This window comes from Hesperophylax consimilis, chromosome 27 (assembly GCF_061612785.1).
Source record: "Hesperophylax consimilis isolate HC1 chromosome 27, BYU_Hcon_1.0, whole genome shotgun sequence".
Classification (NCBI taxonomy): Eukaryota; Metazoa; Arthropoda; class Insecta; order Trichoptera; family Limnephilidae; genus Hesperophylax; species Hesperophylax consimilis.
The window spans coordinates 17737846-17880708 of NC_142862.1; the positions used below are offsets into that span (position 1 = coordinate 17737846).

The window sequence follows — 142863 nt, forward strand, 5'->3', positions numbered from 1 at the left end:
ATAGTTCGTTATGTCCGCTCTAGAGCCTCCTTTATGTATTGGGATTATGATTCCGTGTTTTAGATTGTCGGGGAATCGGCCTTTTAGGATGCTTAGGTTAATAAGATTTGTTAAGGGAGTGGTTATTTCTGATACAAGTTTTTTTAAGGCAATATTTGATATATCGTCCAAGCCAGTTGAAGACGAGTTTTTTAATGAGTTTATGATCAATCTAGTATCTTCATTTGAAATTTGTTTTAGACTAAAATGCAAGTTGTTGGGCAAATTTGTATTACAGCTTAGTGAACTGGAGTTGGTATGGTTTACATCGATATTTTTTGCGAGTTGTTCACCTATTTTTGAGAAGTATTTATTTGCATGATTAACAATAATATCGGGATTACTAGAAAAACTAAATATTTTATCATTTACTTTTAGTTGTTTTAAGTCATTCGTAGGATTAGGTTGAGAGTGGGTGGCTTCTTTAAGTGTTTTCCAAAGTTTTTTAGGATCATTATTACAGTTTTCTATTTTCTGTTTGTAATATATCTCTTTAGCCTTTTTTATTATTTGGGTACAAATGTTTCTATATCTTTTATAAAAGTTTCGAAGTTGTATATCATAAGGATTGTTAATAACGTTTTTGTGGAGTTTGTTACGTTTACGGATAGATTTAATAATAGTGTGGTTAATCCATGGCTTAATTGGTAAAATATTATTTGGTATATGTTTTATAATTATGTTTGTATGTTCGTTAATGGTAGTCTGTAAGTAATTGATAAAGTACGTCCAGGCGTCTTCTGGATTTATAATGTTAAGTAATTCTGACCATAATTTACTCATCAGAGATTGACGAACACAATCATAATTGATTTGAATGATTTTTTTCTTATTTGTTGTGTTTTTATGTTTGTCTTTTCTGTTGCATGTTTGTATGGAAAGAATAGTGGTGTAGTGGTCGGTAATTGTAGATTCATATACAATAGATATTACTGGGCAGTTGGATTTGACCATGATGTGGTCGATGCATGAAATGGAGTCTAATGTAGCACGTGTGGGAGTGTTTATGGTGCTTTGGAATCCATGGTAAGTGAGCGTATTTAAGTATTCTTGGCACTGAGGATGTTCGTTTGTGGGCAGAATATTTATGTTGAGGTCACCAGCAATAATACAATTTTTAATATTACATAATTCAGTTAAACAGTAATTAATTGATTTTAGGAATGGTGAAATATTATAAGAGGATGGAGAACGGTATATTGCTAAGATACATGTGTCATTTTTTAGAGTTATTTGCAAACAGTTTGCACCGCTGACTTGGATTTCCTTGACAGATAAACCAATCAGGTCAGTTCTGGTATAGACAACAACTCCATCATTTTGTTTAGTATGTATTGAAGTGCTGTAGTGATCATACCCTTTCAAAATTTTAGGAGCATAATTTTTTGGTATCCAGCATTCAGTAAGAATAATTATATGAAAAGAGGTTCCAATATTATCAAGTTGTAGCAAGAATTCGTCAAAATTCTTGGAAATTGATCTAATATTTTGCTGTAAGATTTGAAGAGAGGATGAGTGTGTTTGTAGTACATTTTTACAGAATTTAGGATTTGACGTCCTATAATTGGTAATACATTCCATTTTTAATAATATCCATTACAGTAAGGGTTTTCTCTAGAATTAAAAATCTACAATACCATTTTTTTAATGTCACTTTCATGTTTGACTTGAATGATTTTTTCCCCCGGACCCTTACGAACGAGTAATTTATTGGCTTTAAACCACACAAATTCGAAGTTCAAACTTTACAAGCAGTTTTTTCAGGCTCTATGAGACCAAACGGGCTGAAACTCTGGAATAATGATAAGAATCGGTTACCAAATTGAATTCAGTCACAAAATCTGCAAAAAGATGGAATTTCAGAAAAATCATGATTTTAATGGACGCTAATTTCAGACTTGGGTTCGAATTTTAGAATCAGTTTTTTCAGGTTCTATGGGACCAAACGGGCTGAAATTTTGGAATAATGATAATTATCCTGTTCTTGAACGAATTTCTTCACAAAATCTGCAAAAAGATGGATTTTAAGAAAATTATCATTTTTATTTGCGCTATTTTAGACTTGCGTTTGAACTTTTAAAGGCATTTTTCAGGCTCTATAGTACCAAACTGGCTGAAATTTTCAAAAAATGATAAGAATTTTGGTGAACGTCGAATTCAATCACAAAATTTCAATAAAATTGACGCTAATTTAAGACTTGGGTTCGATTTTCAGAAGCAGTTTTTTCAGGCTCTATGTTACCAAACGGGCTGAAACTCAGGAATAATGAAAAGAATTGGTGACCAAATTGAATTCAGTCACAAAATCTGCAAAAAGATGGAATTTCAGAAAAATTATGATTTATATGGACGCTTATTTCAGACTTGGGTTCGAACTTTTGATGCATCTTTTTCAGGCTCCATGAGACCAAACGGGCTGAAACTTAAGAATTATGATTAGAATCGGTGACCAAATTGAATTCAGTCACAAAATCTGCAAAAAGATGGACTTTCAGAAAAATAATGATTTTTATGTATGCTTATTTCAGACTTGGGTTCCAACTTTAGAGGCAGTTTTTTCAGGCTCTATAGAACCAATCTGTTCTTGAACGAATTTCTTCACAAAATCTGCAAAAAGATGGATTTTAAGAAAATTATCATTTTTTAGCGCTATTTTAGACTTGCGTTTGAACTTTTAAAGGCATTTTTCAGGCTCTATATTACCAAACTGGCTGAAATTTTCAAAAAATGATAAGAATTTTGGTTAACGTCGAATTCAATCACAAAATTTCAATAAAATTGACGCTAATTTAAGACTTGGGTTCGATTTTCAGAAGCAGTTTTTTCAGGCTCTACGTTACCAAACGGGCTGGAACTCAGGAATAATGAAAAGAATTGGTGACCAAATTGAATTCAGTCACAAAATCTGCAAAAAAATGGAATTTCAGAAAATCATGATTATTATGGAGGCTAAATTCAGACTTGGGTTCGAACTTAACAAGCAGATTTTTCAGGTTCTATGGGACCAAACGGGCTGAAATTTTGGAATAATGATAATAATCCTGTTCTTGAACGAATTTCTTCACAAAATCTGCATAAAGATGGATTTTAAGAAAATTATCATTTGTATTAGCGCTATTTTAAGACTTGGGTTCGAACTTTTAAACGCATTTTTCAGGCTCTATAGTACCAAACTGGCTGAAATTTTCAAAAAGTGATAAAATTTTGCTTAACGTCGAATTCAATCACAAAATTTCAATTAAATTGGACTTTTAGAAAAATCATGATTTTTATGGACGCTAATTTAAGACTTGGGTTCGATTTTCAGAAGCAGTTTTTTCAGGCTCTATGTGACCAAACGGGCTGAAATTATGGAATAATGATAAGAATCATGATCAAAAATGAATTCAGTCATAAAATATCAACACATTCTATTTTTATAAAAAATATATTTTTATGGACACTAATTTCAGACTTGGGTTCGAACTTAAGAAGCAGTTTTTTCAAGCTCTATGGGACCAAAGGGGCTGAAATTCTGGAATAGTAATAAGAATCATGATCAAAAACGAATGCAATCAGAAAATCTGCGAAAAGTTTGATTTTTATGGACGCTATTTTCATACTTGTGTTCGAATTTTAGGAGCAGTTTTTTCTGGCTCAATGGGACCAAACGTGCTGAAATTTTGGAATAGTGATAAGAATCATGATCAAAAACGAATTCAATCAGAAAATCTGCATAAAGCTGAATTTAAAGAAAATCATCATTTTTATTGGCGCTATTTTAAGATTTGGGTTCGATCTTTGGAAGCACTTTTTCAAGCTCTATGCTACCTAACGGGCTGAAATTTTGGAATAATGAAAAGAATTGGTGACCAAATTGAATTCACTAACAAAATTTACAAAAAGATGAAATTTCAGAAAATCATGATTTTTATGGAGGCTAAATTCAGACTTGGGTTCGAACTTTAGAAGCAGATTTTTCAGGTTCTATGGGACCAAACGGGCTGAAACTCTGGAATAATGATACGAATCGGTGACCAAATTGAATTCAGTCACAAAATCTGCAAAAAGATGGATTTTCAGAAAAATAATGATTTTTATGTATGCTTATTTCAGACTTGGTTCGAACTTTAGAATCAATTTTTTCAGGCTCTATAGTACCAATCTGGCTCAAATTCTCAAAAGGTGATAAAAATTGTGGTAAACATCGAAATCAATCACAAATTTTCAATAAAATTGGATTTTTTGAAAAATCATGATTTTTATGGACTAATTTAAGACTTAGGTTCGAACTTTACAAGCAGTTTTTTCAGGCTCTATGAGACCAAACGGGCTGAAACTCTGGAATAATGATAAGAATCGGTTACCAAATTGAATTCAGTCACAAAATCTGCAAAAAGATGGAATTTCAGAAAAATCATGATTTTTATGGACGCTAATTTCAGACTTGGGTTCGAATTTTAGAATCAGTTTTTTCAGGTTCTATGGGACCAAACGGGCTGAAATTTTGGAATAATGATAAGAATCGGTGACCAAATCGAATTCAGTCACAAAATCTGCAAAAAGATGGAATTTCAGAAAAATTATGATTTATATGGACGCTTATTTCAGACTTGGGTTCGAACTTTTGATGCATCTTTTTTAGGCTCCATGAGACCAAACGGGCTGAAACTTAAGAATTATGATTAGAATCGGTGACCAAATTGAATTCAGTCACAAAATCTGCAAAAAGATGGACTTTCAGAAAAATAATGATTTTTATGTGTGCTTATTTCAGACTTGGGTTCCAACTTTAGAGGCAGTTTTTTCAGGTTCTATGTTACCAAACGGGCTGAAATTATGGAATAATGATAAGAATCGGTGACCAAATCGAATTCAGTCACAAAATCTGCAAAAAAATGGAATTTCAGAAAAATTATGATTTATATGGACGCTTATTTCAGACTTGGGTTCGAACTTTTGATGCATCTTTTTTAGGCTCCATGAGACCAAACGGGCTGAAACTTAAGAATTATGATTAGAATCGGTGACCAAATTGAATTCAGTCACAAAATCTGCAAAAAGATGGACTTTCAGAAAAATAATTATTTTTATGTGTGCTTATTTCAGACTTGGGTTCCAACTTTAGAGGCAGTTTTTTCAGGCTCTTTAGAACCAATCTGTTCTTGAACGAATTTCTTCACAAAATCTGCAAAAAAAATGGATTTTAAGAAAATTATCATTTTTATTGGCGCTATTTTAGACTTGCGTTTGAACTTTTAAAGGCATTTTTCAGGCTCTATGTTACCAAACGGGTTGAAACTCAGGAATAATGAAAAGAATTGGTGACCAAATTGAATTCAGTCACAAAATCTGCAAAAAGATGGAATTTCAGAAAATCATGATTTTTATGGAGGCTAAATTCAGACTTGGGTTCGAACTTAACAAGCAGATTTTTCAAGTTCTATGGGACCAAACGGGCTGAAATTTTGGAATAATGATAATAATCCTGTTCTTGAACGAATTTCTTCACAAAATCTGCATAAAGATGGATTTTAAGAAAATTATCATTTGTATTAGCGCTATTTTAAGACTTGGGTTCGAACTTTTAAACGCATTTTTCAGGCTCTATAGTACCAAACTGGCTGAAATTTTCAAAAAGTGATAAAATTTTGCTTAACGTCGAATTCAATCACAAAATTTCAATTAAATTGGACTTTTAGAAAAATCATGATTTTTATGGACGCTAATTTAAGACTTGGGTTCGATTTTCAGAAGCAGTTTTTTCAGGCTCTATGTGACCAAACGGGCTGAAATTATGGAATAATGATAAGAATCATGATCAAAAATGAATTCAGTCATAAAATCTCAACACATTCTATTTTTATAAAAAATATATTTTTATGGACACTAATTTCAGACTTGGGTTCGAACTTAAGAAGCAGTTTTTTCAAGCTCTATGGGACCAAAGGGGCTGAAATTCTGGAATAGTAATAAGAATCATGATCAAAAACGAATGCAATCAGAAAATCTGCGAAAAGTTGGATTTTTAGAAAAAATATGATTTTTATGGACGCTATTTTCATACTTGTGTTCGAATTTTAGGAGCAGTTTTTTCTGACTCTATGGGACCAAACGGGCTGAAATTTTGGAATAGTGATAAGAATCATGATCAAAAACGAATTCAATCAGAAAATCTGCATGAAGCTGAATTTAAAGAAAATCATCATTTTTATTGGCGCTATTTTAAGATTTGGGTTCGATCTTTGGAAGCACTTTTTCAAGCTCTATGCTACCTAACGGGCTGAAATTTTGGAATAATGAAAAGAATTGGTGACCAAATTGAATTCACTAACAAAATTTACAAAAAGATGAAATTTCAGAAAATCATGATTTTTATGGAGGCTAAATTCAGACTTGGGTTCGAACTTTAGAAGCAGATTTTTCAGGTTCTATGAGACCAAACGGGCTGAAACTCTGGAATAATGATACGAATCGGTGACCAAATTGAATTCAGTCACAAAATCTGCAAAAAGATGGATTTTCAGAAAAATAATGATTTTTATGTATGCTTATTTCAGACTTGGTTCGAACTTTAGAATCAATTTTTTCAGGCTCTATAGTACCAATCTGGCTCAAATTCTCAAAAGGTGATAAAAATTGTGGTAAACATCGAAATCAATCACAAATTTTCAATAAAATTGGATTTTTTGAAAAATCATGATTTTTATGGACTAATTTAAGACTTAGGTTCGAACTTTACAGGCAGTTTTTTCAGGCTCTATGAGACCAAACGGGCTGAAACTCTGGAATAATGATAAGAATCGGTTACCAAATTGAATTCAGTCACAAAATCTGCAAAAAGATGGAATTTCAGAAAAATCATGATTTTTATCGACGCTAATTTCAGACTTGGGTTCGAATTTTAGAATCAGTTTTTTCAGGTTCTATGGGACCAAACGGGCTGAAATTTTGGAATAATGATAATTATCCTGTTCTTGAACGAATTTCTTCACAAAATCTGCATAAAGATGGATTTTAAGAAAATCATCATTTTTATTAGCGCTATTTTAAGACTTGGGTTCGAACTTTTAAACGCATTTTTCAGGCTCTATAGTACCAAACTGACTGAAATTTTCAAAAAGTGATTAGAATTTTGGTTAACTTCGAATTCAATCACAATATTTCAATCAAATTGACGCTTATTTAAGACTTGGGTTCGATTTTTAGAAGCAGTTTTTTCAGGCTCTATGTTACCAAACGGGCTGAAATTATGGAATAATGATAAGAATCGGTGACCAAATCGAAATCAGTCACAAAATCTGCAAAAAGATGGATTTTCAGAAAAATTATGATTTATATGGACGCTTATTTCAGACTTGGGTTCGAACTTTTGATGCATCTTTTTCAGGCTCCATGAGACCAAACGGGCTGAAACTTAAGAATTATGATTAGAATCGGTGACCAAATCGAATTCAGTCACAAAATCTGCAAAAAGATGGACTTTCAGAAAAATAATGATTTTTATGTATGCTTATTTCAGACTTGGGTTCCAACTTTAGAGGCAGTTTTTTCAGGCTCTATAGAACCAATCTGTTCTTGAACGAATTTCTTCACAAAATCTGCAAAAAGAAGGATTTTAAGAAAATTATCATTTTTATTAGCGCTATTTTAGACTTGCGTTTGAACTTTTAAAGGCATTTTTCAGGCTCTATAGTACCAAACTGGCAGAAATTTTCAAAAAATGATAAGAATTTTGGTTAACGTCGAATTCAATCACAAAATTTCAATAAAATTGATGCTAATTTAAGACTTGGGTTCGATTTTCAGAAGCAGTTTTTTCAGGCTCTATGTTACCAAACGGGCTGAAACTCGGGAAAAATGAAAAGAACTGGTGACCAAATTGAATTCAGTCACAAAATCTGCAAAAAGATGGAATTTCAGAAAATCATGATTTTTATGGAGGCTAAATTCAGACTTGGGTTCGAACTTTACAAGCAGATTTTTCAGGCTCTATGTGACCAAACGGGCTGAAATTATGGAATAATGATAAGAATCATGATCAAAAATGAATTCAGTCATAAAATCTCAACACATTCTATTTTTATAAAAAATATATTTTTATGGACACTAATTTCAGACTTGGGTTCGAACTTAAGAAGCAGTTTTTTCAAGCTCTATGGGACCAAAGGGGCTGAAATTCTGGAATAGTAATAAGAATCATGATCAAAAACGAATGCAATCAGAAAATCTGCGAAAAGTTGGATTTTTAGAAAAAATATGATTTTTATGGACGCTATTTTCATACTTGTGTTCGAATTTTAGGAGCAGTTTTTTCTGGCTCTATGGGACCAAACGGGCTGAAATTTTGGAATAGTGATAAGAATCATGATAAAAAACGAATTCAATCAGAAAATCTGCATAAAGCTGAATTTTAAGAAAATCATCATTTTTAATGGCGCTATTTTAAGATTTGGGTTCGATCTTTGGAAGCACTTTTTCAAGCTCTATGCTACCTAACGGGCTGAAATTTTGGAATAATGAAAAGAATTGGTGACCAAATTGAATTCAGTAACAAAATTTACAAAAAGATGAAATTTCAGAAAATCATGATTTTTATGGAGGCTAAATTCAGACTTGGGTTCGAACTTTAGAAGCAGATTTTTCAGGTTCTATGGGACCAAACGGGCTGAAACTCTGGAATAATGATACGAATCGGTGACCAAATTGAATTCAGTCACAAAATCTCCAAAAAGATGGATTTTCAGAAAAATAATGATTTTTATGTATGCTAATTTCAGACTTGGGTTCGAATTTTAGAATCAGTTTTTTCAGGTTCTATGGGACCAAACGGGCTGAAATTTTGGAATAATGATAATTATCCTGTTCTTGAACGAATTTCTTCACAAAATCTGCATAAAGATGGATTTTAAGAAAATAATCATTTTTATGAGCGCTTTTTTAAGACTTGGGTTCGAACGTTTAAAGGCATTTTTCATGCTCTATAGTACCAAACTGACTGAAATTTTCAAAAAGTGATAAGAATTTAGGTTAACGTCGAATTCAATCACAAAATTTCAATAAAATTGGACTTTTAGAAAAATCTTGATTTTTATGGACGCTAATTTAAGACTTGGGTTCGAACTTTAGAAGCAGTTTTTTCAGGTTCTATGTGACCAAACGGGCTGAAATTATGGAATAATGATAAGAATCATGATCAAAAATGAATTCAGTCATAAAATCTCAACACATTCTATTTTTATAAAAAATATATTTTTATGGACACTAATTTCAGACTTGGGTTCGAACTTAAGAAGCAGTTTTTTCAAGCTCTATGGGACCAAAGGGGCTGAAATTCTGGAATAGTTATAAGAATCATGATCAAAAACGAATGCAATCAGAAAATCTGCGAAAAGTTTGATTTTTATGGACGCTATTTTCATACTTGTGTTCGAATTTTAGGAGCAGTTTTTTCTGGCTCTATGGGACCAAACGTGCTGAAATTTTGGAATAGTGATAAGAATCATGATCAAAAACGAATTCAATCAGAAAATCTGCATAAAGCTGAATTTTAAGAAAATCATCATTTTTAATGGCGCTATTTTAAGATTTGGGTTCGATCTTTGGAAGCACTTTTTCAAGCTCTATGCTACCTAACGGGCTGAAATTTTGGAATAATGATAATAATCATGTTTTTAAACGAAATCAATCACAAAGTTTGCATTAAGTTGCATTTCTGAAAAAATCTTCATTCTTATGGGCAGTAATTTCTTACTTGGGTTCAAAAGTCAATTTTTCAGTATCTACGTTACAAGACGGACTGAAATTTTGGATTTGACATAATAATCATGTATTTTAACGAATTAATTCTTATTGGCACTAATTTCATACTTAGGTTCGAACTTTTAAAGGCAGTTTTTCAGGCTCTACGGTACCAAACGGGCTGAATCGTTGTCAGAATTGTTTTGTTTCGGAATCGTTGTAAGAATCATTTAGGCATTTTTTTAGGCTCTATGGATAAGAATTTATGATAAAGAATTATTTAGGATAAGAATCATGGTCCAAAACGCAATCAGTGACAATATCTGCAATAGGTTGTAATTTTAAAAAAAATCATCGTTCCTGTGGGCACTAATTTCAAACTTGGGTTCGAACTTTAGAAGCCATTTTTTCAGGCTCTATGGTAATAAAGGCGATGAAATCTTGGAATAGTTATCAGATTCATGGTCCAAAACGAAATCATTCACAAAATCTGTTTTAGGTTGTATTTTTAAAAAAAATCATCAATCCTGTGGGCACTAATTTCAGATTTGGGTTCGAACACAGACATAGGAATTAATAGACGAGAAGATAAAGGCGAGGGGTAAAATCAACTGTTGAAGAACGAAGGGAGTGAAGATGACTGTGATTCGTCAATAAATCAATCTGACAGTAAATAGGCATCTCGCATTATAATATCACCATTTACTTCTTAAAAGTAAAATCTGCTTTGAATGAATAGACATTTTTACATGGGAGCGCAAATTACTCGCCACGTTATGAACAAATTTGCGAAGTCCAAATTCGGCAAAGTAAGGCAGCTTCTATATTCAGAATCGTAGTTAGTTTCAGAGTATTTAGTTAAGACACTTTTATAAATGTTCATAATTTGCTTCCCAGCAACCAACCAGCTTTGTGTTTCGCGTCCAGACGTTTCTCGATGTGATAGTAACAACTGATTCATATTATACGATGTGAATATGCTTAAAATAAAATAAAATAATGCTTATATATGGAATGTAATACGACAATTGGGTTTATTCTCTTTTTTCGCATCTATTTTTACCAGTTTTCATAGTACAAGTAAACATTTTGCCGTGTTATTTCGTAAAATGAACCGATGAAGCCTCGACCATAGTTCGCACAAGAATGATGACGTCACGTTTTCAAATATCACTTGAGGCCGTACGCGAGCCCAGCCGGCTCAATGGAACCGGTATGGGGAGTGGGGATAATACGCTTTTAATCACTTAGGGCAGGTCTACTAATATTCATATGTCTATGGGTTCGAACTATAAAACCCTTTTTTTCGAGCTCTATGGTACCAAAGGTTCGCAAATCTTAGAATCGTGAAAAGAATTATGATCCAAAACGAAATTAGTCACAAAATCTGCATTAGGTTGTAATTTTAAAGAAATCATCATTTTTGTGGGCACAAATTTCAGACTTGGGTTCGAACTATGGAAGCCATTTTTTCAGGCTCTATGGTACCAAAATGGCTGAAATTTTGGAATCGTGATAAGAATCATGGTCCAAAACGAAATCTTTCACAACATCTGCATAAAATTGCATTTCTAGAAAAATCATAATTCCTATGTGCACTAATTCCAGACTTGTGTTCGAACATTTAAAGCCATTTTTTCAAGCTCTACTGTACCAAACGTGCTGAAATTTTGGAGTCGTTATAAAAATCTTGGTCCAAAACGAAATCAATCACAAAGTCTGCCTAAAGTTGTATATTTATATCTTTATTCCTATGGGTACTCATTTCAGACCTTTTAAAACCATGTTTTCAAGCTCTATGGTACCAAACGGGCTGTAATTTTGGAATCGTTATAAGAATCTTGGTTCAAAACGAAATCAATTAAATTTAAAGCAATTTTTTTATGCTCAATGGTACCAAATGGACTGAATTCTTGGAATCATGATAAGAATCACGTTCCAAATCTTTATCAGACACATAATCTGTTAAAAGTTCTATTTAAAAAAAATTATCTTTCTTGGGTTCGAACTTTTCAAGCCATTTTTACCGGCTGATATTTTGGAATCGTTATAAGTTCATGTTGAAGTAACTTCAACTGTTATAAATCATTGTCAATGTTGATGTTTAAAACACAATTTGTAAAATGTGTTCTTAATTATTGAATACATTAAATCTAATATTAATATATAGTGAATTGTTATGCATTCATATTAAAATAACTATATTGATTTTTTTTGTAAATTCTCACAATTATAAAAGTATTTTATTACCCAAACCATCAATGACAGAGTTGATAGTCGCTTTATTTTTTTTATGTATGAGCAAAAGAAAGCAGTAAGGTCGGATTTAGCTTACCAAATTTTTATTTTTTTTTGATTTCTATAATTTATTAAAGTAAAATCTGTAAATAGTACAAAATAAAGTCGCTAGCGGCGTCTGTCTGTTTGTGCGCTGAGTTCTTTTTAACCACGCACCGGATTTTGATAACGTTTTCATTACCATTTATAGAATTTTTTCCGGCAGGTTTACATATATAAAACGTGCATATTATATTTATAGAAAGTAGAGAAAATTCGATGTTTTATAATAATGTCGTATAAATATCTTTTCAGGTACTATATTGCTAACGCTGTCTAAGCCTTGTGATATACATCAAAATAATTTCGTACGGAATTAAATATCTTAAAAAGGCCTACAGAAAAGTCCAGGATGGTATATGTCTATCTCCTTACGACAACCCCTAGAAACGCCGGGTTCATGCAATGTAGTAAATAATATTATATTTCATATAAAACATATGAATGAAAACCAAGGCGCCAAACTCATGCCGCTAGAAGACGCTTGTATAGCATGTCGCCATCAGACTGTATGGAAAATGTCAGAAGTTGGTGGTATTATTAATATTATAGGGAATTTGGTATAGCCGTTGTCCAACCTTTGAATTATTTTTTAAAGTTTCAGATTACTTGAGACAAATGAAAGATAGGTGGTTGTTGTGTCACAGCTTTTATTTGAGTGAGTCAGTAGCGCAGTTGTGAGATGACTCCGGACCGATGACGATGATACCAGGAGTAAGCGGCGATGACGGCGGTGAGTGGTCGAGGCGGTAGTCAGTGAGTCGACCCCGCGTTGGTGGAGACCGGACACGTGGATGTGTTTAGCACTGGGGATGACTGGCGTCTTCCGTGTACTCCAGTGTGAAAAAGGATAGCCAAAGGGAGGGTTGGCCTGGTCGGCAGATGTGCGGGAGATGCAGGCCAGCGACGATGCCGCGGGGCCTAGGCGCAGACCGGCGAAGATGTCACGGGGTCTAGGCGAGGAGGAGCGTAGGCTAGGGATGATATCCGGCGCCAGGGCGCTGATGTGATCCCGAGGAGTCCATGGTAATCCGTAGCCTCTTTTGTAAAGTCTGTGCAGAGCCTGACGTAGTTAGATTCGTGTAGCCTGTAGCGAGGCAGTGGAGGAACCTCGGGGCGCGACGCGGGGGCGTCGGCCAAGTGGCCGCTCAGTAGGCAGCCGGCGCATAAATCAACTATAGCGGGCGCTTGCAGGGACCGCAGGATGGTCACTGTTGTAACTGCTAATTGATGACTGACTGAGTACATCTCGATGCGCCCGTTTTATAGCGCACAGTGCGTCGAGAATATTCAGAATTGTAGGTATATATAATCGTATTTAGAGAGTTACAATGCGTTTTAAATTGGCGAACGTTCCCGAATATTCCAGTAGCATCGATACAAAATATTACAAATGTCGCAAAAAGTTTAAATAAAACAGGTCCGATGTGGGAACCTTGTGGTACACCACTGGATGCAAAAAAAATCATTATGATGATTTAGTTTAACGCAAAGTTTGTAACATAATTTTTAAACCAGCGCAACCATAGACATATGAATATTAGTAGACCTGCCCTAAGTGATTAAAAGCGTATTATCCCCACTCCCCATACCGGTTCCATTGGAGCCGGCTGTGCTCGCGTATGGCCTCAAGTGAAATTTGAAAACGTGACGTCATCATTCTTGTGCGAACTATGGTCGAGGCATCATCGGTTCATTTTACAAAATAACACGGCAAAATGTTGACTTGTACTATGAAAACTTGTAAAAATAGATGTGGAAAAGAGAACAAACCCAATTGTCGTATTACATTCCATATATAAGCATTATTTTACTTTATTTTAAGCATATTCACATCGTATAATATGAATCAGTTGTTACTATCACATCGAGAAACGTCTGGACGGGAAACACAAAGCTGGTTGGTTGCTGGGAAGTAAATTATGAACATTTATAAAAGTGTCTTAACTAAATACTTAAACGAAATATTCGACTCTGAAAATAGAACCGAATTTTTTTGCCGAATTCGGACTTCGCAAATTTGTTCATAACGTGGCGAGTAATTTGCGCTCCCATGTAAAAATGTCTATTCGTTCAAAAGCAGATTTTACTTTTAAGAAGTAAATGGTGATATTATAATGCGAGATGCCTATTTACTGTCAGATTGATTTACTGACGAATCACAGTCAGCTTCACTCCCTTCGTTCTTCAACAGTTGATTTTACCCCTCGCCATTATCTTCTCGTCTATTAATTCCTATGTCTGTGAGCGCAACATATTTCCACTAACTTCAGCTTTAAACAGTTTTTCTACTGGAATAGCGTGACAAATGCAAACCTTGCCGAACGCTTTGCTGAAGTCAGCAAATATATCGCATCGGAAATTAAATTTTGTTAGAGAATATGATTACCAAGTAGTGTTAATTTGTCGGTTATAAAACCACAGGACATATGCTGCCTTTAATATTATGCCAATTATTTTATCCAGAATCAGCATATATTTTTTTTGGAATTGTTGATAGTATGCAAAACGGTCTATAATTTAATTTGTTACTTTGTTTCTATAATTTAATTAGTTACTTTCTTTATCTCCCTTTTTGAAGATTGGTGTTACATAACTATGTAATCCTAATTTTGAACGTCAAATGTGCAAAATTTAATCAAAAATTATCAAAATATAGACAGTGATCTTCAGCTTATTTTGAAGGTGTACGAAATTTCATCAATCTCGGATTAAAACTAAGATTTGTATAAAAAACAAAACACACCCACAGACAATACTTTATTTTTTAAAAATACTAATATTGGTTGTGACTCTGTTTGTAACTCCGGTTCAGTGAACTTCACTCTAAAACTTGGATTTAAAAAAAATTTAACTGTCATTTTAAAAATTGGAACCGATTATTTTATAGGTAGGTACTTGCAGAATTCTTTACACGAGCAGTTCCATTCATAAAGTGACATTTAAATTTAAAGTAAATTTGAGTTCAATGTGCATTATCACTGCATCTTTTGAGTATCGTGCTCTTCTAATGAGGCTGCGGATTGGAGTCGAAGAGCCGCAAATGCCTATGAAAAGAGTCGCATGCGGCTCGCGAGCTGCGGTCTGCCTACCCCAGGTCTAGTGATCCGTTAATGCCGCGTTCTGACGTTTCAGTTGATCAACTTTTATTGAATGACAAAAATTGAACAAGATTTCTAAATAAAAATTTGATCTACTTTGTTAAAAGAAGGTTCTCCTTTGCCAATGTGCTTTTAAGTGTCGAGTTGACCAGCTAAAATTTAAACGTCTGATTATTAAATTAGGTACGTGAAGGTTCATTAAGTCCAGGGACTCACAACTATCAAATTTAGAGTACAAAAATTTTAATAAAAAGGTTAGGTTTTTATTTTTCGTCTCTTTTCTAATGTAGAAATATTTAAAATGTCGGTAATTTATTTACTTTCTAAATTATGAATACGAATTAAGTTTTATGATTTGAGACGTCACACGAGACACCATTCAATACAATTCGTAATTCGAATAGTAGTGCTGCAATACCGCCGTGAGTGGTTTATTTATGCCGCCGTGCAAATCTCATCATACCATGAATTTTACTTTATGACGCTAATGCTGTTTACAATAATCCACAATGTCCACAGTCCACACGGGTGGTGATTCACTCGGTATCGAGTAAAACCGTCTCCATCGCCCGTGTGGCCGATGCCCTTCGTGTGTGGTTCGTTTACTTTTCCGAAATGACGCCCTGCGACTGGCTGCCAACACGAGAAGTTGTTCAAAATGTCGCCGTCTGAAGAAAAAGCATCGATGAAATCTCGAGGAAAATAAAATAATTCACCACGCGCTGCACTCAATAGCCACACAAATTTCACTGAATTATTTTGGCCGGAAATTTGAAATACCTGGTAGGTCTGACAGCCGTGCTGAATAATGTTTATAATACGTCTAAAGTTAAACAAAAAGATAATACAATATGCTTTGGTGTTTTTAGTATAAATGCTTCGTGTTTATTCTGTTTATCGGATGGATGGTATTTTAAAACAACGAATGATAATACTGTATATTCGTATGCCGGTGTATTTATAATACAGGTAATCTTTTACACATCGAGTTTCCCAAAATTGTGTAATAATACATTACTGCAGTGATTTTTTAATGTAAATATGTGTACAGTATATTTGCGACCGTTGTGTGCCCTCGGCATTTTGACTTGTGTTACTTTTGAACAAGATGTAAATTATTTTCTTTGGGAGTGAAGTTTTCATCTTTGTGATCTACAAGTCACTTCGCTGTGATGAATTTTCGTATTCCCAAGTAATTGGAAACGATCGGAAATACGTGAAATAAATTATCGTTCACTAAAAGTAAGTAAAAATATTTCCCTCTTTTTTTTCGTACGGATTGTGACTGTTTTTCACTCAATTAACAGTTTTTTATATCTCATTATGGCATCAATGTGTAGTTCCAGCAATTATTAATGATGATCTTACAAAAGTAGTCTAGAAACTCGAGGAAAAAGTGCATCTCGTCACATTTTTACACGCACAGTTTTTTTTGTAGGTTATGTCTGGTTATGTCCTACAGCAACAACTGTCAAAATGTTCTTATCGATACGTGAATTTATTGACAATTATAGCCCCGCGTCTTTGTTTGGACGATTATAATAAGAATGCTGCTAATATTTTATACCTATATTACATATTTAAATCTAGATAAACTCATTTATTATCAATATAATCCCAAACTTTCGAAGATTGAAAATATATTTGTTTGTTTGCTGTCAAAATTTTATGCTTAGCAATTTTAAAAAATCTGTACCAATTATTTCTAATATATTTTTACAGTACTGAATTTAGATTTCATACAAATAAATTATTCGTTAATTTTGAATAATTTTCTTCTCAATATTATATTTTAGTTAAAATTGTGGGAGGCAAACACAACACCTTTAACTATAAGCAGTAATTTTAGTATATAACTAGGGCCGGCCCTATACGGGCGCAAATGGAGCAGTCCGCTCCGGGTTCCAAATTGCCAAGGTGTTGATAATTCCTAACACCTAACACATCTGCCTTGAGTTATTTATTTCATAAAAAAGTCATGCTACACAAAAATACAAAGAATCCGAATATTATTGAATACAGTAATCACCAACCTATGCGTTTACTATTGAATACAGTAATAACCAACCTAGGGGTTTACTATTGAATACAGTAATAACCAACCTAGGGGTTTACTATTGAATACAGTAATCACCAACCCAGGCGTTTATTATTGAATACAGTAATCACCAACCTAGGCATTTATTATTGAATACAGTAATCACCAACCTAGACTTTTACTATTGAATACAGTAACCACCAACCTAGGCGTTTACTATTGAATACAGTAATCACCAACCTAGGCGTTATTATTGAATACAGTAATCACCAACCTAGGCGTTTAGTATTGAATACAGTAATCGCCAACCTAGGCGTTTACTGGTTTGACAAGGGGCACCAAAATTTTTCTCGCGCCAGGCGCCATTTGGCTCAGGACTGACCCTGTATATGTATAACTATGTATGTGTGAATAATTTGATAAACTTGTCGAATTCCGCTGCACGCTTAATACGCAAAAAATATATATAAATAGCACTTGGTTTCAACTTAATTACCGTAAGAAATAACTATTTATGTCGTGGGAGATGGTAAAAGATGCATTAAAGTTCCATTTTTTCTCAACCAAAGTTAAGTTTGAAGATTAAGCATAAATTGTTAAAATAACCCAAACTAACACCCTAAATACCTATTTTCTGCATGTTTACTTAAACCCCCAACTTAAATTGTTGTCTCCATTAGACATTTAAATTAAATTTGTGAAAACACAAGAGTCTCAACTGCTCCCAACCGTCTGGACTATAGCATCCTCATTTGGGGTATTTTGTGATGCTGAAGTTAGTGGGGAGGATAAAGAAATGGGAAGAGGAAGGTGGGGAAGTACCTGGCTATTCAACTCTGGTCTACAAACATGGCCAAAGCCATTTCAAGTAACGTTTTAATTCTGAATGGTGTTCTCACAACGGTTGAAATCAAGTGTTATAGAGCCTTTGCATGCGACGGAATTCGACAAGTTTACCAATAATTTCAATTGTTGCTATTTTCAATGACTCTAATATCATTACAAAACAAAACAAAACAAACAATTTCTGTGGTTGGCGGACAAAACGCATCCTGGATTAAATAGTTCATTTTGTATCCGAGTAGAGGATATCTTCAAGAAAAATGCAATTATCCAAATTTATAAAGATAATATTATCAAAAACTTTGAAATCCACCTGTCAAACAGATATCAATACAATATCAAAATACCAAAATGTAATACCAAACAAATGCAAAATAACTATACCCATTTAGGAATAAAGTATTTCAACAACCTTCCGATTGAAATAAAGAAATTAAAGGATATCAACAAACTTGAACTAAAACTGACGTTACACTTTCAAAAATAATTAATAATAATAATAATATCTTTATTTAGGAAAGTTTACACATTACAACTATAAATACATATTATGGTGTACATTGATTTGTAACTTTTATTTTTAAGGTTATAAAATTAACAAAAATTTAAATATTGTATAGGTAAAAAGAAAATAAAAGTACAGTTGAGGTTTCTCAAATACCGCCTCACTAGGCTAGCCTGTGTTGAGGCAGAATTTTTCATGTTAGTTCCTAATACCTTTGAACATAATTGCCTGTTTTTCCTTAATTTATATTTATTATCTATATTCATCTCCACTGTATTTAGAAGTTCCTAATTACTCTCATAATTGCTCAATAATTAGTATGTAACAGAGTCCTATATATGTACAACTACACATATAGATAATCCAGAAGTTTCAATTGTTTCTATTATATACATATATAGGGTTTTCCAATAAGAGGTGTTATGTGTATTTAATTCCAGCCATAAAATGATTTTTTATGGCCGGAATTGGATGGTATTGATCTGGACAACGTTTACTTTCAACAAGACGGCGCTACGTACCACACAGGCAACGAAACCATTGATCTTTTACGGGGAAAGTTTCCGGACCGTGTTATCTCTCAAAGAGGTGATCACAATTGGCCACCGAGATCTTGTGATTTAACACCTTGTGACTTCTTCCTTTGGGGCCACGTGAAAGAGAAGGTCTACGCCAACAGCCCAGCGTCAATTCAAGACCTCAAAAATGGAATTCTTGAGCCTATCGAGGACATAAGGCAGCCACTTTGCGATTTGGCTATGGAAAATTTCATGAAAAGGATATGGTCGTGTAGGCGTGGTCGTGGTGGTCATTTGACTGATGTTATTTTTCACTATTAACGGCATACCTTCCTCTTTATAATGAAATAAACATTCGATCATTTATATTAAAAAATGGCATTTTTCTGTGAATATCAAAATAACACCTCTTATTGGAAAACCCTATACTTACCTATTTCATAATGTTATTCTATTTTCCTTATAATTAGTGTAACTCGCTCACCAAGCACAAGAACCAGTTTCTTATTTGGTGAGATTGCAATTATAAATATATTTTGCAACCATATGTAATTTTTTATATCCCTGTATTGTCTTATTATAAACCTACCTCGATTTGGCTATGCATTAAAAAATATTGATAAATAAATACAATGGACTAGCGATTGCATAAAAATTAAGTTTTATATTAATTTTGTATATTAAGGTACCCACATAAAAAATAATGGTGAATATTTACCTAACCGCCGCACTTTTATCCTCTGGAAAACCGTTTGTGTACCAGTGACAAGAATTTTTTCCCGCCGACAAACCTTTCATGCGCTGCTGGCATTGGAATTTCTCCCTAGGTGGAATTTTTTGAAAAGCGATTAAACCTGCATGCCATGAGAATGTGCATAAACTTTAACAAAATTAATAAATTAAATACATAGGGATTTGGAAATGCTAAGAATAAGTAAGTTGACTCCGGCCTATTTCATAATCTGGGCTCCATTTTATAAGATTCACCAACTAAAAATTGAGAGAATGCGGCATAAGTTCCTGAGATTAATTAATTTTAAAATAGGAATTCCAATTGAAGATTTTAATGAACTTGCTAAACTTAACCGACTTATCATCAAGGCGCACGGTGACTGATATGGTATGTCTATTCAAAATATCGAATGGCAGACTGGACTCCATTGATTTAACAAGCGTTACATCGTTGCGAGTACCTACACGGGACACTCGACTGAACGCCTTGTACAGGGTTTTCCAATAAGAGGTGTTATTTTGAATAGCCCGCTATTTCGGTAGATGTTACTTTTGAAGCTGCCATTTTTTGACATTTGACAAGTAGAAACTACGCCATTAATAAAAATGGAACGATACACGCTTCAACAACGCATTGAAATTATTAAAATTCACTTGAGTGAATCAAATGCAAATCATCTTGAGTGATGAGGCCCATTTCCACCTCGGTGGCTTCGTCAACAAGCAAAATTGTCGCATCTGGGGCTCGGAAAACCCAAGAGTTATTGTTGAAAAGCCTCTCTATCCTCAACGTGTCACTGTTTGGTGCAGTTTATGGTCCGTCGGAGTCATTGGACCTTACTTTTTCGAAAATGAGACTGGAGCAACAGTTACGGTGAATGGATCGCTATTGAGAGATGATTAATGATTTTTTATGGCCGGAATTGGATGGTATTGATCTGGACAACATTTACTTACAACAAGACGGCGCTACGTGCCACACAAGCAACGAAACCATTGATCTTTTACAATTGGATATCAAAATAACACCTCTTATTGGAAAACCCTGTATAATGTTACAAAATCTGCTAACAATTATTTCGTAAACTCGCCTATTCAAAGATTACACAGATTTGGTAATAAGTATAGTTCAATCGATGTTTACCGCTGCCAATCAGTATCAATATTTAAACTCAGTTTTGAATAATGTTTTTCTATTAGACCTTTTGTCGACTCTTATCCTAATCTAGCGTAATAGAGATTGTTAACTAAATAACTTAAGTTATATAATTTATAGGCTAATGTGAACAACAATTTCACCCTTTTTTTATTCAATTGATTTGGAGGATATTGGCAGATCATCTATTTTTATTTCGCTTACTTAAATTATACCTACTTTTCTTAAACTCTCATGTTTCATGTTACCTATATTTTGTTAACCTATGCATTGTTAAATCTTATATTTTATGTAATCTGTATATTCTTATATATTATGAAAAATATATAAGAATATACAGATTACGTATTTAAAAAAAAAATTGCATTGTATGTAAAAGCCCTATGGGCGTTTAAATTAAATAAATAAATGATATTTATAAGTTAGATAAAATTAGACCTCATCAAGTGAAAATAATAATTACTGATACTAAATATAAAAAAAATCATTAAAAATTCAATAGTCAACATAAAGTATGGTCTGTGTACTGGGGTTCACAATCCAAAATAGGTAATGACTGAAGAAATCCCACTTGCAATCCCACCGAGCAGTTGGAATTCACGAAAAAAAAAAAAAAGAAAGAATATTAATTAAATTAAGTCCATTAGTAGGATGTGTATTAAACTGATTGGTGGGTAGTGGAATCTATACGAATAAATAAACTAGTTTTATTATTTCTACATAAACCTGAATAAATACCCTACACAAAAAACAATAATCAAAATATTGTCTTGGTAAGCTACTTCTAGTAGTTATTCTAGTACGTCCCGTGCGCCGGTCTTCGCATTGTGCCCCGCCTCTGCACACCGCACCTGCATACCGCAAGAGGTTCGCACCCCACTCTTACCTCACTGCGCTGCTATTGGCGACGGACCTACTTCGCCTAACGTTGCACACCTTTAAAGGAGAGGCAACGATTGATCATTGACTCTGCGAGAAATTACAGCAGCCCCTAAGGCCTTGTGACATTTAACCGCCCCCCATGCGCCCTGGCCCTGCAACGCAATGTAGAGCCACCGGCTTCATCACCACGACCACTTCACCACCGTTCATCTCCGCTTCATATGGTGTTGACCAGGATTTGCCGTCGAGTACAGCCTGAGATCTTCGGCCTGAGGAATTCGCCTTGTCGCCGATCACGTCCAATTCAGCGTCAAACATCGGTTTGGAGTCATCGCATCAACTTTACTGACTCAATAATTACCTTACCATCCCCAAAAGTTAAAGTTAAAAGTTGATAGTCAGAGAAGCTACATCAATTGAATAAGAAATAGAATCTAGTTAGTGTAAGCGATTCTGATTTTGTCCTTTACACAGTTTTCAAAGCAAAAAGGTTAAAACGCATTGCGAAAAATCCAGGATGGTATTAGAGCGGTCTCTGGTCACCTCAATTTCAGTTGTAAAAAAAATGTCTCCGGAGTATGATTGGTGTTCGATTTGTTAAATGGATTATGTATTTTTGTGTTCCAGGTAAAGTAGGGACTCCACCATGTCGCTGGTGATCAGCATGGAAGACTCGGGTGGACAGGACGTCAACATAGAGGTCCACCCTCATGAGATCTTCGAAACCTTCGTGCTGAGGGCGAGGTATTGCATTCTTCACTTTGCTTTTGTTTGTTCCATATTTTTCTCTTGCTTGCCCAATGAAAAAAGATTTAGCATGTTTGTGTGAAATCTGAATTCTCTGTAACATTTAGAAACCATTTATTTATATTTGTAGCGAAATCCTAGGATATGAAGTGGCTCTCTCCAGCATCACAGGAGAGAAGGAAGTCTCCCCTTCGGATAACATTTATGACTTCTTGATGGGCATGGCTGTACCAGAAGACGAAGATGAACAAACCATGATGGATGAAGATGTTGGCAGCCAATCTGCTCTCACTAACTCGGCAGATATTGAGGACGGGGAACTAATCACCAATCCAGATGGATCCCTCGTTCAATTGGCCTTCGATGAAGATCACGAAATGATGGTGGAGGGAATTGAAGATGAGAGTATGCTGGACGCAGTGGAGCATCAGGAAAGCATGCTCGATGTATTAGCTGAGCAACAAAATATGCTGAATAATGAAGACAGTCAAGGAAGCATGCTTAGCTACGAAGTCGAGAAGCAAAATAGCGTAGATAACGAAGTGCTCAAGATACTTAGCAAAGTCAAGGCAGAAGAAGAAAGCCGTCTCAAAAAATCGGAAAACATACTTAACTACAAGTCTAAACAACAGGAAAGCATAGAAAGAGATGTTTTGAGCATCCTGGACAAAGTTGAAAAGGAATCTCGCGCAGTTGACAGAATCAAAGACAAAAGGGTCATAGAAAAAACAGTCATCGAAGTTAAAAGGGAAGAACTTTCTGATGACGACTACAGATCTGCCGATGAAAAAGCTTATGAGTCCATGAGCTCTGATATGGATGACGATGAGATTGAGTTCTTGGAAGAGCATCTAGAAGAAGAAGAAGAAGAGGAAGAAGGGGAATTTGCAGACGAGGAGTTTGCCGATGATGATGTTGACGATTTCATCGAACAGCAGCTTTTGAAAAGCGGTCCTAAGCCAAAAATAATCGCAACCATTAGAGAGGAAAAACCAACCCCAACGAAACCTAAAATTTTAGGTGTCATCAGGGACGAAACTGAAAAGCGGTCGAAGTCTGAGTCAAAAATCAGTCAAAGTTTATTAAAAAAAGAAGAGAAGTCGGAAAAAGGTGCAAGTCACATGTTTGGTTCCGGGGTCCGTAGAGAAAAATCGATTAGAACTTATAGTAGAGTGCCGGCCGTTTTAGAAAGCAAAAAAATTGACACTTTGGAGGAAGATAAGGCAAATGATGAAATCATCATGACTGTCATTGAACAAATAGATGATGATGCTGCAGAAAGTGAAATAAATGATATCATTGTGGAGAAAGACCTTCCTTTAGTCGAGGAGGATGATGAGGAATTCACCGACATTGAGTTTTTGGATGAAGAAATTTTGGAAGACGATGCTCAGATTATTAGGTCCAAGATTTCCACTACCAAACCAGGCAGTTTAATGGATTTGGAAGATGACATCACTTCTTACACAATCGTCAAACACGAGCATTTGGATATTGATGAAATTGCAGAAAATAATAGAAAGGCTGACAAGCTAAAGAAAATAGCTGATGAAAAAATTGCTGACCAGAAAAAAATCGAAAAAGTATCCTCAAAGAAAGATGACAAAAAAAAATTGAAAAAGAAAGAAAAGGTGCAAGACAATGCAGTCAAAGTTGAACAAGTGTACACTAGAAAAGAATTGTTAGATTTGCTCGAGGGAGATTCTGATAAATCTGATTCAGAAGTAGAAACCAAAATTAAAAATATTAAAGACTCAGATCAATTCAAAATCACAAAAACTGTGAAGCGGAAAGCAAGCGAAATTTCTCCACCCATCCCCGTGAAGGATACTTTAAAGAAAAATATTAAAACCAGTAAGAAATCTTCAACATTCGCTTCAAGTAACTTGTCCACTACCGAAACACAGAAGATTTTAAACATTATAAAAAGTGTCCGACAGCCAGAGGTCAAAGTTATGAAACTATCCGATAAAGAGATTGATAGCTTGACAACTAAAGAAAAATCAGATTTGAAAAGTTCGGAGAAAGAAAATCATAGAAACTCCAATGGGATTGAAGATGCTGATAAAAAATTTCATGTCCAAGAGGCGTCCGACGAATTATACGCCGATTTGAGTAAGATATTTGGACTGGAGAAAGAATCAAGTCGGCGAACGAAATCTAGACACAATCTGCTTAAGTACTCTCGGATCAAGACTGAAGAGGGGGAAGAGGAAGATGTGGATGGAGATCTGTCAGGAGAGGACACAATGGTAACGGAAGGCGTGGATGACTATGTGCCTGTGGAAGACTTGGAGTGGGGCAGGACAAAGAGTAGGGGCTCTCCGGCCTTTGTATGCAGGTAGGTTTTGTGATGTCAATTTGATAATAATCTTCTACCAATGTTTCACGTTGAAATTTAAATTTGGTTCGTACTTTTCACCTTGTTGTGGATTCAACTACTAAACATCAATTTGATAATCTTCTACCAATGTTTCACGTTGAAATTTTAATTTGGTTCGTACTTTACACCTTGTTGTGGATTGAACTATTAAACTGCCAGAGTTCTCTCTCCCTCGAAATACAACCTAAGAGAGGACTTGGCATACCAATAACACATTCTGTCCAAACACTAGTTCAAAAATGGCTGCTAAGATGGCCACAATGCCAGACCGTTTTCATAGTTATTTGTTGGCAACAACAATTATTTCCTACCTACCCATTCCATTTAAATAACACATTTTTTTTGTACATTTAAGTATAATAATTTTTGTAATATCAATTTCCTAATATATGTATTCCATTCTTAAAGAGTCAAATTTTTTTACAAGGGTCTTAAATATTAATTGCTTGTATATGATAAATATACCTATGAAAATGGAAGGTACTAAACAAAACAAATCTTAAAGCAACTTGGGTAGGAACTTTCAGCAACAGTTGGAATAGCGATCTTCTAATATTCCATTCTTAACCCATTGGCCTCCGAATTGTTTTGTACCGAAGTTTTAAATCTGCAGTGGTGTACTAAATCTTACATAACTTTTAAACTAAACATACAAACGAAACAATTTTTTTAAATTTACTCGTTCATTGAATTAAGGTATGCAAAAAATATATGCAGTTTTTTAAAAAATAGTAATAATATGATTAAACGAGGATATAAAAATATTTTTTTTCATAAAACCCATTTTTTTTTCTTTTTTTTTATAATTGGATTAAGAAAAGTTTTACATTAATCATACTTATGACCATAATATATTTTATTTCAATTTGGGCTGATGTTAGCCGCCCACCACGCATTTTACGAACAAGCTTGTCAATTCCCGAACCACACGCTATTTAAAAAAAAATTCAATGACGCTGAAATATAACAAAATTTCAATCGTAAATATCAGGAAAAAACTGTACCAACGGAGTACTGCCAATTACTACGAAATGAATGCTTAATTATCTACAGAGCGATTGGCATTTAAAATTTTAAACACAGATGTCAATAATGTATCCCTTTTTCGTTTTTAAGCCGACGACACCAGACCCGCCAGGATGGCGTCGTTTGAGGCCAATGGGTTAAAGAGTAATAATGAAAGGAAAATAATTTCCTTTGTCAAACTTAACCCTTTTCACAACAGTCTTAAATATTCATTGCTGGTATATGATAAATCATTGAATGGTGCTTAATTAACATTTCTATGAATATCAAGGTGTTATAATAAATATTATCATTGATATAATTAAAAATAAATTGTTAAACCAAAATGTCTATGATGCAATATAAAATTTAGGTAGGTTTAGGTAGGCGACACGCATCATGGCTTGGCCTATTTCAGCATATCGCCTGCCATACACTATCAATGGGTTTGTATGGTGAATATATGTATGTATATATATACAATATATATGCTGAATTAGACCAACCCACGAAAAAATAGCCCGCTTATAGCGTGGTCTGTCGCAGGTTTTTAAAGAATAAGCTTCCCAGTAAATACAATCTAACAATGTACTTAAGAGGAAGCTACAAGCCAAAAATATGTATATTTTTGGTATAACTTCTATTGTAGGAAATAGGCATTAAAATCGCTTGACAAACGGAGTCTAGAAACATTCGATTTCAAGTACAAAACTGGTTTTTATTTATTTTGTAAATAATTTAATAAGAAAGCAAAAAAGTTAATCAAGTGAAACTGTCACAGATAATCTTAGCTATAATACTGTATTTCTATTGAATAAATATTTTTTTTCGTAGTTTACATTTATATTTTTTATTGAGTAATTTATTTTTTAATTTGTATTCTACTCAAGCTAAACGATAGGAAAACCTTCAATTTATCTAAAACAAATTTTTTGATATTCATAATGTACACCAATTCGTTATAAAGATTAATCAAAATAGTGATTTAGCATTAAGCTTTGCCTTAAATATCATATGCTTAAGCATGATCTGAATGTTCAAATAAATTGAAAAAATGTTTGACAGGAACGCTTTCCTAATATACCGTCCATTTTTAAAAATTCTATACACTTACACTCGTTGGCTGAACACTTATGCGGCACCTTGAATGTTTATTTTAATAAACTTTATGTTTTTATTAAGCTAATATTTTAGAATTAGCCGGTTTACAGTTCAAAAGAAATGGACTATTAACAATTTTGTCACACGTAATACAGGATACGCGATGGCAAGAGTTGAGTACAACTATGCAATGCTAATAAGTAATTTATTTGTTTTCTCTCTCTGTTTATTAGGGAATTTCCTCTATTATTCTCTACTTGATGCTTATTTGATTTTGATTTTTGCTTTAATGCTTTCAGATTGTGCGGACAGAATTTGTACAGAGCTATGGATGCCATCACACATGCACTCTTCCACAAGATACCCGACAAGGCCATCTTTCCTTGCATCGTCTGCCAATATGGTAAGTCCAATTCATTGGTTTTGGTCACTGAAGTGTTCACAAGCTGGATACGACAGTAAACTAAATAAATTTTTAGCTTTATTATTATTATTTATCATGCGTTCATGTTTTCAAAATACTTAACTGCATTGTCAGGTTAGAAACAATGGAAAAAATTATGTTTTCCTAGCTGACTAAATCTGTTTTTACCTTCATGGTAATGGTTTTTAACCAGATCATGGCTGAGCGGTTATGTTTCTGATTCAAAGGTTGTGTATTCGAAACCCGTCGTGCGCAAATAAATTTTATTTAATGTGCGCTATTTCACAAATAATTTATGTAGTGTTTTGCGGAAAAGTGCAATCACCCTGGTGATGGACCATCATTTAGAATCGAAGGGTTGCTTTTAAAATTGTGCAAATGCCGCACAAGAGACCCAACTGCTCCTGACAGTCAGTTGGACTGTGGCATCCCCAATCGGGGTATTTTGTGAGGCTGTAGGAAGTGGGAAGAGAAGGCGATGGAAAAGAGTAACATTGGGAAGTATCTGGCTATTCAGATATGGTCACTAAACGTGGCTGAAAAACTACCATTCGATTCTGAATGGTAAATCTTTCACCAGGGTGATTTTGATACTGTATCACATAGGGCCAGTTGTTACACATAATTTGAACAATTTATCAAATTTAAAAGTTAATTTTCAAGTTCAGTTATTACTTCAGTTGTGTGAAATAACTGACCAATAATTATACATATTATAATAACAGAACTTAAATTTGAAATTTAAAGAATTGTTCAAATGCCCCCTTAGTGACCAGATCTGAAATGCCAGATATTCAACCTTTCTCTTTACAGTTTCTTGACCACTTTGATTTTCATAAGCCACAATAAAATCGCCTGTAAAGAGTTGTAGTGAACAGTATCTGTGCTTTGGGTGTCTTTTGTTTTTTTTTACATTAACTCCACACAGGAGCCTCTTAGGAAAATAATTTCCTTCAGGGCCTATGTCATCTTTGGCGATGCTGTGTGGAGGATATTTTTGAGGAGAGGAAGGAATGAACATCGGTTTTGAAGAAACCTATGTTATAAACCAGGAAACACATAGCCGAGCTGTTAAACTGAAGAAGGAGTTAAGATACGGGAACGGACCATCCGTTTCTGCAAAGTCAATGGTTATTTAAGTATTTTGGGGCTCCAAACCAGAGGCGGCTGCCAAAAACAACAGTGGAACGCACTTGCGATTTGTGCAGGGTCAGCAGTTAATGTGGACTATTGTTAAATATTTCTAACCTGATCCATGCGGCTATCGTAAATGTGTGATCCATCAGCGGTTATCTCCGTCCGCGGTATCGCTTATATGTTACGTGAAGTTTCCCTAAAACACATGTGTCGAAACATGTCTTGTTGGGATAGATTTTGTTGAAAAAGCCAGTATTCTAAAGGTTAAAATTTTATATATTTCCAGGTTTCACATCATTCCCTGAGGTACGTAAGCACATACGGAGTGCGCATGTCGACCGTCGTTCTCCTCGCAGAGTCCTTGAGGCATCTCAGTCTGCGAAATCAGCCCGCAGCCGCCCCGGCCCCATGATGATCAAAACGGAGCCGCAGGATGACTGGTTGGATGAGGGGGAGGTCATAGTCCTTGAGGAGTGGCTGGACGAGGAAGAGGAGGAGATGGTACGGCAGGCCATGGAGATCAGGAAACCGGATGCATCAGGTTAGTTTGTTACACCCTACGTGCCGCTACAACTTGTATACACCAGGCCCCCTATCACAAGCAGATCAATAATATTATCGATGTGATAACTTCGTCAGTGGGTCGTGTAAATTATGGATCGACCTAGGACTAGTCCAAATGATTTTAAGGGTAGGTTGTTTCACAGAATTTGAAAAATTTCATCAAAAGTCCTATTGTTTTACTACCCTAGTACAAAACTTGAATAGAACTTTCACAGAACTTGAATTTTAACTTTGATACTTTATGAATTGTTCAAATTCTATGAAACAACCCATTCTAAGGGACTGCTGCAACTGGTGAAAAGGTCTGTTGTATAAATAATGCGAATAACCCATCATATTACTTGTACCTACATTACATGCAGTAGGCAATACTTTATCAGAAATAGTAGATGTGTTCAACTACACGGAATTTAGTTACGAGAAGGCTATAATAAAAGTAAATATTAATGTTACCTTTTATTATTCATTCTCTTATGTTCTTTTTTATTTCTTTAATAATGTTCCACTAAATTATTAAACGTATCACGTGTTTGTAAAAGTTTTTATAATATAAATAAATAAATACTCTTCTGTTTCAGTGCACCACATCAAGCAGGAGAAGCACACATTGAAGTCTGAAGAGGAAGAAGATGAAGAACTGAAACTGGAAGAGGAAGAGGAGCAGGAAGTGGACGGTGCCGAGGCTGATGAAGAAGTAGAGATGGAGGGTCTTGAAGACCTTCAAGAGCTCCTGCAGCTGGGCGGGAAGACCAAACGGAAGCAATGGCTGCTGTGTAATTACTGCAAGTTAGTAAATTCTGATTATTATTTATTATGTATATTTTTGATCTATATATTTTTTACTTCAAAAATCCCATAGAATCATTCCCCGACACTTTACCCCCGGACACCCTGTATATTATTATTTTATAATATTATTAATATTACTTCCGATTTAGTTGTCCGGGTTAAATCTTCCCCAAAGGAAAAACTTAACCCTTCCACTCACTTTTCCACAAATGATCATCTAGTCAATCAACATTATGTAAGTGCATTATATAAGCAAAATAAATACAAAACAATACAAGAACAACACGTCAACTCACCAGAGATCAAATGGGAAAATAATTCACCGACTCCAGATATTTTCATATCAGAGGGTTCGGCTCGGTAGAACTTCTAACAGGGCCTATAAATCCTACTGATCCCTCAACATAAATATTTAAAAAATCTTTTGTTATCCTACATGTATTCAAAATGACCGACTTTTGCATCTTTATATATAATTTTTTTGATAGATCTAATACGCCTAAATTTTTGATAAGAGAGCTATGTATAATGCCAGTAGCCGAAATAACGAATGGTAATATTTTTATAGTCTGAGAATGCCAAATTCTTTTTATTTCATTTCCTAAATCTGTGTATTTTCTTATTTTTTCGCTAACAGAATTTTGAATATTACAGGAATTTGGTATAGCGACATCAATGATATAAGTTATTTTTTTAATTTTGTCATGTAAAACTATATTGGGTCTATTATGACTAATCGCTCGGTCTGTTAGTATAGTTTTATCATAATATATTTTATAAAATTCGTTTTCTAAAAATGAATTTGGTTCGTATTCATAATATGGTACTACATTACGGCAGTCAATCAAGTTATGTTTAATTACCAAATTTTGGTGAATATTTAATATTATTTTAATATTTAATTTTTTTTTTTTTATTTTTTTTTTTTTAAACTTCCGATTTAGTTGTCCGGGTTAAGTCTTCCCCAAAGGAAAAACTTAACCCTTCCACTCACTTTTCCACAAATGATCAGCTAGTCAATCAACACTATGTAAGTGCATTATATAAGTAAAATAAATACAAAACAATACAAGAACAACAACACGTCAAATCACCAGATATCAAATGGGAAAAAAAATTCACCGTCTCCAGATATTTTCATATCAGAGGGTTCGGCTCGGTAGAACTTCTAACAGGGCCTATAAATCCTACTGATCCCTCAACATAAATATTTAAAAAATCTTTTGTTATCCTACATGTATTCAAAATGACCGACTTTTGCATCTTTATATATAAATTTTTTGATAGATCTAATACGCCTAAATTTTTAATTAGAGAGCTAGGTATAATGCCAGTAGCCGAAATAACGAATGGTAATATTTTTATAGTCTGAGAATGCCAAATTCTTTTTATTTCATTTCCTAAATCTGTGTATTTTCTTATTTTTTCACTAACAGATTTTTGAATATTACAGGAATTTGGAATAGCAACATCAATGATATAAGTTATTTTTTTAATTTTGTCATGTAAAACTATATCGGGTCTATTATGACTAATCGCTCGGTCTGTTAGTATAGTTTTATCATAATATATTTTATAAAATTCGTTTTCTAAAAATGAATTTGGTTCGTATTCATAATATGGTACTACATTACGGCAGTCAATCAAGTTATGTTTAATTACCAAATTTTGGTGAATTATTTTTAAAACTTGATTGTGCCTAAATGTATACTCGGACGGTGCTAATATAGAACATCCCGATATAATATGTTCTATAGTTTCTGGAAAAGCCAAACATTTTCTACACAAATCATCAATTTGATTTGTATCTTTGATTATATGCTTTCTATAATTTTTAGTATTAATGACTCTATCCTGAATTGCAAGCATAAATCCTTCTATTTCTGCGCTCAACTCTCCAATACTCAACCATTTGTTTGACTTAATTTTGTCAACATACGTTTGGTTGAGATAATTGAAGTGTTTTGCGTGTAAAATTTTATTTGACCAGGAATCTAATAATTCCTGGTTGGGATTTATAAAAATGTTGGCATTCTCATCGTATAAATTTAAAGGTGTAATATTTCTATCTGCCTTGCAAATTATTTTGTGCATTTCTGAGCTATGAGCTTTCCTATGGAAAAAAGTTCTTAGCATTTCTACCTGATTATGTTTCAAAGAAGTTATTTTGACTATACCTCTACCTCCTAAATTTCTAGGTAAATTAACTCGTTCTATAGCTGAATTTGGATGATGGCAATTAAACTTTGTTAGCGTAGTTCTAATTAATCTTTCTAAGTTATCTAAATCTGTATTAGACCATTTAATTATGCCAAATGAGTACGTTAATAGAGGTATTGCCCAAGTATTTATTGCTTTTACTAAATTTTTAGCAGATAGATTGCATTTTAAAATTTTCCTTATCCTAGTTTGAAATTTAATCCTAATATCATTTTTAATACTACTATGGTCTAATCTATTTGATTGTGGGTATCCTAAATACTTATAAACCTCATCCCTTTTCATACTAGTAATTTGGAAATTTCTAAATATACTCTCGTCCCCATCTACAATTTTGCCTTTCTCTATATGGATCGTTCTACATTTATCTAAACCAAATGTCATTTTGATATCATCTGAAAAGTTTTTAACTACCTCGATCATTTTCTCTAAATTTTGTTCAGAATTCGAAAATAATTTTATATCATCCATAAATAATAAATGCGAAATTGTACTACTCTCCCTTGTATTACCCTTAACTTTTATTCCAAACTTGCTTTTAATTAACATTTTAGATAGAGGATTCAATGCTAAGCAAAACCAAAGAGGACTCAATGAGTCTCCTTGAAAAATCCCTCTTTTAATTGAAATGCCCGGTATTACTATTTTCTTACCTTTTAAATTGATAAGTAAATTGGTATTCCAAAAGGACATAATGTTTTCCAAAAAGCTAATAATAATGGGGTTAATTTTATATATTTTTAATACTTTGATCAGCCACGAGTGCGGGACACTATCGAAAGCCTTTTGGTAGTCTATATAGCAAGTATGTAAATTACGTTTTCGAGTTTGAATCTGTTTTAGAATTACAGAATCGATAACTAATTGTTCTTTACATCCCATATGTTTTCTGCGACAACCTTTTTGTTGTTCAGATAAAATATTTTTTTCATCTAAATGAGTATATATTAAATCTGTTAAACAAGAGGTTAAAATTTTGTATATTGTCGGTAAACATGTAATGGGTCTGTACTGAGAAGGATTATTAATATTTTCGCTTTTGGGTAACATATAAGTAATACCCTTAGTTAGAAAATTTGGAAAATTTTGAGGTTGACTGACAAATTTTGAAAGATTTTTTGCCAAAAGAGGATGTAAAGTAGTCAGACGTTTGTACCAAAAATTATGTATCCAATCGCAACCCGTGGCTTTCCAATTATGAGTATTTTTAATAATTTTGGTTAACAATTCAACCGATATATTAGAAAAACTCATTTGTTCAATACCTGAAAAATTGAGTTCTTCATTTTCTATCCATGGAGTTGACTCGTTATGTTTGTTACCGGTCATATTTTATATTAATGCCATCCAGAACTTTGCAGATTTTCTGCGCGCCAATACTCGGTCCTTGAGTAATGTTCGGGATGGGCAGAGCATGAAACTGTCACCAAGGCATGGGCACACAAAGGATTACAGGTTCTACTAATTGTAGTGAAATGAAAGATGATAGTTTTGTTTTTGCACATTATAAATCATGGAGAATATATTTAAGTTAACATGTTACATATTATGAGTCGGCACTTACCCCCAGGGATCAAAAATTGGTTTTTAATTCTATCTAAACTGACTAACCACTGAATAACGGGAAGTGAGCGGGGAGCTTCTATCCGGCCGGCGGTGGTCTGTCCCAGACGGATCCAGCTGGCACCATCAGGGCTTTGGTCCGAGAGTAACGTTTCCAGGAGACGGGTCCAGCGTCTCCGACAAGGTGACTGATAAGCGATTCTGGAGCGTAACGGGTCTAGCATTTATGGAGCGAATCCATCAATTGAGGAGCTGATCGGCAGATTACTTGAGCGGGTGCCGTCTGGGCGTGTGATTTTATTATCCGTTTCTCGTTTAGAAAAATACGGCTTGTATAGCGCCACTTGAGGTAAATGCTTCAATTCGCGGAATCCGCGGAATACCGATTTGCGAGGGATCGCGTATATAATCTTCAGTAGAACATTTGTGATTTTCACGAGCACACACACGGTGAACCATTATACGGACGTTTATTTAAAAGAACCTGCACCGACTTGGTTTTTGTAAAAAAACCGAATAACCCGCATCAGGAATACTGATGTACACGTTTTTAATACGATCGCCCATCCAGGGTAAAAATGAATTATAATCTAATTGACTGTGCGGTCATTACACGGCCGCCCCGCTCGTGTAACAATTCCAGAGTCCCAAAGAAAAGGAGACGGAAACAAACAATAGACTCCCCGGCGGTCTATGTGTTGCCAGACCGTGCTCTCTATAATTTTAATCGAAATTAATGCTAACAATGGTACTTGTTCTGAAGAGGTGTTTTAAATAATTACTTTTAAATAAGACTTAACACCGCTTCATAACATTACCCCCCGCGCCACACAAATGTTTGTCCCCAAACATTAATACAACCCTAAAAAAAACTACAACTGCAATAACTAAGCTTGAAAAGATCCTCTGGGTTTCTAAAAAAAAACAATCAACAATTATACATGAGCATCATAATTTGTAAGATAAGTAAGGAATAAGACAAAATCTACGATTTGGATAGCAAAACTTATGATGAATGGGTGTGCCGCAGCTCCAATCGCACCCATCGAGCGTGCAGCCGGATGGTTGAGCCTGCGATTCAGCCATTCTAGAACTTAAAGATAACTTAAGATTAATGTAACTTAATTACAAATTTTAGAAGATATTACGTGAACGGAGTCTGCAAGCACCCACAGTATCGGAATACCGGGTGATGATAAATTGACGATTGTCGAAGACTGCCGTTAGCGTTACATCTGTTACGGAAAATATTCTTAAATAAAATTGTAGGTAAACCTGTAGGTATATAAAAAAAATATTATTGTTCTTCTCAACACATCTAAACAACTTAAGCGTTAAAGCTTCACTGGCCCTTTAATAGGGCGATAAGCCACTCAGGCAACACTTTTTTAGGGAGGTAAACCAACCCTCACTTTTCACTGAGTCTACTTCTCCGTTGGAGATAAAACACACTTCGAAGAAATTCTATCTACTCTACCTGACCTGGTTATTGGGTAAGTTTTTCGAAGAGAATTTATACAATAAGACAAAATAATCATCCTTGGAAAGCATTATTTCGTAATAGTAGAAAAACTTTTAACCTTTACACGCACGCAGGTGTGTAAGGTGGTTTAATCGAGTGGAACTGTCAACAACCAATCTTATAGATGTGGTGCAATTAGTAGTAGTATACATCCATTGTTGTAAATGGTGTCATTGGTCGAAGATTGTATACATCCATTGTTGTAAATGGTGCAATTGGTAGAAAATTGTATACATCCATTGTTGTAAATGGTGCGATTGGTAGAAAATTGTATACATCCATTGTTGTAAATGGTGCAATTGGTAGAAAATTGTATTATTGTACTAATTTATAGATAAAACCTACTTTTACTTAATATAACTAAAGTTATAGAAGGAATTTACGGAAAAGACATATGCTGAACCAGCTCTTATAATTGTATCATTAATTACTATGAAATTATTAAACAAAATATCAAGAGTACTACCATAAGTATACCATTTCCAAACATGACAAGATAATTATAATAAACTAAACAAAAATATATTTGGTAAAATTCAATTCTTAATAATAAAATTTTAAAAACTGCTTAGAAAACAAAGATGTACTGGACCGGTACATCTTCACTTTCTAAGTAACGGGCGAACGTATACAATATGCACATAAGTATATATTAAGAAACCTAGAATATACGGGGATAGTGGGAAAGTATCACCGTGCATTCCAAGATTTGGGCAGTTTATATATCCCATGCTACCTAACTTTCACTTGTTTAGTCAAAGCCATATTTCACGTCGTTTTTTTTTTTTTTTTTAATTATTGTCTTATAAGCTTATCTGAACAACATCATTGTCGTGTAACAAACTCGAGTAGGATACTAGAGTGTTATACTAAATTTATTATGTTTCTTTCTATTATTTACCGATTATACTAACCATTTTACGTAATTTCTATATTTTCTAAAAGAAAATTAACTAGGACAGGACTAAAGACTGTCATAATGCTGGGTCGCTCCAACTCGGGTGATCAAGCCGCTTTGTGCTCCCGTGCATTGAAAAATATTTGAAATATTAATTAATTGAGAGTACTTGGTAGGGTGGCCAGACCCACCAAAGCACTATCGGAAACATATTAATCCGGTATATTTTCTGACTTGACGATGTCTTTCACGTGAAAGTTACCAGTTTCCTTACCTTTGAGGTCTGCTAATGTATAGATTAAGTCTGATTTTTTCTTCACGACTATATTTTGCACAAAGCGTGGAGCTAGTTTCTGTGCAAAGTAATTTAAAGCGTTTGATTGGACGAAATTTCTACGCCAAACCCTGTCTCCGACTTGAAAACTAACATGTTTTCTCCGCAGGTTATAATGGTTTGCTCCTTTTTGATAAGCTTTTAGTAAAGCATCTGAGACTTGCTCATAAACTGATGACAGTTCTTCTAATTTTTGTGCGTAGATTCTCTGACTAGTACAATTTTGTGAATTAGATTCCGTATCAGCTATAGGGTTACGATGCAAATCGCCGTCTAATATTTGCTCCCGACCATGCATTAGAAAATAAGGTGTAAAACCCGTAGCGCAATTTACGGAATTGTTCATAGCTGATTGTATTTGTGGTAAAAATTTTGACCAATTACGGTGGTCTGATTCAACTAATATCGATAATGCGGTGCCCAAAGTTTGGTTATATCTCTCTACCACATTATTTTGAGGGGTATAATAAGAGTTATAAAACGGAGGTGGTATATTATAATTATTTAATAAGTCCTTAAATTCTTTGGATACAAACTGACGGCCGTTATCACAAACAATGGTGCGCGGTACGCCATGTACAAGAAAGATACTTTCTTCTAAACTCTTCACAATGCTTCGCGCGGTACCTTTGCGCAACGGGAACAGCCAGGTAAACTTTGAAAAAACATCGACACAGGATAAAATAACGGTAAAACCAGAGTAACTTCTCGGTAATGGACCTACCAAATCCAATGATAACATTTGCATTGGACGTGTAACTTTTTTTGGATGTGATGAAATACCGTTAGGTGAGGCCGTACTGATTTTGTGGGCCTTACAGACCGTACAGCGATTTACAAATTGTTTAATGTCTCTGTACATATTTGGCCAAAAATACCGTAATTGTGCTTTTTTATAAGTTTTAAAAACGCCGGGGTGACAAGATCGAATAGACTCGTGAACACTACTTAAAATGTCTAATCTTTTTTCTTGAGGAATTACTTTTTTCCACGCAGTGTCTTCACACAGTGCTAAACGAGTTTTCGTGTGACGAAATAGTTCGTTTTCCCGAATTTGGAAGTTCTGAAAACGTTGGGGAAATTCTTGACAACCCTTCCAAATATTTTGATACCACTCATCTTGAATATTTCCTGAATCTATAATGGAGATTTCGGCAAGATCCATTCGCGAAAGGACATCTGGGACTATGTGTTGAGTACCTTTACGATGGATTACATCAAACGAGAACTGGGATAGGCGTGAACTCCAACGCGCGAGACGACCGCTGGGGTTGGACAGAGAACCTAACCATTTTAGACTTGAGTGGTCGGTTACAACTGTAAAATGAGTTCCTTCAATGTATGGTCTAAAGTGTGTAACGGAGTCTAGTACGGCTAAAAGTTCACGCTCAGTTATTCCATAATTACGTTCGTGAACGTTTAAGCATCTCGAAAAATAAGCAATAGGGTGCTCCTGTCCATCTATAGTTTGAATTAATACCCCCCCAATGCCTACGGAGCTTGCGTCACAGTGTATAGCGAAGGGTTTCGAAAAATCTGGACAACTTAAGACTGGGGCAGAAGTAAGTGCTTGCTTTAGTGCAATAAATGCGGATTCAGCTTCCGGTGACCATTTAAAATTACTAATTCCCTTTTTTGAACCAGTAATACTTGTTAAAGGAGCTGCAATGCTTGAAAATCCCTTGATAAACCGTCTAAAGTAACCGCACAGGCCAACAAATGCCCGAATTTGTTTAGCATTTTTCGGTATAGGAAAATCTTTAATACTATCTATCTTACTTGGATCAGTGCGAAGTCCCTGGGAATCTACCATATAGCCCAAGTATTTAAGCTCGGCTTTACAAAATTCTGACTTTTTTAAGTTAATGGTGAGACCCGCGTCTCGTAGACGTTCGTACACCCGATTTAACAAGTTTAAATGTGACTTCAAGTCTTCCGATACTAATATAAGGTCATCTAAATAGCAAAAAACATTATCATCGAAATCAGGTCCAAACAATGCATCCGCTAGTCTTTGTAATTCGCTAGGAGCATTTTTCAAACCAAACGGCATGCGAGTGAACTCAAAGAGGCCCCGCCCAGGAACAACAAATGCTGTCTTTTCACATGATTTTTTGTCCAAGGCTATTTGCCAAAATGCCTTGGAGAGGTCAATCGAGGAAACATATCTGGCACCGCCCAGTTTATCTAGGATACGCGCAATATAGGGAAGAGGGTAACTATCACGTACCGTGACGTTATTAATTTTTCGAGAATCAAGGCAAAATCTAGCTGTTCCGTCTTTTTTTGTTACAATTATTACTGGACTGGACCATGGTGAACGAGAAGGTTGAATAACCCCTAATTTTAGCATTTCATCAACTTCTGTTTCTAATTGTTTCTGCCGTGCGGGTGAAAGAGGGTAATATCGCTGTTTGATGGGTGGTCCTGTTGTAATTATTTTGTGTTTAACTAAGTGTGTTAGACCTAGCCCCTTTTTTTCAAAAGAAATTGACTCGAATTTTTTAACTATTTTAGAGAGTTCCCTGTTCTCTTCAATAGTTAGGGATGAGGCTGGCCGAATAGCCCGCAACCCACTAATATTTCCTTCCAAAACAGGAAGAGTAGCTTTCGAAAACAGTTCCGGTGCGATGTGGAACTCCTTCCAAAAGTTAACTCCTAGAATAATTGAAGGCGACAATGTCGGGATGACGTAGAAAAGAATTTCCTTTGTGGATGATTTATACGTGACCGGCAATGACATTGTCCCTAAGACTGGTTGGTTTGAACCGTCCGCTGTATAAACACTAAACTTAACTTTAACTAACTTAATACCTATTTCCTTAAAAATTTTATAACTATTGCCTCCTAGACATGACAATGAAGCGCCGCTGTCTAGCATTCCGCTGTAGAAATTATTTATAATATGTACATTAGTATAAGGACGGTTATCATTTTCAATAGCCATCTCCCGTGGCAGCGGGCCCACTGTTCCGGTTGATGGGGATGAAAGAAATTTATCAACTATTCGGAGCCAACTCTCCCACTCGCTTTTCCTCTGCGCCAAGGACGGCTTGTAGCAAGAGAGACTCCGACCTAGTTTTTTGACTTTTTATGAGCTTTGTCATTGATAGCTCCCACTTTAGGATTGTTAGACCTTGAATTTTTCTTCCTGCAATCTTCTATAACGTGTCCCGATAGTTTACAATATGAACAGAATGGTTTATTGTAAAACGTTCTAGAATTTTCGTGTGCAGTTTTTGTATATGTGTTAGAAGTAGAAGAAGACGGTTTATTGTATTTATAATTATTATCTCTGTTTCCAAGACTAACTTTAGTATAGTTGTTGGAATAATTGTTGTTATTTGGTTTTCTGTACTGATTTTGGCTATAACCTTGGTGTCTATGAATATTATTATTATTAGGTGTTTGTCTAGCAGTACTATCAAATTTCTCAGGTTTATTAGTGACAGGTAAGTCTACTTTTGGTTGAGAAACGTTGAAAGATACGAAATCATCCGACAGTGTTGCATAAGATTCCAAGTTGCCTGCATGAGTAGTCAATTGATCGAATGTCGATATATCTCTTGAGACTAGTAAATTTGTATACATAGGCAATAAAGCTTTTTTTGCCAACCGCAAAAGTTCTAATTCCGGTAGTTTAGCTTCAAGCATATTGTTTAATGACTTCATTCTGAGAGTGAATTCTAGCACTGACATACCTTTAGGTTGTGTCATGTTAAATAGTTTTACCTTAAGATCTGTTTGAAGGTCGTTTGCTTCAAATTGTCTTATCAAAAGTTTTGAAAGATCGTCCCATTTCAAATCCTGAGTGTAAATAGACCTGAACCACAGGAGTGCTAAACCTTCTAAAAGATCAGGAAAAACGCGTACAAGATGATCCTGGTTAAAATTTTTTGTCCTACATTTCTCCTCAATTAATAGTAAGAATTCCCTTACACTACTTTTTCCGTCATATTTCAGTTTCCAACCGTCTACGTTATTTGAGTGTGAGTCTCTATAAATAATCTTCGTTTGTTTAATTATGTGGGCTTTCTTAATGGTTGTGTCGTCTAATTCAGAATCCGATGATTCAGAATTCACTTCACTTATAGCAGGTATTTTAATCTCTTTATTATAAGCGCGCGCCTGTAAACGTAACTCATGAGAAGTCGACGATGGATCAATATTCCTGTCTTTAAGTTCTTTAATGAGAACCTCCTTCGAAGCCCCATTGATATTTGGTATTGGTATTGGTGAAGACATGATTACGTTCTTTGATGTTCAGATAGAAAGAAAGAAGTAAAGGAAGAGAAAAATAAAACAATTATTGTTAAAAAAAAAATTAAGGTATTTAATTTTTTTTGTTTTTGTTTATAAAACAAAAGAAACTCTTCATTGACGGCTGTAGTATCATTAGTCGTAATAATAGCTCAACTTCTATTGCACAATTGTGAAAAAAAAACAAAAAAAAAATTGTTAAAAAAAATATGCTCCACCCTAATGAGAATTGCGAAAAATGGACCACCCTATTATATTGTGAAACGTTATTAAACGTCGGCCTAATGTAATTGTCAATCAAAGATATCATTTAATTTGGGCGAGAAAAAAAAAAATGACGTAGGTATGTATATAAATAATATTGAGTGTTTGTTGACTTACGAGTAATTAAAACGCATATCGATTGTAATGTGGACTTATAATTTGTATTGTAGAACGCCGACATAAATGTTTTTAATATTATGTATATTAGCGTTAAAATCTAATAATATTATAAAACGCAAATATGCCTTGATCAAACAAGTGAATGACATCGTAAAATAATCGTAAATAATTATGAATTAGACAGTTTGACATAACCTCCCATATAATCATCTTGTTTACCAATTAGTGTTGACATAAAATTTGACAGCTACAAAAGCATAGATAAATCATAGATTTCATGAAAGATGAAAGTTTACGCAAGATTTTACCATAGAATAACGCAAATTATGAATTATCGTTACAAGAATACTGAGTGTATTTGAGGTTATGAAACAATATTCAAATCACTAGACATATGTGATACAATATTATGTCAATTAATCATGAAACATTTCACCAAAATCAGCACAACAAGCAATCACCACGAGCCAAAACACGTTGAGGCGCCAATTTGTTACCGGTCATATTTTATATTAATGCCATCCAGAACTTTGCAGATTTTCTGCGCGCCAATACTCGGTCCTTGAGTAATGTTCGGGATGGGCAGAGCATGAAACTGTCACCAAGGCATGGGCACACAAAGGATTACAGGTTCTACTAATTGTAGTGAAATGAAAGATGATAGTTTTGTTTTTGCACATTATAAATCATGGAGAATATATTTAAGTTAACATGTTACATATTATGAGTCGGCACTTACCCCCAGGGATCAAAAATTGGTTTTTAATTCTATCTAAACTGACTAACCACTGAATAACGGGAAGTGAGCGGGGAGCTTCTATCCGGCCGGCGGTGGTCTGTCCCAGACGGATCCAGCTGGCACCATCAGGGCTTTGGTCCGAGAGTAACGTTTCCAGGAGACGGGTCCAGCGTCTCCGACAAGGTGACTGATAAGCGATTCTGGAGCGTAACGGGTCTAGCATTTATGGAGCGAATCCATCAATTGAGGAGCTGATCGGCAGATTACTTGAGCGGGTGCCGTCTGGGCGTGTGATTTTATTATCCGTTTCTCGTTTAGAAAAATACGGCTTGTATAGCGCCACTTGAGGTAAATGCTTCAATTCGCGGAATCCGCGGAATACCGATTTGCGAGGGATCGCGTATATAATCTTCAGTAGAACATTTGTGATTTTCACGAGCACACACACGGTGAACCATTATACGGACGTTTATTTAAAAGAACCTGCACCGACTTGGTTTTTGTAAAAAAACCGAATAACCCGCATCAGGAATACTGATGTACACGTTTTTAATACGATCGCCCATCCAGGGTAAAAATGAATTATAATCTAATTGACTGTGCGGTCATTACACGGCCGCCCCGCTCGTGTAACAATTCCAGAGTCCCAAAGAAAAGGAGACGGAAACAAACAATAGACTCCCCGGCGGTCTATGTGTTGCCAGACCGTGCTCTCTATAATTTTAATCGAAATTAATGCTAACAATGGTACTTGTTCTGAAGAGGTGTTTTAAATAATTACTTTTAAATAAGACTTAACACCGCTTCATAACATGTTTTATATCTTTACTCCAAATTTTAGTCCAAAAATCGCGCATATCTGATTCAGATGGTAACGGAATATTATTATTCGAAATAATATTTTGTTTATCGTCAAGTTTGGAATAAAATATTTTTTCATTTTTCTGAAATAATCTATTATTATTTTTTTTATTATACGTATAATTATATCTTTTTAATCTACTAGCTTTTACGCCTAATTTTTGTTTTAATAAATCCAATAAATCATTGATTATATTTTCATTATTATGACTATCAATGTTATAACCAAATTTTCTACCAATTTCATCTACATGTCTCAAAATTTTCCTACTTCTATTTCCATTTTTATATTCTATTACTCTAGCTATGTTACTTCTTAAAAATACTACATCATTTTCTAATCTGATCTGCCATTCTGGTTTACTATAACTATATGATCTATCGTCAGAGGATGATAATTTAATTCCTAACTTATTACAAACAGTAATCGCACTAGCGTATACTATTGTATGAAGATCTAAAAAACTAATTTCGTCAAATACGATTTTTGGTAAAATTATGTTATTTAATTCAAAAATTAATTTAGATAATTTCTTTGACGTATGCAATTTCGGTAATTTTGGTCTAACTGTTGGCTCTACATCTATATATCTGTTTATATTATTATGAAGTAAGTTAGCTAATTCTACTACATTTTCATCAACAAAGTTTAAATTTGCAATGTTGATTTCCCTAAGATTATAAATAATGGCTAAGTTATTTGAATCTACTGTAATATCATTGGACATTTCGACTAGAATATTATCCAAACTATCTACATTCAATGCATCTGATATGACATTGTTACTTGTGTTAATTTGTTCTAAATTATTTCCCCTTTGCAATCTATCTGCTACTTCTCTTTTAATCTGTTCTAATGTGACTACAGAAATTAAATTATTTTTGAAAATAGCTCGTTTTTGGTCTGCTAATCTTTGTTCGCTTACTTGGGCAATCGGATAATTTTGTGAGAAAAGTAAATGTAATTTTTTCCTATATAACAACATATCTGTTTCTACTTTGGTTACATAAAAATATGAACGAACAATGAACATATTGACATCGTTCGTCCATTTCATACGCTGTCTAGGAATACCTGCTTTTGTTTTTTGGGGTCTTAGACTATCCATGTTCATCTGTACAGATGACATAATAATCCCCTGTTCATCTACGTTGGTTGCAAATGACATTGTTGTCATTTTGCAAAACAACTTGGAGATGATTGTATCTTTACTACTACATTCCAGTAACCAAATCAATAAATAATTTTCAATGTGACCAAATTAAATATTCTAATCAAACTACCTTTCGACATAACAAATCTATAATTTCTAATTCAACTACCTTTCAACATTACGAATCTATGATTATTATATTCCAGAAAAACGTTATCAACATAAAAATATATATTTATTTTTTTCAAATGAATGTCAAATATTGTTGTTTACCTTGGTTACTGGGGTCCTCAAATAATTTTTTTTTTAAATCCTATTTATTTACCTAAATATCCTATGGCTTACTGGCAGTTTATTTAATGCGTTATCTGATATACTCTTCTTTAAATATTTATATGTTTTGGGATCAAAGCTAATTCTTTTCTATCTGATATTACAAAAAATAATCAGAGAGCAAATGCAAAGTATATGCCTAAACTAGCGTTGCTAAGCAATTAATACATTATTAAGAGCGCGCAGGAGCGCCGAGAAATTTTAACGATAGGTATTTGTAAAAATTATTTCTATTTCGTTCATCTCAGCGGAGACAGCAAAAGCGCTATCGGTGTATTGGTGAACCCCAATGCGTGTGTGTGCGTGGCTGCAGGTGTTCGAAGCACGAAACGTCGCGCCGCGCCCGATAGCGACTTCGCGTCAAATTATCGCGATCAGTTCTTATTATTTCATTTACTGTTATTCATTTATTCCAAAAATTAAGTAGGTGCCTAGGTACATATTCGTAATAAAATAGTGATGTCTACATTATTTAATATTGTATTGTACTTAACTTTATTATTATTATTACTTACTACAAATATGTACGTAGATACATTTATTTTGCCTCCGTAGTTGAGGGGTAAGGCTCTCGACTTCGAGTCCGGAGGTCTCGGATTCAAATCACGGCGTGCGCAAGTAAATTGATTTTAATTAATTTATGTTGTTTCACAATATTAAAAATAATATTCATTAAAAAGAATATTAATTAAATATAATATAAAATAATTGTCTGGAGAAATAATGATACACGCGGCGACTTAGTTACGGCCAAATCAGCTTACAGGGTTTTGTAATACTAGTCCAATTAAGTCGCCAATTGGGGAATCCACAGTCTCACTGGCTCCAGACGGGAGCAGTTCGGACTCTTGTGCGGTATTAACATACAAAAAGTCACGTCGCAACTCGCAACTAGAGCGCCTGCTGTTCGCTCATCACCTCAGTCACATCGCGACTTGTGCGTAGTTATATACATGTGACTGCCTGCTCCGAGCTCATCTTCTGCACACGCACAAGTAAATGAGACTTGTGGGTGCGTGTATACAGGTTGCTGCACACATAAAAAAGTCATGTCGCAACTCGCAACAAGAGCGCCTGCTGTTGACTCATCATCTCAGTCACATCGCAACTTGTGCGTAGGTATATACATGTGACTGCCTGCTCCGAGCTCATGCCATGGAAGCCCACATTATAGCAGAAGGGTTCTCGAGAAGCATGGATTGAAATTTAACAAACTAGTTGGTGATGGCGACTCCAGCATCATGAAAAAATAATGCAACAAATGCCATATGGTCCTAACCTTATAGTACAACAAATAGAGTGCAAAAATCACTTACTCCGCAATTTTTGCAACAAAATGAAAGCACTTGGATAAAAAACCAACAACGCTAAAGGCTTTGTACCAGTTCATATAAGGAAAAAGGTTGAAGCAAACGTTTTACGCATGAGAAGAGCTGTAGTTGGAGCAGTAAATTACAGGAAAGAGCAAGAAAACACAGTACAAAGTGATAAAATAAAAAAAATTGAAAATGGACATAAAAAATACCGCAAATCATGTGTTTGGTGATCATAAAAATTGTGCATCGTACTATTGCAAGCCGGAGAAGTATACTGATGATCCAAATTTAGTAAGCGATCTTCGAGATTGTGGAATATGGACTGATATCCAACAATTCTTATTGTCTCTAATAGCAAATGCAGAAAGTCTTATTATTGACGTGACAAATAACACTGTGGAGCAATTCAACAACGTTATCGCCAAATTTATAGGTGGAAAAAGGGTAAATTTTACTACAAGAGGATCTTACCAAGCAAGATGTTTTGGAGCAGTACCTTCGTGGAATAGTGAATTGGCAACCCATTCAAGAATATAAAAGAAAATCCAAGGCCACAGTCCCGGCAAATACACGAAGCACTTTATAGAGAGAAAACGACGTTCGAAGGAGAATACACAAATGTGTCGAAAAAAAAAACTAAAGTATAATGAAAATACGACAGAAAAAAGAAAAAAAGTTACAGGGCCCGATGAAAATTATGGTCAATTGGAATTAGAACCAGATATGCCACCTGAAATATTTTAAACGAAAAAAGAGGAATTTCTCAAAGAATTATCTTCAACGAATAAGGAAGAGCTCGAACGGAATACGGTAGGCCAAAGCAATAACAATCTGTGGGCAATTGAAAGACGTAAGCGGATAACGGCGTCTAACTTTGGAAAAATATATAAGCTTCGGTAAAAAACTTCAGTTACGGGAGTATTAAACTCTTTACTGTACTCACAATTCAAAGGAACTATGGCCACAAATTATGGAAAAGAAAATGAAAGCCTAGCAATAGAGCAATTTTAAAAAAAAACAAGTTTGCAGGTATCCGCTTGTGGGCTATTTATCGATAAAACCAAAAACTTTTTAGCGGCAAGTCCGGATGGCCTTATCGGTGAGGATTCTATAATTGAAATTAAATGCCCTTATAGTGTAGCAAATATGTCACCAGAAGAGGGAATTGCACAAAAGATAATTGATTACTGTAAATTGGAAGACCATTCTTTAACATTAAAACGGAATCATAATTACTTCTACCAAGTACAAGGCCAGTTACATATTACTCGTCGTAATTATTGTTATTTTGTTGTGTGGAGTCCAAAAGGTTTGCTGTATGAAAAAATTGAGGGGGACGATGAAATCTGGCAAAAAATCGTTCCACTGTTAGAAAATTTCTACCACCAATGCCTTTTACCAGAAATAATTGACGGTCGCATACCAAGAAATTTACCGGCGAGGGAAAGGTCTGGACCATAAATTGTTTTAATTTCATTGTGTAGATGTTAAACAGTATTTTTTTTTACAATAAAGCGTTTAAAAACAAAAAATATTAGATCATTGAAGAAGATTGAAAATGTCAAGTGATGTAGGAGGTATTCCCAAAAGTGCATTTTTCTGTAATAATATAACGTATTAAAAAAGTTAAATAAAAACTAAACTAGTTATGTGTATGTACCTAATATGTAGCACAATAAACAATATGGTGCCTCTTATACATATATTTCAATATTCATTTGTATAATATGATATTATAATAACATAATCGATTCAACAACACGTGGTAGATGCATGTACCACTGAACATACGCTGTACCAGCATTCCATCAAACGATCAGTGGTGTATGTACTTACTTACCATCACACATTTTCTTGTAAAATATAATTTAAAAAAAAAATCTAGAACAATATATATAGTCAAATATAAAAGTTTTTTTTTGGTTCGGTAGTTGTATCTTAAAAAAAAGTGTCCTACAAAGAGATAATATTATGTTGAGTACAACCTTCAAAAGTTATCAAAAAATATTTTAATTAATTTTTGTGTTCCATATCCAACTCGGCAATACGGAACGGAATCATCTCGGGGTCTCTCTGTAACAGGTGTTTTTTTTTTCAATTTTTTTCGATTAATTTATTTGACGTAAACAAATTAAATTTGTCACAATATCTTTAGTAAATAAGCTCGGTAAGTATTGGCACACTCAAGATAAGTCACCAAACAGAAAAATAATTTAAAAAAAACATCGATAACTCGGGACATGACAACACTAGTGGACTAGTGTATCGATATAATTATTGAGAATGTCACATCACTTCGTTGACTGTATACGTATTCAACAAAACCCTCTCCGTCCCCCCTCACCCCCGAATACTGAGAGAAAGGGACACATGCACCTCAGCCTGATAATACCTAAATAAAATAGTCAAAATCGAGGTTTTGTAGTCCTCATTTTTCTACTCCAAAACTGAACCGATTTCCAAGATTTTTTTTACCAAATGTATTGAAAGAAAACATTCTATGTCTGTACGTTTTGCTTTTTTTAAAAATACATCGTCTTATTTGTATACTGAACGTTTGTTGATGGCGTTAAAAAAGGCAATTTTAACAATTTTTGAAGGGTTATAACTCCTATAAAAAGTAACTTATCAAAAAAATCAAAACGTACCGACACGCTTGCAGTCAATATTCATATTATGTAAAAAAAATATTTTCTCTAGTGTCAAAATCCAGAGAGGGAAATGAGGAATACGTTTGTATGGAAAAAACACCACCCGGTTTCCTCTTAATACATTTTAATACATTATTATTAATAATAACTTTTTTCTTATCTTTGTACTTATACCTTTTTAGTTATTACAGCTTTTTAGTTATTAGTTATTACAGCGCCCTTGAGGTGATTTTTCATAAAAACGGCACTATACAAATTATCCAATTATTATTATTATTCTATATTTAACACTTTATTCCTTATACCTTTATACTTTCTACTTTTAAACTTTATACGTATGTCAATGGCACATTGTGAGCCGTTTGAATTTAAATCAATTAATATATCTATCGGCGGTTATTCTCGGATTGTCAATAAACAAACTTCAACACATAAGTTTATCCTTCCGATATTGCTTCGCTATCACTTGATAAAACAGAGTCCATCTATCAAAATAATCATAATTTTTTTCCGATAAGCATGAGCGACTTTCTGAGGAAAGTATTAATATTCTTGTATTATTTCAGACGAAAATACGACAGCGCTGAGCACCTGGCGCGCCACAAGTGTACGGGGGCTGCCAGTGGAGACTGCCAGCGCTGCGCCCTTTGTGGTCAAGCCTTCCATACCAACAGGAGGCTGATGTTCCACAGGTAAGAAAATCTTTATTAAATACCCACTCGAGTGATTTTTATCATATTATGCCAATTTTGCTAAAACGTTTTGAGCAATCGCTTGTCATAATGTGCCAAATATATATAACTTAAAAATAAGGGATAAGCAGCAAAATCTATAGGTGGATTCATTGACTTTAAACAGCAAAATATTAAAATGGAAATATATGTAAGCAAATATATGTTCATATGTTTCCATATTAATATTTTGAGGAATGATATTAACCGTTAGAATGCTAAGCGTCGCAAAAGCGCTGCGATCGTTTGTATCGAAAATTGCGGCGCAGCGCAGATGCGCTGCGAGTTTCAGAGTGTTTTTGGTGCTCCGCGGGAGTGGACGTACGCCAACCTCGCGCGTAATTTGTAACGAGAGTGCATTCTTATACATTTAAAAATAACTTTTTTCCATTTTTTTATATTATTTAAAAAAAATAACTATGTCACGTTCTATTATTTTGAACGTTGATTCGATTCCTAGTGATTCTACGGGAGGTGAAACAACAGATACAAATAGTGACGATAGCAGTATTATAACGAATCGAAGAAAAATATTGAGGATTGAAAATGAGCCTTCTATCTCCTCTTCATCTTCAGAAACAGAAGAAACATCAAATTTTGCCAAAATTCCTCCGACAAAAGTGTTTTCTAAAGCAACAAATGATCAATTTCAATTTCAAAAAGAAATAAAATTTATAATAATTTATATTTTATGCTTATTTTTTCATATTCATATCAATAAACATTTTTTCTTTATAATGCAAAAAGAATTAAAAAAATTGATTGATATTTGTCTAAATTAGAGTGTTTTATTTGACACCATTATTTTTTCTTCTAAATTAATCAATATGTGTATAGCAATTTACATTTATTTTTGCAAAAATTGCTTAGCACTAAAACGGTTAATTAAATATGTATATATATACAACCAATCGCTCGAGTGGATATGCTGATGATGCAGTGCTAATTATAACAGTATCGAAGATCTACAGTTTCTCGTGTCTGGGATGAACAAAGTATGTACGCAGAATGATTTAGTGATGAATGGTGTTTGAAATAGAGAATATTAAAACCGTGCGCAATTTGATACGTGGTTGTAAATGATAAATACAAGGAGCCAGTGGTTGAGTTTGTGTATTTGGAAATTATGTTTTGGCTTATCAAAGATATAAAAGAGTAAAAAGAGAGTACTGAACGGTGCTAATAAAAAAATTGTCCGAAGAAGTGAAGCTCGCAGTTCACTCGATGATCACGAGCGGAACACCCGTTCACAGTTGATATTGGCTTCACAAGAATGGGTCGTTTCTTCGACTATTTAACCACCTAACAATGCTGCCAACCGGATGATGACGTAGTTCTTCTGTCTTGACACTGTGCAGACAGGGGCGCTCTTGTGAGGTGTTGCATAAAAAAAATATTTAAAAAAAACTATCAACCGCAGATGAAGTTTACTGGTAGGTACCAGATTAAGAGTCTCATTTCACTTAATCAGTAAGGGGCCGTTCAAGTATTACGTAAGCAGATTTATTAAAATTATTTACCCCCTCTTCCCCCTTGTCGCCAAAAGTAAGCAAAGTTCTTACCCCCCCCCCCTCCCATGCTTACGTAAAAATTGGTACCTATATGCATTTTTCTGTTAATGTATTCTGTTTTATAAACAATTCAACTTTGGCGAAAGAGGATCAACGGTAACACAAATATTAACTTGCTTTGATTTGCTTACAACACGTCAAATCGTCAATCGTACTGAAACGAAACAATAGATTGATGGAAGAAATTTTGACAAGTGAGTAGCGCGCGGTAATTCCTCCATTCGCTTCCAAGCGAGTACCTAAACGTATTAATTATTTGTGGGAATCCCCTAATATGTATTCGGTTTTCAAACATAGACAATGTGTGGGTTGCCAATGTGTAAAAAAAAATAACTACTGCTGAGCAGTGCTGACGTAATCACTATCTCGACCCCCCCACCCCTCATGTCATCAAAAATAAGCAAAGCAAAGACCCCTCTGCCCCCTATAGTGCTTACATAATACTTGAACGGCCCCTAATGGTATTTCACTATCTACCATTTCTGACAGACTACTGTCACAGATTACTCTCCGAGACTGACCGTCCCAGACTGACTCTCGATATTGGGGTATCTGCTGTTTTAAGTTAAAACTACAAGGAAACACATGTTGTATTGTTGTGCAAGTACATCCCAGATGCAATAAACAAGTCCGCATTGTAGATATTAAAACCAATCATGGTACGTTTCGTAGACCAGCCACTAAGATAGCAGTATTAAAGATACAACAGTCGCATTCTTTATCTATATATGGCAACTGGAAAAAGAAAGATAACTGAATGCTGTAGAAATGAGATCCCTGAGGTGTGTATGTGGTAATAAAAATGCGGAGATTCGGAAAGAATGCAAGGCTGATGTAAGTGTAATGTTAAGATTAATTAAGGGGGCAAGGTGATAGTTTGGCCATGTACAGCGGAAAAATGAAGAGTGTTAAGAGGTTAATGGTAGAAGAAGTTGAGGACTCCCGAGGAATAGATGACACGATCAAGTAAATCAAATACTTGAGTCTAGCTCGACATGTCAAGAGTCAGAAAAATACATTAAATTCATAGACATATGAATATTAGTAGACCTGCCCTAAGTGATTAAAAGCGTATTATCCCCACTCCCCATACCGGTTCCATTGGAGCCGGCTGGGCTCGCGTATGGCTTCCCGTGAATCTTGAGAATGTGACGTCATCATTCTTGTTCGAACTAGCGTCGAGCTATGGTCGAGGCATTTTATGAAATAACACGGCAAAATAGTGGCTTGTGACATGAAAACTTGTAAAAATAGATGTGAAAAAGAGAATAAACCCAATTGTCGTATTACATTCCATATGTAAGCATCATTTTAAGCTTATTCACGTCGTATAATATGAATCAGTTGTAGAAACATATACTATCACATCGAGCCAACATTGGTCAAATGTAGCGATTCTCAAGTGTGCGCATCGTTGTTACTGGGAAGTAAATTATGAACACTTATAAAAGTGTCTTAACTAAATACGTAAACAAAATATTCGACTCTGAAAATAGAAGAAATTTTTTTTTGCCGAATTTGGACTTCGCAAATTTGTTCATAACGTGGCGAGTAATTTGCGCTCCCATGTAAAAATGTCTATTCATTCAAAAGCAGATTTTACTTTTAAGAACTAAATGGTGATATTATAATGCGAGATGCCTATATACTGTCAGATTGATTTATTGACGAATCTGTCAGCTTTACCCCCTTCGTTCTTCAACAGTTGATTTTACCCCTCACCTTTAATTTCTAGTCTATATATTCATATGTCTGTGATTAAATTGAATTACTAGTAATTCTGTGAACAGTCCTCACTTTCAAAAAGTATGTTTTTAATTTTCTCTTATTTAGTGAATCAAACAAAAATTTCCTGTAAAATCGTAAGATTTGTAAGTATGTGGGTAGATACTTAAATACATACCTAATTAATTATAAACCATAAATATTTTATTTAACATTTTTTTAATTTCAAATAAGGAATTATTCAATTTGTCCAAAGAACCGTTGTGTCTCAATGACAACTCTTTTTTTTCAAACTTTCTTTTCACAGGCAGGTACAAATTTGTGCAACCATGCAAAGTCAATTATATATTTTTTATTTATTTCCAGGACCTTCAAAGTCAATTATATATTTTTTATTTATTTCCAGGACCTTCCACCAAGCCGAGCTGATCGCCATGGGTTTGAGTTGCGACCGCTGCGGAGAGAAGGACTTCCAGAACGAGGTGTCTCTTTACAACCACATCAATCAGAGTCACAACACCACCTTCTTCTGTCTCGAGCCGGGCTGCGGGAAAGACTTCCGTCTCAGGTGATCTAAAGCTAACTTTTTTGTTGTTGTTATTTATTTATTATTATAATTTGTTTTAACACCCCCTACATTTTTATATGGTTGACATTAGTGTCACAAGAGAATGAGATGTTTCTATGATTCAATCTTGTGTACAATGGCTCAGCTGTGGAACGATTTTCCTGCCTCTGTGTTTCCTCCCTCCTACAACATGGGTCTTGAAGAGACCCAGCATTTCTAAAGATGACATAGGTCTTGATAGAAATTATTTTCCTCAGGGCTTCCTGTGTGGAGTTACTGTAAAAAATTGAAAATCATTCCAAAGTTACGAGTACATAACCTTTGACAGTTTTTGAAAAACCCCTACTAACATCATTATAAGCAGAAAATGTTGCTTGTCTAATGATGGGAGATATGAACTAGATTGGTTAGCAGAGGAATTGAACCCATAACGCTATTATCAACTCTTAATATTACTGTAGCTACCTGCCTCAAGAAAGTTTGAAAAAAGAATTGTCATTAAGTGACATTAGTTTCTTCTGACAAATTGAATAATTCCTTATTTGAAATTAAAAAAAATGTTACAAAAAATATATTGTTTACTAGCCGTACCCCGCTACGCGTTACTGTGGTTCAGTCTGTCTGTGTAGATTGTAGATAAACAACTATAGTGCGTGTTGGTTTTACATCCAACAGATGGCACTGTTTTTTTTTAAAAAAGCATTTTATCCAACAGATTACGCTGTTTTTCAAAAAAGCATATTGTTACCTGTTGCAGGTCAAATATGTATATAACGTCATTTACATAAAAAGTTACGCATATTCGAATGAAACGTTGTGTCAAAATTTAAAAGCAATCGATGAAGAACTTTCGGAGACTGAAGATTTTGAATAAAGAACATCAACATTTTTATTTATATAGATAATTAAGTAGGCAGGTATTTAAGTACCTACTTACAAAACTTATTATTTCATTGGAAATTTTGTTTTTGAATTATTAAATGAGAATATTAGAAATATAAAAATATTAAAAAAAAAAAATGATACTTTTTTTTATGCAATATCTATTATTTACAAAACTATTAGTATAGCTCGTTAATTGCATCTTTTCTGCAAAACATCATTTTCTTATTTTGCGAACTCATTGCATTTTATTCAATTATTTAATTCATTTTGTCTTCCTTTTCAATAAAAGACTGACTATTGGATTCCAGATCATCACTCAAAAGTCACGGAAGAATTCATGGCAAGAAGAGGCATCATCGCTGCGACGTTTGCGGCAAACAGTTCTTCGATACACAAAACCTTAAGGAGCATAAAATTTCACATCTCAAGGTAACCTTTTTTTGATGGTGTTGTAGAATTTATGTGAAATCAACAAAGATAAGTTTTTTTCAGTTTTAATTAAGTATTTTCAGTGATGTGACTATATGTAATAGAAACGAGGTAGATGAACCTTTCTTAGTATGAAATCGTTCATGCAATTTCACCTCACCGATGACATTCACATTTACTACTGCAATTTTACAAACAGCGGTGCTATGTTTTTATTTCTAACACACATCAAAGACATATCTTTCATTGGCTTCGCCCCTTTCATAGTCCGTGCAGTTCAGTCCTAGCTTTGCAACAGTCGGCATGCTTCCATGCATTATATATATATCCCTTTGTTTCTGCAATTTGCGGATGTGATGCGGTGAGTGTTGTGATGTTTGTTTTGAAGGTTTGATGATTTGAATTTAATCATTTTGAATTGAGTTTGACATTTTGTCTGGTAAACTTGAAAGATATTTTAAAACAGGTCCCGAAAGTGTGTCTTGGGGTACTCTAGAAGTGGAATCAACCCGTTAGACTCCCATGTGAAAGGTTTTAAAAAATAATAATTATTGCTATTATAGTTCGGCCAGTTAGAATCGATGCGACGAACACAATGTGTAAGTGTGACATGCTTTTAGTTGTGTTTGTGTGGTGTATCTGTATTCACTTTCTGGAGCGATAACCTTTGCGAAGTGTTATTGAGAAACAGTTTTTGTCTTGCTTAATCCTACCTATTAATGAAAAATGGATAAGTGTATACGATCGTCGAATTTTAATATACGAATATTAAAATTTTAAATAATAAAACATTAAACATGATAATATTGTGATGTCACATGTGACCTCTCACTGGGATTAGTATATTAACGATCCGTAACAAAAAATTTCAGGTGAAGCCATTCCAGTGCCACATATGCCTGAAGTTTGTGAACCGCCGCAGTCGACTGCGCATGCATCTCCTGGCGCATGAGGCCCGGCCGGAGCTGAATGCTGTTCTGGCCTGCCGCTGCTGCAAGATGGCCTTCCGGACCACGTCAGATGCGGAGGTAAATTACCCACTGCAGCAGGTCGAGGATGCAAATGCTGGGTTATGTCTTTCTATTTTCCTGGTACAATTCCCTCCATCACACAATATTTAGTTTCGTTATCTGGAACTACATGTCCATTCAACATTTAATTCCTTAAAATAGTACTTGGTAATCAAGATTCAATGCTGCTGGAACCATGTGGCCAACATGATATTTACATAACCTGTCTTTTTAGATTCATCCATTATTCAGTTAGATAACCTGAATTTGAATAAGTGTTGAGGGCCTCTTAGAATTATGTTTCACAAATGTATTCATTTGAAAGGTTTTTTTCATTAACTTTTTTGGTTTCATGTTTCTCATTGTCTTTCGATATATCAAATGACAAATAGGTGATATGAGGCATTTAGCATGTTATATGTGTATATGCTATGAGAGTTAAACTTACTTAACCCCTCCGACTTTTCGCGAACTTGAAGCTAAGATGTCTTTACCGAAATGTCAATTTCACGAAAACGTTGTGTTATTACCGCCTCACAATCAAAGCTCTATAAATGAAACATTACTGAACGGAGCCGAATAGTAAAAACTGTTTTAGAAAGGTTACAAAATAGGCTTTCAAATTGTTGTATCATAAATAAATATTAACATTTGTAAATATTTAAATTTAGAATGGAAACATGAAAAAATTGTAAAAATGACTCACCTGTAATGTTTTATGTAAAAACGATACTAAAATCACGGATAATGTAAAAAAAAAACACTTATTTCATCGTACAAATGTACAATAAACAATTCTGTCACTTCACTTTTTGACCATTTCATACAAAATATATTTTTAAAAAAATAATTAAACTTGCGAGGCGGGTCGGCACGTCAAACGGCTTTCTTGGCGTCGTTTTACGATTTGGCGGGTAAAATTTGCTTCCACTGAGTAGGTCTTTTTACGGGTTTCTATGGATAACTTTGAATAGAGATGTGAAGCTTCATTCAATACGAATATTCTACTTTTTGTTTTAGGGATGTCACTAGAAGAATAACGGAGTTATGACGATTTTTGTGGAAACACACGCGTTGACGTGTAAACACGCTTATTGTACTTGACTGCTATCGTTATTTTATCGTGTATATCTGCTTACGTTGCTGACCGGTTAACATGTAATAATAATACAATATTTTTTATTTCTAGAATCACGTGAAAGAATCATCCATATGCCGGGAGAATATCGAACAGGATCAAGTCAGTGGGCTTGAGTTACTGGCAGAAGCAGAAAAACAGCAAATGGAAGAAGAAAGGCGTGACCAAGTGGAGATTGACCTTGAGAAATTGCTCGGGGAAGCTGTGGACGGTGATGTCATGACCCTACAGGAGGATAGTCAGGATTGCAGAACAATCGAAGAGGTGCTTAAAGATCATCAAGATTTGGCAGAAGAAAATAGTGGTCTGCATGAAGATCTCCATGAATTTCAACAGGAGATAGTTGAAGATTACCATAGTAAAGAAGATTACCATAGTGAAAGCATTATTGAAGATGGAATAGACACCGATGTAGACTTGAGTCAAGATGTTGATAAGGTTCTCGATGAAATCATGGAAGGAGCTACAAACAAAATGGAAAGAGAGGAAGTTGAATGCACCAAAGCAGAAGGTTTAGCAGGAAGTGATGGTGTTAATGCAACAATGGAAATAAGCATTGCAGAACCAGAAGTAGATGTGGCTCAATCTAAAATAGACATTGAAGCAGAGGGATTGGATTCAGAAGAAATTAAACTTGAAATGGGAGAAACGGATTTAGATATGGAAAAAACTGAATTAAGTTCGCAAGAGATCAAATTAGAAACGGAAAGAATGGAATTAGGTTCGCAAGAAACAAATTTAGATATGCAAGGAATGGAATTAGGTTCGCAAGAAACACAAATACAAATGGAAGAATCTGAAATAAATTTGCAAGAAACACAAATACATATTGATGGATCAGAATTAGGTTTGGAAGAAACCAAATCTGACATGGGAGGATCAGAATTAGGTTTGGAAGAAATACAATCTGATATGGGAGGATCAGACTTAAATTCACAAGAAATACATTCACACGCAGAAGGATCTGAATTTGCTTTGCAAGAAACAAAATCAGCATTAGGTTCGCAAGAAACACAATCACATATTGAAGGATCGGAATTGAGTTTGCAAAAAACGCCATTACATATGGAAGGATCGGAATTAGGTTTGCAAGAAACACCATCACATATCGAAAGATCGGAATTGGGTTTGCAAGAAACGCCATTACATATGGAAGGATCGGAATTAGGTTTGCAAGAAACACCAGCAGAAATGGAAAGATCAGAATTAGGTTTGCAAGAAACACAATTAAATTTGGGAGATAGTGATCTTAGTGTAGAACAGCAGTTGCAAGAAGCGGGGATTTTATTAAACCCAGGAGAAGAAGTTGGTGATGGTGGTCCCCAAGAATTAAATAACAAAGATGAACCACAAGCAACAATTGGAAATAATCACATAGAGCAATTGGACGGTGCTGATTATATTAATCATGAAAGTGGTACTGATTCAGAAAAAATTGAAGGTACTGAAGAAGAATTGCTGGAACAGCTGGAAGCAAGTCAGCATGCTATGGATATTCAAAAAAGTAATTTGGTCCACCAAACTGGTTCATGTGAAATGGACATACGCGAAACTGGTGAACCTGAATTAGTAGGCTCAGTTCAACAGAGTGAATCTATTTTAGAAGTTCCCAGTGAAGAAATAGGTCAAACGGTTGAACATGAGTTAGTTCATCAAAATGACACTCAAATGGTAGAATTACAAGTGTCTGCTGAATTACCAGATATTATTCAAATAAATGTGGCACATGATCAAGAAACAGCTGGACAAATTGAAGAAAATCAACAAACTGAAGAAATTTCTTCAAATTTTTTTGATATAGAAGACGCAGATGATCCGGGGGAAGTTGCAGAAGTAGTTGCTGTGAAGAAGACCAGCCAGGAATTGGAGGCAGAACTAACCCCACTGGGTAGGCTGTGCATAGAAGCAGTAAACATCAAGATGGTGTATCGTTGTGAGTTTTGTGAAAGGTAATATATATATATATGAGTTTTATATACTATATAGATAATAGAAACAAAGGGAGAAACATGCCGATTGTCACCGAGATACCTTTAACCTTTCCTTTACTGTGCTAAAAAAATCCACGCATTCCGGTTCTGTGTAGTCAATACACATCTCAAAATAAGCGATTTAATATAGGAAAAATATGAATATTCATAGCTTATCGATTATTTTTATTATATTTTATATCAAACGTGATAATAATTGCAATTTAATTGCTGAAAACATGAAAAAACCATTGGCAGATGCTAAAGAAACGTGCGAGGGGTCCACATCTAACGTCGGTTCGCTGGCGACTGGGTAGCGGCTGGCGGCTGGCAAAAACACAGCTGTGCGGTCGTAGGTATCGATGGTCTAAATCAAAATACTGTAATTTAAATTATTCAAAATATTGTAATGCAGACGTGTGGATGTCTCGTGTGGGAGCATAGTGAACTAAAGCGGGACATAAACAGCGTGTCATTTCCTCGCACACTCTTCGCGTATTATTATCACACGGTTGATTGTATTGGTGTATTTGTTCCCGATTTTTAATTGAATTTGAAAACTATGTAAAATATTATTTTTTAATTCAGTGCATAAATGTATAACGGAGTAATACCTAAAATCTGAACCCAGAATTTATTATATTTATAGAGTTATTAAAGTTATTAGAAGCAATGTGTAGTAAATACACACCACAGATAAGGAAAGATTAAACTGCACAGACCATCTATGTGGCTATGCAATGAAAGTTATGCATTTGGTGTGTAGGTAGAAACAAAGGCGGGATGCCGCTGTGCATGGATGTGTGCGAAACTTTTGTGCATGCAATGTGATGTAGCACATAATCAGAATTACAATTTGTATGAAAATCAATATGTTTTTTGTTTAAATACAAGACTTTTTCCAAGATTTCAACTTTCCTTTTTCCAAATATTTTTTCTCATTGATCAAAATATGGATCATACAATAAATGACATCTTGTCTTTTTAGTGATTTATTTTTGGGGTATTATGCCATGTTGTGCTACCCCTGCTTTAGGTAACGTTTCGAACAACATGTTATTACATTACCTGCCACACATCTGCCATGATGATGGACACTGTTATGCTGTCTGAAATGTTGGCTAAAGGAGGCAGTGCAACACGGCATAATACCCCAAAAATAAATCGTTATAATACTTTTGGCCGTGAAAATCTCAAATCATATTTGATACCTTGTCTTATATTTTTTTAACATTAATATCTTAGAGTTGAAAAAAGACACGCCCATAAGGACTCGCATTCTAGTATGTATCACTATTTTAGCCCTCGAAAATAAAATCTACTTTTGAATAAGTGGTCCTTTTTATAATGATGCGTGAATTGCTTGCTGCTTAATAACCAGAACTCCGAATCCCAAATCGAGTTACGGTGTTTAGTTTGATATTTTTACAAATGTTTGATAATTTACTCACCGCTGTAAACAGGCATGTGAAAGATAAGAATCTTAATCCTTCATCTTCCCCATCTCCTTCCCCATTCCCTTCATCCTCATAGCATACTCCAATTAGAGTTATCGTATAGTCAGTCCCGTTGGCTTCTCTTGTGCGATATGAAAATTATTTTAGCTTCATTCCCTCGATTGAAAGTATTATTTAGATTCATGTTTTACATTATGTATTTATTTTAGGGTGTTCTCCCAGAAGGAAGCATTGAACGAGCACCGTCTCATTCATCAGAATGTGAAGCTGCCGTACATCTGCAATGTCTGCAATGAAGCCTATTCCACCTACGCACGGTAACTTATTAACACATCTTTTGTAATGACTGTGCGACTGACGTCCAGTATGAAAGAGACGGCATGAGAGAATGTAAAGAATGGACTATAAAAAAATTTGAATGCTTGTCGGAAGCCTCTTCTTCATCACCTGTTACTCAAGATTGTACATTGCGCTAATTATAGTCTATTGACTAAGATTCTGCCATCGCAATTCATAGTATAAATCGAGGTCAAACAACGTTATCCATAATAAAAACATAAAATAATTTTAGGTCTTAACCCGTCGTATCCCGGAACCGCATATGTGAGTGCAGCACATTATCTACGAATTTAAAAAAAAAAAAAAAAAAAATTATGTGCGATTTTGACCCTTATGTATAAGGAATTTGTATGAAGAACAAGGTCACAATCGCTTGGGCTATTCTTGTTCTTTACGCAGCAAATACCGGAATGACTTCTAGCTTTTCAGATTTTTTACAAAGAATTTTTCTGTGGAATGCCAACGAAATATTTGCCGCGTTTTTAGTGTCAAAGTGTCTTCTTTCATTATTTTTGATATAAATTGATTGTGGAAATAATAGATTTGAGGTATCATCAGAAAGATAGTTTTATCTACATTATTTTGATGTAATTTTTATAATATTTCACCCAAGAAAAGTGATGAAAATTAACTTCGTAAGAAATGTCAACATTTTTACGTCATAATGAACAATTATATTTTTAGCATTATTTATTTACAGGTTTCTTGTACAAAATAATATTATTAGTAACAACAGTTGTATAAACTACCGAAATCTGGAAGAATTGTTATCATATACTTATTATAATGCGACACAAAAAAAATTTAAGTGGACACTTGACGTTTGATTTTGGAATTTGAGCTTTGGAAATTGAGCTAGGAATTTCCTGGTACACCACAGGTTAAAGTCAAATAATGTTATCTACTAAAAAAAATATACTAATAATTCGAATGCTTAAATTTAGTCAAACAACATTACCTAAAAATAATGCCAATACTATCAATTGGTATGTATTGCACCATATTAATTTATTGTGACTTTTATTGTAGTGTAACTTCCCATAAGACTACCCACGGCTTCTACCGGGCTAATGTTGAAGATGGCCCCCACGAAAGGAGCGCCAGCAAGATGAGCGGTTATGAAGAATTTCCCGTTGTTAAGCACTTCTTGTGTCAGGTGAGAATGTCCTTAATTAACTTAACTAACCATCGCCATTTTTCCCCACAGGGCAGAGAGGAACGAACGCCAACAACTTTGCCTTCGCACACGTATATTCTTTTAAATATTTAATATATTAATCACTCAGTTTTAACCACTTTTAGTGTTTAGATATAACTGACATACTTCGTGAACAATGCTCACTTCATCAGGGTTTACTTCAAACTAAATTACAAATATAGACTTACGACAGGTTGTTTTACAGAGTTCTGTGAAAGGTCTATTGAAATTCTTTTAATATTTCATCATGGGCCGGTTGTTTCACAGTACTTGGTTAATAACAGAATTAAATAACAGAACTTGAATTGGACTATAACATTATATCCTCTATCTTCGTTGAATGTCACAGCGGTGCTGCCAAGGTCTGGAATCCATGAGAGGATATTGTGTCAGCGCTCTATTAGCAGCAGACACATACCTGGACGGATGAAGAACCTCGTGCTGGCACTGTTTGTGGACGCGGTGCACTCTCTCGCTGCAGCAGCTGGTCCAGTTTCCTCACCACCTAGGATTCTTGCAGCAGATTCTCCATCTCCGTGTCACCTGTTTCTGTACTTCATTTTATTTAACTTAATTTCAATATCAATTTGTAAAATTTATATTTTTTTGTCACAAAAGCGGCGCTATAAAAATCATCCAATAAATAAATAAATAAATTAATATTATGAAATTTGATGTATTGTTCAAATTTGGTGAAACAACCCGTGGCTAAAGATATAGTGGGAGTGGGATGCAGTTGTAATTTGGTTTTACATAAATCCTGATGAGGTGAGCATTGCTCATGAAGCATGTCATTTATATGTATCTAAATAATAAAAGTGGTTAAGACTAAGTGAACTATTATTTTTGATTCAAATGGTGCCACAAAATAAGTTTGCTGTGTTTAAATAAACATATTCCTTTCTTCATTCACAATCATACTTACTGTTCTGTTATTCTGATTCTTGTCATGACCCGGGTCAAGTATTTAATTCACTTGGTTGTCTTTCTGTCGCATTTCTGACTTCTTCCTCCATTCACTTGAATATCATAATTAATTTACAAATTTCATTTCTAAAAGGATGGATCTTTGTTTGTTTGTTCCAGGTATGCAATAAGACCTTTCTTCACTGGACCTACTTGCAAGTGCACCGAAAAAACAAACATGCAGAAAGGGACCAAATTTTCAGCTGCAAGCTGTGCGGAGAACAGTTCCTAGAAAGGTAAACTGTTGATTATAAATAATTATAAGTAATGTCGCCTGAAATATCAATACAAATTGAAAATATCTCCCGAGTAAAAGTAAATGCCGCCAACGGGAATTGAACCCTGTTAATTATTTATTATCCTTTATGCTATGCATAAAACCTTGTCTTATAAACATTAGTTTATCATTAAAAAAATAATATTATGATTACGATTAAACTCTCTTTTTATCTCGTTTTAACACAGACATAGGAATTAATAGACGAGAAGATAATGGCGAGGGGTAAAATCAACTGTTGAAGAACGAAGGGGGTTAAGCTGACTGTGATTCGTCAATAAATCAATCTGACAGTAAATAGGCATCTCGCATTATAATATCACCATTTAGTTCTTAAAAGTAAAATCTGCTTTTGAATGAATAGACATTTTTACATGGGAGCGCAAATTACTCGCCACGTTATGAACTAATTTGCGAAGTCCAAATTCGGCAAAGTAAGGCAGCTTCTATTTTCAGAGTCGTAGTTAGTTTCAGAGTATTTAGTTAAGACACTTTTACAAATGTTTCATAATTTACTTACCCCAGTAAACAACGATGAGCACACTTGAGAATCGCTACATTGTGATGTGATAGTATATGTTTCTAAAACTGATCCATATAATACGGTGTGAATAAGCTTAAAATAAAGTAAAATAATGCTTACTTATGGAATGTAATACGACAATTGGGTTTATTCTCTTTTTCACATCTATTTTTACAAGTTTTCATATCACAAGTCAACATTTTGCAGTGTTATTTCGTAAAATGAACCGATGATGCCTCGACCATAGTTCGCACAAGAATGATGACGTCACGTTTTCAAATTTCACTTGAGGCCATACGCGAGCACAGCCGGCTCCAATGGAACCGGTATGGGGAGTGGGGATAATACGCTTTTAATCACTTAGGGCAGGTCTACTAATATTCATATGTCTATGCGTTTTAAAAAGAAAGTCAAATATTTCCAGGTTATGAATAATCGGACAATATTTGAAATTCTCCCACTACCATCATTAAAAGCGGAAGATATTGCTTGCGATATTGACTTAACCAGCTGAAGAGTTGAACCCGACCCATTTGTCAACTTAGCCACTGAACGGTCATCGACTCATCGGGTCATTGCACTTATCATAATATAATAATCGCCTAGCAAAATTAACTAGCCGTTGGAAATAACAGACTCCGAACCACGGCCGGTCGGACCATTTCGAGAATTTGTCTATGGAATTCTCTCACACAGTTGGGAAAAATAACCAAAATATTATATCTCAAAATTTACAAATCTGATCGCCTGAGGATCAAATTTATTTTCAACTTTTACAAACATTTCTTGATTGCTCTTGTATCTTGACAAACTAAAAATCTAGTTGCCAAGATACACCTTTTACTATACGTCATAATATTAATCACTGTATGTGTTAAACAGGTGAGCCTGTATAATTATTTTAAAAAAGCGAATTCAAACGACTGCCTTCAACAAGTAAACTGACAAAATGAATATGCAACATTTTTTATCCGCTTATATACCCCATCTAGCGGGGACAGATTTTTCCTCCCTTTTTCGGCCGGCAGGCAAATGTTGCTATCGCGCCGGCCGAATTAGATATAAGCAGCGAATTATAAGAAAATAAATCAGTAGAACTTTACCACTCGACAAGTCTTTATATTTACCTCAAGAAATTACTCCTGACCACCAGTTGCGTCACCTCGCCTAGTCTCTGCTCCAAACCTTCTGGTGCTTACCTCTTTAAGAACAGCCGGCCCTGTTAGGCGACCGCAAAGTGCCAGAAGCGAGCAGGGGCGAAGCACATCCAGTGCCCACCAACTACCGAACCCTGGGTGTAGGAGGCAAAATTTTACCAACTACTATCATCATCATCATTGTGAAGGAGCGTTCTCGTCGGTTGAAGAAACACATCGATGTTGACGAAAATTTGCCTCAACAGTTTGATGTATTTGATAATATCAGTAACCGCAAACATCAACGTTGTTTCCAACGGTTATATTTTTTGAATGATCGTCCAGTGATAATTTATCCAAATAACGCCCAGTGCTAATTTATTCAAACATATTTTTTTCTTCTTATTCCAGTTGGATGCTAAACCACCACAGGAGAAAGGTCCACATTGAAGTCGTGAATCTACAAAAAAAAACTGCTTCTAAGTAAGTTGTGTAATGGGGGTCGGTATTATGATGTCTAGATAAGATTGCCAAAAGATGGAAATCTCTAAACAGCGCAATCTGCCATAATAAAATATACTAAAATCAGCCTGATAAAACATTATCAGGAACAATAATTATTAGTGTCTGAAGATGTAGCATGTAATACTATAGTAGTCGCACAATGCGTGTGAATCAATTTTTTGGACTGCAATCAATATGTTTTGGTATACTTTCGAGTTGACACAACTATTTGGGAAGCGGGTTAACATTAATAATATTAATACACTCCGCGGATCACTTAAAGATGGATACTGCACTACTCGTCTTAATATAGTACATATAAACCTTATTAGATTTCTTAGCAGACTCGATATTTGCTATCTTGCACAGATTGTAAATGAGGGTTACTTTGAAGACTCCTTTAGATTTGAACACCACTGTTACCAATATTGACTGTAATTCCAGCAGCTTCTATAAGTGCGCTGACTGCGGGGAGAACTTCAGCCTGAGGAAGGATCTGGCCAAGCACAGGGACACCGAGCACGATGACGGCTCCCTGTTGGTGATGAAGAGCAAACCAGGTTTGTGGATCCCTCTAAAGGCCAGTTGTTTCATAGAACATAAACAATTCATCAAATTTCAAAGTTAACTTCTATTATTGTTCTTTATGCTCATAAGTTAAATTTACGACTTATGTAAGTAAAATTTTAACTTATGCAAGTGCTCACAGCGACCGATACACTTGTAATTTACGGTAAGATGGCTTCCTGTCAACAACGAGTTGCTGCTGTCATAATTTACGCAATTTTCTTAATAAAAACGAAAAGGCCCAAAGAAAGTTTTGGAAAAAAAGTTGGCGCTTTCTACTTATATTGTTTTAGAATTTTTTTAAAAGTTACTTAGTGTATTTTTCGTAAGTCTGAATAAGTGTCTTTAACCACTTAATACTCGTTTTTTTTTTTAACAAAAATGAAACTAAAAACATCAGGTTATTTAATTTTTTATAAAGAGATAACATAATTTAAAATTGACCAGTTCAAAAAAAAAACAAAACAGAAGCAATAAAAATTGTAAAAAAACTTAACCATATTCAAAAAGATAAAACAAGACTAACTATAATAAAAAAAAAAAAAAAAAAAATCTGGCGAGCGCAGTTCGTTTGTTTATCTTGTATAACACAAACAAGTCAAAAGACGCGAGCAGTGTTCGGGTTGTCGCGATACGATACACGCGCCGTCCGCGAACACCGCTCGTTCATTAGCATTAAGTGGTTAATCAAAATACAATCTATGTGGTTTTCAAGTAAATACATACAGTAATGTAACTTGAAATATAAATATTTGTTGTTACTGCAGCATTTGAAGAAGATTTAAGCTTCTGGAATATTTAGTATTATTTTTTTTGTCTGTCTATAACTTTAAAAAAAATACACTTGTACTATTGCCGTTGTCGTGACATAACAAATATTAATTTAGAGAAATGAAACGTTTTCAGGTCCCTTTTCGTGCACCGAATGCGACAAAGTCTACCAAACTAAAGTTGGCCTTGAAGGACACATGCGGTAAGTTCACAAGAATTATTTGAGTTCATTAGTTGTTACGGGGTATTTGCTAGTTGTTAACTTTCGGTTACACTGGCAACCAAAATTTCAAAGTTGGCTCCTGTAAAATTTTTCATTTGCAAAATTGCATTTTGTTGTTCTAGAATTCACAATGGCGGTGTCTACCTATGTGACTTGTGCGGGAATGGATTTGCACACCGAGCCGGTCTCGAAACCCATCATAAGTGAGTAATCCCTTCATTTTTTAAATTTATTATTATTATGGTACATCTCACAAGAGCGCCCCTTTCTATTCAGTGTAAAAGTAGGAGAACCATTACGTCGCCACCTGATTGGGCAACTTTACAATCAGATGAAGAAGGAAAAGCAGATGAAGGAGGAAAAGCAGATGAAGGAGGAAAAGCAGATGAAGGAGGAAAAGCAGATGAAGGAGGAAAAGCAGATGCCTGTAGCTCATTCCACATGCGAGACGATTCACACAAAGTTGGATAAACAACCCGTTCTCGCGAAGCCGACAATAACTGTGAACGGGTGTTCCGCTTGTGTCCGTTGATTTTCGCGTTCGTGCACTGGTGCACATAGGATCAATGCCGCTAGCTTCTTCGAGCAGATTCTATTGAAATGCCTATAGAACACACTCAGCATGCATTGCTCTGCATAAGAGTTGGCAATCGGTCTGTTAACAACGGATTTTCAATCAGATGGACCGCCCTCCTTTGAACCACAGTGGGCATAATATGCACGTTGGGAGTGGAAATCAACAGTAACTGTTATTTAATAAATTAAGAAACATGCATTATGTATGATACCAATGTTCCGCCTTGATGGGACGAAGGCTCACCTACCTGAGGAGGTATATTGTGGAACCAGGAGACACCGTCAAACAACCAATGACTTCTGTGGTGAATTTATTAAGGGAATCTTATCTCAAAGGAATAAGGTTAATCTGGGCATAGCGGATCTATGGTTTGAGTGCTTGCGGAAGCTATATTGTCTCCGTATTTACAATAAATAATTCAAGAGTGAGAAAACTGAGCAGTATTGCGTTCCATACCCCGCCTACTTCTGTAAAGAAACAATAAGTTGGTTAATTGTTTATGTTAGGTTGTTCCAAACTTTCAAAGATAATGGTCATATTGTAAAGCTTGTCAGCTGCTTGCAATTTGTTGAAACCCTTAACATACCGAGAATCTGCATTTAACAGAACTGTTCCCAAATGTCGTAAATTCAAAATGGCGATGTTAGATGGTTATTTGATAGACATAAAATGGGACGATAGTTTGAAATACCCCAACAGTCATTATCTCTCAAAAGTTCAGCACTAATATCTTTCTTACATCATCATCACTTTAAATTAAATGTTAGTTTTTATTATTTTCTGCAGACGCGTTCATCTGCGCGAGCAGCCCCATTCCTGTGAGTTGTGCGGCCAGAGCTTCTTCTCCTCCGCAGAACTGTTTGGCCACCGGCGCTGCCACACGGGCGAAAAACCTTTTCCTTGCAACTTCTGCCCGATGTACTTCAGAACCAAAGGCAGGAGGAACGAGCACCATAGGTATACTTCTATCTCTAGTCTCTCCTGTGTCCTTTTCCTACTCTCCTATCTTCCTTTCCTAATCTAAGGGTGAACATAATGCTCACACAGGCTTAGAAACAGTGCACAACTTTATATACCTCGTCTATATGTGTCGATGAGGCTGTGAAACAGAAGTGAAAAGAAGGATTGATGATAGATGCCATAAGCAAATGCAAAAGATATGGGCTGACAGGGGCATTATAATAATTATAATAATAATATCTTTATTTAGGAAAGTTTACACATTACAACTATACATACATATTATGGTGTACATTGATTTGAAACTTTTATATTTAAGGTTATTAAATTAACAAAAATGAAGAACTATTAATACAAACATAATATTGTGAAGGTAAATAGAAATAAGGAAGGTAAATAGAATAAAGTATATATAATAGAATAAAGTATATAATAAATAAAGGAAGGTAAATAGAATAAAAGTACAGTTGTGATTTCTCAAATACCGCCTCACTAGACACCATTGTCAAGAGACTAGTCCAGTCGCTGATTTTCCTCTGATTTCATACGGTGTGGAAACTTGGACGCTTCTGGGAAAGGCAGCGAATGGATGCCCTCGAGTGCGGTGCTGGACAAAATGTTCAGGATTCTATGGACAGCTCTGTGCACTAATATGTCCATTCTCAAAGAGCTGACATCCGCAATAAGCTGTCAACTGTCTGCCTACAGCGTATCCTAAGATATTTTTAACACATTGCTCGCCGAACTGATAACTCAAAACCTGGAGAAACTCTTGGACCCTGGCAAAGCGAAAGACAGGAGAAGCAGAAACAGATGACCTGTGGTTTGGTTATATCTCCTCTTTCTATTCTTCCATCTCCCTCCCTCCTTGAAGAAATGCTTTTCTTATGCAATTTCTATCTCACACGTACAGTACTTCTGTTTGTCCCATGTCTTATCAGGCGCTATTATATTTTGCAGAGTCCATACGGGAGAGCGCCCCTATCCGTGCGACTTGTGCGGCCTGGCCTTCCGACGCTCGCACGCCATGAAGAACCACCGCCTGATCCACACGGGCGAGCGCCACCACTCGTGTCCACACTGCTCCAAGATGTTCCACGTCAGGTCCAACCTTAACAGCCACATTAAACAGAAGGTGAGTCAAATGGCACAGGCAAGCAATGACTACTTAAAAACACCCCGTATTATGATAGTCTCCGGGGGCGAGTTGGAGGAAGTGGGGTGCTGAATTTGTCCAGATAGTCAACGGCATCAGGAGTCTTTGATTGATTCGGCACAGATATGCCTTTAGGAAACTGGTGAGGGGGACATTCTTCAATTGGTCTTGCAGGTTTATTATACAAAAGACAACTATCATCAATCCATTATTTAACTAACTAACCATCAGTTAGGGGTAGGCAGAGAGGACTGACCGCCAAATAGCTCAGTCTTAGCGCACACTCCTAGCCTTATTCACATTCTTATATCGTCTCATACGTACTCTTCTGTTATTCTGACTTGACATGGCCCGACTCAAGTATCTGGTTCACTTGATTGTGCCATGTCTTCCTCATTTCCTTCTTCTACTTCTTCTACCATTCACATTTATGTATTATTTACCTGATTTATAATTGTCTTTTGTTTTTGGTTTGTCTTTTCCCCAGCATTCCGGTCAATTCCTAGTCCTCGAAGTCGAAGGCGGAACGGAAGTGCGCGCAGCCCTCGAGGAATCCCTCCAGATCCTCGCCTCCTCGGAAATCATCCAGCAGCACATCAAACCCGAAGTAAGCTACAGCGGGGAGGAAGACGATGAAGATGAAGACGACGAAGGTGCTGCGGCACACTGGACCGCCAAGGGAGTGGGGCGAGACTCGGACGGAGAGGGAGAGAGGGGAGATACCATCATGGAGGAAGATGTCGCGGAGATGGAGAGGGTAGACGAGGAGATGCAGGTTGTAGTGGAAGATGATGGGGTACACTACCAGGTAGAAAGGGTGGGGGATGAAGGAGGGCAAGTGCAGTACGCCGTGAAGTATGTGGAAGAAGAAGTTGCTTTCGCCTACCAATAGAAGACTATTACGACATCATCGTGTACGACTGATAATTAATCAAATATATATTTCAATGTAAATATTGGCCAAATCTAGGAGTGTATTTTTATGGAAGGTGTTAGATATGATGCTTGAATTATTGCAATTTGTTCAGATCAAGTTTTATTCACTGTAGGCGATGTAAACTAATATAACATTAGATTTTTCAATATACGCCGATATCCAGTAAGAATTCTTCATGAATAAATTTGCCTTTGAATTCTTAATATGACTAAAATTACCTGATTTTATTTTCTGTTTCGACGCGTTAATTAACTATAATTGTCAAAAACATGGTTGAACGCGTTAATCGACTGATGTATCCTAAAGTTAATTAACTATAATTGTCAAAAACATGGTTGAACGCGTTAATCGACTGATGTATCCTAAAACATCTCCGCAGTTCGTGAATGAGCTTTTAATAGTGTGTAATTGGTCTTGCATAAGGGATGAGAAAAGGGAAGGGAAGAACTTTTAGTTTTGTTTAACGCGCTCATAGGGTTTACGCCTAACTTTTGTGGCAAAGACACATATTTTGACATTCTATGCATATATTATAACCACATAAATAATAGAGTTTTAATTTCTCAACATTTCTAAATTATTTCAAATAAATGTACATACTACAGACCAAAAAAGATATAGACACGCCCTAACGCAAAATCAATCGGTTATCATTTCGACGAGCTGGAGGTAAATCACGTGATAATCATTTTGGCATCAAAATTTTTTAAATAATTCATGGTATCAATTATATTCTGACTGCCATCAGAAGCTCATTGAACTGCGCAGAAAAGTGTAGTCGCTAAAGCAAGATAAAGGTTTACAGCGCAGTGCTTTGTGAGACCTTTCTGCGATGGGTCTGAATATTCGTTTTTAACCAAATCGTCTTATATACTATCAAATCGGGTTGCGTAGCGCTGTAAAAATGAATGATGTGAGTAAATGAGGAACTGCAGTCCATTGTATTTTTTTTTTAATCAATAATACCTTCTAACTTAAATACCTGTACATTTTTTTAATTGTTAAAATAATTTTCAAAGTTTTATTTTAACGGGTCTCCAAAACGTGTCATCACCGATGACCAGTCTCGAAAAGTCTACTTTTTTTCTTTATTTTGTATGGGAGTCGAGGCATTTTTTCCTTCCCTTCCTTTCAGGCTAATTTGTACGTTTTTGGGAACAACTCGCATTGTCTCACAGAAATCATTGTCGCCCTTACTGTTGTGGTAGAAAGAGAAAACACCACGCTATTTAATAAAATCTTTATTTTTATTAAAACCACAGATGAATTCAAATGTACATCTTTATGAAACCAAAGATACCGACCGTAATTTGAAAAAAACCTACGAGACTTTGTGATTTATTTATTAATATTTTTACATGAAATGACAAAAATGTGAGGTGACGATAACGTTTGTAATACATTTGTCTAATAAAATAAGTATGTTTTTAAATATTTTTTTATCAGTAATTATAGTTACAAAAAAGTAAAGTTAGCCATTATTTTTTATTTTTATGTTTACATTAAAAATTCAAAAAATAACAAATTCGTTTGTTCAAAATCTTAATTCTACGAAAGTTCTTCACGGATTTCTTTGAGATTTTGACACATCGTTGCATTTAAATACACACGTGTTTTTATATACCTATATAGATATGTAGATATATACAGTAGAACCCCGTTAATTCGAACCCCGATAATTCGAAAAAACGCGTAATTCGAAATTTTCGCAAAAAAAATTTCCGCTGAAAAATTTTTTCATACAATTTTTTTTTTAATTCGAAATTCGTTAATTCGTAATTCGAAATTTATTTTTGTCCGCGCACGAAAATTTGTTCGTGTAATTCGAAAAAAATTGATTTTTGTGAAAATAAATCATAATATTTCGTAAATCTGAATCTAAAAGTCAGCCGTCGCGGTAAAACGCCGAAAAATGTATTTTTACGTGGTTATACATCGTCCTAATTAGTATTATTATTTTGTAAATCTGAATCGATTTACGCTGGAATGTCGTTTTTTTCAAATTTATTTCGAATATCCGAGTTTAAAGGGCCGAGAAAATACATTTTACGCGGATATATGTCGTAGTTTTACGAGTTTACGCCAAATATCTGCATTTAAAGGGTCGGCCGCGATGAAACTCGGCCGCGTAATTTCGATTTACGCGTAAATATATCGTATTTCATCACCGCGACGGAAATCGGACTAAAATTTCAATTTACGCGGAAATATATCGTATTTTTACTAACTTTACTTCGAATATCCGAGTTGAAAAAATACGGCGCGACGGAAATCGGCCGAAAAATTTCGATCCATGCCGAAATATGATATATTTTTACGAATTTACTTCAAAAAAGGCCGGCCGCAAAGAAAAACTGCCGACAAAATTCGATTTACGCGGAAATATATCATATTTTTACGAATTTATTTCGAATATCTGAATTTGAAGAGCCGGCCGCGACGGAATACGGCCGCGAATTCTCGATTTAGGCGGAAATATATCGTATTTTTACGAATTCAAATTCAGATATTTGAAATAAAGGGCCGGCCGCGACAGAAAATTACCGCGAACTCTAGATTTACGCGGAAATATATCGTATTTTTACGAATATCTCAATTTAAAGGGTAGGCCGCGACCGAAATCGGCAGTGAAATCTCGATTTACGCGTAAATATATAGCATTTTTATGAATTTATTTCGAATATCTGAATTTGAAGAGCCGGCCGCGACGGAATACGGCTGCGAATCCTCGTTTTACGCGGAAATATATCGTATTTTTACGATTTCAAATTCAGATATTTGAAATAAAGGGCCGGCCGCGACGGAAAATTACCGCGAAATCTCGATTTAAGCGGAAATATATCGTATTTTTACGAATATCTCAATTTAAAGGGTAGGCCGCGACCGAAATCGGCAGCAAAATCTCGATTTACGCGTAAATATAAATATATAGCATTTTTACGAATTTATTGCGAATATCTGAATTTAAAGGGCTACGATAATCGACCGCGAAAATAAAGAAATAATTGGTATTAATACGAATTTACAACTAAAATACCACCCGGATTTGAAGAGGCGGCCAAGAAAATCGATTTTCAGCGTATTTTTTTTTTTTTTTTTTCATAAAATTTCGAATTACGTGGGAATTCGTTAATTCGAAATTTGATTTTTGATGTCCGCTGGATTTCGAATTAACGAGGTTCTACTGTATATATATATGTCACCTGTGGCAAGTAAAAACGGGCTTTTTTAAAAAACAGCGCCATCTGTTGGACAATTTTTTTTGTTTGTAAAACAGCACCATCTGTTAGACGTAAAAGCAATATGCGCTATTGTTTCTCTGTCTGCACAGACAGACACATCAACGCGTGGTGGGGTACAGCTAGTTAGTAATAATAAAATTTGAAAGCGTATTTCATCACCTTTCAAAAACTGTTCGGTTTTCAGATACTTTCAGAAACATTCCAATTATTTGGATTTTATTAAAAAGCGGAAATACAGTATAACCCCTATTTTACGTTTTTTAAGGGACTGAAAAAAAAAACCTAATTGGAGGGAAAATGTAAAAGGGGGGTTTGAAAAAAAAGAACATTTAAAGTTTGTTTCTAAAAAAAATAACGTTTTATTAAAAACAACATTCAATTTTATTTATTTTTTATTAAAAAAATCTTGTATATTAGTTTGTTGCATTTTTGTTTTTTTGTTATGTAATTCTCTTTCAAGACTATATATTATAAAGATTTTAAATAGTCATCTTGAATATCAGCACAGCTTGTAAAGTAGGTTTTTAAACCCTCGATGAACCTCATTGCTTCTTCTTTTGTTGGAATATCACCCTCTTCTTCATCAGACAGTTCTTCAGCAGACAAGTCTGCTGGTGTTAAATGAGTGTCGAGAATTTTCCTTTTCTCTTGCACTGACAAAGCTTTCCTTTGGTTAGACATTACGTGTTTGAAAAAATGAGGACGTAAAAATGAATAATATCGAACCGAAAGCAATATTAAATAATAAACCGCGAACTAGTAGCTTGTAAGACTGATGACAGAATAATTCCAGAATTGACAGAATTGACCGGTCAGTGGTTGAGTGGGCATAGCGCTTGGGTCTCACCCGAGCGTCGCGTGTTCGATTCCTCGGCTGGCTAAGTCCCCCATCACAACACAAGCAACATTTTCGGCTTTCTGTGGTGGTAGTAGGAGATTTTCAAACATTGTTGGGTTATTCGTAACCTGGGAATGTTTGTCTTTCTTTTAAAAAAAAAAAAAAAAAATTCAAAACACATTACACAATACCAAAAGAAATGATGGCGACCAATGGACCAATCACCTTATTGTGCGCCAAACTCGGGCCAATCACAGCGTCGCTCGCCAACCAATCACCGTACGCCTTTTAAAAACACGGAGTTTTCCCTCCAATCATATTGTTTTGCGCCAAACTCGGGCCAATCACAGCGTCGCTCTACGACCAATCACCGTACGCCTTTTAAAACCACGGAGTATTCCCTCCAATCATCTTACGCTGTTCGAATGTCACGACCCAATCATTGTCAAGCGCGCGTAACTCGCATATTTTGAATATTTCCAACGTAAATCGCGGGAAAAAAAAACGTAAATGCGGGTATTAGATGTACTGAAATACATCGGGACTGAAAAAATTACACGCAATTGCCGGGAAAACGTGAATTCCGGGCACGTAAAAACGAGGTTATACTGTACTCCTTCTGACGGAATATGCCTGAGGTCTGAGAAGTTAAGATTACCCACTTTTATCATCGAAGAACACTAGGTAAATGTTAGCATCTCATCGCTAATGTTATCGCAACTGATAAACAATTTACCGTTGTTTAAAAACCGGCATTAAAATATTTTCATCAGCAATGTGAATGTAGACTAGAGTTGTCAATGCGTATGTTCTAAAATACTCACAGGTGATGAAGGGATTTTCAAATTCCCTACAAGTTTCTTTACCTCCAAAATTCTATTTAAGGTACCACGGTTTTTTTTAATATCTTGTCATTTTATGAATTTTCTCTTTCGTTCAGGCTTTAAAAATAGACTTTTTGAAAATTTGCTGCGAACGAAACAACATAAAACAAAATATAGTACGTTCTCATAATTATTGTAAATATTATTTTTCAATATGGTTGGATAACAATAAAATGCCCAGAATCTGAAAAATCTTGGAAATTCCCCGCAATTTGGGGAATTCTGCAAACTTGATGTGGATTTTATAGGCGATAGATATATTACTCACATAGACCGGTTGTGATCAATCAGCAGTTCGGTTGTACCAACCAAACGGTGTGTTTTAATGAGATGGTGTTGTATTCGTTTTTAAAAGATGATTTGTAAATTCTACATATAATAAAATTTATATATTCATAATCAGCGTTTGTTGGTCTATATGAATATATATTTGTTAAGGCATAATATATTTTTGTTTATTTATTGAAATAACTTTATTCAGTAAACCCTCAAATTGTAATATTTAATTATTGATGACAATATTAGCGATTTCTAAACGAAAATCTGAAACAGAAAAATCAGAAAAGGATACGGTCACATATAGGACTCGAACCCAGGACCCTTGTCTTGCCGAGGCGCAGCACGGTTTATCTAAAAAGGCGCTGTCTAGATTGCATTTAGTTCTGGTTGAATCTTGCGATCATACATAAAGATAGTTGCCAATAAAAAATGTGCGGTGAAAAAATGAAGACAATATTGGTAGTTCTTATTCGAAGTATGATACAGTTAAATGTGACCGAAGGGGATAGGGTCCCCATTAGCTCAGTTGGTAGAGCGGTGTCCCGGAAAGACAAGGGTCCTGGGTTCGAGTCCTAGATGTGACCGTATCCTTTTCTGATTTTTCGGTTTCAGATTTTCGTTTAGAAATCGCTAATATTGTCTTCAATAATTACATAATATTTTTCACTGCAGTTCCTTATTATAACACATTTGTAAAAGTGTCTAACTAAATACTGCAACAAAATATATAGTTTTGGAAACAAGCCGAACCTTTTTTTGTCCGAAATGGGATTCTCAAGTATATTTATTACGAAGCGAGAAATGCGTGCGACATTATAAAAAGATCTACTTATTTGTTAACAGATTTTTATTTTCGAAGAGCAAACAGTGATAGTACAATGCGAATTGCCTGTAAACATTCAGATTCATTTATTAACAAATCATTGAAAGGGAGACGTATACGCTACCCTCCTGCTCCGCTCTTCCTGGTTTGTTCCCCTCACCCTCAAGTGCTTGTCTATGGTTTTCTTGATCTGTGGTAAATACCTTATTGATATAAGTAATATTCCCCGACCATTGTAATACAGAGTATTCAATTCATTATAGGTAAAACCATTCCCTTTCCATCAAACTATACGTGCCTATTGAACATGACATAGATAATGGAAACAACGGAGATGTGTCATGAGCTATTAGTGTGAAACTGCGCGCACAACGCGTGTTTCCAACATTGTTAACCCTACTTCAAATTGAATGTACGCACAGCGGTGTCCCTTTAAAACGCTTAACTTTCACTGTCTCCGCCGCCTTGATGGTCCGTGCAATTTGGTCGTAGTTCCGTAACAGTTGGCATTTTTCCATGCCACATCGTCATATGTTTCTTTTATCTACATTTCCTGACTATTGTGCCCAGTGGAGACGACCAGTTTCATAAATCATATTATTGATGACTCCTCAAGATTACCGAAAAATCTTATGAGAACAAAATGTGTAATTTGTATGGGATTTCATTGATGTTTGAAAACAAAAGTTTATTAGACAGCAAAATATTTGGTGGAGTTTGAATGTATCGAGTCAATATAACTGTCAATGGTTGACTGGTTGGTGGCTGAGTTGACATCGCGTTTGGGTCCCACCCAGGCGTAGTGTGCAAAATTTTCCTCTTAATGTGGTGGTAGTAGGACATTTTCAAACATTGTCAGGTTATTTGTAACCCGGGAATTATTGTCTTTCTTTTAAAATAAAATGCTCAGTGTAAATCCGGCCACTTTCGCCAAATGTTGTTTTTATGCTTGCCCTGTTGATTGAATCAAAAATTGTTGTTTGTCTACGATTTTTGACTACTAATCAATATTTAAAGTTATGAAATATTGGTGACAGAGCTTTCCAAGTTTACAAGTTTTGGAGTTTTCCAAACCTTCACAAAACAGAGCTGACATTGAACCTGTTTAAAGGGATTTTTTTGCAGTGTTGAATGTATGAACAGAAGTATCATATTAATCTAGACCAGTTTGTAGCGAGTGACCCAAAGCATCAGGTACAATCTTCAAATTTTAGGATGGCAGTAGGTAGGGAGAATTCAAACATTTTCAGGTTATTCACTATCCGCGCAAATAAACAAAGAAATAACTATATACATACCATTGTATTTTTCTTTAAAAGAAAGTACACTTTGTGTGATGAACATTTAAACAAAGTTTTATTATCTTCTGCATTTTTTTTAAATTTAGGGTTAGTCTTATACTTTTTCACAGTCCCATATACAGGGTGTATCGGCACGTACCCGACAAACTTTAACCAGCTTTTCCTTAGCACATTTGGAGTAAAAAATATTATGGGCACTTTGCTGTCCGGTAACATTTTTTTTCAATTAAAAACAAAAAATTATAAAAAAATCCACACTACATCACTGTCATTGGCATTGTTTCTCATGTTCAACAGCTGTTATTAGCAAGTGTGTCAAAAAGCGTCTTCGCTCTTTCATACACACTAAATAATAATAGTTAAAAATGAGACGAATGGTGCCATGCCATTTCGTTGTGATTGTAAAAGCGCGCCAATGTAGGCACGTACGTATATTATTCAACGAAACTCGAATAAAATATTGCCACATGGGTTTTCAAACTGTGACAAAGGATAAAACAGTGGTGACATGTGGTGATAATATGAATGGTAAATTTTTTATTAAAAAAAAATGTTACCGGACAGCAAAGTGCCCATAACATTTTTTACTCCAAATGTGCTAAGGAATAGCTGGTTAAAGTTTGTCGGGTACGTGCCGATACACCCTGTATATTATTTATACTCTGAAATATATAAAATTTCACTGTAATATGAATTTTTATGAAGTTTATTTATATTTAAAAAAAAAAATTAATGTATTTTTAGTTTAGTGAATTTACGGATTTTTATCATTTAGGTACTTAATATAGTAAACCATTATTAATGCAATAATTATATATATACCTGTACAGGGGTAATATTATGAGAATCGAATTAAAAATGGAATTTGTAATTAATGTTTTTATTTTTCTTTTACCAAAATATTACACCAGTGACCCAACTGACCGGAGTTGATGGGATTGTGGGCATCTCCAATTGAGGTATGTTATGAGGTTGAAGGGGGTGGGGAAAGGAAGGAGATGGGAAGATGACGGTCGGGAAGTACTTGGCTATTCAGATATGGTCAGCAAACACAACTAAAAACCATTTCAAGCAACTTTTCGACTCTGAACGGTGGATTTTTTACCAGGGAGATACAGGGATCATTTAACACTCCAGAATGTGCAGCAAATATACTATAACTGTTGTATAATTATTTTTTTAAATGTACTGGACAAGAAACTGCTGTGAGACTGGCATCGCCGATTGGGGTATGTTTTGAGGCTGAATGTAGTAGGGTGGGGGAGAAGATGAGTAAGAGGAAGGTGGGGGGCTCCTAACTATTCAGATCTATCAAAATGGCTAACGCCATTTCAAGCTACAGTGGGTTGCCATATTAAATAGGGACACCTATGAAAAATGTGTTTTTCACACTTTGTGTTCATAAAACACAGATGTTTATGATTTTAGGTGCGGTTATTATTATTTATTAACAAGGATATTGAATTTTGAAAATTTAAAAACCGTTTTTGTCCTTAATTTGCAATTATTTTATTTTTTAATTATTTTTAAACATTATCGAACAAAAAGCTAATATTTCGTAATTTCGCCTTTAGCCGCAATAACAGCTTGTACACGCCGTGGTATACTCTCAATGCACAATTTTGCAGTGATATTTAAGTCAGGAAAATGATGCCACACCCGGATGAGGGTTTCGATGATCTGCTGCTTCGTTGTGATCACCTCCTTGGCAATCTCCCTCTTGGTGAGCTCCTACAGGTTTTTAATAGGGTTCATGTTAGGGGAAGTCCCCGGCCAAGGTAAAACCTGCACATTTTTTTCAGCCAGGAATGCAGTGACAGTCCTGGCTTTATGACAGGGTGCGGAGTTGTGCATAAAGACATATTCCTGGTCACCAGGGAACCATTCTCCGACTTGAGGCAGTAATCGATTTTCCAGTATTTGTCTGTACTGATCCTGCCTCATAGTCCCTTGCACGATGTGGAGGCACCCCATCCCTTTGGAAGAGATGACTGACAGAAATTTCTCTCCTGGGCGTCATCGGACGAACAATGATTTGTCCAACAAAATTTGGAATATGGTCTCGTCAGAGAAGCACACCTAAAAAAAAGGCCATAAACAAACAAATGGAATTTACGCACTGCAAGGAATTTTAGAGATTAATTCCTTAGTAAGGAGTAGACTTGAAAGTGGGTCGGTGATTTGGAGTCCACACCAGGTAAAGTATTCTCTAATGTTGGAGAGAGTTCAGAAGAAATTATTGAGATTTCTCTACATGATGGGAGTATGGCTACTACCCGTGGCTCTATCCCACTGACTTTCTTTTGGGTATGCTCGGAATGAACTATCTACGGGTCAGGAGAGATGTGCGCATTGCTACACATTTCTTTAGACTGATTCGTGGATGGTTTGAAAACATGGTCATCATGGAGAGCATTCATTTCTATGTTCCCGATGGTTATCTACGTCACCGACAACATAGACTATTCTATCTCCCGGCTTGCAGAACTAACTTGCCAATGGTCATGCCTGTGGGGAGAGCAATCTTGCTGTTGAACAGAATCAATTAGGATATCGACATTTTTAGCATCAATGAAGCTTCCTTTAAAAGGCAAGCTCTATTATTACATATAGTTGGTATAGTTGATATACACACTGTTAATATTAATCTAAGGACGGGTTGTTTCGGAGAATTTGAACAATTCATCAAATTTCAACGTTCATTTTCGGGTTCTGTGAAAGTCCTATTCAAGTTCTGTTACTATATCATTGTAGGCTAGTTGCTCGACAAAACTGAAATAAAAACAGAACTTGAAAAATCTTTCACAGAACTTGAAAATGAACGTTGAAATTTGATGAATTGTTCAAATTCTCCGAAACAACCCGTTCTTAGAGTTCTTATTACAAAAATATTTTAAAAATGCATTGAAATTAACAATTTTGTAATGTTTTTGAAATGAATAAACAAAATTGAATTGAATACAGCCGAACTTGGTTATAACCAGAGATGTGCTTTATTTCAAATAAATCCATTTCAAATGGAAATGCAAAATGCAAAATAGGTATTTTGCATTTTAAATGCTTTTCTAAAAACCATTTTGCATTTTGCATTTTAAATGCTTTTCTCAATGCATTTTCCATTTTAAATGCTTTTTTGCAACATTCTTCCTACTATCTCCACTCATATTTTTTTCATAAGCCCCAAATATCAGTCGGTCCTCCACCTCGCTATGAGAGATAATTTACATTTGTCAAGTTGCTCCCTGGTAGAAGCCCTGGCAATTGAGTGATACCATTACAAAAAATACTAATTATTATTTTTTTGGTAAACTAATGTTTACGACAAGATTTTTTATGCATAGCACAAAGGGTAACAATTATTAGCCTGAAACACTCATCCACATTGAAAAATCTCCTGATAAAAGATACATGACGCCAACTATAATAAAGCCAAACCAAAATAAAATTGGTTGTTTCAGGTGAAAAAATGTAACAAGCAGTAATTGTTGAATGAAACACTAGTATATATTGAATTATTTCGCGGATAAGAGATAAGCCGCCATAGCTCAGAGGTCAGAGCTGTCGACCGGAAATCGAAAGGACACGGGTTCATGTCCCGTTGGCGTCATGTATCTTTTATCAGGAGATTTTTCAATGTGGATGAGTGTTTCAGGCTAATAATTATTGCTTATAAAATAATTGTTACAAAAAATACTGATTCAAATACTGGGGCCATGACGCTGTAATATTAAATGTTAGATAGCAGTTTCTATGTTTTTACGTTGGCAACATTAGTCCCGCGCACATTTTTTGTGGCTTCATAATCCGTAGTCGTGGTGTTTTTGGATTTACCATCATGTAATATGTTTGTTCTACATTGATGTCCATTATTAAATGACAAAATTGTTTAAAAATTCTATAATTATTTTGATTGTTTGACCTGAGAAACCATTTTGCATTTTGAAAATAGATATTTTGCATTTGAAATGCTTTTCTAAAAACCATTTTGCATTTTGCATTTTCAAATGGAAAATTTTTGACCCATTTCCATTTTGCATTTCAAATGGTTTTGGGTACCCATTTTGCACATCTCTGGTTATAACGATCACGGCAATAGCGAGATCCCATCTATAACCAGCAATTACAAAACGATATATTAGTTCAGCCTTGTCCTGACTGTTATAATGAGGTCGATTCACTGATATAACCAGCAAATAATTTTGTCAACACAATTTCTGAATACATTCGTGGGTCGAATTAGTTGGAAATTATTCAAGAATTTCATATCCATTTAGGAACGGATTGATATTTTTATGGCAATACCTGTGAAAGATTGTCAGCTATGTGAACCATTGCTATCCATCGGGTACTATGTAAAATTGTCATGGTCTCTGCGAAATTTGAGCTTCGCAAATTTGTTCCCTATTTACGCCTTCTTTCGTATTACAACTCAACGTTAATTTTGTTTTAAAAGCAATGTTTATGAAGATACCTAGTTACGAGTACCTACATCCCTGCACGGATTATATTTATGATAGTGATGCACAACTTTTTCTGCAGAGGGGCCGCTTTGCCTATTTTTCAAACCGGCCGCGACCTACAAGTGTATTTTTTTGTGTTCGTTGAGGGGTAGGGATGATGAGATGACAGCGAAATTCTAGATTACAAACTGTGCTGGATGGTGTTTAAATCCATCAATGAAATGGCCCCACCCTACATCTCTGAACTATGCTTCCCGGAAAACACTGGTCTGAGGCAGTCAACGCTTAGATCAGCAACATCAGCAGCTGTAGGCAGACTGATAGAACCTATGCGCAAGCCAAATACTAAGTTTGGTGATCGCGCTTTCGGAGTATCTGGACCGAAGACTTGGAATAAACTCCCTCCGGAACTAAGATCTATAACAAGTCCAACAGAATTCAGGTCTAAACTAAAAACTTACCTTTTTAAGCTGTCATACCCTTAAATTAAATATACCATTCCTAAGAGAAAGTCCAGTTATATATGATTTAAGATTTTCACGGCCAAAATTATTTTTGTTATTTGTTTTTGGGGTATTATGCCGTGTTGCGCTAACTCCTTCTTTAGCCAACGTTTCGGACAGCATTGCAGTGTCCATCATCAGGGCAGATGTGTTATTTCGAAAATAATTTCCAAATAAGTCCAGTTATATTCAATTTTCCAATTATGTCCTTAATCCTGTATCTAAATTTCGCTAATAAACAATTAGATAATGTTAATTAAGTGTTAATCTCAAGTGACCTACCAGGTTAGTATTGTACTGTATATTATCTCCATAAATAGTTAGTAATAACATAGATCACTGTAGAAATGTATTATAAATTTGTACAGCGCCCTTGAGGTGATTTTGCACAAAAACGGCGCTATACAAGTCATCCAATTATTATTATTATTTAATGTTTCCGTTAATTTTTTCAAGTTTGATTCCATAGGAAATGCAGCGTAAATTAACAAGAATTCTAAAAAAAAATGTTGTAAGCCAGGGTTTTCAAGAATTACCCCAAACATTAAATTTTTCTCTATAGCCAAGTGGGCCGTATGATATTGACATGCGGGCCGCAAGAATGGGGCCGCGGGTTGTGAATCACTGGTTTGTGACAAAGCTGAAAACCAAAACAATCCCGCAAGCTAGTTATTTATGACAAGTGGGATTTTAAAAGCGGTACGATACGCACAAGCTAGTGATAATAAGACAATTCAGTGATAATAAGACAATTTAGTCATAATTTTCTTGGAAGCCTTGAATCAGTTATAATGCGTTGATTGTTTTGAAGAGGAAATTGAGAAGCATGAAAGCGAAATCTTTAACAATCATTGAAAATCCATTGAAAAAGCCAGTCTAGGGCCTCAGTTGTCGCCATGTGGACCACATCAATCCCGCCGGGGAATGAATGGAGCAGGCATTCGTTGACCACATGCACGGTGGCCTGCACCGCACCACATTCACACATCGCCGACTCTTTAAGGCCCCATCTGTGCATCATGTGGGCACAGCGGCTATGGGAGCACCTTAACCTATTGCTGGCGGATCAGGTTTTGCGAGGCAATGAGCACCCAATATGTGCGTGGTGAAAGTGTATTTTTCTAATTGTAATACTAACTCATATTTTGATAATATACTGTACTTTTGCGAATATATCGTTATTAAAGGTAGGTAGGTAAATACGACTTTTAAAAAACCTATTTTGTATATAATGAGTAACGGCTATTAGGAGCAAATTTAGTCGGTCCACTCGTGCTTGTTATATCCAAGTTTGTATATTATTTTTAGTTAATGAATAGTGAAATAATAAAATAAAAAATTACTTTCACATGCCGAGATTGCTAGTGGAAAGCCTTACCCCTGGACCATGGAGGCTGTCAGAAATTTTATATGAATATTCTTTTTTTTTTTTTGTGTACCTCAGATTGATTCAATCCTATTACAATACATATGAAATATACAAAGCTTTAAATGGAACATTTTACAATAACTAATATTTTAGAGTTCTTGCCTAAAATGACTTTTGAAATCTTCAAGGCCAATGTTGAAAATGTCAAGAGACCTAGAGGTATCATTTAGCAGCACCATACCTCTTGTCATGCTATGCTGGGCCATAACGTCCGTTCTTCCGTGTGGAATACAGAGCAAGTCGTGGCGTCAACCCTGACGGTAGTTGTTCGGTACAAACAATTTATAGCATTCCAAGAGGTATGGGCTGTCAATGTAATAGTTCATGATTTTAAAAGCTGTTACTTGAAGGGTAACCATTTCTCCTAGATTGGAGACTTACGTAGTGCGTTTCGGAGAGTAAATCTACGTGATGCATAAATCGTGGGTATTCACCATGCGTTCTCATATAAAGATATCTTAGAATTTTTTTTTGAATTTGTTCTAATAATTCTATGTATTTGCCAGTTTTACATGAATAAAATGTGAAATTATACATATTATTTATGTCACTTCTTTGCCCTGATACTGAAAAATAATTAATGCAAAATATAAAACAATCGTTTTTAAAACACAAAATAAATATTTATTAATAAATAAAAAATTTACAGAAAATAAAACATCTCCATCTAAAATATGTTAACAATATCTAAGCATAAAAATCCTATTGTATTTTATTAAAAAATACACAATAATTAGTGTTATTTAAATAAATACCTACATTAGTGACAATTTTTCTACCTTCATTTTAAATAAGGTGTTGTATAATTATAGTGTTTATTATAATTTAATTTTACTTTTTATAAAATATTAGTAACATCTCGTTTAATTTCTAAACTGTTTTAATCTAGGCGGAGATCGATATGAGCATTATTTATTTTTCTACATAATGGTTTGAAAATACATAAATAAGTTGGATTTATTATCTATCAAATAATAATTGTGTAAATAACTAAACGTCGCAGCAAAATTTTATGCAAACAGAATATTTGAAAAGGTGCATTGTTTGCATACAGCATGTTGAAATCTTGTTATTTAGAAAAGAAAATTTCAGTTACATTACAATGGTGCACTTCACTAAAAGTAGTTCACTTCACACATAACTGTTTTCACTTTTTTATCACCTCAATAATGATGCCACCTCATTGGTGTCGTCCCAGTAATGGTGTCACCTCAATGGTGTCTCTCCAATAATGGTGTCACCTTCTTGTTGTCACCCCAATAATGGTGCCACCCTGCTTATTTCATCCCAATAATGGTGTCACCTCAATGGTGTCACCCCAATAGCAGTTTACCCTCAATAATGGTGTCACCCCAATAATGGTATAACCCCAATCGTGGTTACACCCCAATAATGGTGTCACCTCTATGGTGTCACTCCAATAATGGTGTCACCTCTACGGTGTCAGTCCGATAATGGTGTCACCCCAATAATGGTGCCACCTGTATGCTGTCGCTCCCAATAATGGTGTAACCCCAATAATGGTTACAACCCAATAATGGTAAAACCCGATTAATGGCACCACATCAATGTAGTCCCCTCTATGCTATCCCTCCCAATATTGGTGTAACCCCAATAATGGTGACACCACAATAATGGCTACAACCCAATAATAGTGACACCCCAATAATGGCACCACATCAATGTAGTCCCCTCTATGCTGTTCCTCCCAATAATGGTGTAACCCAAATAATAGCGCCACGTCAATGTTGTCCCCGCTATGCTGTCCCTCCCAATAATGGTGTAACCCCAATAATGGTTACAACCCATTAATGGTAAAACCCGATTAATGGCACCACATCAATGTAGTCCCCTCTATGCTATCCCTCCCAATATTGGTGTAACCCCAATAATGGTGACACCACAATTATGGCTACAACCCAATAATAGTGACACCCCAATAATGGCACCACGTCAATGTAGTCCCCTCTATGATGTTCCTCCCAATAATGGTGTAACCACAATAACGGTGTCACCCAAATAATGGCGCCACGTCAATGTTGTCCCCGCTATGCTGTCCCTCCCAATAATGGTGTAACCCCAATGGTGTCACTAGAGACTCCAAATGACTCAGTCTTCACCCATGCTGTTATTACATCTCTTTTAGCTTCTGGTCTTCACAGTAGTTTAACCATCTCAATGTTGTCTCTCCAACGGTGTCTCCTCTATGGAGTCACCCTAATGGTGTCACCTCCAGATGACCCTCCGTATCCAGGGCGAGGTGACCAGCACGCTGTGATATATTCCAGGCTGGTGGTCCTGTCCGCAGCCAAAGCCGGCGCTGGTGATGCCCACCAAATAGTATCGGCCATCTTGCATCACCACCAGGGGACCACCAGAGTCACCTGAAAACAGTGATTTTATTTCAATAAAGCTAACAAAAGTGCACATATTTTTTCAGTCAGTTAGTTTAGTTAGTTTTCAAATTCACAAGTCACAATTGCCTTGAGCCAGTGGACAATTTTTTTGCATTACCAATAATTAGGGTAAATTGTGAGGATGAAGGATGTGTGGAAGAAAGAGGATGGTTGGGAAGTATCTGACTATTCAGATCTGGTCGTTAAACGGTGTTAAAGCCTTTTTTATTGAAATATAATATTTCAACATTTTATGGGTATAAATATGTATTGTAGAAGGGACCGAAATAATTAAATTTCTTAAGCATGAAAACTTTGTAAGAGGGAACTTCTTAAGAGAGTTTCACTGTATTAAACGATTATTAAGATTTAAAAAAACTTTTAAAATTTTGGCTCTGACGAACGTTCCAGTACCGTTCGAAAAACTATTTATTTTCTATGAAATATCTCATATGTTTTTTTGTTTCATATGTGCGTTCTGGGATTCTCTCCTTAAGACCGCCACTCTGTGTTCCTATTGATGGATTTTTTAGTACGGGCAAATTCTTTTGCAGCAGTGGCGCGCTGTTCAAACTGTAGTGATGCGTATAATAATTATACTAGCTTTTTGCCCATTGCAAGCAACTAAATGGTAAAATTGAATTAATTTAAACTGATGTTCAAAAAAATGTGTGAGGTGGTATTTGATGAGGATGAGGCGAGGCGTGTGAGTCAAATATGTATGTATATCATATGTATGTTTGAATGTGAATGAAACAACACGTGTGTGCCTACAATTAGCTTTTTGCCCGTTGCAGGCAACTTATGGTAGAAATGTGGTGTGTGATGCAAGGTTTGAATGTAGATGAAGCAAGAGGTGTGTGTCTACTTTCATATTCATGATTTGGTGTTTGAATGTGGAAGCAAAGATGGTCTGAAAAATTACCTATGAATTATTACAAAATAAGAATAAATTTAGTTCGACGTTAATTTTTATTTAATTGCTCTTCGTAAAATATAATTTTTACCAATGATAAATTTATAGAAAAATATAAAAAATTCTACAAATCTTAAATTGAGAAAAATTTCTTGTACGTGTCGCTTTGTACGGCATCTTATTAAATGAAAGTTATTTCATTTAATAATAGTAAAAAATTAATTACTGTTCCAAGATCAGTTGTTATTTTGTCACCCAGCAACCGAAAACTAAATTTTGAAACACGTTAACGAATGAATAAACCATAATAGAACTCTCCAAAGCTATCTTTTGTAATTTAAATCCCAACTAAATTCGATTTGCAATCAAATAATCTTTAGTAAGTTACCAAACTTATATATCACGCCGCTAGTCGAATCTTTTCAAATGTTGCTTTTTTTTAAATCAAATTTGCACCTAGCTTCCAAAAATGCTTTTTCAGGGGGTTTTGAAAAATTGTCAAAGTATAATACGATATCGCGTGCCTTTTTTCTCGTAATGTGATAAATATGATCGATTATTAAAATTTTGAAACCTTCTGTGGACGTTTTTATTGTAATTTTTCACTTGAAGATTACGTATTTGTCTCGCAATTCCGTTTTCCAATGAGCGCTGTGAAAAAATGTTATTTTTAAATTTTTAAATTTAATAAAGGCGACCTTGACCTGCCTCAAAAGTGAGTTTGCCGTCTAGCAAAAATGAACCGTAAGTCGTTCGACTTTGGAGGCTAAAAGGTCGCTTTTCGCAGGCCAGAAATTCATAATTTTCCCTTCCGAACCGTATAGTCTTCTAAATTCAAGGGGTGGAGAGGTCATTTTTCCCTGGACGGCAAAATTGAGTTTGTGGAAGAGAGGTTGTTTGTCAGAGACACGATTTCCTTAAAAAATAGCAAATTAAGGCTATTACTATATATTATTATTATAATACAAGTAAGCCTTGTTAGGGGTAGTTGGGGGTTCACTGCATGACTGCTTCACAGAGAAAACCGTCACTTGTAATTTGACTAACCTAGGCAGGCGTCTTGGTGTCCATCTGAGTGTCCTGCACAGATCATCTCCATGTGAATCTCCACTGATATCTGCTTGCTCTTGTGCCATCGGATACACTCCTCTGTACCTGGAAACAAGAAATTTAATAATTTTACCCTTGATACTTTTACCCAAATCCTCAAAATTTTTGTCACAATAAATACATAATTCAACTATTGAAGCCAGTACTTACCAACTCTCAAACGAAAATTTGAAACTGAAATATATTCGGTAGCATCTAGGATTCGAACCCAGGACCTCAGCCATGCCGGTGCTTTGCTCTACCACAGAGCTAATTCGACTCTATCCCCTTCGGTCATACTTATTAAACTTCAAAACTGTATTATACTTGACTAAGAACTCTTGCAATCTAGATAGTATCTTTCATAAATAATCCATTTTTATTTTAATGTGCGAAATCTATTGAGTTTTCTACAAGTATTGAAATTTTAAATTTTATTTTTTGTATAACTTATTGAGTAAAACCTCAAATTGTAATATTTAATCACTGATTATTAAAGGTTTTAGTTTATTGAAGGATTTATTTTGTAACATAACTTGACCTGAGTAGTCAATTTATGCGGAATGAACAGTTCAAGCTCTTTATGCATTTTAGCTTTCAGATAGCGCATTCTGTTTGTGGATTCCCAGGCTCTATTAGCTGCATTCACAGCATCCACAGAAAGTCTAGTTTTGTGGCACCACATTTCCGAGTAACTGCAGTTCTAGCGTTTTCTCACTGGAAGAATATGATTGAAGGTGTCCTTAAGCCTCCTAGAAATGTGATGTATGGAAGAGGGACAAATGGGAGATTGAAGATTGAAAACTAGGAGTTCCAAAGGAGACACTCAAGTCTTTTCCTGAACGAAGTTAAAAATAATGTGACTAATCATATATTGCAACTCATGATGTTAGCGCACTTACTGAGTATAGGCACGATGGCAGATCTGAGGTGATGGGTGCCCCTCGGCGCTCCCCCTCTTCCCGTGCTGCCCCATCCTGCCACCAGCGCCGTTTGTCCCGCCAGGCCATCTTTCCACTCCTACTCAAAGGAAAAGAATTAAAAAATTTTTTGTTGCTTGTGTCGTAATGGAGGACTTAGCCAGCTGAGAAATTGAACAAATTGGGTGGGACCCAGATGCGATGCCAACTCGGCCACTGACCGGTCGAATGTGTTAGTTAATCTTATGTGGAATGTCACATAACGCTCTATAAGAGAACATAGATAATAGAAACAAAGGAAGATATGGAATGGAAGAACTACAACCAAACTGTATGAACTATTAATGCATATTTGCAATGAAAGTTATGTGTTTTGTGTGTAGGTAGAAACAAAGGCAGGGCGCTGCTGTGCGTAGAAGCGATTTGCAGTAGTATGGGTGAGCGATAGTGATGACACCTTTGTGTGTGCGGTTTCGTACTGATAATCCCATCTCCCTTGTTTCAGTAAAGTGTGAATTAATGAATTTCGTTTTATAAAACTATTTTCAGCTCTCTTTTCATTTGCATCATGAAATGAAAGTTACGGAGCTTTGAAAGAGAAACAAATGGATAATAATTATAAATGAGTTTGCCTGTACTGACCTGCCCGAGCACCTGTAGGCGGTCTCCGTCCAGCGTGGGTGCCGCTGGCGGCAAACACACGGGCAGCACTTGACTGGTGAGTGCGGCAGGACGGGACAGGCGCAGCAGGGCGAGGTCGAAGCGGTCCGGCTGCGTAATGCGAAAGCGGAATAGCGGGTGCACCAGCTTCTGGGATACCCTGCAGATTGTCAATGTCATTCAATATTATAGTGTGAATGTGGATAAATCTGGTCCCCGTGAAACCTATCCAATGCCCTGTTTTCTCTCCCTAGGTCTGCCTGTGAGCTGGCGACGACACCCCCCCACTACACAAAGAGGCGCACACTTTACCACAATGTTGCAGGTGGCTGTGAATTATTATTTGATTTGTTGATACTTTGTACATATGATTTGTTTAAACTAACAAAATAGAATAGATCTTACTAACAAGTTACTAATACGCAGCACTTGCATACTGCGAATAACATTGTATGCATGGACATTTTGGAGGTCTTGTTTTAATTTTAAATGTAGACTCGTTATATCAAAAAAATTAGCGTCCTTGTGAGAGTTCTGAAGGGGTACCATCAGTACCTAAAACAGGGCGGGGAAGTGGTGGGCCTCCTCCAGAATGTGGATAAATATAACCAACAGAACACATTGTAGAAGAATGTCCTCTTCACTTTTACGAATGCACATAATATATGATATTTTCAACTCTTCGTACTTTCTTTACTCCATTATTGGGATACAATGCGAGACATCAGCAATATATAGAGTTATCGATACAAACATAACCACGGTAATGATAATAATGAATGTTAAATTACTTGTGTTTATCCGCTGGCGGCGCCTGCGCTCTTGTATCCAGGGCCCCGAGCCACACATTGATGTCCCTGGTGCGAGCTCGCTGTACGCAGTGAGCTGCCGTAGCAACAAACCAGCGGGACACTGAAATGAAAAATAAAAATAATCAATATTAACTACATTTCACAAAATACTATATTAACTATATTTCACACAGTACCTACCCGATCGTTTGGAATATTTTTTTTTTTTTTTTTTTTTTTAAAAAGAAAGACAAACATTCCCAGGTTACGAATAACCCAACAATGTTTGAAAATCTCCTACTACCACCACAGAAAGCCGAAAATGTTGCTTGTGTTGTGATGGAGGACTTAGCCAGCCGAGGAATCGAACACGCGACGCTCGGGTGAGACCCAAGCGCTATGCCCACTCAACCACTGACCGGTCATTCGATTCTAGATACATATATGCTTACTAAACAAATGCCCAGGCACTTTTTAGAAATATCAAATTGATTGTTAAATATTTTTGCACATTTTACAATATTTAATTTTATTAGTGGCATTCCACGAGGAATCCTATTGGGCCCTCTACTGTTTTCATTTCTTAAATTTTCAACAGAACCAGTACCAACCCCTTTTTTCCTCCATGATTATGGACTATACTATGATTTATTTTAAAATTTCCCCTCAACTATCGAACTATGATTATAGGGGCAATCTTTTGATATAATTATTGGAGCAATCGACTGAAAGCGAGAAACAAGTCCTCAGCTAATCTTGTATTTGTCACCCCTCATGATGTAACCAAGATATTAAAGTTATCTTATTTGTATGTGTAGTAAAATTTTGCTGTGTTCGGCCATTCGATAAAGAATCTCTATTTTGGACATTGTCTTTCTGTCCAGAGGTTTTTGAGAATGTTCCTATACCTTCTTGTTTACTTGCTTAGAGATTGGCATTTTCGAAGTTAATTTTTTCCATGTCATTGCTTGGTTTTGTTTTGTGTCCAGGTTTTCATGTCATATGGAAGGATAGATTAAACACAAAGATATACCGTTCTGAATTCTGATTCAGATTATTTAGTTTTAGGTCATATCAATGCGATCCCATATTTGTGGAGATGGATCTCTTTGATCATTAGTCAATATTCCTAAGTATGTAGACAGGGTGAAGCAGGATAAAAGATATATTTTTCTCTATGGTATCATTATAAAAAATATTTTTTTAAATGTACAAATTAAATCTTTTTACTTCTTCTCTTAGGCACTTAACCGAATATCAGCATTAACTCCACGTCTCGTTTCTACTTGGTACGCCAAATGAAGTAGGCAATGGCAGAATGAAGAATAAATACATATTTTTTGCTTTTAATAGAAAAAATATCCTGAAGCAAAAGATGACCACAAGTTTTTACTCCAAAGCAATCGGTAACATGTTTGAAAGAATCTCTGGTTAAAATCTGTTGGGGACGTCCTGTTAAGTCTTGTAATGCATGTTATTTTATTATATAAATAGTGATATAAGTATACATTTTACTGCTTTATTATCACAAATTATCCTATTTTAAACCTTTCCCGTACTCCGGTGTTGTATACTCAGTGAACATTGAGTTATTTTGTTTGGCGAATACATACCCAGCACCCCCCCACACTGAAAGTCCCCTATCCGGATATGCGCTTGCCAGGGAAATTCTGCGATTTGAGCGGCCCTCCCTCCAATGATCCTCTTCTGCAACCTCTCTGTTCCTCCTGCCACACCACAGTCTGTCTCCTGGAACATTTTCGTTCACTACTATAAATACATTCATCACAGCGTAACACCCATGGTGGGATTCGGTGTCCAAAACAAATGTTAGTATTTTTGGGATATTGTGCCGTGTTGTACCATTACACATCTGTCCTGAAGATGGACACTGTAAAGCTGTCCGAGACTGGAGAAAGAGGTAGCGCAACACGGTATGTAACACCTCCAAAATAAATCACGATAAATGTTTGACCAGAATGATATTTTTTTAACCAAATTTGGCAATATATGTATTTACAATTTTAGTGTAAAAATTATGATATTTGAGGTTATTTTGACATGATATTTTAACATTTAACCATTTTTTGCCAGTCAGTCCACCTCTTCCTGGGTTGCTCTAACTGGGGCTCTCAATCATGATTTTTGTCCCTTTGTCATTCATCTCTAGTCCTCAGGCCTCACCATTCTGCTTCTTTTCTTTCAGTCATCTTCATTCTCTGTCTGATTTTAAAAGTCTAGTACACATGTATATAAATTGGAGTGGACGTTTGTTTACCTCATCGTAGTCGTCATCAATCCTTCTCCTGAACAATGAGGTTTGAGGCGGCCTGTTCCAGGAGCCGCCCACTTCCAGGGGTCCGTTGTCAGCCTTGAATACCGCCACTTGGGGGGGCCTACAACACACAGTCATTTTAACAAAATATATCATTTTCAAATAACGTTTGTTTGTGTCTGGCTATTTCAGCAATAACAATAATAATTGTTAAGTTTTGTAAATATCCATGCATCTTTTTTGTGAATTGAGAACTTAGTGTTTTGCACTGATTTATGCTTTTGCATTCGATCGAGAACTAGATGTGAACCAAGTTCTCCATCAGTGAACTGGATTGTATATTTGCAATGGATATATAATTCATTTTCGTAGGATTGTGTATTTGCACTACAATGAAAATTTTTGTGTATTTGTATTTCTTTGAGAATTGGGTGAATTTGCACAGACAGGCAAATAGCCGTATTTGCACTAGTTGGAGAATTAGATTTGGTGTACGAGTAACTAGATTTGTACTCTGAATTGTGTATTTGTAGATACTGAATCGAGAAATGAAGGTTTTTACACTGGATGAAGATTTGAGGGTATTTGAAATGATGAAGAAATAGGCGTCTTTGCACTGGTTTTGGTGTAAGAATTTAGTGAATTTGCTCTGGATTGTGTATTTCTAGATATTGAATAGAGAAATGAAGGTTTTAACACTGGATGGAGATATGGGGGTATTTGAAATGATGAAGAATTAGGCGTCTTTGCACTGGTTTTAGTGTAAGAATTTAGTGAATTTGCTCTGCATTGTGCAGTTCTAGATATTGAATAGAGAAATGAAGGTTTTAACACTGGATGGAGATTTGGGGGTATTTGAAATGATGAAGAATTAGGCGTCTTTGCACTGGTTTTAGTGTAAGAATTTAGTGAATTTGCTCTGCATTGTGTATTTCTAGATATTGAATAGAGAAATGAAGGTTTTAACACTGGATGGAGATTTGGGGGTATTTGAAATGATGAAGAATTAGGCGTCTTTGCACTGGTTTTGGTGTAAGAATTTAGTGAATTTGCTCTGGATTGTGTATTTCTAGATATTGAATAGAGAAATGAAGGTTTTAACACTGGATGGAGATTTGGGGGTATTTGAAATGATGAAGAAATAGGCGTCTTTGCACCGGTTTTGGTGTAAGAATTTAGTGAATTTGCTCTAGATTGTGTATTTCTAGATATTGAATAGAGAAATGAAGGTTTTAACACTGGATGGAGATATGGGGGTATTTGAAATGATGAAGAATTAGGCGTCTTTGCACTGGTTTTAGTGTAAGAATTTAGTGAATTTGCTCTGCATTGTGCATTTCTAGATATTGAATAGAGAAATGAAGGTTTTAACACTGGATGGAGATTTGGGGGTATTTGAAATGATGAAGAATTAGGCGTCTTTGCACTGGTTTTAGTGTAAGAATTTAGTGAATTTGCTCTGCATTGTGTATTTCTAGATATTGAATAGAGAAATGAAGGTTTTAACACTGGATGGAGATTTGGGGGTATTTGAAATGATGAAGAATTAGGCGTCTTTGCACTGGTTTTGGTGTAAGAATTTAGTGAATTTGCTCTGAATTGTGTATTTGCAGTGAATGGAAAATTTCAACGGCTTCGGAAAAAAAATAAAGCATTGTGCATAAATTAAAACATTGAAATTGAAAGATGTCAAACCTTCAAAAAAATTTGTGATATAAAAAAAGTTTTTAGTTCAATTTTATAGTAAGTATATATTTGCATCTAATGTAAATAAAATATTTTGAAGTGGACATTCGTTGAGCATAAATAAAAATTATATTTTTAGGAGATACAATATCTGTGCTAGTAAAAAACATTGCCTGGAGAATTTACAATTTGTTTTAATATATCTGTGCTCACAAAAAACATAACGTCGAGGATTTACAATATGTTTTAATATAATATCTGTGCTCATAAAAAACATAACGTCGAGGATTTACAATATGTTTTAATATAATATCTGTGCTCACAAAAAACATAACCTCGAGGATTTACAATATGTTTTAATATAATATCTGTGCTCACAAAAAAAATAACGTCGAGGATTTACAATATGTTTAATATAATATCTGTGCTCATAAAAAAACATTGCCTGAAGGATTACACAATGTTTTAATACATTTATATCTTTAGGATAGTAGGTTAAGGAGATGCAATATTTGAATCCAAAAACTCAAGTATATCTTTAGCACATTACAGTAGGTAGGTACTTAACTCATTTTCGACCAAAATTGGAGGTACAATATTTTAACACTAAGCCATCGATTTGTTGTATTTGCACTGGTTGTGGAATAATTTGTATTTGAAAAATTGAAAGAACAATTCACTTATGTATAAAGTTGTCCTCCTCTTCATCGCCGTAGCAGCAGCTGAGCAGCCAGGCGGGCCCGCAAGACGGAGCACCGCGCGGCGTGCCCCCGTGCGCCCAGCACGCCAGGGACAGCGAGCACGACGTGCCCGCGCACGCCGAGCGCTCCCACCACCCGGGCCCGAGGGTCGAACGCACGAGGCGTGCCAGGATTCCTGTAAAAGTGAAGAGCGATAATTAGGAACGTTGTTAGATATCGTAATGATGGCCATAGACATACAAAACAATAGACCTGCCAATGAGAAAAAAGAGAACAAATCAAGTTTCGCGAAGCGGGGACATGGTGTGAACGTCTCCATTTTGTAAGTGATTTTTCAATAAATTAACCTGATAGTATAGAGGTATTTCGCAATATCTAGTTTTCGAAAATAAAATCTTCTCACGAATAAGTTGTCCTTTTTGCTGGCTACGTAAAAACTGTAAAACAAAAGATGGGACTTGTTTCCAAAATCGAATATTTTGTTACACTATTCAGTTGAACACTTTTACAATTGTGTTATAATTTACCCACCTCACTCATTTCTGCGTGGCTGCGCAACCCGATTTGTGGGCGGTCTGGTTAAAAACGAACATTCAGAACCTGCACAGAAAAGTCCCACGAGCAAAACTGATATCTTACTCAGGGCGTAAGGTTATAATCAGCGCATTGACTCCTTGGTGACTTCGTAAGCCGGCACCCGGAGAGGACTACTCCAATTGCGCCTGCAAAAGACCGCCCTGATTTTACTCTAGCGAACTTTACTTTTCTGCGAAGGGTCTGCTTATTTCAATTTGCGCTCTTCGGCGGTCAACGTACGACTGGTGTTGTAGTTTATTCAAATCATTCTCGAACCTCCCTTGTACCAAAAAGATGACCACATGGCTCGTCGAAATGATTCCCAGATTTTACGTCAGGGCAAGTCTACTCTTTTGTAATGTCTATGGAAAGGGCTAATAAAAAATGAAAGTTTTTTTTAAAAAATAAGTTATATGATACAGTATTTCTGAGCATAAAACAAATGAAAATATGAATTCCATATTTGCTTGAATTTATTTGAGGTTTCTAATTATTATAATTCCAAGATATTTAATTTTATGTTAACTGTCGCATTAAACCAAAAAAAAATCAATGAAATCAGTAGTGCGGCAATTAAATCGTATTAACAGTTAAAGAGTGACAACAAAAAGAAACTGCGAGTTGGTCCAAGTGTTATTTGACGACCCGATTTGTAATGTTCGGGCTCCCGACAGAACAGAATTGAGCCAATATGGAAATGTATAAATACTTAATCACGCTATTCGTATTCGAGACAACATCTCATTTCATATTCTAATTTGGCTTCAGCTAAAATTTCACTTGCAATTACAATAATTAGCATACGGAGAGTTTGCAGTCTCAAGCCGGTGGTCAAGTGTTTATTGAGTCAGTGCCAGGGCCGGTCCTGAGCTAACGCGGAGCCTGGCGCGAGTTAATTTTTGACGCTCCTTGCCAAAACCAGTAGATGCCTAGGACCCTACGTAGGTTATCACTGTAATCAATTATATTACTCCGGTGGCTCACTTCATACCTTTGGAGTAGACTTCAAAGTGTCTTAGTTGAGGGAACAAAGTCCGGCTTCTTCTCTGTGCCCTCCGGTGTACCTCAAGGTTCTCATTTAGGCCCATTATTATTTAATGTGTATATATACGATATTCACAAATGTTTTTTACATGCTAATTACCTAGCATATGCAGATGATAAAAAAATATACTTAGTTATTAAATCAATCAACGACTGCATTAAACTTCAAAAGGACCTCAATCGTCTCTTTGTCTATTGCGAATTAAACAAACTTGTCATTAACATCGCAAAATGCAATAAATTAACATTTAAAAGTAATAAAAATAAAATATCTTTTTATACACACTAAACGGCACACACATCAATGAAGTAAAATATATCAGGGACCTTAGGGTAGCACTGGATGTTAAATTAAACTTTATCCAACACACCGATGACATCATTAACAAAGCCAATAAAATGCTGGGATTTATAATTCGCATAGCAAAACCCTTCCACAACATAAACACTTTATATTCCCTTTACACCTCATGTATTCGCCCGCACCTGGAACACTGTACACCGATCTGGACTCCTTTATATCAAGCCCATATCGAAAGAATAGAAAGAATTAAAAAAAAAAATTAAACACATAAATTATAAACTAAACTTACACTTCTCAAATTATACCGAATCCATTAAATTTCATAATTTTAACTCCCTCCAAACACGACGTCTAATTATTGATCAAATCTTATTATTTAAAATCCTAAATAATGGTCTGGACTCACCAGAACTTAAGAATTTAATAAATCTTCATATTCCGTCTAGATCAACCCGACAATCTGATTTATTTTATCTACCCACGTGTAGAACAAACAATCGAAAAAATTCCCCAATTCCTCGTATATGTGCACAATATAATACAAAATTTTACAGCATTGACATTTTTGATAATAACCTAAAGAAATATCGATATGAAGTAATGCGTACGATCGATTATTAATATGAGAGTATGGAATGTATCGACAGCATCTCCTATCCTCTTCCTATTTTCCCCTTCCTCTCTCCTTCCTTTAACACCAAATTAATTTTAAGATACTAAAACTTCATTTCTAATGCACTTTAGCATAAGAAACTTCTGTGGCTTGACTTCAGTTAACTTGTATATTTATATCTATCATTGTATATTATATAAAAGCTGTTTGTTTCTTACAAAATAAATAAATAAATAAATATTAGGATGATTTCAATTTGTGAAGCACCGTTTTTGTGAAAAATAATCTCAAAGGCGATCTGTTAGGACTGTTAGGTATAATTGACAAATTCTATTATAAGTGTATCATCGAAGAAGAAGATAATACTAATAAATCCAAAAGAAACATGAAACAAGACACAGAAAAATAAAAAGGCAACGGTTTCAACTGGGAATCGCACCCGGGATCTCTGATTACCGGGACAACGCCTCTAACCACTCGGCCATTGGGACCTAATTCTTTTATGTAATTTTTATAAGTTTTACGAAATCTGAGATTCAATCGAAGGTCGATCTAGAACATTTAATTGATTAATGGATTGCAGACCTTCGAGGACAGACATCAGGTGGGAAATCTGCACGGAAAAAAATGAGTACCTTTTATATCAAGATACTGTTAAAGTCCATAAAAAGTGCATTATTAAAGTAATAAATAAACGAATGAAAAAAATATGACTGCATGATCATTTCCTATTAAAATATTAGTCATTTAGAATATTATCTGAACATATGTTCACGTAGGTGGCCTTTAGATTCATTCCAATTCAGTTTATTAATTTTAAAAACATTACAATATTGTTCATTTGAGCATTTTTTAAATACATAAATATAATGGATTTGTAAAATATAATTTAAATTTATATTAATAAAAGTGGACGAGAGGAGAAAATATTATTTTTTGTAAGAGAACGTGTTCCGACTTCCTCATAACATATTCAACTTTACCAATAGTTTGTTATGAAATGTGTCAAATCATCAAATCATTCGTAATAGGCCTACAGTCCCGTTTTTAACAGGAAAAAATAATAATTTGGCCAGATTTTTAATAAATTTTCAATATTTCATATCAGTGAGTTTTCTCCGTCTATCCTTCTACCGGTATTTAAATGGATGATGCTCCGAGAAACTAGCGCCATTGTTTCCTTCGACACAGGTGCGCTCGAAAACACGCAAAATTCCCCACCTACATTTTTTACATATTGACATTTTTCACGTGAGAACGGGTCGCTTTTGCCACGCGTCCTTTTGTGGATTGATTTCATGGCGTCTGGGTTTTCTCATTCGTGCAAGACAGGACTCACTCCTGTCTTCCCTCAATAATACCCTTCACAGTTCATATCTAAAGATGGCTAAATTGATTAAACTAAATTATTTACGTTAGGGAAAAGTGTAAAAGTTACCTTGTGTAAAGTTAATATTTTATATAGGTATACAAAAAAGTTACAAATACCCTAAAATCACCACCGTTCAGAATCTACATGTTGCTTGAAATGAATTTAGCCGTGTTTAATGACCAGATTTGAATAGTCAGGTAATTCTCCATCATTCTCTTCTCCTCTCCTTAACCTACCCACTACCTTCATCCTCACAGCATACCTAATTGGAGATGCCATAATCCCACTGATCCCAGATAGCTGGGAGCAGTTGGAATTCTTGTACGGTAATCACATAAATGAAATTTACTCAAACATATAGGTACTATACTTATCAAACAATTTATCAAAATGTTCATCCTAATTTGACTGTCCTAAAACGGGAATCCTCCTAGTTGGGCAGTCAAAACATTTCTTAAATAATGTATATAAATGTATAATCATTTACTAAAAAAAAATATATATATATATATTTTTAATCGTGCACGACCCCACTGAGAGCCTGGATAAGGTCCTCCCACAGCCGCTGTGCCCACATGATGTACATATCACAGGTGAGGCCTTAAAGAGTTGCCGATGCCCGCTGCATTCATTCCCCGGCGGGATTGATGATGTCCACACGGCGACACATGAGACCCTATACTAGCTCACCGACCTAGATGTTCTCCCCTGACCCCCCACGAAAGATGAAGAAGTCTAAAAAATATGATAAAATGATTTTAAAAAGAGCATTTTCGGAAGTAGGTACTAATCTTGAAACGTATAAACGTAATCATGAACGTTTTTATTTAACAATGGCTTACATTATTAAATCCATAAACAAGCTGTTATTAAAACTGTTGGCTCGATTGAGCATTGAATTCCATTTGGAAACCTTTCTTTCCACAGTTTAACTGGGGCATTATGTATCTCAGCGAACACAAAACTCACACAGATGCATTACTTGCATACAGCACGTTTCAAACTTCTCATTCGACCTCATAAAACAAAAATTCCAGTAAAATAGAAAAAAAGCATATTTCTAATGTTATAAAAAATTACGAAACGTTTTTAATATTCAAATTCGATTGTACAGTCCATTTTTCTGTAAAACAATAAGTAGCCGTAAGCAACATAAAATGCTGTTTCTCATTGACGTTTCACAAGGACGACGGAAGCGTACACGTATGCGCCAATAAACAGTGTGTAACTTTAGCATTATTTTTTTTTTTAACATATTTATTTATTTATTTATACGTCTAAAAAGGATTTTACAATTAATAATTAATCCTTTACAAGAAAGTGGAAAGGGTTACAATAGAGCTATCAGCGGTATCCATAGAGTGGAAAACACTCTTAGCATCACCTTGGTGAAAGATCACCATTCAGAATCGCAGCGAGGCTTGAAATGACTTTAGCCGTCTTTGATGACCAGATCTGAAGAGCAAACCTTCCTCTACTTCAACTCTTTTCATTCCCCACTACCTCCAGCCTCACAACGTAATATCCAAATTGGGGATACCATAGTAATGTCTTCATTCCGGAATGTGGGGGGGTTTGTGCGATCCCACACAATCCATAGAGAATATACAATAATAATATAATAATATTTCAACAATAACATTATACAAAGCACATACAGTAATATTGCAACAATATATCAATAATAACATCCCATAAAGCGTATACAATAATATTAAAAAATATATATTAACATCCCATAATGCATACACAATAATATTGTAACAAAATATCAATAATAACATCCCATAAAGTATAGGTATACAATAATATTACAATAATATATCAAAAATTACACCCAATAAAGCATATTAAATAATATTACAACAATATATCAATAGTAACATCCCATAAAGCATGTACCATAATATTGTAACAATATATCAAAAATAACATCCAATAAAGTATAGGTACACAATAATAATACAATAATATTACAATAATATATCAAAAATTACATCCTATAAAGCATATTAAATAATATTACAACAATATATCAATAATAACATCCCATAAAGTATAGGTATACAATAATAATACATTAATATTACAATAATATATCAAAAATTACATCCAATAAAGCATATTAAATAATATTACAACAATATATCAATAATAACACCCCACAAAGTATATACCATAACAATGCAATACGATTACAATAATAACATCCGATATAGAATATACGATAATAATACCATAATACAAATGACTACGTTGGTTGCAATGTCATTTGCAACCAACGTAGGTGAACAAGGGATTATTATGTCATCTGTACAGATGAACATGGATAGTCTAAGACCCCAAAAAACAAAAGCAGATATTCCTAGACAACGTATGAAATGGACGAACGATGTCAATATTATGTTCATTGTTCGTTCATATTTTTATGTAACCAAACTAGAAACAGATATGTTGTTATATAGGAAAAAATTACATTCACTTTTCTCACAAAATTATCCGATTGCCCAGGTAAACGAACAAAGATTAGCAGACCAAAAGCGAGCAATTTTCAAAAATAATTTAATTCCTGTAGTCACATTAGAACAAATTAAAAGAGAAGTAGCAGATAGATTGCAAATGGTAAATAATTTAGAACAAATTAACACAAGTAATGTCATATCAGATGCATTGAATGTAGATAGTTTGGATAATATTCTAGTCGAAATTTCCAATGATATTACAGTAGATTCAAATAACTTAGACGTTATTTATAATCTTAGGGAAATCAACATTGCAAATTTAAACTTTGTTGATGATAATGTAGTAGAATTAGCTAACTTACTTCATAATAATATAAAAAAAAATATAGATGTAGAGCCAACAGTTAGACCAAAATTACCAAAATTACATACGTCAAAGAAATTATCTAAATTAATTTTTGAATTAAATAACATAATTTTACCAAAAATCATATTTGACGAAATTAAATTTTTAGATCTTCATACAATAGTATATGCTAGTGCTGTTACTGTTTGTAATAAGTTAGGAATCAAATTATCATCCTCTGATGATAGATCATATAGTTATAGTAAACCAGAATGGCAGATCAGATTAGAAAATGATGTAGTATTTTTAAGAAGAAACATAGTTAGAGTAATAGAATATAAAAATGGGAATAGAAGTAGGAAAATTTTGAGACATGTAGATGAAATTGGGAGAAGATTAGGCGTAAAAGCTAGTAGATTAAAAAGATATAATTATAAGTATAATAAAAAAAATAATAACAGATTATTCCATAAAAATGAAAAAATATTTTATTCCAAACATGACGATAAACAAAATATTATTTCGAATAATAATATTCCATTGCCATCTGAATCAGATATGCGCGATTTTTGGACTAAAATTTGGAGTAAAGATATAAAAAATAACGAGTCAAGTCCCTGGATAGAAAATGAAGAACTCAATTTTTCAGGCATTGAACAAATGAGTTTTTCTAATATATCGGTTGAATTGTTAACCAAAATTATTAAAAATACTCAAAATTGGAAAGCCACGGGTTGCGATTGGATACATAATTTTTGGTACAAACGTCTAACTTCTTTACATCCTCTTTTGGCAAAAAATCTTTCAAAATTTGTCAGTCAACCACAAAATTTTCCAAATTTTCTAACTAAGGGCAATTACTTATATGTTGCCCAAAAGCGAAAATATTAATAATCCCTCTCAGTACAGACCCATTACATGTTTACCGACAGTATACAAAATATTAACCTCTTGCTTGACAGATTTAATATATACTCATTTAGATGAAAAAAATATTTTATCTGAACAACAAAAAGGTTGCCGCAGAAAACATATGGGATGTAAAGAACAATTAGTTATTGATTCTGTAATTCTAAAACAGATTCAAACTCGAAAACGTAATTTACATACTCGCTATATAGACTACCAAAAGGCTTTCGATAGTGTCCCGCACTCAGAGGCGGATTTTCCCTTAGGCCTATGTAGGTCCGGGCCTAGGGCGGCCAGATATTAGGGGCGGCCAATCGTGACAAAAAAGTCACAGATGATAACAAGAAATTACTTACTAAGTACCTAAATATTCTAAGTACGAAATAGCGATATGCAAGAGCGTGTTCACACACAGCACACAGCGCGCCCCCACGCCCCGCGTTCTTTTCTCTACTCCAAGAGCTGTATAATTTCTTTGCAGCATCAACTCAGCGTTGGGAACTCCTACAAGCCCATTTCACCGTCAAAAGTCTATCAACGACTCGTTGGTCAGCTCGTGCAGATGCATGCAAAAGTTTACGCGAATCGTGGCATGAAATCCATAAAGCGTTAGTCTCGATCGAAAATGACACAGAACAGAAGAAAGCCGTTTTATGTGAAGCAAGAGGTATTCGTTTAAAACTGGAACGCTTTGAAACGGCCATCATGACTGTGTTTTGGGGATTTTTACTGAATCGCATTAAGGCCACAAGTAAAAAACTTCAGAGTGTGGAAATTGACATCACCATTGTCATAGAACTGTATGAGGTACTTATACATTTTATTGGCGAAATGCGAGATAATTTTGATGATTTCGAAAACCAAGCCAAAAAACTGTCCTTTTTACAGGAATATGAAAGAGATTTTCGACCCAATCGAAAGCCTAAGCTACTTCCTGGTGAGAATAATACAGGTGAAAAGATGCAACAAAAAAACGGCCGCGAAAATTTCAGAATCGCTACTTTTTTAGTAATAATCGATTCCTTATCAGCAGAACTAAAAAAACGACTGGGTGCTTATAATAAATTTAATTTTATAACTCAATTGACAAATCTAAGCCCGTCTGAAGTCGAAGAAAAGGCAAACTCATTGCAAATGATTTATTCTAGTGATTTAGAAGCCCATTTTTCAGAAGAATGTCTCCATTTTTGTTGCAGTTCTTGCATTCTCACTGCAGTGTGAAAAATAAGGATCGAAAAAATGCTGTCAGTTTGTTAAAATGGTTACGAACTGAAGATCTTCAAACCATTTTTCCAAACGTGGATATTGCTCTTCGAATGTGTGTGTGTACTCTCGCCAGTAACTGTTCTGGAGAGCGATCATTTTCTTGTTAACGACGTGTAAAAAATTATTTACGCACAACAATGGCGGAGCAAAGGCTGAACAATCTTGCTTTGCTTAACATAGAAGCAGATTTTTTAAGGAAATTGGATTGCGAAGATCTAATTAATGATTTTGCTGCACTTAGTGCAGACGAGAATTGTAACTGCCAGATTTTTGTTTTGAGTTCAGTTTTTTTTATGTTAGATAATGCTTTACGTAAATTTTTTTACCAACGTTTTAATTTGTATTTTAAGTTTAGTTATTATATTCGAATATGTACCTTAAGTTGATTTTTATTTAAAAGAGGTGCTGATTTCTTTTATTTGTTTGGAGACTTAATAATAACTTTTTATCCAGCCCGTATCTGGCAACCCTAATTGTAACTGTGAAACACTTATATATTATTGTATGAGAATAAACCTGAAACTAGTTAAATAAATTAAACCTAAAACCGTTTTAAATGTTTTATTCAAATCCTTGAAACCTTAGAAAGTATTACAAACTAGCAGCTATTATAGTTAACTAAATTTCTGAATCGATTTCGATAAAAGTTGTCAATAAAGTAAATTCACTATGTAATCTATAGTCTATATCAGGGGTCTCCAAACAACGGCCCGCCAATGTCATCAATCCGGCCTGCGACAATCGACAATTATACAGTAATTGAACTAGCGAATTTAGCAAGCGTATTTTTTTACATTAATTCCACACAGGAGGCTTTGAAGAAAATATTTTCCCTCACGACCTATGTCATCTTAGGTGATGCTGTGTGGAGGGTCTTTTTAAGGAAGGGAAGGATAGGAAGTTCTGAAAAGGAAAATGTATGAAGGGTGGGTAGGAATCTGGGGATTAGTGTGTCCAGGAGTGACATACGTATGAATACATCCCTCCAACTGCGGTGCAAGGCGATGGGTCAAGATAGTCCGGCTGGAAAGGTCAAAAGGCCTCCCTCACCCAGTCTCTCTCGATCCGGCCCGCCACGCAGCAGGTGGGCAGACGTATCCGCCGCCAAGACCTGGACAAATCTCACCCCATGAACCATGAATGATAATGGCAGGAAAATTAAAACGGTTTTGACCCTAGGAACTTACTGAAAAGTTTGGATACTCCTGGTCAATATGATGGGTACTGAGAAAGGGGCGGCTAAATGGTCTGGGGCCTTAGGGCCTAGGGCGGCCAAGACTGCAAATCCGCCTCTGCCCGCACTCGTGGCTGATCAAAGTATTAAATATATATACAATTAACCCCATTATTATTAGCTTTTTGGAAAATATTATGTCCTTTTGGAATACCAATTTACTTATCAATTTAAAAGGTAAGAAAATAGTAATACCGGGCATTTCAATTAAAAGAGGAATTTTTCAAGGAGACTCATTGAGTCCTCTTTGGTTTTGTTTAGCATTGAATCCTCTATCTAAAATGCTAATTAAAAGCAAGTTTGGAATAAAAGTTAAGGGTAATACAAGGGAGAGTAGTAAAATTTCGCATTTATTATATATGGATGACATAAAATTATTTTCGAATTCTGAACAAAATTTAGAGAAAATGATCGAGGTAGTCAAAAACTTTTCAGATGATATCAAAATGACTTTTGGTTTAGATAAATGTAGAACGATCCATATAGAGAAAGGCAAAATTGTAGATGGGGACGAGAGTATATTTAGAAATTTCCAAATTACTAGTATGAAAAGGGATGATGTTTATAAGTATTTAGGATACCCACAATCAAATAGATTAGACCATAGTAGTATTAAAAATGATATTTGGATTAAATTTCAAACTAAGATCAGGTAAATTTAAAAATGCAATCTTTCTGCTAAAAAATTAGTAAAAGCAATAAATACTTGGGCAATACCTCTATTAACGTACTCATTTGGCATAATTAAATGGTCTAATACAGATTTAGATAACTTAGAAAGATTAATTAGAACTACGCTAACAAAGTTTAATTGCCATCATCCAAATTCAGCTATAGAACGAGTTAATTTACCTAGAAATTTAGGAGGTAGAGGTATAGTCAAAATAACTTCTTTGAAACATAATCAGGTAGAAATGCTAAGAATTTTTTTCCATAGGAAAGCTCATAGCTCAGAAATGCACAAAATAATTTGCAAGGCAGATATAAATATTACACCTTTAAATTTATACGATGAGAATGCCAACATTTTTATAAATCCCAACCAGGAATTATTAGATTCCTGGTCAAATAAAATTTTACACGCAAAACACTTCAATTATCTCAACCAAACGTATGTTGACAAAATTTCGTCAAACAAATGGTTGAGTATTGGAGAGTTGAGCGCAGAAATAGAAGGATTTATGCTTGCCATTCAGGATAGAGTCATTAATACTAAAAATTATAGAAAGCATATAATCAAAGATACAAATCAAATTGATGATTTGTGTAGAAAATGTTTGGCTTTTCCGGAAACTATAGAACATATTATATCGGGATGTTCTATATTAGCACCGTCCGAGTATACATTTAGGCACAATCAAGTTTTAAAAATAATTCACCAAAATTTGGTAATAAAACATAACTTGATTGACTGCCGTAATGTAGTACCATATTATGAATACGAACCAAATTCATTTTTAGAAAACGAATTTTATAAAATATATTATGATAAAACTATACTAACAGACCGAGCGATTAGTCATAATAGACCCGATATAGTTTTACATGACAAAATTAAAAAAAAATAACTTATATCATTGATGTCGCTATTCCAAATTCCTGTAATATTCAAAAATCTGTTAGTGAAAAAATAAGAAAATACACAGATTTAGGAAATGAAATAAAAGAATTTGGCATTCTCAGACTATAAAAATATTACCATTCGTTATTTCGGCTACTGGCATTATACCTAGCTCTCTAATTAAAAATTTAGGCGTATTAGATCTATCAAAAAAAATATATATAAAGATGCAAAAGTCGGTCATTTTGAATACATGTAGGATAACAAAAGATTTTTTAAATATTTATGTTGAGGGATCAGTAGGATTTATAGGCCCTGTTAGAAGTTCTACCGAGCCGAACCCTCTGATATGAAAATATCTGGAGTCGGTGAATTATTTTCCCATTTGATCTCTGGTGAGTTGACGTGTTGTTCTTGTATTGTTTTGTATTTATTTTGCCTATATAATGCACTTGCATAATGTTGATTGATTCGATGATCATTTGTGGAAAAGTGTGTGGAAGGGTTTAGTTTTTCCTATGGGGAAGATTTAACCCGGACATAAAATCGGAAAAGAAAAAATAAAAATTATAATAATATATCAAAAATGACATCCAATAAAGCATATTAAATAATATTACAACAATATATCAATAATAACATCCCATAAAGCATGTACCATAACAATAAGATAATACAATAAGATTACAATAATAAAATCCGATATAGAATATACAATAATAATACGATAATAATAATAATACCATAATAATAATAATAATAATACCATAATATGTTTTCATCTTTTATTGGATGTTATTATTGTAATATTATTGTATTATCATAATAATACCATAATAATAATAATAATACCATATTATATTAATCTTTTATGGGATGTTATTATTGTAATATTATTGTATTATCATTGTATATGCTTTATGGGATATATGCTTTATAATAACATCCCATAAAGCATATACAATGATAATACAATAATATTACAATAATATTTCAATAATAACATCACATAAAAGATTAATACACATACACGTAAAAATGAAGAATGCAATACATCAATGATAAGAAAGAAAATATTTTTTTATATTATTATAAAATACGTTGTACAAAAAAAGACGCTAAAGCATTATATTGTCGAGGCTAACAACTTTCTCCAGTGAATCTGGACTCTTGTGGGTTTCCACGATAAGTCCTAAGTCCTCTCCACTGGCTTCCGGAAATTGGAGCCAATCGGAAGTTGGGACTCTAATACGGTGTTCATATTTAAAAAAAAAATACAAACAGGAACATTGTTTGTAGTTAATGTTTATATAGGATAGACGGTAAAATCTAGGTGTATTCATGCAATAAGCAGTTTCATATGTATACATATTAATATTTTGAGTAATAGTATTTATATATATACGCCTAAAAAGGCTTACATGATGATAGAAGTGATACATGATGCAGTGTACATAGGAGAATATCTGTATTATACAGGAGATACTGACAATAAATAGATGTACCTAATCCATTGTAAAGAAGGTAAAAATACACAATTGTAAAATTGCGATTACAAGTATAATGAGAAAATATTAAGAAATAATTAAAAGAAAAACTAAGTATGAAGCAATATTAGTTAAACGTAAGAGTAACATAAATTAAAAAAGAAATTACAACAACACTACATTTAAGACAAATCTTAAAATTAATTTACCAACGCTACTCTAATTTGTAGGATGCGACATAGTGTTGGAATAGATTATGCTTAGTTCTATAAATGGAGTCAATAAATAAATCAATAGCACTCCCATACTTGTTGCCCAGATCATGCATCCTATTGGTAAGTGAGTGTGTCTGATAGTTGGTCGTGTATGTATTGCAGAAGAATGTTATATTTTGTCTTAACTCTGTGTAACACAACCAGGTCTGAAATAATTCTCCTGTCAGACAGTGTTATTAGATGCAATTGATTCATCAAACTGACGTATAGTGATATTGATAAAATAATATGGTAAATGCATATATATGACACCAATCGCTCAAGTAGATGATTGTTCTGAAGTTAAACGATTGTTTATTTAGTAAAAAAACGGTCGTGGGATTTCTGAAGACTCTCACAGCAAAAATACTATATAATAACAGGTAGACTATAGAACAAAGGGGAGATTATATCAGATTGAGAGTAGATAGAGAAAAACTAAGCTAGGAGAAATCACAAATTGATTTTGAATTCGGAGCCGTAGTGCTCTGAAAGTTGGGTTAGGTTAGGTTCTACCTACTTGGAAACTTTCATTGTCAGATCCACCTATTATAGATATCGCAGCCAGAATTTACACGAACACAGAACGCACTCAAACAGACGCATTGATTGCATACATCACGTTTCAGACTTATTATTCGACTTAAGAAAAGAAAATCGAGTGAAATTAAAAAAAATGTACAAAATAAAAAGAACACGTTTACTCGTTTCGAATGCTCAAATTACATCAACGTATAAGTAAGTACCCCTTTTTATCCCTTTGCGCTAAAAACAATAAATATGCAAGTCAAAACACTATTTCTCAGTGACGTATCGTAAGAGCATGGGATACACAATTAATACAAAGACTGTTATACCTGAAAATCTGCAGCGAAATCAAATATTTGGGGCATGTCATCACCGATGACCTAAATGATAAAAATGACATAGAACGCCAAAAAAGAGTACTGAGTGTGCGAGCTAACATGCTTGCAAGACGATTCAACAAGTGCAGTTCTCCGGTGAAGAAGCAACTTTTCCAAACATATTGTATGAGCTTCTATGACGACATACGCACAAGGCGTCATGAACACACTCCGAGTACAGTACAACCACGCATACAGAGCCCTATTTGGCGCAGCGCCTCACAGATGTTCACCAAAGGAAGGGTGCATGGGTTCGCTGCTTTGATTCGCCACATAATAGCCGGGACGAGTCAGCGCTACCAGAGATTGGACAACACTCTTGTCCAGGCCGTTGCCCAGTGGCAGGGAGCGCCTCTACACCAGAGATGGAGAATTTCACTCAAGCCACCATAAAGTCCTAATGTGTTCATCAATTTATTCATTTTTGCATTTATTTCTAAATTGATTTTTTTTATGTATTAACTTAAATGTAAAATTTTATAATATTATATTTTTGAAATAAACATTAGTATTATTATATTGCTCATCTAACACACTAACTTCAATACAAAACTAATACAAATCTAATAAATAATATAAAACAAAAAGACTCTGAATGGCTAGTTATAAATATATTTAAACAAATCCTACCGAAACGCCAAAAACTTGTGTATTCTTTGTGCGCCTTATATCACCACGAATAAAGGTAATTGGTATAAAAATCACTTGGCAATCGGAGTTCAGAAACGCTCGATTTCAAACGAATGAGTGGTTTTTATTTATTTTCTGAATATTTTTTTAAGAAAACAAATTAATCAAGGGAAATTGTCACAAATAATCTTAGCGAAAGTATTGTATTTTTTTAAAGTTGTTTCTTAATGCGTTCATACATTTTTTATGAAAAAAATAATTATTTTATTTGTTTACGCTTATTTTTTTATGAAGTAATTAACAATTTCATTTTAATCCTACTCAAGCGAAACGATACGAAAAGCGTCAATTCATCCATGGTAAATTTTTGGTATTTTTAATGTAAATCGATTCTAAGTAAAAATTAATCTAAGATGACTAGCATTTTAAAAACATCATCACCAAATTCTGCATCTCAATACATTTATATTTCATATATATCTTCTTAAAATTATAATACAGTACCCGAATAAATAAGATTAATAAAATAAATATAAAGCTCACCATCAGCATCAGTATGTTGCACCAGTATTGCTAAAACGACCAGCAAGTTGGTGAGCGTGGTTCTATGCGCCCTATTCTTGTTGATGTTCGTTCTGCTGCGCGTGGTAACATGGTTGCGGCCCGTCAGCTGTTCGGCCGCCATCTTGAAACTTCAGCACGACATGGTGCCACTGCATCGAGACTTGGATTGAACTGATTTCTGATTTTATGTACGCCACTGCTCTTTTACACTGATTTTGGGCACTGAAGAAAAATAGTAATGAATTGGTTTCATTTAAACATATTTCTAAAAAAAAAAGATATATTAAAACATAAAATATTAACCTACGTTTAATAAAATTGTTATTTTCATTGGTTGTTTAAACAGGGGTGTGTAGTGAATAATTTCTGTACTGGAAGCATTTAAAGTTTTTCGAAAAAAAATGTTTTTTGTTAAATTTAAAACTTTTTCGTATGTATAGAACTGTTTATGTATGCAGACTCAACGTTTGTATAAAACTGTTTATGTACGCAGACTCAACGTTTATATAAAACTTTTTTATGTATGCATACTCAACGTTTGTAAAAAACTGTTTATGTACGCATACTCAACGTTTGTATAAAACTGTTTATGTACGCAGACTCAACGTTTATATGAAACTATTATATCAATATAAAGTTTTTTACATGTATTTTTTGACATCTGTCTCACTAGGGTACACCTGTGTCGAGACAGACGTATTCAGATACTTAAAGAATATTTACATGCATAACTAAATCAAAATACAAATTAAAAAGTTGTATACACTTTAAACCATGGAGACAATAAAGAGATAATAGAAAGTGTAGGTACAGAGACGAAAATATTATAAATGTATATGAAAAATAAAGGAATTTAGTTGGAGGACGTAGTTAAAAGGTAGTTAAGTAGTTATGTAAGCAGATTCAACGTTTTTATAAAACTGTTTATGTACGCAGATTCAACGTTTGTATAAAAAATATTTATGTTAGCAGAGTCAACGTTTGTATAAAACTGTTTATATGTACATATACTCAACGTTTGTATAAAACTGTTTATGTACGCAGACTCAACATTTGTGTAAAACCGTTTATGTACGCAGACTCAAGGTTTGTATAAAACTGTTTATATTGTACGCAGACTCAACATTTGTATAAAACTGTTTATGTACGCAGACTCAATGTTGCGTTATTCCGTTAGAAAAACTCTATATATTTTACAAAAAATACCGTCATTCCGAATCATGGTTGGTTACCAGATCCGATGGTATTTTCTAACCATCCTCTTTTCCATCTCCTTCCTTTTCCCACTCCCTTCAGCCTAACAATATAGTAACCCCAGTTCGTAGCAGTTGGGACTCGGTATTTACAAAAATAGGAATGGGTACTAATCTATACAAATAAAAAAATGTCCGTTTGTGGATGCCCTATAGACTGAAAAACTGCTGGTCGGATTTTTTCGCAGAGGAATAATTAACGCAATATATCTGCATAGGATTGAGATACGGAGTCAATTTAAAGCCGATATAATAAAGTTTTTTAACAGTAAAAATGTTGATTTCATGATACTACAAGAAGTAAATGGTAGAAAAAGGTCCGAGAAAGATATCGCACGACAATAAAAAATATATTTAAATCAACAGACAATATGCAACCACTGTGCAATAGAGATGTAAAATGTTTTCTCCCGACTTGGTTAGCAACTGAAATAATTGTAAAACCTTTCTCCTGAAGTTGAATCTGGTCTAACGCCTAACAGATATAATGCTGCTTTAGATGGCAAATCAGTCCAGCTATAGGGTGCTTTATTATGAATCAGGTGAAAGCTCTTAGAAACCTTTACTTATATTCGCAATGCAAAGTTTTGGTATATTCCAAATTTTTTTCTGTAAAATGTATAAAATTTGTGATATTCATCGCAAGGGTGCTTTACACATAAATACTTTGTCTTAAGGCGATGCCATACGTAGTAATGCAAAATCATGTGTTTTCGGTTTGAAAATTTGGTCGCCTAGAAATGTTTCAGATGCTTTGATTAAATGCTCCGAGTAGAATACATCTTGGCCTTTGAAATAATTGACTATTTTTTAGATAAATCTTTTTATAAGCCCAGAAAAAAATAATGTATAAGGCCTATGAAAACTGCTTTAAAGTTCAAAATCTCCTACTTACGAACCTATTTTCAGTTATGATTTTATTGTATAATGTGGAAAATTAAGTTATTTATAAAATGATCAAAAAAAATTAAATATTCATGCCTGAACATCCACAAAATAAAATAAAAGGCACTTTTTGGCCATGTTTTTTTCTTGCATAAATCAGGCGGATGGTGTTAAGCGGGAATTTAAACCTTTTCGCTATCTACGTAAGGGTTGTTATTGATAGCGGCTCAATTTAAAATATTTCACGACGTAGTGCATCGCCTTAATTCAAATTATTAGACCCAGTGTGATGTTTATTTTACTATGTACATGTATAAGCAATAAATGTGAAATTATAGCATTCCCAATCTTCATTTTCCTCACTACCTTCATCCTCAAAACATACCCCAATTGGGGATTCCATAGTCTTACTGGCTCCATACGGTTAGCAGCAGTTGGGAATCTTGTACGGTTTTACATATAAAACAGTCCAAATTGCCTAGAGCATGCAGGCTTATTGCATTCCCAATATTATGAGGAAGATAAGATAAGTTAGAGACTTGATTCGGTAAACATGTTTTGAGTTTAACGATCCTCGTTCTTATCAACCCTATTTCTTTGCTTTCTACATATTACCAGCAAAGCTTCTTAACTGTATCGTTAGAATTATATGAAATAATGATCCTTAAGTAAAACTCAAGCTGAACAGCTCATATGGTATCATAGAAATCGTTATGTCTCCCTTGATATCATTGTGAAAAATATGTTCTTAACGGTGTTAGAAAGAGAAAACACCACGATTCATATTCATATTTAGACGTTAATAACAGAAGAATTAAAATGTACGCCTCTAAAACCAAAGGGTCTTCTGGAATTTTATATTAATTATTTTTATATGAAATTACAAAAAAATGAAGTGACAGTGAAGTTGTAATACATTTGTCTAGTAAAATATTTGTGTATTTTTTTTTTAATTTTTAATTTTTTATGACATTTTTAAAAGTAAATTGTAATTTTTAAAATAAAAATGTTTTATTATAATGATGTGATACTGGAAAATGTGGAGGAGGAAAATTAAAACGGGAGGAAAAGGAAAATCATACCGGGAAACTAAAGATATGTAGAGAAATTTCAAACAACCTTCCGATTCTGATAAGTTGTATCTCCCGAGAGTCAAAATAGAAGAATCTCCCACTTTGGAGTGGGGTGCAAATTATACCATAATATCGGGATACAAATGTTTGAAAATGTGTATGAAAAATAAGCTTTTAAAACTCTTATTCTTGTTTTTGTAATGAACGTATGTCTAAATGTATGGAAAAGACATTTGTGAATGAAAGAGAGAACATGATTATGCCAACTTATATAAATGGTTATGTTTTACAAATAATTAGAAGCAATAATTAGTCGCCTGAAATACCAATACAAATTGAAAATATCTCCCGAGTAAAAATAAATGCCGCCAACGGCAATTGAACCCGTGCTTTCTGATGTCCGGTCAGGTGCTCTGAAACCATTGAGCCATGTCGGCTTATTTCCAACCCGCCAAATGTTTCAATATGTACTAGTACTTCAATCAACAATTCCTGCTTATTATATTTTTTCTACCTGCAAACAACCAACTTTATTTTTGTAGGAAAGGCTTTGTTAGTGCTAAATTTCTCACTAGATGGCGTCGAGACATATAATATCTTCATTTATTGGTGAAATATTTTTGACTTGTCAAATATTATTATTTTTTAGCGATAAACTAATGTTTACAAGACAGTTTATTTTTACTCGGTAGATATTTTATCATTTTTAACATAAAATGTATGTTTATCTCTAATAACACAATTTAAAAGCGTAATTTTTCATCCTTTAAAAAACAGTGTTTAGTTTTCAGACACATTCAGAAATATTAAATTTATTTGGATTTTACTGAAAATCTAAAATAATCCGACCTTCTGACAGAATACGCCAGAGGCCAGAGAGGTTAAACAAAAAATCTACACAATGATAGCTTAAAGCCAATATTTCGTATTTTCACCTTTTTATTCATGAATTAATTATGAATTAGATCTCTGCTAAAGGACTCCAAATTTTGCATGTCTAAAAGTATGGAATCTATAACAAACATACAATTCCAACAATATTTGAATACTTTAATGTATTAAATCAACGTTTATCTCGAAATAATGATTTATGTATGTTCAGAATCTTGGGTGTAAGTCATTGACATCGTAATCAAAGATAGGCACAAATTTTGTTTTAGCGATGACTCGTACATAAATTCTATTATATTTTAAAATAGCTTTCTTTAGAAATTTATAATAAATAGGCCTTGAAATAATAATAATAAAATTAATAATAAAATTTTAAATAATTGTATTATATGATGAATCACGCTGTATTTCAACGAAAGTTGCGGGAACAGACGCCATAAAAGTGGCAAAATGTGTTGCACATTTCACTAGCGCTAACTATCAAATCATGAGAAATGTATTGCAATTTGCCTCCATGGTCAAGGGGCAAGGTTCTCGATTTACCAGCCGGAGATCGCTGGTTGAAAATCAGGCGTGCGCAAGTAAATTATATTTTATTGTTTTGCGTTAATAACTATTACAAAAATAAAATAGTTAAGAACAAAAAAGTTTCTGTATATTTTCAGCTTTACAATATCTCCATTATACATTTTCTTCAGGGTCTATTAATCTTCTGGGATGCTGTGAGGAGGGTCATAATAGCCAGAGACTCCCCAATCCGAATACTTAATCTCTTTTAATTTCCCTTTGCTTTCATCCTCACAACATTCCGTTGACCGGGGATGCCCACAAGACCCACTGACTACGGCAAGATTGTATGTGTGAAATATTAAACAATTACATTACAAGTTATCCCATTAGTTAGCCTATTATAACTTTTAAAACAATTTAAATTGCAGAAAAATTTTCGAAATAATTCTCAGAAATTACTAATGTAATACAAAACACCTCAACGTTGACATTTATGTTAATTTAACTGAGTTATTAAACAATATATTTTATTAATATTAATTTTAAAAAAAAAAACTATTAGGTATGTATATCGCTACGTAACTAACTACGTTAATTTACACATAACGAAAACCTTAATGCAATTTTTATGACTTTTATATTATTATTATTATAATTAAGTAAGTTTGTGATGATCTTTTATCCTATGTGATACAAAAAACATTCGAAAAGTATTCATCTCACAAAAAAACATTAGGTAGAAATATTATCATTGACTAGTGGACCTCGCATTTGCTTATGTATTTTCGCTATTGATAGTGTCTTTCTCAGGCGTCTCGGACTTTTTTCACCATTCACTACTGTATACCACAATGTTACTGTTAAAAAACTACATTATATAGAGTTTAATTCGACTTTGTATGTCATTCCTTTTCAAAGATATTGCGTTAAGTATTCGTGCGTCCTCGACTTTTTCTATCATTAAAACCACTCTTTAAACACTCCTGGCACTAATAAAAATAAAATTTTAAGCTCTATGCGATATCGATCGACCACATTTTGAGTTTTGCTAGCACAAACATAAGCAGATTGAATTTTTATTAATACAGATTTTGTTGGCAATCTTGAAAATATTCCCTTGAAAATATAACCGTGTTAGTTTTGAACCTAAACTCCCCACAAACACTTAAAAAACTCACACTATTCGCGTATAGTTTCTCTCTTTAACGACATATTGAAGCACTATAATCGAACTTGAAAACAAAGTGTTTTTACTAGACTTCAACGCGTGAAGCAGCAAGCGCGAAACCCGTTCTACCCGATCGATCCAACTCCAAAAGTACACTGTCTTGTGAAGATCAAGTGCACAACTTCACTCCTTTCATTCTATCCTCAACTACTAAACCAATTTACAATACATCTGGCAATACAAAGACAACTCAGTCAAAAGTCTCATTAAAGATATGGCACAATTTAGATTTATTTGGTATGAATAAAGATCTTTTTACAGAGTGGAGAAATGTTGGTATATATTTTTTTGGTTTGTTGATCTTCTCGGCGTAAAATAGAGAAATTGTAATTTGAATGATAATACGAAGCATGTTGGCAAAGTGTTAGTATGTAAGGTTAATTTTTATGTGAAAAATTTTAATATTTTTTTTTTATTATTGCTTACTTGAGTTTAGAGTTTATTTCACAAATCCAAACTTTCTCACAGTTAAGGATGGTAGTATGCGATATTTATGCCCCAACGCCGGCAATGGAATGTTTTACTGTTACAACCAATAACTGCTAACTTATTTTTATTTTTTATATCACAATTTTAAAAAATCAACATCGATCCTTCGGTTTTAGTAAAATTCTATTATTGCTGGTTTGAATGTTTTTGAAATACATGTATTTGAATTTTCATTTTCTTGATCGAATTAATAAATGAAAAATAATCTTGGAAGTTTAAATTAACCCACTTCTCGGCATCCGATCGAGCTGTAACTCAGCAGGTAGACTTGCTGTCGATGATAATCCATTTTTTAAACTTTTGTTTGCACTCATGCACATACAAGCATTTTTCTGAAATTGGATGATATTATAGTAGTTAATATACGAAATAAATTTTTGTAATCAATTATCAATTAGGGTTCGGCTTAGGTGTTAGCGGTGTTGACTCCAATCCCTGCGGAGGAAGGTTTAACCATCAGTTAACAATTTTTTTTAAAGATTTAATATAAATTTTAAAGTGCACAGCAATTTAAGAGCCAGTCCCTGGGGATATTATTTTTTTTTAAATTGACTTCTAGCTGGTCCAAAAGATATCGCAACTAGGTCGCAAATTGAAAAGTGATCTACTTATTATAGTAAAAGAACTTTGTTTTTTACGGGTAAGTTTTTCAACTGCTTATGCTACACAAAGACTCTACATCGTTTAAAAAAATATCTATCGAATATATATTGAGGAAATATAATATACGCCTCCAAGTACAGAATATTGTCATAGTTTTTAATGTATTTCGCATGCTCTTACAACTCTGTTATATAATAAGCCGTGTATTTGATAAAACCCAAATATTATGACAACGTACTCGTTACACGAAGATATTTTAATATTTATTATTTTGATCCCATTATATCCCATTTTCTCAACTGCACTCAACCATCTAGAGCCGCTGAAACTATGTTACCCCTAATTGGGCTATGTTGTGGGGAGGGGAAGGAGATGTATGTATGAAGTACCTGACTATTTAAATTAAGTCATCTAACACGGCTAAAGCCATTTCAAGTAACGTTTCAATTTTGAATGGTGGTCCTACACCAGGGCAATACTGAGAGCATCTTCCACTCAGAAACGTGTATCAAAATACCCCACACAAGTTGAATGATTAAATTGTGGAAAAACGAAAAATCAATCAAATAAATTTTTGGCATGCAAGGATTTGAACCCGCAACCTTCGGCTTGCTAGTCGAGAGCCTTACCCCTCGACCACGGAGGCCGTGTCTCCAACGGTTTACACATTATTATTTTAAATGTATATCTATTTGTTTAAACTTTGATAAGTAGTTTCAGAGTGTAAGATATTCTCAGTATTGCCCTGGTGTAAGACCACTATTCAAAATTGAAACGTTGCTTGAAATTGGTTTAGTCGTGTTTAGTGATCAGATCTCCTCTGGTTTAGTCGTGTTTAGTGACCAGATCCCCTCTACCTTTAGCCTTACAGCAATTGGAGATGCCATAGTCTCACTGGCTCCAGACGATTGGGAAAAATTGATTGATGTTGTTCAGTATTCACTAAAAAAAACATATTAGCAGATTAAGCCGTGTAGAATATTTATGTAGGTACTATTTTAAAACGGTAAATAAATCATTTTCGACATAAAATCCCCACGGACGTAATACTTATTTTTTATCTATTGGTATTTAATGACACGTGTGAGTTGTTTTATACACAAATCTACAGTTTTATTCAAAGACTGATGCAATTTTGCACACTTAACCAAGAAAATAATAAGAAACTCACTGTCTGCATGATATTGAAAAAAACCGCCCTCATTCTCCTTTTCCACCCTTGAAAGCAGAATTTTTATGATCATTGATGAAATTTTGCACACTTGATGTTTAGAATAAGAGGAAATTCACCTAAATCCCATTTTCCACCCCCTTAAAGCAGAATTTTGATACTTATTGATGAAATTTTGCACACTTGATATTTAGAATAAGAGCAAAATTACCGCATCTGATTTTGAAAAACTCTTGTAGTTAGATAAAACAACAAAAAATTGAGTAAAAGTGATTGAGATAATCTAATGAGATCTATGTAATGTCAATTGTTATTTTAATAGGAAAATATAACGTATTTTATCTCTTCTACTTGGGGCCTAGAGTTGCTGCAGAGTGAAGGTTGCATGAAGTTCAGTTTTTACTTTGTTTTCATTCTATCAGGGCTGTTCAATTCCGCTTAGTACAATAATCAAAATATTTTTTTATTTACGCTTTTTAAAATTTTATTTGTACGATTTACTAGCTGTACCCCACCACACATTGCTGTGGCTCAGTCTGTCTATGCAGAAAAACAATACAATGTCGCTTTTGCGTCCAACAGATAGCGCTGTTTTTCAAAGAACAGAACAGACGTTTTTACCTGTCACAGGAGACATCTATATATAATATAATCGGTGAAAAATTTTCGGAAACATCGGAAAAAGAGCACTATTAAAAGATCATAAGAGAATCCAGATACAATTAATAAACATTCCTTAGCATAAATGAATTACACATTTCACTATACGTTATCTCAATAATTATAAACTTCTCATTTTATCTGTCTTCTTTGTCACATGCTTGTGTTTTGTATGTGACCTGATGTTTAGACCATTGGCCAAACAAAGTATTTAATAATGTAATAACGCTGACTTACAGTACTTTTATTTATATGACGAAAAACAAAGGTTGAATTTTTTATACACATTTTGGGTACAGTTACCAACCCAGCATAATATAATATTATGTTATGTATAAGTTGAAATAAAATATTATAATATATAAAGTTATGTATACGTTTAAATAACATAATATAATATGTTATGTAACATAATAACATGTCATGTTTACATAACATAATATAATATATTATGTAAACATGACATGACATGCATGTAAAAGTTGACATAAAATAATATAATATTATGTTATGTATAGGTTGACATAACATAATATAATATGTTATGTATATGTTGACATAATATAATATAATGTTATGTATAAGTTTACATAAAATTGTATTATTATATTATGTTATTTATAAGTTTACATAACATAATATTATGTATATATAAAAATAATAATAATATAATATTTAAATACATAATATTATGTTATGTAAACTTTAATAAAGTTTACATACAAGTTTTTATAAGTCATGTCAACTAATACAAAGCATATTATTATCTTATGTATATGTTTACATAACATAATATAATATGTTATGTAAACATGACGTGACATGTATGTATAAGTTGACTTAAAATAATATAATATTATGTTACGTATAAGTTGAAGTAACATAATATAATATGTTATGTATATGTTAACATAATGTTATATATAAGTTGACATAACTTAATATAATATAATGTTATGTATAAGTTGACATAACGTAATATAATGTTTACATTAAAGTTTTTATAAGTTGTGTCAACTTATACAAAGCATAATATTATATTATGTAATTAGTATAAGTTGACTTCAGTTAATATAATAGTATGTTTGTTATACGTTGAAATAAAATAACATAAAATAATGTTATGTATAAGTTGATATAACATAATATAATATAATGTTATGCATAAGTTGAATATAGTATTATGTTATGTATAAGTTGACAGAACTAATGAGAATTGAGGCGATGCACCACTTCGTGTAACATTTGGAATCGGGCCGCTGACAATAACGCTCCTTATGTAGATACTGATATGGTTTTATTTTATTTTGGGAAGTTCATAGTTCTTATGTACTTATCAAGATTATTTTAGTTACTTTTATATCTGTTTTCGTAATATTTCATTTTTACTAGACAGTGTTGTTAATTTATTGTCAAATGTATTGTTTCCTACAAACAAAAACAAACATTTGATTCAGATAACTATGGCTTACCATTTTGCCACGAAGTTCGTTCTAGATAAAGTTTTATAGTTTTTCACCTTATATTTAAGGTATTACCACTAAAATAATTGGCAGGTTCGGACCGCAGCCACCCACTTGACACCACCCACGCCTGACGTCAGTTAGAAGAAAGTGCGCCGAGAAGTAGGTTACCCAAGCCGTCTCTTCACACATGTGTATACCTACTAAACCTCCATCTACACCACCCACCTCCCCACCCCCCACCCTCCCACAGTTACCCAGCCAGCCAGCCAGCCAACTCCATGGGGTGAACTTATTTACTTACTTTTCAAAAAGAAACACAAACGTTCTCGGGCTTCGAGTAAACTGACAATGTTTTTAAAAAACTCTTACTACAGTTACTATCCGTGATTAAAAAAATTACACGGAAAGGCGCGCGCGAGCGAAATGCTCACGCAATTTAAAATGTAATTTATTACTGAATTTTACCGATATATATAAAGAAAATATTTTTAGTATGGAAAAGGGCATGAGATCTTGACGAACGTGCCTCGCATAATCATAACACGCATAATCATAGCACGTCACGTGCTCGTTGCAGAGTATTTAAGACACAAAGTACACGCGTTTTAGACCGCTTATTTAAATATTAGTTCATTAATTTTAGCGTCAGCGAATTGCTCATAGCGCGCCTTCTCACGGGTTAACAACGGATGATTTGCTTGTGCAATGATGAAATAACTGAACGAGCAACGCCTGGACGTAGTCACTAACCGATCACACTACAAAAGGATTCTTCTACTTCTCCGTTTGTTGATAATACTGCTTATCGGAGGTAAGCTATCATCCATTCATGATAGGTGCTATAAGTATAGAAGTAACTTTAACCGTGTTTAGTGACCAAATCTGAGAGACTGGCACTTCCTAATGTTCGTCTTCTCCATCTCTCATCCCTCCCCCAATCTCATTCTCAGTCCCAAATGCTCCAATTGGGGATGCTATGGTCCCACTGGCTTTTGAGAGCTGGGAGCAGCTGAGATGATTTTTCTTATTTCTATTTTAAGTTTTCTTGTCGGAGATTGGTCATCATTAGTGCGATCAGCAAGCAACAGCTCAGAACAACTCAGAAATTCCGTTCGCACCAATCACGTAGAACGTAGATTATGAATCCATACCATAAACCAAAATCCAAGAGCGGCGTCTTGTTCTTTTATGTCATCCATCAAAGTTTCCGATAATCAATTGGGTAATATTGAATTTATCGTTCCCCATGATGTTGCGAACAATAAATTGAATATGATTTGAGATTCTCACTGCCAAAAATATTATGGTAATTCATATATTTCGCATCTAGCATACACTTCAAATCTGCATCAACATAATACCCCAAAAATAAATTGGAGTTATTTCACAATAATTCTGCATACGAAGAACTTCTGCATTGGTTCAGTGACTTATGAGTTTACATGTAAATCTGATGTGCTATTGTTTGCAATAAATTTATAGTTTACAGTAGACCATCGATTGTAACTTTAAATTGCGCAATAATTTAACAGGAATTTGGTGAATTTGAATTGTGGAGAAGGCCGTCAACTTAACCTAACCTAACCTAACCTAAACAAACACGGAATCGATGTGACCTAGAAAACGTTACCTTACATAATACGTAATTATAGAAAAATTGTGTTGCTAAGTGCTCTGAAGACTTTTTTAATTTCACGAAAAATTTTTATAAACAAATAATCAGGTGGTCACGACTGGCCAGTAAAGATGACCACGGTTGACCGCCATGGCCAGTGACCACCCAGTTAATTGGCATTCGGCCCAGACTTGTAGTGTTAGGACGGTAGAATTGAGTCAAGCCATTGCCGCGGTCTGATTTCATTGTAAGGAACAAAAGATAATGCGCTTGACTCATAAATACTGGCGGGTACAGTTAGATTACAAGGCTGGTTCTTCAAAGGCTTTATTTAAAGAAAAGGCGGCTTTTTGCAATCAAATTGAACAATATTGCTATTTTTTTTATTTGGGAAACAAACAGTTATACAAATATATTTTAATACAAATCATTTTTACCAAGTTGCATAAACCAGTAAAGTTTCCACAGAAGATTCGTTTTATATATAGGTAGAAAAACATATGAATATAAATAATACAATACAATATAAATAATAACTGGTAGAAAAGGAAAATCTCCAAAAAAATAAAAATAAAAAGTCTACAGATTCAACCCATACAAAAACAATACACACACTAACACTACTAAGTTTCCCGCAACGATCGAACGCTACTCTCTTAGGAATGCTATGAATCCTGCGAGGCTCGTGTTAAACACATCGATATTTGTGCATAATCTATTAAAGGTGCTACAGCTTCTTCTTATAAATACATTTTCAAGATAATTAGTATTGCTCTTAGGAATATAAAATGTGTCCGGAGATCGAGTTACTCTTAATGGACATCTGAAATGAATATTTTGTAAAAGGTATGGGCTATCAATAAAATAGTGGATTATCTTATATAGCATTACTAGGTCTTTGATATCTCGGCGTTGATCAAGAGTTTTAAGGTTCATGGACACATTGTTTTCATCATTTCGCATGCGATAAGAGACATATTTCAAAAACTTTTTCTGAACTCTTTCTATGTTTGATTTATATGTAGAACTATGAGGGTGAGTAGTCACCGAACCTCGGTAGTGTGCAGTCGTGTTTACCAGTGCTCTGTGTTTGACGGCTTACTTTGACGGCGGCGCGGCGTACAGATAAGATTTATTTATTGTTACCTTTTCGTATTCATTATTTTTGTTTGTGTTATTGGTTTGCGACGAAGTTGCGTGTATTATTTCTATCATTTATTATTTCTAAAATAATTATTATTGTTTAATTTTTTTTTTAATTTGCTGAAATGGAGGAAGATGAAAATCGACCTCCGGACCCTGAGCCCATTTCTAATATTGTAGACGACTACGATACTGATGATACCCAGACTTGTGTAACCCTTCCTTCACGAAAACGACGTCCTCCGCTTTGCCTTGATGTACCTCCTAAAATTAAATCTCTTTCACAATCAAACGAAGCCCCAATCTCTCATGGAAGTTATAATGATACAATTCCTCCAGAAGCAAAAGCCATTGAGCTTATGTATTCTATTTCATCTTCAGCTCCATTTATTGTCAATGTCCAAAGGACTGAACAGGGGAAAATAATTCATCCCCTGGATTTTGGTAAATTTATTTTTAGCTCAAAACTCAATAACCTCGGTATTATAAATGGATCAATAAAACCGGAAGGTCGATACAAACTATCCATAGAATTTAAATCAGCCACATTAGCTAATGATTTTGTTAAAAAAATAGGTTCTCTTTCAAATAATAAATTTAAATTTTTCATACCTACATTCAATTTAACCAGAATGGGCAGAGTAAGAGGTATCCCAACCGATCTATCAGAAACAGAAATAGTAGATGCTCTTAATGACTCTCAATTAACTCCAAAAGTTTTAAAAGCACGTCGTTTGAATTTCAAGGATACTTCCACCGGCACCACTATATGGAAACCTTCACAATCCGTTGTTATTACTTTCGAAGGTCAAACATTACCATCCCGTGTATTTATTTATTATAACGCTCTTCCCGTTGAAATATACAGATTCCCGACTATCCAATGTTTCAACTGTTGCCGTTTTGGCCATTCAAAACCTATTTGTCGTTCCCCTCCTCGTTGTTTCCATTGCGGAGAGGATCATCCCTTTGAACAGTGTCAAAATACAACGAATAACCCTATTTGTATTAATTGTAAGGGCAACCATACTGCTGTTAGTGTGGCCTGTCCAGAGTTATCTAGACAGAGAAATATCAAACAGTCAATGGCTGCAGACAATATTTCTTACTTTCAGGCCTCTAAATTATTCGCTCCTACAAAAAAATCTTTTGCAGAGATAACGTCTAACGCTTCTCTCTTTCATTTTTCTCCCCCTAAATCCCCTCTATCATCTTCCCACAAAGAAACAATTTTCAAACCGATAAAATCTAATCCAAAATTTATTCCTTCTTTCGATAAAAAACTACATAATGAACTTTTACTTAACCCGAATGGGAATAATAAATCCCAGGCTCCCAATGGGACTGCCTTAAAAAACTGTTCCACTTCCGATATCTTCCCTAAAGTCACGATTGAAAATTCTTCTTTTATTCAAACTTTAATTACCCTATTAATTACGATCCTTTCAAATAACAATAAAGTACCGTCCAACGCTGCCGATTATATGAAATCTTTACTCTCTAGCCTTCCCGATGTATCCGCAACTGAGCAAAATACTTCAATGGAATAGTAGAAGTCTATTCGCCAACAAAATTGATCTTGTACAGTTACTTGATGAACATAATATTTCAGTTGCTGCCATCTCCGAAACGTGGTTAAAACCCTCATACCAATTTAATATTCCTGGATATCATTGTCTAAGACATGATAGACTGGATGGCAAAGGTGGCACTGCTCTTATTATACATAATTCTATCCCTTTTAAACAAATTATTTTCCACACTCTCTCCAATAATTTTCAGATAGTAGCTGCTGTTATATCTGATATTACATTACTATCAATATATATCCCTCCCTCTACAATTTTTGTTGAAAACGAATGGTCAACATTTATATCCCAGATTCGTCCCCCGTATATGATACTTGGGGACTTCAATGCTCATTCTCCTTCTTGGGGCAGTGAGTTAACAAACCGTTCTGGCCATAATCTATTAGATTTTATGGATACCTATAATTTATGTATACTAAATGATGGATCTCCAACTCGTTTCATTGCCCCTCAACATCGGAAAAGTGCAGTCGATTTATCTCTTTGCTCATCTTCGGTGATTCCCATATGTTCTTGGAACATTCTTAAAGATCCCCTTTCCAGTGACCATTTTCCTATAATAATTACCTTCCACCATCTATCTTCCACGCACTCCTTTTCGATAAACAATAGTTTTAAATTTAAAACGAAAGACGCGAATTGGAGAAATTTTTCTTCAGAATTAGACTCCATTGTTCAAGAATCTAAGTCTTCCCTTGTTAACACTAGTTTACAATGTGAATTATTTCCTAACATGATAATAAAAGCTGCAGAAAAAACACTTAAAAAACGTAATATTAACATTAAGATAAAACATTCCACCCCATGGTGGGATGAAGAATGCACTAGTGTCGTTAAATCCAGAAGAGAAGCAATTTCCATTTTCCGTAAATGTATGTCTTTCGAAAATTACCTTTCTGTGAAACGCGCCCAGGCAGAAGCGAAACGCGTTTTGAAAAACAAAAAGCGGTCTGGATGGCGAAAATTCTGTGAACGCTTGTCTCCTGAATCTCCCCAGTCATCCGTATGGTCCAATTTAAAAAAATTCGGTTCGTCATATACTCCGCAGCGTTCTAAACATATTCCAGAAGAAATTATTATAGGTTTTGCTGATAAGATAGCTCCTCCGTCAGTTGCCAGATGTGAGGAAATGCCTTCCTTTATTTCTTATCCATCTCACTCTAGCTGGCTGGACTCTCCTTTCTCAATAAGTGAATTAAATCGAGTAATCAATTCCCTTCCAGACTCTTCTCCTGGCCCTGATGGAATCTTATATAGTTTCATTAAAGCATTCTCAGACATGTCGGTTGAATATTTTTTATCCCTAATTAATTACATGTTCGAAACGGGATTTATTCCGGAAGTCTGGAAAGTTCAAAAAATCCTTCTGATTTTAAAACCTGGCAAAAATCCATCTGAAATCTCATCCTATCGTCCTATTGCTCTTTCGTCATGTTTAATGAAAGTAGCAGAACACTTGATAAAGAACAGATTGGAATGGTTTGTTGAAAATCACAGAATTATCTCTCCTAATCAATATGGCTTCCGGAAAAAGAAATCAACCATAGATAATTTAAGTGTGTTAACAACAGACATCCGTATATCTCAGTCCCTTAATTCTTGCACTCTGGCCACATTTCTTGATCTTTCGTCAGCTTACGACGATGTATTAACTAACATTTTGAAAGAAAAATTAATTAAAATAAAAATTCCCTTAAAACTAGTTCAATTTATTATTAATTTACTAAAAGACAGATCCATTATTATCCACTTTTCTTCAAAAACTATAAATCGCAAACTATGGAAGGGGTTACCTCAGGGGTCCGTAATCAGTCCATTATTATTTAATATATATATAAGTGATTTAGACAGTGTAATTCCTTCATCTATCAAGCGACTTTATTTTGCTGATGATTTCCTTATATATTTATCACACAAAAATCTATCGCGCGCTGCGAAGGAATTGAATTTGGCTTTACATAATATTAAAGTTTGGTTGTTGACAAATGGGATGAATTTAGCTACGTCTAAAACCAAAGTAGTGGCTTTTACGCGCAAAAGAAAAATACCCCCCTTTTCTGTCTGCTTCGATAATGTCCCTCTTCAAATCGTTAAGCAAATTAAATTTCTTGGACTACTTTTGGATCATAAACTTTCCTGGCTCCCGCATATTCAGAACATTTCGGCTAAGTGTGAAAAGGGTCTAAATATTATGCGAGCTGTTTCCAGAGTGTGGTGGGGATCTCATCCTACTACTCTTAAATTAATGTATGGTGCTCTAGTGCGAAGCCATTTGGATTATGGAACATTTCTTTTTGATCCTCTTCCTAAATATTTGGACAAAAAACTTGAAAGAATTCAGTCCAAAGCGCTCAGAATAATTATTGGAGCGATGAAATCTTCTCCAATTAATTCTCTCCAGGTAGAATGTGTTAATCCCCCCTTAATTTTAAGGAGACAATTCCTAGATGATAAATATATTTTTAAATCTTTTTCTATATCGCGTCACCCTTTATAACAAAGCCTTGATTATTTTTGTTCAATTACTTAAATAACGAAAAAAGATCGACAGATAAAAATCGACTTCCTCTCCTTCTAAAAAGTTTTCTTTCATTCAAATCTCTGTCTTCTTCCCTCCAAAATCTACAAAAAGATCCTATCCTTCCTATTTTCACCATCCCATTTGATTCTATCAATTATATCCCCAACGTTATAACTTCAGACTTCCGAACTGATATTTTAACCTCATCTAATCAAAATGTTGAGGAAAAATTTAAAAACATTACATTTTCTAAGTTTCCAGAATTTTCTCTCATTTACACAGATGGTTCTAAGTCTGATAACAAAGATTGTGGAGCTGCGGTACACATTCCCGAATCCGATTTATATTTGTCTTATAAATTGCCTAAAGAAATTTCCATATTTACTGCAGAATGCTTCGCAATTGAACAAGCTTTGAGCCAAATCCAGCTTTTCAATATTCGACGAGCCTTACTGTGCACTGATTCACTAAGCGCAGTGTTGAAAATTTCCTCAAATATCCATAAACCAGAAGACTTTATTATTTATAATATCAGAAACACCCTTAAATCTTTAAATGAATTAAATTTCGAGACAATATTGGTTTGGGTCCCTGGCCATTTAGGAATTGAGGGTAATGAGAAAGCCGATTCTCTAGCTAAATTTGGAACAATTTCTGGCTCTAATCCTTTAGATTTTAGAATTCCTATCTCTGACGTCATCCCAATTCTTAAATCCAACATGATCCGCTCCTGGGAAGAAAATTGGACCAATACGAAAACCCGAACTGGTGCTTTTTATGCTGGAATACAAAATCATATTCCAAGTAAACCTTGGTTCCACGGCAAGAAAAAATCCAAAAGATTTATATCCTGTATCTCGAGAATGAGAATTGGTCATTGCACCATTGCATCCCATTTGTTTAAAATCCGGGTCCTAGATAGTCCACTCTGCCAGTGCGGCATGGAAAATGAGACTCTTGATCACGTTTTCTTTAATTGTAAAAATCATTCATCCTTCAAAGGCATTTATCGTTTACTTATAAAAATCACCCACCAATCTCCCCTTAGTATTCCTTATTTACTTTCTCTCAACAATTCTCGCATTTTCTCAGTTCTATACAAGTTCATAGACTTGAATGACTTCAATATTTGAGATTTCCTATTCCCGTATAGATTTCCCATAAAATTATAACCATCTCCCTTAATTTTAACGGCACATAGCACTCTCTTTAGGGTGAATTGCCTAATACAAAAAAAAAAAAAAAACTATGAGGGTTCCACACTGTTGATGCATACTCTAGGTGGCTTCGGACGTAAGATATGTAGAGAATCTTAAATGGTTGTGGATTTTTGAAAACTGAACATACTCTAAGTATAAATCCCAGCATTTTCAATGCCTTCGACGTAATATGCTCGATATGAGATTGAAAAAGAAGTTTACTGTCCATTAGGACTCCAAGATCTCTAATCACATTTACCCTGTTTAAGAGTTTGTTTTTAATTTTGTAGGGATATAATATTGTGTGTTTCTTTCGAGAGTAAGAAATGACGCTGCATTTATCTGCATTCAAAAGAAGGTGATTTTTTAAACAATATTCATTCACCAGAGAGTCAAGGTCATGCTGGAGTTCTATGCAATCCATCTCAGACTTCATGATTTTGACTATCTTTTTGTCATCAGCATATAAGTATAGCTGAGAATTACGGATAATTTTGCTAACGTCATTCATAAAAATATTAAATAAAAGGGGGCCAAGGTGAGATCCCTGGGTACTCCTGAGGTTACGGGCACGAAACTAGAGCAAAACCCTTGAACAGTTACAGCTTGTGTACAATTGTAGAGGTAAGAGGCTAACCAACGAAGGAGGTCACCGTGTATACCCATTGCTTCGACTTTCTCAATTAAAATGCTGTGTGGGATTTTATCAAATGCTTTGGAATAGTCTGTGTAGACTACATCTATTTGATATCCGTTATCCATAGCAACAAGGACTGTGTCAACAAACTCACAAAGGTTAGTTTCTGTTGATTTTTTGGTCATGAAGCCGTGTTGATTCGGAATAATGTGTGGCCGTATACAAGGAAAAATATTATCATAAACAATTTTTTCAAAAAGCTTACCCATTACATTTAGTTTAGAGATCGGTCTGTAATTTTCAATATTGTGTTTGTCTCCTTTTTTTAATATAGGTACAACATATGAGATTTTCCATTGCTGTGGAAAAATGCCAGAAGACAGTGAGGTTTTAAATATTTGACTTAGCGGATAACATAAAACACCAGCGCAATTCTTTAAAAACACTGGGTGTATACCATCAGGCCCACTGCCTATGGTAGGGTCTAATGATTTAAGATATTTCCAAACTAATTCAGCGTCCATATTAACATTACTAAGATTGAGTACTGAGGTGTTTGGATTATATACTCGAGTGGTAGACGAGGTGCACGGGGTGGGGGATTCGAAGGAGGATTGAAAATGTATATTGAATAAGTTACTTATAGCTTCCCCACCCGATACAGGCTGAGAGTTAAGATACATATTGTTGGGTAGTTCAGAGCTTTTTTGCTTAGATTTAACAAATGTCCAGAAATGTTTGGGATCGGTATTAATATTAGATTCGGCCATATTAATGAAATTATCATAGCATACTTTCTGCATGCACTTTTGTCGTTCTCGAAGAAGAGAGAAAGTATGATAGTCTGAGTAACGGTTATAAATTTTGTATTTTTTATGAAATTTAAGTTTTTCTTTAATTACTTTTTTTAAGGCAGAGCTGTACCACGGAGGATATCTAGAGTCTATGTTAACTGTTCTGGATGGTACGTGTGCGTCAATTACCTTATTTAATTCGGAATAGAAACGCGCTGTGAGTGAGTCTACATTACTGCTGTTTAAGGTCGTTGTCCAGTCAACGGCTGCCAAGGCGCTATTAATCAGTACATAGTCAGCGCGGTGATAGGAGCGGACCGTGCGCGAGCTCGGGGTTTGGAGGGAAGGTTCGCGGGATATGCGCAGCGCCAACTCTAAGGAGCGGTGATGTGCATCTTCTGGCACTAGTGGAGTGTTGAAACCACTTACCGTGCACATGTTACTCGAGATTACCAGGTCAAGAATACGTTCGTTTAACCATACAAACTCTAACAGTCTTACAAAGATACGCCGCTGCAGCGTTGGTATAGCTATAAAATAAAGAGGGCCGTATACTGCTCCGGTTAAAATCTTTACTCACTATGTTCCAAACCTCAAACACACGGTTATTTTCGCATTTCACGTTTTTTTTACTAACTTAACGTTTCTTCAGTTAACACCGACCCGGTCTGTTTTGAATTGCATCGAAATTCTGCCAGTTCAATTATCGATATTTCGATTTAAAATATTCCTCCGATAGTGCTGCAAACGGGTATTACTGTGTTTTTAACATTTTCATTGCGCGACCGATCTATATTTGACAAATCAAATCAGATTGTTAAAAAAATCTTTCAAATACGTCTTACTTCAGTCGTAATACGTTCCTATTCCTAGGGGTCGGGCGGTTTAAAAATCTGTCAACTACTAATACTGTCGTATTATGGTCTGTATACGCTGTAAATTTTTAACCCGTTCCTATCCCCCCGTATTATCTTTTGTGAGTAAGACGATAGAGATTTAAAATCAGAACAGAATTTTATAATTCTCCTTGGTCTGTTATAATTTTGTTTGACAAACCGGCCCCGTTTGAATTCTGCCACTGAGAAATAAAATCCACTAAGCGAAGTACTTACGGTTTGAGCACTTGCCCCGTTATTTCGTGATGAATCTCGGCTGACTGAGGTTCATCAGTGTCCAATCTACCGTCCGACCCACTGTCCAATGTCCACAATACTTACAAGTACCGATGTGTACCTCGTACAGTGTACATGTACAATGAACATCTTTTGTTATGTGGCAGTACAGCTGGACTATAACCACAAGAAGGCTCGGACGGCCTTCACAAAGCGGAATGAAGCGGATAAATTATGATCAGAATGTCCTATTTTAACTCCACCATTTGGCATTTCATATGCCTGTAAATTTATTCGTTAAGTTCCGGTTCCGTTTCAAGATGGTCACCTTATTGGATACTACCTTTTTATCCCGCAAGAGTTGTCACATCAGATTAATCAATAATAATATTATGGTAACTACCTGAAGAAAGTTAAAAAAAAAATAAACCCCTTAGAAACAAACATGTATTTTTATGAATAGTATGTTAAAAAAATAAATATCTATATTTTTTATTTTTTTGTATTTTTATGGTTTGACTGAGGATTGAACCATCCTTTTTTCGATGCAACCGAATTTTTTCGTAATTTTTTTCTATTTCAAATTTTCACTATGTTGTCTTCAATGTTTAAATATTTATTTATTTTTCAAAGTCACCAACATGTCTCTGTGAAACAGTAGCACACAAGAGGTACAGTAGAACATATAAAGTTTAAAAAGACCCTTCATACAGCATCCCCAAAGATGAAATAGTGTGGCCTCCTGTGTGGAGTTAATGTAAAAAATAAAACAATTTTTCGATAATCAACACCTGCACCAGTCACCAGCAATCTTTGCATGCTCGACAAACTTAATATTAATAAAACATGTATAAGTAGGTTCTTGTTTTGAAGCAGACAGGTGCGGCGCCAGACTCGCACTGCCTATCCCTTCCCATAATGAGTTACTAATGCGGTGATCTGCATATATCGACGGTTCACTGGATCCGCTAGGGCAACCATGACTTTTATTCAACACGTGGAATTTTAAAGAAACATAAATAATACATTTCAACTTTTTGTTCACTTCCAATGCCCAGATAAAATACTGAGAATGATAACCATTTACATGCACCCAGTAGAAGAGTTATGGACAGATTGAGGAAAAGATGGACATAATATATGTAATACATAGTGTTAAGAAGTGAGTTATTTAAGAGCTTCACAGATGCACTCATAGAGGGAAGTGCAAAGAGCTTGCTTGGAAGTCCGCAAGATGGCAACTAGTGGCCAGTAGTCGCCGGGGCCAGTGGGAATGCTCCCAGACAAACATACTGTTCCCAGATCCTATTTAGCCAGCTTCTAGTTAGGTCGACTATAGAGTCACCATTGAACAGTATGTTTGTCTGGTAGCATTCTCACTGGCCCCGGCGACTACTGGCCACTAGCTGCCATCTTCACAGATGCACTTATAGAGGGAAGTGCAAAGAGCTTGCTTGGAAGTCCGCAAGATGGCAGCTAGTGGCCAGTAGTCGCCAGGGCTAGTGAGAATGCTCCCAGACAAACTTACTGTTCCCAGATCCCATTTATCCAGCTTCTAGTTAGGTCGACTATCGAGTCACCATTGTAATACGCGAAGTATTAATAAATCCCTGATTTAAACACAAGAACCTAGTATTTTAAATCTCCTTCCACGACGAGTTGGAAAACTGTTTGTGGGAACACAACACACAGCAAGCAATTCGCATTGTAATATCTGATAATATTATTACTCCAGCGTCTGGACGGTGTAGGCCCTGTGATTGGTCAAATTCAAATTGTGTTTAAATAAGACTTTAAAGATTAAGACACCATTTCATACTGAAATAGAATCGCCACATGTAATACGATATTTCTTAAAAAATATCGTTTCTGCTTATACAATTTTTGGATAATATCGAAGAAAATATGTCTTAGAAAGTTCATAATCCATTGGATTAATTACATTACAGTGAAAATTATCCACAATTACGTGATTACGTTTGACGTTTGACGAAAAAAGCAAGCGTTAATTCAATATGGCCGATACCCGAATACGCATCGCGGCTAGGTGGCCGACAGAGCGCCCCTCTGGCGGTGAAGAAACGAATCAAATGACTGGCGCGTATATTTAAATATGCAAAATTACTTGAACATCAAGTGTTTAATAATAAGATTTCTTCTGGAAGTTTAGTTCTACTTTGCAATGGCATTTTTCATTATTATTTATAATTTTTTTTTGCTTATTAATTACATCTGATTTTATATTGACATGTTTTCTAATTTCTAAAATTTCCAAATTATTTATTTGAGATGCTTTAATCCTGAGTGAAGTATTTTAAGACCTGAATTTTTATCGAAAGTGTGATTCAAAAGATGATTTGCAAACTCATATTCACTATTTCCATTTAGAACCCTGAGATGTTTTTTAGTTCTGACTTCAAAGTTTCTATTGGTTCTACCTTTGTAAAATAAATTACAATCCAGCCCAATTGAGTTTATAAACTCCTGATTTTTTTGTTTGATTTTCGCAATCTATATTATTAAGAATATATTTATTCATTCTGTTATTAGTGTAAAACGCCGGTTGAATAGTACCAGGAATGTTTATATACATATATAATTTTAGAAGTGTCGTTATCCACAAACAGAATTCTACGCCATTGTTTATTTATATCTTAAGAACTAGGGTAAAAATACCGTTTGAAGATAATATGTTTAATTATTTTATTTAGTATTTCAACTATCAATTTATTAGAATAACCGTTATTAAATGTTATTTGTCTTATGAATATATTGTTTTATGGTTATATGCAAAAAAAAATTTCAGGTCTTAAAATACTTCACACAGGATATAAAGCATCACAAATAAATAATTTCGAAATTTTAGAAATAAGAGAACATGTTTATAAAAGTAGATGTAATTAACAAGAATTTTTTTTTATAAACTCTCTTTTAAATATTTTCCCACTTAACTGGTCTTTCATATTGTAATTCCTAATTCTTATAAACCCAGCCTACTCTTACCCCTCCCCCCTCCTTCCACTTCTTTTTTCCAATTGTAATCTATATTTAATTTTTGACTTCGGTGTATACTTCGTTCATGAAACATGTATTGGTTGTATATAATAAAGTGAAGTTAAAAAAGTTATTTGTTTTTTAATAAAATAAAGTTTAATCGGATAACATTATTTTATCTATTTCCATTGTATATCAATGCATACGTACATAATAAAATGTAAACATTATATTTATTTATTAATTGGACAATTTGCATGGCGCCGCTTTTGTGAGATATCACCTCAGGGGCGCTATATTGTAATAATCTACCTTTATATATAGATTTTTACTCTCCTGATGAAGGTGTATATATAATCTAACTTTAAACTTTATTAGATACAGTAACAGTTTTAGGAAAAGAATTACCACCAGTTGGAGTAAAATTCACACCTTTTAATTAAACCGACTGCTAATCACATTGCACAATTACCCTCCTTTTATCCATAAACACGGGTACAATTAATCAATATGTAATAATGTATTATTTCAGTCAACTTTGTTGTAACTATCTTTAATTGTTGTGACAAACTATACGATATTGATTCAACTTATAGACATTGACGGTTGTAACACATATTTAAGCACTGCAAGTCTCCTATGAGCAAATTATATTAGGTACCATAACAGTTAATATCAGTTGTAGACATGTAGTCAATAATAGTGTTTCATTTGAAATAATCCATCACAAATACGTAAAATTTCATTTATTCTTATTTACAACTGTCATTCTTATTATGCCTAAATTGAGCATGTTATTATTCATTAACTCCTTCCTGTTCCGTGTTTTAACAATATATACTCACCCTCTCTCTGTGAATGACCTAATATCTATCTATTAAATGTAACTGTTGTTAATATCACTTAAACTGGGCGCAGCCCAAGCAAGTGCCGCCCGCAGGGCCTAGCAGCAAAAACCCGCGGAGCGGGTTTTTAACTGCTAGTAACCATTTAATCTGCCAAAATAAAATATGTTTACGAATTACTAGTCTTTTTTTCAATGGCGCAAAAATTTGTGTCGGCCTAAAAAACTTAACTACAAATCCCAAATTGGGTGAACAAAAGATTGGGCTTGTTTCCAAAACTCTATATTTTGTAATTATCTCTCTGTCACTCGTTTTTGTCCTGCGCAGAAAAGTCACACAATAGAATGCGCTGCTAACCGTTGCTTTGCGGTTTTTAAAAGTTAAAGTCGTTTTTTACTTTTTTCTTCTTGGTTTATAAAAAGACTTATCGTCAAAACGCTCGATTGCTTAAAAGACCAAAATGTGTTCTACTTGCATTATTTAATTGAAATATCTGAAATATATCTAAGCAGTAATATTTTCAATCCAAAAGTACATGTATTTGCATTAATTCACGATGCTTCACCTTAAGAGGAAGCCACAAGCCAAATGTGTGTTTATTCTTGGTATGCCTTATTTCGTCACGAATATAGGTAATAGGCATTAAATTCGCTTGAAAAACGGAGTCAAGAAACGTTCGATTTCAAGTTCAAAAGTATTTTTGTATTTTTTTAAACGATTATAAGAACGCAAAAAAATTAATCAAAGGAAACTGTCACGGATAATCTTAGCCATAATATTGTTTTTTTTAGATTGTTTCATACATTTTTTATTGAATAAATACATTTTTTAGTAGTTTACATTTATATTTGATATTCAGTAAATAATTTTTTTATTTGTGTTCTACTCAAGGGAAACGATAGGAAAAGCTTTAATTTATCTAAAGCATATTTTTATTGTAAATTGTAAATGTATTGTATTCTTAATGTAAACCAATTCGTTATACAGATTAATCGAAAATCACTATTTAGCATTAAGCTTCGCCTTAATTACTTTTTGCTCCACGATAGACGATAAACGATAGACGATCTAAAAAAATTATGCAATGTGAGTTATCAATCCACACAACTTCAATAAAATTATTCGTAGTATTTAATGCATTCGTTCCAACATCAAGAGTACTTTAAGTATCGCTCTGGCGAGAGACACTGTTTATAATCGTAAACGCAACACGCGCCATTGTTTTTCTATCTGCACAGACAGATAGAAAAACAATGCCAAAAGCCACAGCAATGCGTTGTGAGGTATATATAGAAACAAAGAACAAAATCTACTCAATAAGAAAGAGAGATATAAAAAAGGTAGTGTATGCTTTCGTGAAATGGGTTACTTTAGTACCTAAGTCGACTTTCTTTCGAAAATATCAGAAATAGTATTTGAAATCAATCACAAGCCTTTCTTGAATCTGTCTTCAGGTGAAAGAGATAACGGGTTAGGCCCTTTACGAGTTCGTTCACCTTGCCGAGTGCTCTGAAGCATTGCATGCTTCAATCAAAGATAAGCAATACCTTTCATCAAGTAAATTTAGCCCCTAGAAACGAGACGATATCAAAACAGGCATACAATATATGTAATAATGGCAAAACAACTGACTAACCTAATAACATAAATTAACGCAACCGAAAATTTTCGTAATTTATTTATTTTTTTATTTATTAGACAATTTGTATAGCGCCGCTTTTGTGAGATATCATCTCAGAGGCGCTTTACAGTTGATGCAGGTATTACAAAAAATATAAATATTACAAAAATAAAGTGAAGTTAAGTTAAGTAAAATGAAGTACAGGAACATGTGACACGAAGATAAAAGATGGAGACTCTGCAGCAAGAATCCTAGGTGGTGAAGAAACTGGAACATCTGCTGCAGCGAGAGAGTCCACCTCGGCCACCAACAGTGCCAGCACGAGGTTCGTCATCCGTCCAGGTATGTGTCTGCTGCTAATAAAGCGATGACACAATATCCTCACATGTATACCAGACCTTAGCAGCACCGCTGTGAAGATGGAGAATAACTAAATGATTTCCTTGTGAAACGTCACTGAGAAACAGCATTTTGCCTTACTTTTGACACAAGTTATTTCTTTTACAACATATAAATTTTTTATTCATTTTCATTGGAATTTTCGTTTCTGAAGTAGACTTACATGTTTGAAACAAGTTGTAATCAAGCAATGCATCTGTGTGAGAACCCTATTCGACTCAACTCTGGTTGTACTACCTAAAAGAAGCATTGCGTGGTCACACCAAATTTTGATTTATTTCGAAATTAAAAGGAAAAATATCGGTACAAAAACAAAATGCGTAAGTACGCCTCAACATAAAAAAATACTCTAACAAAATAACAGCTGCACAGAAAAAAGTTTGACGAATTTAAGTAGATAAAAAATTCATTTATAAATGGCTGTGTACCTTTTTAAGAAGTGTCTCATTACTGGATAGTTCCGTCTGGTGATTTTCTCTATTCGTTCGTATATTGATGTACCAAGGCGCCATATAATGGAGAAAGTAGAATTATTGGAAAGAAATGGGCTTAAATGACGTCATGACGACACTAGGTCGGCTCGTGAAGATTATGATGTGTATACTATTTTTATAATTATCGTTGTGCCAAAAAGACAATTTGAGAAACCTCACGTAATTTTTATACACTTGTTTGTTGATTTTTTTCCGCTCATCGTGTTAAGTGATAAATAAATAAAGTTTGTAAATATTAATAGATATTATATTCTTTCAAAGAAATCTAAGACACTTTAGTTCCGGGTGTAGAATTGAAAAAAAAACGTATAACATAATGTCTACATATAAAAAAGTGTCAGTGGCTTTGTTTGTTTTTTATACAAATCTACAGTATTATACCGAGATTAATGAAATTTTGCATACTTAATCTTCAAAATAAGAGGTAGGACACTGTAAACATGAGATTTAGATAAACCATCCCACCTCCTCTCCTAAAAGCAGAATTTCGATACCAATTGATGAAATTTTATGCACTTGACATACAAAATAAAAAATAGAAAATTACTATCTACATCTGATTTAGAAAATCTCTATGTAATGACCGGGCAAAGCCGGGAACTTCAGCTAGTTTTTAATATTTCTGTTACCCACTGTTCGGAGACAGAGGGACTATAGCATTTTCGAATTGGAGTGAAGCCCCGGTGAAAGAATACCATTCAGAATCACAACCAAGTTCGGTGACCAGATCTGAATGGATAGGTTATTGCACAAAAATACAAAGTACAAAGGGTATAGCTTATAGGTTACATCATATTTCTTCCAGCTAACCCAACAAATAGACATTATATTACATAACCCAACAATTACATGTTAACAAATGTGTGTAAATAATAAATAAAATTCAGAAGTATTTAATTTATGTAAGGTATTCTTTAAAGTGTAGTGACATTTATTTAAAAGAAATGTTTTTAGTGATGATTTAAATTTAAGTATGTCGGTTATTTGTTTAATGCTACGTGGAAGGTTGTTATATACTTTAATGGTCATGTAGTCTGGTCCTTTTTGAAATATAGTTTTGTTTGCTTTTGGGATTAATAAGTTTTCTGTGAACCTTGTAGCGTGTTTATGTGTTGAGTTTTTTTGTGAGAACTTTTATGGAGACGATCGAACTAACAGGCATAACTCCATTATATATATATATGTCCGTCACTGTCAGAAGTTTAAGATTTTTAAAAATTGGTCTACATCCCGGTGATCAGAGTTTCTCAACCTTACTCATCACAACTCCCTCCCTTTCCTACTACCTTTAGTCTCACAACATACACATACACCTGGGCAGAGATGTGCAAAATGGGTACCCAAAACCTTTTGAAATGCAAAATAGAAATGGGTCAAAACTTTTCCATTTGAAAATGCAAAATGCAAAATGGTTTTTAGAAAAGCATTTCAAATGCTAAATGTAAAATACCTATTTTCAAAATGCAAAATGGTTTCTCAGGTCAAACAATTAGAATAATTATAGAATTTTTAAACAATTTTGTCATTTAATAATGGACATCAATGTAGAACAAACATATTACATGATGGTAAATCCAAAAACACCACGACTACAGATTATGAAACCACAAAAAAATTGCGCGGCATTAATGTTGCCAACGTAAAAATATAGAAACTGCTATCTAACATTGAATATTACAGCGTCATGGCCCCATGTTCAGTATTTGAATCAGTATATTTTGTAATGTATCACTCAATTGCTAGGGCTCCTACCAGGGAGCAACATGAAAAATGGAAATTATCTCTCATAGCGAGGTTGAAGACCGACTGATATTTAGGGCTTATGAAAAAAAGATGAGAAGAGATAGTAGGAAGAATGTTGCAAAAAAGCATTTAAAATGGAAAATGCATTAAGAAAAGCATTTAAAATGCAAAATGGAAAATACCCATTTTGCATTTTGCATTTCCATTTGAAATGGATTTATTTGAAATAAAGCACATCTCTGCACCTGGGGATACCTTAGTCGCACTGGCTCCGGATAGTTGTGAGCAGTTGAAACTCTTGCGCGGTATTCACATAATAAAATATCTCTTTCAGTACCACGCGCCACCTCAGTAAAATAGGTACAACGAGTTCCGTCTTCACTTATTAATTCCAAGGTCATTGAAGGCTGTTCTATCCTCACTAGGCTACTTCATCAACAGAGCCCCAAGTTGGGCACCGACATTCAGGTGCGAATTATAATATTAATTTTGATGTGCTTTTTATGGTGAACGGATAAATCATCAAAATGATAATTCATCACATCTTTAAAAAGTTATATAAAGTCATGGAAAGTGATGAAAAAAAAAACTTTTTAACTGGGTTAAGTAGGTTAGGTTAGGATAAAAAAAAAATTTTCATCGTTTTTAATGACTTTATATCACTTTTTAAAAGTGTGTTGAATAGTCACTGTGTTGAGTTGTGAGACAAGACACATTAGATAAAAACATTAAAATCGAAAGAAATACGTATTTAGCAATTTAAAGCTCAAAAAACTTTCTATTTGATCTCAGATATATAGAACGTAAATAAACATATCTAACAATCAACTAAAAATACCACATTTGTCCAAAAAAGCTTACCATACCGTGGTGCAAAACTCTACAACATACATACCCACTCTCACTCAAAACTCAAAACAATACTATACAATTATTTTATTTTTTTATTTTACGCCTATTAAGGCTTTTACATACATATATAACAATATTTACGAAATTATACTCGTAAATAGTGCAGGAAATGACTGTTTAAAACACACATATATACAGGGTGTATCGGCACTAACCCGACAAACTTTAACCAGCTATTCCTTAGCACATTTGGACTAAAAATTGTTATGGGCACTTTGCTGTCCGGTAGCATTTTTTTTTCAATTAAAAACAAAAAAATTAAAAATTTCCACACTCCATCACTGTCATTGGCATTGCTTTTCGTGTTCAACAGCTGTTATAAGCAAGTATGTCGAAAAACGTCTTCGCTCTTTCGCACACACTAAATAATAATATGTAGTTAAAAATGAGACGAATTGTGTCGTGCCATTTCGTTGTGATTGTAAAAGCGCGCCAATATAGGCACACACATGCATTATTCAACGGAATTCGAATAAAATATTGCCAGATGGGTTTTCAAACTTTGACAAAGGATAAAACAGTGGTGACATGTGGTGAAAATATGAATAATACATTTTTTATTTAAAAAAAACGTTACCGGACAGCAAAGTGCACATAAGATTTTTTACTCCAAATATGCTAAGGAATAGCTGGTTAAAGTTTGTCGGGTACGTGCCGATACACCCTGTATATATAAAAATATTGTTAAATTTGATCCACACAGAATGTAGGTACAAAATATAAAAATAAAAAAATCCTAAATAATTTTTTTCTTTCAGCCGACAAAATACTGTTAACGTGAAAAATACTGAAATACTGTCAATTTAAATAGCTTTATCAAAATTTTCTCCTACTCGATGAAAAAAACCTCAATAAGGTATGCTTATATAATGAAATTGATGTACTAAATATATCAACAACATCGGAGTATTTGTTTCCTAGCTGTTGAATCCGTCGCATAGGAGTGTAATATTGGGACGTTGATATAGAATTGCTACAATAATATGAAGAGAGAGTATGAAAAGAGATTACATATAATAAATCTGGGATATCAAACATTGAATTAATGATTTAATACAAACAGGTTAAATCGGAAGTGATTTTATTAAATTTAGTAAACAAAGTACATTATCGTAATTTAGGCATTCTCTAGGAATGCCCATTTTAAAATTTACATATCTTAAAAATTTTTTTTGGATTTTTTCAATCGCATGTGAATGAACCTCATAATTATGTCATTCTCAAGTAAAAATCTGGATACAAAACACTGGTCAGAAATAGAAAATATACTGAAACCAAATACAGACTGAAACTGAAACCACTCAACTGTACTAAAAACACATACTAATAAATTTGAATAATATGTAAATAAAATCCCCAGCACGGGAGATCCCGGTGAGATCCTTATTTGTTACAAAACCTCAAGAGGCTTTACGAGGAGAGACTGAGCATACATCATGTGGGCACTACGGCTCGTATTAACATGTTGGCACTACGGCATGCAAACATGTCGGCTATACGGCGTGTAAGCATGTAAGTTCTGCGGCTCATATTAACATGTAGACTTTACGGCTTATGTTAACATGTACGCCATACGGCATGTAAGCATATAAGTTCTGCAGCTCATGTAAGTATGTAGACTCTACGGCTTATCTTAACATGTAGGCTCTACGGCATAGAAGCACGTAAGTTCTGTGGCTCATGTTAACATGCAAACATGTAGGCTCGACGGCTTATGTTAACATGTAGGTTGTACGACATGTACGCATGTTAGTTTTGCGACTCATGTTAACATGTAGGCTCTACGGCATGCGAACATGTTTTAATGTTAACATGAACGCTATACGGCATGAAAGCAGGTAAGTTAATGTTTAGGTTCATGTTAATATTTAGGTTCTACCGTATGCAAACATGAATACAGCTTTTGTTAACATGTATGTTCTACGTCATGCAAACACGTAGATTTTTGGCTTATGTCGACAGTAGGCTCTACGACATGTGAGCATGTGAGTTCTGCGGCTAATGTTAATGTAGGCTTTACCGTATACGAACAATTTGGCTTTGCGGCTTACGTCAACATGTAGACTCTATGGCATGTTAGCATGGTAGTTCTACAGTTCATGTTAATTAGTAACCTGTAATTTTTCGCACGTTAATACGGTGGCTTTGCCGCATGCGAACATTTAGGCTCTATGGCTGATATTAACATATAGGCTGTAATGCTCATGTCAACGTGTACATATGTGTAAACATGTAGGGCCTACATGGAGACAGCTGAAGTATGGCAGGGCAGGGACGTCTGGAAGTGCTTTATCAAGACAGTGGGTCCCCGAAACAAATAAGATAAGGTTTTTATAATAATATCCCCTGAACAAAAGATTATTCCGAGATTTTTTTCTATTGATTTGGAATAAAAATACATTTACAAATCGTTTCTGTAGTT

At 34.6% G+C, this 142863-nt stretch overlaps 2 protein-coding genes across 4 annotated transcripts; one reads left to right on the forward strand and one right to left on the reverse strand.

Annotated features, from left to right (window-relative positions):
• Window positions 1-15820: 15820 nt before the first annotated feature.
• Window positions 15821-71483, forward strand: LOC149410684 (uncharacterized). 3 transcript variants are annotated; one of them, XM_089648231.1, is made up of 21 exons: window positions 15821-16166; window positions 22499-22615; window positions 22749-24959; window positions 27407-27510; window positions 28955-29209; window positions 29811-30018; window positions 48823-48948; window positions 52690-52851; window positions 54045-54165; window positions 55038-55193; window positions 56365-58262; window positions 59950-60057; window positions 61109-61235; window positions 62364-62479; window positions 64591-64662; window positions 65128-65243; window positions 66157-66223; window positions 66367-66447; window positions 67608-67778; window positions 68742-68916; window positions 69425-71483. In XM_089648231.1, exons 2-21 carry the CDS (start codon window positions 22518-22520, stop codon window positions 69827-69829), a joined length of 6777 nt encoding a protein of 2258 aa, XP_089504357.1. In that variant the 5' UTR covers window positions 15821-16166; window positions 22499-22517; the 3' UTR covers window positions 69830-71483. The 3 variants fall into 3 exon arrangements, with proteins under 3 accessions (XP_089504357.1, XP_089504356.1, XP_089504358.1); XM_089648230.1 differs by having other exon boundaries at window positions 15821-15980; XM_089648232.1 differs by having other exon boundaries at window positions 15821-15980; window positions 65131-65243.
• Window positions 71484-84530: 13047 nt separating this feature from the next.
• LOC149410685 (serine protease 33-like) lies at window positions 84531-110775 on the reverse strand. Its single transcript, XM_089647870.1, has 9 exons — window positions 110574-110775; window positions 95047-95242; window positions 92684-92801; window positions 92019-92154; window positions 90406-90526; window positions 89639-89774; window positions 88937-89054; window positions 87993-88100; window positions 84531-86017 (listed from the first exon to the last, which is right to left on the reverse strand). Exons 1-9 carry the CDS (start codon window positions 110713-110715, stop codon window positions 85860-85862), a joined length of 1233 nt encoding a protein of 410 aa, XP_089503996.1. The 5' UTR covers window positions 110716-110775; the 3' UTR covers window positions 84531-85859.
• Between the last annotated feature and the right edge of the window lie 32088 nt (window positions 110776-142863).

Excerpts from the sequence above, each read along its gene's own strand:
- LOC149410684 (XM_089648231.1), top strand. The coding sequence starts at position 22,518 with ATGTCGCTGGTGATCAGCATGGAAGACTCGGGTGGACAGGACGTCAAC. Across the intron at positions 30,019-48,822 it reads CTGCTGTGTAATTACTGCAA|ACGAAAATACGACAGCGCTG; the intron begins GTTAGTAAATTC and ends GTATTATTTCAG. Across the intron at positions 60,058-61,108 it reads GCCTATTCCACCTACGCACG|TGTAACTTCCCATAAGACTA; the intron begins GTAACTTATTAA and ends CTTTTATTGTAG.
- LOC149410685 (XM_089647870.1), bottom strand. The coding sequence starts at position 110,715 with ATGGCGGCCGAACAGCTGACGGGCCGCAACCATGTTACCACGCGCAGC. Across the intron at positions 89,055-89,638 it reads CCGTGTGTTTGCCGCCAGCG|GAGTGGAAAGATGGCCTGGC; the intron begins GCACCCACGCTG and ends TCCTTTGAGTAG. Across the intron at positions 86,018-87,992 it reads ACACCAAGACGCCTGCCTAG|GTGACTCTGGTGGTCCCCTG; the intron begins GTTAGTCAAATT and ends CACTGTTTTCAG.